This window comes from Pelophylax lessonae (genome assembly GCF_965119305.1).
Source record: "Pelophylax lessonae genome assembly, chromosome: 5".
NCBI classification, from domain to species: Eukaryota; Metazoa; Chordata; class Amphibia; order Anura; family Ranidae; genus Pelophylax; species Pelophylax lessonae.
In genome coordinates this window covers 174906361-175045030 of record NC_138772.1, presented here as the reverse complement: position 1 = coordinate 175045030, position 138670 = coordinate 174906361, and the positions used below count along the sequence as shown (strand labels likewise).

The following is a 138670-nucleotide window of genomic DNA, read 5'->3' as shown; positions in this document are numbered from 1 at the left end:
TTTTCTTGTGGGTGATTGTGTAGGCGGGGCCATAGTGCACTGTATTGCCCAGGGCCCTTCAATGCTCTTAAGATGGCACTTGGCACTGCTGGGTGGGTATGTTTTTGTAGACAACCTAGTGTTCAACGTAAGAGGGTAAAAAAATGTAAAGGTGTAGAGTGAGGTTCCTCTTTAGGAGCATTCCTATTTTCCCTATGTGGCTGGTTTACATCTTTGCACTGCAGTTTCTCATGTTTTTAGGACCTTGTACATGCACATTAACCACTTTAGCCCTCTGAGGATTTGGCTGCTCAATGACCAGGCCCTATTTTGCGATTCGGCACTGCGTTACTTTAACCTTCTTAGCAGTGATCCCGAGCGTGACTCAGGGTTAGTTTTTACTGCCAGGAGCGGTAACCCCTAGTCACGCTCGGGGTAACATTGCAGAGTGCCAGCGGAGTCCCCTTGCCTTCTCCTAGCGATCCAGCAATGTCCTTCGCTCTGATCGCCGGCTGGCCGGCGTCTGACTTCCTGGTTCCGTTGCCTGCGAGCAGCTGGGGTGCATGGGAGCGGAACTGGGCGGGAAATTTGAAAGTATAAACATAAATAAAAGAGGTGATACATTGTAATCTCTCTGATTACACTGTATTACTTTAGATTACCTCAGATCTGACACTTGATACATTACAGTGCCCCTTGCCTGACATTATACTGTCATTTGTGCCCATAAAAAATATATAATATGGCATCAAAAAAGAGCCACTTTACTAAAGCGCTTTTGGACTAGTTGAGTGACAGCGACAGCGACATGGAGGTGCTCGCAGAACTGAGTGATAGTGAGTCGTGGGGTGATTTGTCATCTGACACTGATCTGGCAAGTGACAACGGCGATGATCCTGCACCTGACCTCAGCGATGTGCGCACTTGGTGTGCTAATGACTGCGATACGGACCAGGTAGCGCCCCCAAGATTCCTGTTCACTGGATCACCTGGGATGAAGGTAGATGTTGAGCATGACAACCCTCTGGCATACCTGCAATTATTCCTCACTGAGGAGGTAATTGAAAAAATTGTCACGGAGACAAATCGCTACCAAGAGCAGCAATCCGCTACGCTGCATGCCAGGTTTTCCAGAAGCAGAAAGTGGGAAACGGTGACGAAAGAAGACATCTGGCAGTTTCTGGGACTCGTTATTCTTCAGGGGTTGGTGGGAAAACTGTTCCAGAAATGGTACTGGACCACCAACAAGGTACTGGCCACTCCGTTTTTTGGCACCGTTATGTCAAAATACCGGTTTTCCCTGATCATGAAGTATTTCCACTTCACAAACAATGAAGAGTTTGATGAGGCCACGCATCAAACTAAACAAAAATCTGGGAGGTATGGCAAATTATTGTGACCAATTTCCAGCGGACCAATGGGTCAGAAAGGGAGGTCAGTGTGGATGAAAGTTTGATGGCCTACAAGGGACGCCTAAGCTGGATACAGTACATTGCATCCAAAAGAGCGCGGTTTGGCATCAAATCCTACATGCTCTGCGAGTCATCCACTGGGTACATCAGGAATTTAGTCATTTACACCGGTAAAGGCATGAAGTTCAACCCCAGGTACAGCGACTATGGGATGGCCACATCATCTGTCCTTACACTGCTGGAGCCATTGCTGAACCAGGGATATTGTGTGACCAAGGACAATTTCTATACGTCTCCGAAACTGTATGAGGTTTTGCTACAAAACAAGACTGACGCATATGGTACCGTTAGGCCTAACCGACGTGACATGCCATCTATGTTTGCCAAAGATAACCCTAAAAACCAGGGAAATGGTTGCCTGGCAGAAGGGTAAGATGATGTCAATGAGATGGCGTGACAAGAAGGACGTGTGTCTCATGAGTACTGTGCACACTACCTCCACTGCCATGGTCCACACAAAAGGTGGGAAAGATGTGCTGAAGCCGCAAGTCGTGATAGACTATAATAAAACCATGGGAGGTGTCGACAGAGCCGATCGGGCAATGACATTTTATCTGGCTATGTGCAAACAGCAAAAAAAATATTATAAGAAGATATTCAGACATCTTCTGGAACAATGTCTTTGGAATGCATATATCCTATACAGAGCAAAGAGTGACAAGCCTCTTGTTCATTCTGAGTTCATCTGGATGAGCGAATTTTTGTCAACCACCAGATGCCATCAGTAGTTGTGAACAGACCTGGACGTCATGCTATTGACGTTGTCAACCCAGAACGCCTGACTAGTCTTCACTTTCTGATTTATATCCCGCCACCTGCAAAAAAGGCAGCACCTAACAGGATGTGCATAGTTTGCTGCTCAAAGACAGATGGCAATGGAAAGAAAGTCCGAAAGGAAACCAGGTTCCATTGTCCTGATTGTGACGTCGGACTTTGTGCAGTTCCATGTTTCAAAATTTATCACACTCAGCATGTTTATTGAATTTTCTTTGTTTGACAAATTTCATTATTTATTACATTATTCAATAAAATTATATTATTTGATTATAATTCATGATTTTGTGTTTCGAAATTTATCACATCTGGGATGTCTACTAGTGTCTTGTTTGGTCAGGTTTAAGTCAGTAATTACTAAGAATTGTAGGCCTTCAATACATAACACCAAATTTCCATGCAAAATTGTACCGCTTTCGGTACAAAATTCCAGACATAATTATGCCGCCAGGGAGGTTAACGGACAATTGCGCGGTTGTGCCGCACTTTACCCAAACAAAATTGATGTTCTTTTTTCCCCACAAATAGAGTTTTCTTTTGGTGGTATTTGATCACCTGTGCGATTTTTATTTTTTGCGCTATAAACAAAAAAAGAGCGACAATTTTAAAAAAATTACAATATTTTTCATATTCTTTTATATGAAATTCTCAAAAAAAAAAATGTAAAAATCAAATTTTTTTAACATTTTAGGCCAATTTGTTTTCTGCTACATATTTTTGGTAAAAAAATCGCAATAAGCGTATTTTGATTGGTTTGCGCAAAAGTTATTGCGTTTACTAACTACGGGAAAGATTTACTGTATGTAATTTTTATTGTTTTTTTTTTTACTAGTAATGGCGGTGATCTGGGTTTTTTTTTTTTTGCGGGACTGCGACATTGCGGCGGACAGATCGGACCCCTAACTGACACTTTTGGGGTACCAGTGACATTACTACAGTAATCAGTGCTAAAAATATGCACTGTTACTGTAAAAATGACACTGGCAGGGAAGGGGTTAACAGTATGTGTGATCAAGGGGTTAAATGTGTCCCTAGGGGTGTGATTCTAACTGTCATGAGGCGTGGCTTGTGAAGTAATCATAGAGACATGCGATCCTATATAGCAGGATCACATAGCCTCTGTGATCACTTCAGGGAGAATGACAGACGGCTGTGTTTACATCAGCTGTCTGTCCTTCTCTCTCAGCTGCGGGAAATTACGAGTGGCCGGCGGCCATCGGAGTCGCCGGTCACACGCACTGGCTCCCTAGCTAACGAGGGGGGGGCAGACCAGCGTCGGAGGTGGAGAAGACAGCAGCGGCGGAAAACACAGCAACGAAGGGAGAAGACCAGAGGAAGAACACAATAGTGGCAGAAGCAGAGAAAGAAGACACGTTGGAGCTAAGATGGGGGGCATTCTTAATTTTGATAAAGGACTTGTCAAAAATCATATCTTGTTTTTATTTACACTACACTGCTTTTTTGGGGGTTTATGGGTAGGGATACAATTTACCCCATACTATTTCACATAGGGGGGTGGGATCTAGGGGCCCGCTTGTTAACGGGGGCTTCCAAATTCCGATAAGCCCCCTGCCCACAGGCCCCCACAACCACCTCCCAGGGTTTTCCGGAAGAGGCTCTTGTCCCCATCAACATGGGGACAAGGTGCTTTGGGGTGGGGGCCCAGAGCCCCCCCATCTTGAGGGTATGTGGCCTGGAATGGTCTGGGGGGGCATTCGCTCACCCCCCCTTTCCTGACCTACTGGGCTGCATGCTCAGGTAAGGATCTGGTATGGATTTGGTGGGGGAGGCCATGTTTTTTTTTTTTTAGCGTGGGGGTTTTCCCTCAAAATCCATAACAGACCGAAGGGTTTGGCATGGTCTTGGGGGGATTTGATGCCATTTTTTATTTTTTTAATTTGGCATGGTGTTCCCCTTGATTTATACTAGACTCAGAGGGCCTGGTATGGTCGGATCAAAGATCGATCCCGTTCATTGGATATTGGATTGGATATTCAGGTCATATGGAAGTTGGACATGAAGTCACAGGGCAATGTCGGATCAGAAGTCGCACGATTTTCATGTCGGATCAGCGTAAACATAGCCTAACAGAGCAGCAGCCAGCAGCTGGGAAGGGGCTTTTTTACTCCTTTTTACAGGCAAATTTTTTGGGACCATTTCATTTTGGCGATGGGGCTCTTAAAGCTGGTTGCAGACCCAACATTATGCTGGTCCAAATTTTGTAAAATCCTTTCTATGGCCCTTTCACTTGCCTAAACAGCAGCCAATTGTCTATCCAATTAGGCAGGCCTTAAGCAGGCTGAATTAAAATAATCTATCATTCCCCAATCCATGCTTTTCAGTGTGGATGGAGGAATCTTCAGCTACTTTATTGTGACAGCCATGGCCAGCGCCTGAAAACCCAAACAGATCTGATGAGATGCAGCCATTCGCTGTTTCACCAATATTTTTCTACCTGGTTTTTCAAGCAAAGGGTGTTGGGTGTGAGGTGGTTGACAGGGCCAGCCAAGCTGTGAATGTTGGACTGTTCCTCAGTTTCTAAACTTTATGCATCAATCCAAAGGAGATTGTACAAAGACTGTAAAAAGTGTGACTAGCATCAAAGAGGTAAGAGTTCATGAATTGATTTAGCTTGTCAGTAACCCCATAAAACTAAAATAGCTGTGGGTGAAAATATCTTTCACCTGCTAGTTTTGAACAATGGAAATGAATAGCATGATATTCTATACTATGCTTACAAGGTTGAATGTCATTACACCTGAATGGATTATTGTGTGTGCTTAGACATATTCAAGTTTCAGATAACACATTTTAATTCTTTTTAGAGCTTTTCATATTCTTTCCTCAGTTCCTTTTAATGTGGCTTAGGTATGTCTAGAGGGACCCTGAGGAATATGTGGATAGGTTGAAGATAGGTTGAAAGTTTCATTGTTGTATATGTAAATCTACTAAAAGTGTATGTAGCCAAGCTGGGGCTACTGTGTATATACGGTACATACGGTATGAGTATATAAATATAAATATAAATATATATATATATATATATATCTGAATTATTGTTCTTACACTAACAGGGTGCTCCTTTAAGAAATCACGAGAAGGATTGGCTTCCCTCTGGAAATGGACGAATTGGATTGTGGGGGATGTGGTGTGGTGAAGAGTGTGAATTGTTATATGGATGGCAGACGAAACTATACTCCCAGGGAGCTCTGGGACCCATGGAGGATCATGGGGGAGACAATATACTTCGGGCGGGGCTGAGTGCGCGCTCTCTTGCTTCTGGGTCTCATGGAGGAGAGACCTAAGGGAGAGAGCTGCCAGAGGACAGTCAGTAACGGAGGCCTGGGAGTGCGTTATAGAGCAAGTGGAGCCCGTCCTCAGCGGAGTGGATGTTGGTGGTCACAGGGAAGTGGCAGATCCAGAGAGCTGAGAGGAGAGCGAGTGGCGCTGAGCTGACTGACCGGAACAGTGAGAGCTGAGCATCTCCAGTGACGCAGCATCGCAAGGAGAGGTTCCGTTTGTGGATGGGACAGTCACATGTGGACACTGCTGATACACAAGAGTGCCTGGTGACACCTGTAAAACACAAGTATAACCCTGCATCCAGAATACACTGATAGCAGTTATGATTGTATAAACACCATTACACCTGGATTACAAATATCACATAGAAGAGTGATAAAGAGCTCCAAAATGCCGGCGAAGAATCTGCAAGGCCTTGCTAGTGTAGAAACTCATTAGTCAGACTTAGGATAACTCTAAGCCTGAGTTTAGTAGAAGCAGAGTACGGTTTGTGGTTATTACATTTTGATATCTCTGACAGTTACAGTTAATGATAACTTCAGTTACTCTCACTTATTTTATGTATTACTTGTGAATCAAGCATTTATCTCCTGGGTGTCAGTCTTCTAAGCTCCTTTTCCATTATTGGGGGTTTGGAGGAGTGACACCGCACTAACAGTTATCTCAACATTTTGTCTGTTCTTATACAGTTGTTTGATTTACCTTTCTCCTCCCAGTAAACTGTTAAACTGGTATTTTGCTGTGTCAAGTGTATTCTTAAAGAATCCTCCAGAAAATGTCTGAACCTATAGTGCCTAGCGGGTTGGACGCTTCTCAAGGTCAAGAGAATGCAGAGGATATCCCACTAACCAGCAGCCCCCAAGGGGGTTGTGCTACATTTAAGGGCTTGTCTGGGATCTTCTTTGCCTCTCCAGCCCTGAGTACACCCCTTTATGAGCCAGTTCCAAGGAGGGCCATGAAATTAACCCTCGCCAGAGCCTGGGGACGGTCCCAAGGGGCCCAATTAGAGCGGAGTATCGTCCTAGAGGTCGGTGGGAGTGAATGCACCAAAAAGGAAATGGGTGAAAGTTTTAGCCCCAGATCAGAGGGCTTATTTGTTAGATGCCCGAGCAGACGACGAGTTGAATATCATTCAAGTACTACTAGAATGGCGAGAAGAGGTACCTGAATGCTTTCAGGTAGAAGAGGTGACACTGAATGAAGGAATTCCGGCCCGAGTGTTTTTTCAGCTGGAAAAGGAGACGATCACCACCCTCACCAGCCAGCCCGGCCCTGTAAGAGGAGATGCCAAGGGACTAGGAGCTCCCCCTGCTTCTTTTTTATGCAGACATGAGTCGTTTAGTTGATAGCCTGGTCTAGAATGTCTCAAATGGCGCTGGACAGAGTTATAGGCAGCTGCGGTTCTTCTCTGGCCAACTACCCACTCCCACTGCGGAAAAGGACTTCGAGATTGGATGAGCCAGGCCACCCAGGCTGTGAAAGAGTGGAGTGTGCCTGAGGCAGTGAAGGGGCAGCGGCTCAGTGAAAGTTTGAGAGGCTCAGCTGCTGAAGTGATCTGGAACCTGAGGATGGGCAACAAAAACTGTACAGCTAAAGATTACTTAGATGCCCTGTTCGCTGTCTTTGGACGGGTGGAGAAAACTACAGATCTATTGTACAAGTTTAATCATACCCACCAGCAAAGAGGAGAGAGACTATCTGATTATGTTTCCCTGGTGGACAAGATGTTGCACCAGATCCTGTTGAAAAAGAGCATAGACCCTAAAAATGCCAACCGGGTGCGGTTGCACAGGGTGCTGCAAGGGGCTCGGCCTAATCATCCTATCATCCTAAAACTACTCCTGAAGGAAGTACAGAACACCCCTACCTATCCTGAACTGATGAGGGAGGTTAGAGAAGAGGAGGCCTTGCTGGAAGAAAAGAGTCAAGGTGTTAGAGATCTGTTGAGCAGTGAAGGGCAGAAAGAGAGGGCTTTCGCCCATTTAGCTTAAGTGGAGAACAGTCTTTTAGACGAAGAGAGTGAAGTGTCAGACCCTGATGCAAGTCATGGAGGCACAGGGGAGAATCCAAGAGCCGAAGAAGAGCCTTAAGGGGCTGAATCTTTTACCTTTTGGAGATAGGGGGTGTTTTGAGTTTGGGGAAGTTGGACATTTCCGGGCCAAATGTCCCAAACGAGAGCTGAGTCCTGAAGTGCTGGAGGAACTATTGAAAGCTCTACAGAAATTCTTCTTTGCCAAGAAGGCGGAAAACTTCAGGGGACCTCAGTGAAGGAGCCAATTGAGCGTCCCGAGACCAAACAGAGCTCCAGCACTCTCTGCCCAGTCCTCCCCCTCTACACTTAATTTACCAGGGGGGCTGCCTGGGTTGGGGGAAAAGACACAGGGAGTCAGTGCATCCTCTCCACCATGGAAGAAGAAGAAAATCTGGTCCCCCATTATGAAATCAGTGGAAGTACAGACTGCTCAGTTACCTGGAAGGGACATGTCCAGAGGTGGAATAAGAACAGTTTCTCCCATCAGGTCCTCTTCAGCAAAGCCTAAAGGGGACACTTCCAGAAGGCTGAAAAGGCCAGTGCCAATTGCACGGCAAAAGGTATTCACTCCCACAGAGGGAAGAATGTCTAAGAAGTTGGCGGGGCCCTCTCCAGTAGTCTCACTGCAAGTGGAAGGGATCTATACTAAGGCTTTTTGAGATACAGGAGCTCAAGTGACGCTATTATATAGAGCTTTTTATGACAAGTATCTGAAACATATTCCTCTGTGCAAGCTGGAGGAGTTTGAAAATTTGGGGCCTTGGACCCCAGAAGTTTCCTTATGATGGGTATATACCGGTGAATATTGCTTTCAACCCATCAGCAGATGAGGAAGTGGAGGTCTTTGATACCCTAGCAGTGGTATGCCCTCGACCCCCCTGAAGCAAAGCAGAATTCTTTGATCATTGGGACAAACACCGACTTGGTGAGGAGAATGCTTACCCCCCTTGGCTTTAAGGGGTTCACCAGCCAAAGAAGTACATCCCCAACTAAGGAGGGCTTTTCAGCGGGTGATACAGGAGCAGAAAGCCCCAGCCGAAGGAGTGGGGAAGTTATGACGGCTGGACACTCGGGAGCGGGTGTTGCAGCCAGGTGAAAGGATGTGTATGAAAGCCACAGTCAAACTGTCCTGGGATCAGCCGGGTTCCTTCGTAATGCTGGAGGGCAACCCACTAGGAGAAGACACTAGGCTGGAACTGGTCCCAAAAATAGTCCCCACCAAGGCCTTGTGGCGAACTGGAGGGAAAGACCCTATCAGCATTAGGACCCTGTCAGCCGGTCAGTCTGAAACCTCGGATGGTGCTGGGGCGGGTTAGTGTTGCCACTCCAGTAACTTTAAAGGATCTGGTCCAAAAGGAAGAAGGGAGTGAGCAAACTGAAGACTCTCAGACTCGACACCCTGCTGTCACATTCAAGTGGGGGGAGCGGGTGAAGACTCAGTTACCTAGGTGGAGAAAATTGTTCTCAAAAAATGATTATGATGTAGGGTGCGCCAAGAGCGCTCAGCATCGAATTCGGCTGAGTGAGGATAAACCCTTCCATGAAAGGGCCCGGCGAATCCCGTTGAGTGATCTGGAAGACCTCCGAGAACAGCTTGCCGAACTAAAGAAGTCTGGTGTTATCCGAGAGTCCAGTAGTCCGTATGATTCTCCTATTGTAGTGGTTTGAAAAAAAAATGGGACTATTAGGAGGTGCATTGACTATCAAACCTTGAATCGTTGGACCATTTCTGATCAGTACACAACCCCTAGAATAGAAGATGCCTTGCAATGCTTGTCAGGAGCTAAGTGGTTCAGTGTGTTGGACCTGAAGAGTGGCTACTATCAGATACCCATGCACCCTGATGATAGGGAGAAGACTGCTTTTATTAGCCCACTGGGTTTCTTTGAGTTCGACCGCATGCCACAAGGTTTGGCAGGAGCCCCAGCCACTTTCCAGCAATTAATGGAAAACACTGTAGGTGACATAAATTTAGTTGAAGTCCTTGTATACTTAGATGACATCATTGTTTGGAAGAACACGAAGCTCATCTGGAAAAGGGTTTTCAGAGACTTTATGAGGAAGGGCTGCAGTTGTTTCTGGAAAAGTGCCAGTTCTATCAGACGTCTGTTACCTATTTGGGGAACCTGGTCTCTGCCAAAGGGGTAGCTACTGATCCCAAGAAGTTAGAGGCTGTCACCACCTGGCCTCGAACAAGGACTGTAACTGAGCTACGATCTTTCTTGGGGTTCTGTTCCTACTAGCGAAGATTCGTCAAGAATTCTGCTCAGATAGCGTGTGAAGTGTTGAAGAACCACTTCAAAAGGGACCTAGAGGGTTCAGAGAGTCTATTCAAACCCAGTTGAATACCCGATGTAAGAAAGCCTTCTGGAAATTGAAGGAGAGTCTTACCAAGGCCCCTGTGCTGGCTTATGCTGACCCATCAAAACCCTATGAGTTGCACGTTGATGCCAGCTGGGACGGGCTGGGCAGAGTGCAGTATCAGGAGAGTGAAAGAAGATTGCGTCCTGTAGCATATGTGATCCGCAGTTTGACACCTTCAGAGAAGAATTATCCCATACACAAGTTGGAGTTCCTGGCCCTCAAGTTGGCAGTGGTGGATAAGTTGCGAGATTATCTTTATGGAGCCTTCTGTGTGGTGAAGTCTGACAACAATTCGTTGACCTATTTGCTAACTACAGCTAAATTAGATGTCACTGGACATCGGTAGCTGGCCACTTTATCAGAATTTCAGTTCAGCTTCAGCAGTGTTGCCAACCACCCGTAAATTTATGGGCAGCCTGTAAAACATGGCATTTTTTCCTGCCCGTAAAAGCCTGTAAGAGGAGAAAGCTGCCAGTAAGAAAAATGGCTTCAGAGCCACCAACAGAACTGTGTAGGTTGTGTTGGTCTGGTTGCACTGTACTCTGCAGTTTCTCTTTAGACATGGAAGAGGCACCACCTCATGCAAAGAAACCTCACAAAGTTAGGTTTTGTTCCTTTGTTGCTTCTTGACTGACAGATGTTCAGTTCAAATACTGGTTAAGAGCAGATGCTGAATCAAAACAAAATGCAAGGTGTCTGTGGTGCAAAAAAGTGTTTATCATTGGATATAGTGGTGTTCGTGATGTACGCAATCATTGCCAGAGTTCAAAACACAAGGCTATTGCTACAGCTAGGCAAGCCAGCGCTGGCATTGTTAGTTTTGCAAAAATAACGCCACCACAAGATCCAGCGGTGTTGGCTATTAAGAAAAGGACTTCTGAATCAGAGCTACAAATGGTAAATTTTCTTGCACAAAAAAATTTGCCATTAGGGTTGTTACATGATCTTACAGATAATGACACTCACTGGTTTCCAGACTCAAAAATAGCAAAATCCATCAATTGTAAGCGAACTAAAAGTTCCATGTTTGCTAAGAATGTCATTGGCAAGTGTCTCAAAGAGGAGTTGTGCAAAAGGCTTGCATATTGTCACTTTTCATTACTAATTGACTAAACCACTGACATATCCACAACCAAAAAATTGGCAATGGTTGTAATTTATTTTGATGAGGAAGCTGGTAGAACCCAATACCAGTTCTACCGCCTTCTTGATCTCACTGAAGCAACTGCTGATGCTATTTTTGAGAAGATTAAACAATCTTTTCTGGAAGATGGTATACCCCCTAAAAAATGTAATGGCTCTTGGTACAGATGGTGCAAGTGTCATGGTTGGTCCTAGAAACTCTGTACTATCCCACTTCAAAGTAGAGCAGCCTTATATTTTTCACATTCACTGTACCTGTCATGTTGCTGCCCTGTGTGCTGCAGATGCCTGTAAAGCCATACCAAAAACTGTTGAGCAACTTTGCAGAGACATACATAGCCACTTTGCACATAGTTGTAAACGTTTACAGTTGTATCAGGAATTCCAGGAATTTGTAGCTGCAGATTGTCTAAAGATTCTACAGCTTTGTTCTACCAGATGGCTTTCAATGCTTGAGTGCGTCAACTGCATTTTGAATCAATATGATGCCTTGTTAAGTTATTTTCAGTCTAGTGATGATACTGATCACTTAGTAACTGTGGACAGAATAAGCATTAAGCTAGAGGATCCTATCACTAGGTTCTACTTTTTGTTTCTTCAAGCTGTTTTGCCACATTTTACACAGTTCAATAAAATTTTCAAGAGCAATTCACCAATGTTACCTGACTTGTACATTAAGTACTGCCAACTGCTGAAAAGTCTTATGGGCTACACTATTAGGCCAGACCTGTTGGTTTCCATTCAAAATGATGCACTGATTCAGTGCACTAATAGTGCAAACTTCAAATCAACAGATGGCATTTTTATTGGATACCAAACAAGGGAACATTTATCTACAGTAGATGACTTGTCAGCTGTTCAACAGTTTATGGTGCAAGTAACCACAAGAGCTGTAACTGCAATTAAAAAATGGATGCCCATTGGAAACCGAATCATTCAGCTGTTGGCTTTACTAAAACCATTAAACAGGTCTACTGTAAATTCTGAAGATATTATAGAACTTGCCAAGCATTTTCCACAAATTGTTCCCCGGTCATCAAATCGGCTGAGTTCGAATTGTCCCCAGGTCTCTTTTCTCCCAAACTCTCGACATCCACTTCACTTTCTTCATCTGAGAAACTATTCTCCACATGAGCCAGGCGGGCAGAAGCCCTATCTCTCCTCCCTTCACTGGTTAACAGATCTCTAACACCTTGACTATTTTCTTCCAACAAGGCCTCTTCCTCCCCTACTTCTCTCATCAGCTCAGGGCAAGTAGGGGTAGCTCAAACTCCTTTCAATAGCAGCTTCAAGACTATGGGGTAGTTTGGTCGAGCCCCTTGTAGCACGGTCCAGCCGCACTTGATCAGCGTCCTTAGGTTCTATGCCCCTCTTCAAGATCATCTGATGCAACATCTTGTCCACTCGGAAGACATAATCAGACAGTCTCTCCTCGTTGTTGGTGTGTATGATTAAATTTGTACAGCAGGATATGGTCCTTTTCACTCGGCTAAAAAACGGAAAACAAGGCATTAATATAGTCCATGGCTACACAATCCTTGTTGCCCATTCTCAAATTCCTAATCCCCTCGGTGGCTGGACCTCTCAGACTTTCACTAAGTCATTGCCTCTTCACTGCCTCTGGCACACTCCATTATTCTATGGCTTGAGTGGCCTGACTCATCCAAATCCCAAAGTCCTCCTCTCCCGTTGGAGTTGGTGTCTGGCCGGAAAAGAACCGCCACCTTCTATAACCTTGCCCGGCACCATTCTTCACCAAGCTCTCGACTAAACGGCTCATATCTATATAGAAGGAAACAGGGGGAACACTGAGCCCACTGGCATCAGGGCTCACAGGCCCTGGGCTGGCCTGCGAGGGCAGTGGCTCCTCTTCCAATGCTTCCTTTTTCTCCAGATGAGAAAACACTAGGGCCCGGACCCCCTCCGTCAAGGTTACCTCTTCTACCTGGAAGCATGCAGGTACGTCTTCTTGCCATTCCAGCAATACTTGCACAATGTCTAACTCACCATCTGCCCATGCATCCAATAGATAGGACCTTTGTTCTGGCACCAGGGTTCTCACCCATTTCCGGATCTCACCTTTTCATGCACTCACTCCCTGTGGCTTCCAGGCCTATGCTTCGCCCTAACCAGGCCCCTTGGGATCTTCCCCAGGCTCTCGTGGCAGCTGAGTTCATCACCTTTCCAGTCATTGGCTCGTAGCTGCGTTGGCTAAGGGCCGGAGTAGCAAAGGATATACAGGACGAGCCCCCATATGTAGCACTGCCCCATTGAGGGCTGCTGGTTAACGGGTGTTCCTCAGCACTCACCTGACCCTGCAAACAATCCAACCCACCTGACACTCTAGGTTCTGACATGGCAAGTATATTTTCCAAGAACACACTGACACAATTGAAAAAATGTTTTGTTATTTTACCGAAAAGATAAACAGATGTAACTTAAAGATGAACAGGTATAACTTTATGATTAATGAGTACACCAATATTAGTCAGTTAAACCCCACCAAACCCAGTGAGATTCAACAGAATGACACTAATATGAATGTGAATAATCAATAGGGAATATCAAAGATCATTGATAACACAATTGAACCGAATCTTGAGAAATTACTGTTAATACTTATGGCAATACCATGACTGTGGCCTAGAAAAGGGTCTTAGAAATATACAAAGGATATAATTGGTTCGAAAAAATAGCAATTTAAAGTAACTTGAACCTGTCCCCCTTAAGGCAAAGCAAATATTAAACCCCTTCTCCTAGCAAGGCCTTGCTAAGTCTTCACCGGCAGCTGGAGCTCTTATCACTGTCCAATGTGATATTTGTAATCCCAAATAAGTGATATTTGCAATACTGTCTGCGGTCAGTGTGTTGATTAATAAAGATTATACTTGTGATTAGGATTTCACACAGGCACCCTTCCATTCTCTGATGTCCACATGTGATGATCCCTTAACACAGGCAATGCGCCCTCCCACGCTTCTGTGTCAGGGAGTGATCGATATTCTGCTGCCCCGGTTAGTCTGTTTGGCCTCGCTTCTCATTCAGCTCCACTGGATCAGCCACCACCGTGTAGTCACCAGCATCTGCACCGCTGAGGACGCGCTCTGCACTCAGGCTAGGCAGCGTGTACTAGGCCTCAATTGCCGACAGAGTCTGTAAGCACCACTCGAGCTGGTCTGCACTCACTGGGTCCCGGAAGCAAGAGACTATAGGTTTATAGGCTCTCCCATGGTCCTTCACTTTCCCAATGCTTCCTGGGAGTATAGTTGCTTCGGCAATCCAGATAACAGTCTGCATCCAGTATCGAACTAAATCTCCCACAATCCAGTTCTTCCACTTCCTGTGAAAAGCTGATCTTCCTCTGAAAGCAGCCTTAAAGGGGCACTCTGACAACATCAACAATAACAGTAAGCACGAATATATATATATATTATGGTAGTTCGATCCTGGCTACATCTGTTTTGGTGACACCTGTCTAAGAGGGGAATTCTTGCCTTGTAGCGAATTCCTCTCATTTACTGTCATGTCTCCAGCAAGTAAAATCTCCCCAATAGGACAAAGACAGAAAAAAAGTAAACTGACAAGGGTTTTAAGCTAGAAGTATAGCCAAAGCTTTTTTTTGCCCATATTTCTTCTGGGGACTTCTGTATCCAGGGAAGTGACTAAAGTCCTATAGCTGGTCCAGGCTCTAAAGGGATCCAAACAATAATGTCTGGACCCACCTTAGTGCCTGAATGGCATCTAGCTCAGCCTCTTAACGTAATATTAAGCGCCTGAGCCAGTCACTTTTGCCCCCTCCACTGCCCAGCAGGTCACTGAGCACTTGAGGGCCAGAGCAGAGAGTCAATGACTGACAGTCACCGGCTCTCTACTAACTGAAGACTGAGAACTGAGCAATCAGTGGTCTTTGATCGCTCAGTTCTCAGTGTACAGCTGCCAGGGACAGCTGCAGCATCAGATCCATGCTGCAACCATCTAGGGGAGTATGTATGTTTGTTTTTTTGTGAACCCATACTTCTTTTTAAACTCTTCCTAAACATATATAAATGTAGCAGTATTTTCAGCATTATTGCAATATCTGCCAGGGTTACCGCTATCACCAACAGCACATTTAAGCTTGTTGCCCAAGTGTGAGTACTGAGACAATGAACAGTCCGACATCTTTGTTTTTTTTGTTTATTTTGAGAACTTGGATGGGAGAAGGGAATGAGTGGGATACTCCTCTGGCTCAACTATTCACTTGAAATTGGACACTTGAGAAAAATGCCTTTCCGGCTCTGACTTGACGCTGGCTAAATGCGGGTCAACGCCCGTTGGCGCTTGTGAACACTGGCTGTTCCTCAACTGGAACTGACTCCTGACGCTCTCTGTTTAGCTCAAAAGTCATTTGTACAGCTCCCTTTAGTCTTCACTGACTGAGGTAGCTACTTGAAACACTGCTGCAACACTTAACACTTCAGTGCCCAACCGCTGGCACCCTCTTTACTCTTCAGGGTTAACACTGGCACCCCCTTTACTATGCTTCCACATCAGCTAGCTAGCTCCCGGATCCCTCTGACCTTCTCCAGAGTGGTCCCCTCTCCTAGGCAGACCCCAGGGGTAGTTTTCAGAATGCTTTCCTGAAACTCTTCCCCAACAACTCCGGTAGTCCTCAGCACACTGGATCCTTCTCTGCAGCTCAGCCCCGTATCCACTCAGGCAAGCCGCCTGGGACACCCATTTTCCTCTGACAGGAGGAGAGACAGCCATCACCTCCCTCCTCTGTTTCCCGCCAAAGACCATCTGCCATGCGCTCCTCACAGACTTATACCCCCTCCCAGAATGCTGTGCGGTAGAATCTGCCCTTCTGGGATAGATACAAGCCCTGATGTGCTATTGGTCAGGCTTCCTCCACTGCCCAATGAGAGCCCTCATTGGGATACAGTGGGGGGGCTCCCCAACACAACAGACACACCTGGAAACACATGTCAGCCTAGCTGAATAATATAACCCTGCTGATAAGCAGGCAAGGCCCCACTATAATTTACCTAACAGTAATATTACTGCGGTAAGTCGGCTCCCCTGGGTCTACGCCACTGGACTCCTAGTGATTCCGGTGGCGCCTTCCTCCCCCAATCATCGGGGAAACGGTGAGAAGACCTGCCTGCTTATGTAAACAAAGCAGGTGGATCTTCTCAGTGACAGACAGGAAGGGATCAGCAGATTCAGCATAGCTGAACTTGCGAAGTCTGTGTCTGTCACAGAACCCCCCCCCCCCACACACACACACACACACGTTAGTAAGCATGAGGCATATATTTAACCCCTTGATCACCAACAGTGTTAACCCCCTCCCTGCCAGTGTCATTATTACAGTAACAGTGTCAAAAATGTCAGTTACGGGTCCGATCTGTCCGCCGCAATGTCGCAGTCCCGCAAAAAAATCACAGATCGCTGCCATTACTAGTAAAAAAAAAAAAACAATAAAAATGACATAAATGTTTCCCGTAGGTAGTAAACGTGATAACTTTTGCGCAAACCAATCAAAATACGCTTATTGCGATTTTTTTTTTTTACCAAAAATATGTAGCAGAAAACAAATTGGCCTAAAATGTTAAAAAATTTGGATTTTTAAAATTTTTTTTTTTTTTTTGGGAATGTCATATAGCAGAATGTGAAAAATATTGTTTTTTTTTCCAAAATTGTCACTCTTTTTTTTATTTATAGCGCATAAAATCCCAAAAAAACAAACTGTGTACATGCACGCACGCACACAAGCACGCACGCACGATTCCTGCACCATGTTAGTGCATTGCCATTATTTGCGTATGTGTAGGGATGCCATGGGGTGTGTTACTGCTATGCATTGCAATGAAGGACCCTAACTGTATGTTTTGACATGTTAGGAATTTATTCAGGCACTCTCGCAAAGTTACTAAAAGGTCCAATCATTTTGGTTCTATCTCTACGGTTTTTATGTTGCATACTGCTTGTTTATAACAGATGGTCTCAAATCATTGTATTCTTCTATGCTTACTTTGTATTGTGTAATGCATCTTTGGATAAATAAAGAAATTACAAAAAAAAAAGTCCAATAATTAACTTTATGTATCAAAGTTTATTAAAAATAAAAGAAATTTACAGGTAGCTATGGTGGTTTGTGAATATGATGCCTTTTTAAAATGAAAAAAAGTTCTGAAACTAAATGTTTAAATCAATGCATAGATACATCAATGGAATTATAGACTGAACCAATTCACAATAATATTTTTATTATCACATTTTACAAAAAAAAACCCCATAACATAAGTCAGTGTTTTTCAACCACTGTGCCGCGGCACACTTGTGTGTCGTGATATATTGCCTGGTGTGCCGTGGGAAAAATTCCAATTTCATCCGAAGCGCATGTTAAGGACTATAAATAGCTCCAGTGTCACTGTTACACTGACAGGAGGAGGACAGGAGGAGACATCGCAGTAGATCGCCGATGAGCAGAAGAGCGCCGATGGATCTGGAGGAGACATGAGCAGAAGAGCAGAAGAGCGCTGACTGATGGATCTGGATGGAGACATGCGCAGAAGAGTGCTGAGTGTGACGGACAGCGGCTATCTGGAGGAGACAAGCGCAGTAAGTACTGAGTGACAGTGAGATACTGCAGTGATGGACAAGTTTTTGAAAAAGAAAGAACTGGACTCTGAACAAAATTCGGAGCCAGATGAGAGCCCAAGTATGAGTGGGGATCAAAAGAAAGCAACGTTTTTGGTTGGATACTGCCAAGGAGTTCCCCCTTCTGGCAAACAAAGCTATTTTGACATTGCTCCCATTTTCCACTACATATCTGTGTGAGATGAGCTTTTCAAGCCTGATTGCTATAAAAACTAAAGACAGAGAGAGACTGAGAGCTGTTGACGAAGAGCTACGTGTGTGTCTTTCTTCGATTCCAGCCAGAATATCAGCTTTGTGTTCAGCCAAACAGGCCCAGGTTTTGCACTGAGTAAGTAAACAGAAATATGAAAAATTATAAAATACTTTATTATTTCATAATAAAGTAATTATAAAATAATTTATTTGTGTTTATTTGATTCCTATTCAAGAGAATTACTTTATATATAGTCAATATAGGCACAGAGTTAAATTTTTTTAACATTTTCTAATGGTGGTGTGCCTCGTGATTTTTTTCATGAAAAAAGTGTGCCTTTGCACAAAAAAGGTTGAAAAACACTGACATAAGTAATACCTTGCTTGCCCATAAGTCCCATGTTATTTTAAAATATACTATACATATTATATAATAAAATGATACATTTGTGTTAGCTTTTTAAAATGTTTTTGTTTTTATAATTCAACACAACAGATTATCTGAAAACACAGTTTAAAGAAGTAATAAACCCAAAAACAAAAAATATTATATTGCAGTGTACTAATGTAAGACGTAAGTGTGGTGGTTGCATTCGTTTTCTTTTTTAGGCTTTTTTCCTTTATATTTACCTGTTGATCCTGATTCCTGACAGTAGGCCTATTATTTTTCAACTTCCTACACTGTATCAAGCCATTTTACCACAGGATTTCACCTGGTGACTTTGCCCTGCCTGTGCTTTTCCAGTTCTTTGTGCCTGGAAAATTGAGAGCGACCATGGCGTCCAAAAAGCGTTCTTTTTGCGCAAAAGCACTTTTAGAGGAACTGGAAAACAGCAAAAGCAAAACGTAGTTACTTGAAGAACTGAGCAATAGCGATTCGTAGGAAAATTCGTCATCAGGTATGGAAAGTGACGACAGTGACGATTCAGATGTCTCTTTCTGGCACATAGCTCCGTTGGAAATTCTGAAGAATCATTTGAGATACTTCCCAAATTCCACAAGCTGTCGCTGTCGTCACTTTCCGTACCTGATGACGAATTTTCCCACAAATCGCTATCGCTCAGTTCTTCAAGTAACTCAGCTTCGCTGTCGCTGTTTTCCAGTTCGTCTAAAAGTGCTTTTGCGCAAAAAAAAAAAATGCTTGGATGGTTTTTTGGTTTTAAGCTTAATATAGTTTTAAATAACCTGCCAATGAAAACTTTAAAACATTTACATATCTTGAAAACAGTTATTTACATTAATGGAAAGACCAGTAAACAGGAGTAACAGCACCGGATTATCTTATAGTATACATACAAGCTGTATACACCGGTCAGCCATAACATTATGACCACCCACCTAATATTGAGTATGGCCTCCCTTTTGCTAAAACAGCCCTGACCCATTGAGGCATGGACACCAAAGTAACATCCACATGAATGGAAGGACCCAAGGTTTCCCAGCAGGACATTACCCAAAGCATCACACTGCCTCTGCCGACTTGCCTTCTTATGGAGCCATCTCCATACATACAGGTATGTATGAATTAAAAATCCATTTATTATTCATGAATCATCACATTAATTTATGTGCCTATTATCATTAATAATATTCTTGCAATATTGTTTATCCTGAGCTTTTCTTATAGGATTCCCTTTTGTGAATATTTGCGTCTTTTGCCTTGGAGCAGCATCCAGTCCTGCTCTCTTTGCTTTGTATGCTCCTGACTAGCTGCCAAGTTCTGTTTGTTTTCTTTCCCCTTTGTTCTTCTTGTCTTGATATTTATTATGTGTACAATCTTCCTCTCTATAACATAAATCCTATGCTCCAGTTCCAGTTTAGCTGCTCTGAGTCACTAATCTAAAGCAAGTAATTAGATATGGACTTCTCAAAAACAGTGGTATGTCAGCACCTTAAAATCAAACTAAAGCAGCATGCAAACAGTGTGAATATACAAACACCAGCAATAATAAATTAAAAGGTTGTGATGTGATGAATACTTATATCAAAACATAATATGAGAAACTGTACATATTATTATAAAGTCCATGTTAAAATAGACTTGTAATAATAATAATAGACTTGTAATAAAATTGTGACAATTGTGACGATTTCAAGTGTATAATAATAACTCAATTGTCAGCACAGTAATGTCCTCCACCAATAGTAGAAATGCCAACTCACCAGAACCATATGCTGTCTATATTATAGGACGGCACATGCGCTTTGGAATAAATAGCTTTCTCTGGACAAGATCTTTAGTAATGAGAATGGATACGTTGCTGTACTCTCAGAACCGATGTCCTCTCACAGGATGTTCCGACCAATCAATGTGATAATCACCAAACATGAGAGAAAAAAATCTCATAGTGTATCATTTATTAAAATAAAAATATTTAGCTTCTTCAGGAGCTTAGAGGCTAAGCTCCTGCAGAAGTGCGTAACGCGAAATGGACGTCGAGCAGAGATACATGTCTGAGGTCCAGCCACCATCCTATTTTTAGGATGGCGGCTTTCAATGTAAGTGCATTTCAAGATTGTTATCTGTTTTATTGCCCCATATGGACCTTATTTTTGGATTTTCAACCTAGCTGCCTGTTTTTATTCTAACATATGGCAGTGTGTCAATGTTTTTACAAGTAATTTTTATTTTAATAAATTATACACTATGAGAATTTTTTCTCTCTTGTTTGGTGATTATCACATTGATTGGTCGGAACATCCTGTGAGAGGACATCGGTTTTGAGACTACAGGAACATATTCATTCTCATTACTAAACATCTTGTCCAGAGAAAGATATTTATTCCAAAGCGCAATTGCTGTCCTATAATATAGACAGCATATGGTTCTGGTGAGTTGGCATTGCTACTATTGGTGGACTAATGCCTTGTACACACGATCAGATAATAGGACGACTTATAGTTTGCATTTTGTTACATGATACTAGTATCAAATTCAACAATGTGTATTAAACATATGAATTTTTTTTTTGGTACGATTCTGGAAAAGCCTCCTGGTTGCGTAGCTACGGATCGGATAGTGAAAAACAAAAACAGTGGCAGCCAGGCTTTTTCCAATTATTTTCATGTTTCTGATCATGCGTGGTCTATGTCTATCGATTTTTAGCAAATGCATACTGTACTGATTAAACGATTGTCGTTCGCTAGGCTATCGTACGACAAAAGTTTTTGGGTTTGTCCCTTTGGATTTTGTTGGACGAAATGTCCTGATCAGCTGTCGAAGCTGTGTACTAACCATCAGATTATCGTACGATCAATTAGAAAGCGATTTTTTTTCTTACGATTATCTGATCATGTGTTTGAGGCATTAGCTGTGACATCCTGTTAAGTGTACTTGTTTGGAGTCAGTGACTCAGAATGTATTAAAGCCCCTGGGTCAACAATTTATATTAGGAAATGTTTTTTTTTTAAAACACACAGTTTATGAAGACCTTCCCCAGACGGAAATCATATACACGAATGCAAGACTTAAGCAGGCCATAGACGGTTAAAATCTCTGCAGGAACCGGCCAAAATTTGATCCATAAATGGGCATGCTGAATGTACCCAAGCTGATTAATCGATCAACTTGGGTACAACCAGCCTATTGGATTTTACATGCGATTATCGCTACTGGCTATTATAGTGGCTAGCAGTAATCGCTGTGCTCTCCCGGTGGGGACGGCTCCATCCATGCTGAGGTATCACAATGGCTTGGCGGGAGGGATTCCCCCATCAAAACTGACTGTCAATTTTCTTGCAGGAAAGAAAATGGCTCCATCGATGGCCTGCCTTAGGCTGGGGCTACAGAAGCTATCAATTTATTTTGTCACTGAGATATCATTTGTTGCCAGTTGCTGCATTTTCAGCAGGCTGAAAGCAATAGGATTCTTAAACACCTGTCAACAAAAAGTTCAGTCTCTTAGCAGCAAAGTATAGTAGCCCTTGTAGGAAAAGTATGCTTCATATACATGTATGCTTCATTTTGCATGTTATATATTTGTAAGCAGACACATGATGTGTCACACTACCCACTATTTTTATTGTATTAAATCCAATTTTGATTTTACACAATATGATGTGTGGTAGCCTACATAGTCCCACTTATAGGGGGTTCCTTTGCCTTTTGTTCTTACCTCATAGGGATGATGGCAACCCACATCCTGGGTTCCGAATAACTGGGGATTCTTTATGTTATTGCTATGTAATACATATGTACTGAACACTTTCTTACCAAGAGATATCATCAGTGCAAATCTGATTCATTCATCTTGTAAATTTCCTACTTTATATTCCAGTACATGAAGTCATTTATGTAATCTGCACACTTAACAAAACATGGCGGTCACTTTTGCTCTCCACACCACCAAAAAACTAAAATACAAGCACATCCTCTGATTTCACGTCATACTGTTTTGTTGCAGATTTGTGTGACCTCTTGATGAGATGGCAGCAGTGATAGTTCTTTTTTATCCGCCTTGGTGCCAAATGTTTAGTAGCCTGTTTTCTTTTTTTTTTTTTTTTTTTTTTTTTAGGCACGGTCATTTAATATAACATCAGTTTTAATGGCATATGACTGAGTGCGTCTCCAAAGATTTCCTCATACTGCCTCGTAACTCTCCTTCATCAAGTGTCTCCGACAGATAAGAAACACGACCAAAAGACCAACTAATATAATGGCCAGGATAATCACAGCAATGATCAATCCAGAAACCTTGCCTGGAAAAAAAAACACATTTTTAAATTAAACACCATTAAAAAATGACCATCAACATACAATATATTTATTGCAGGGAAATTTTGCAGCTAATTCAGATCCCTGTACTCAATAATATCCGTTATCCCGAGCAGGCTATTAGCTGTCATCTCAGATATTTTGCTCACAGCACCCCCTGTTGGTGAATTTGAGATCACCCATTCATTTCTCAATCGTTTCAATTGACTCTAAAAAGCAGAAAGAAACCATGTAATCAGGGGAGGAGTTTAATTTATAGATTGCTTTCGGCCAACTGTACACACATCAATGTAATATTTGAAATAGAAGACTGATGCTGAGTACACATTGTCATTTTTAATCAGTGCAATTATTAGCTGTGATTATTTTATTAAATAACCCTGTTCATCTCTGCTGTCAGCTCAGCCGGTTGTAACTGCAATCTAAATTTTATGTGTCCTGGTTTTAGGGGGAAGTTGGCAACCCTAGCTATAAGTGCTGTGGAGGTCATAGAGGTTGGGTCCTGGATGGGTGTTACATTGCACCAATATTTAGGCTATGGTCCCTTTAAGGGAAGTATGGGATCACAAGAAGGCAAGGGTTAAGCCGTCTCCCAGAGAGACCAGCTCTTAAAGACAGAAAGTAGTGTCAGTGGGTGTGGAGAGTAGGAGCTGGACATACACCTGGGAGACTGAGCTGCTAAAAAAGAGTGTGTTTGTGTGCTGCATGGTGGCTGGAGACAAGCTACAGCTTGGGACTACATACCTGGGGTAAAAACCCCTGCCAAAAGCCGGTATTGTTTTATAATTTCCATTTATGCTGAAGTTAAGCGGACTTTTAAGTTATGCCTGTTTTCTGAACTGTTTGCTGCTGGAAGCCTTATTTCGGTTTTGGAAGAAAATAAACCACTTCTTGTTGAAGTTTACCCGGCTTGTGCACGTGATCCTTTGGCGCTATCACCCCAAATATCACAACTGGTGTTTTGGATGCGGGCAGTGCATTTAAACCGAAAAAAAAAAAGCTGATTTGAAAAGTGACTTTAAAGAGACAGTGTACCCATTTGCATGTCCTGGGTGAAGTCTTTGCATACAGCAGGAAAAGACATGGAGGATGATATCAAGGCACTAATGCAAGCCACTGTGTCCCAGCAGCAAGCCTCCATAGAAGCAAACCATCGCCATGAGGAGGCTATAGCAGCTCAGCAGGAGACTACCCGCTTGCTGCTCACCCAAGCCCAGCAGGAGGCTACACAAACACAGATGGTGGCCTTAAAGGAGGCAGTACAGCATCTTGCTCAAGGACGAGAGCAAGTAGATGTTGGCCCTGGCAACCAAATAGCCGTGAGAGCCAGCCATGTTTTACAGAAACTGACTCCAAATGATGATGTAGAAGCCTTTCTGTTTACTTTTGGAAGGATAGTGGAGCGAGAGGGGTGGCCCCGTAACCAATGGACTGGCATCATCGCCCCCTTCCTTACCGGGGACCTGCAAAAGGCTTACTTTGATCTTCCGACGGAACACATCAAAGACTATGAGTGGCTGAAGGCTGAGATCCTGGCCCGCCTAGGGGTGACTACAGCCGTTAGGGCCCAAAGGGTGCACCGCTGGAGGTACCAACCTGACCGCCCACCGAGGTCTCACATGCATGAACTGGTGCAGTTGTTAAAAAAATGGCTGCAGCCAGAAACGTTGTCTGGCCCACAAATGCTGGAACGGGTGGTGATGGGCAGGAACCTGCGGTCCCTGCCGGATGACCTTCAACGCTGGGTAAGCCATGGAGACCCTGCAATAGTTGACCCATTCGTGGAGTTGGTTGAAAGGTATACCGTGGTGGAGGATCTGCTCGGACCTGCCAAGCGACGGGAACCCACATCAAGGGCAGGACGGCCAGCTGCAGCATCCAGGAGTGGAGCCCTACCAGACCCGGGAACCTGCATCCCTGCCTCAGTTTCGCCAGATCCACAGAGATCGGCCCCTGGCAACCGAATGGGAGACATACAGTGTTGGCGCTGTCAATCCTGGGGCCATACCCAGGCGCAGTGCCCACTTCAGGAGGAGCCCATAGAATGTGGGGTGGACAGGAGAGTCTCCTTCTATGCCCAACTAGCATGTACCACCCATCTAACAGCAGGACAGTTTGAATGCAAGATTTGGGTGAACCACCTTCCTGCCAAGGCATTACTGGACTCTGGGAGTATGGTGACACTGGTCCATGCTAGATTGATCGGGAGACTCGGCCCTGTGAGTAAGACTCTTCGGGTAGTATGTATCCATGGGGATACCAGGGAGTACCCCTTTGGTTCCTGTGACTGTTTCTTATAGCTGCACCTTAGTAACACAGGAAGTAAGGGTGGTAAACTGCTTAATCCACGATATCATAGTGTGGCGGGAGTCCCACAAATACCGGGGCAGGACAAAAGTTTCCGCATTTTGCGTTAATTGGGGATTTGCTTTATCGAGTAACTGAAAGCCGAGGGGAAATTATTGAACAGTTCAGCGAAGGCTCCTCGATTTAGCCCACAATGACGCATTAGGCGGACACCTGGGGGGGCGGAGAAAACAGAGGCCAGAATAACTGACCAGTTTTACTGTGCTTCCTGCCCCACTTGTCAGTTAACAGCCCCAGTGTCACACTATAGCAACCCCTTAGTTCCCTTGCCTATAATTGAGGTGTTGTTTGAGCGCATTGCTATGGACCTGGTGGGGCCTTTAGTAAAATCTGTGAGGGCGCACCAATATATATTAGTAGTATTAGACTACGCAACCAGGTATCCGGAGGCAGTCCCATTACGGAAAACAACCTCTAAGGATATTGCCCAAGAGTTGTTTCATATGTTTTCACGCAGGCTGCCCAAAGAGATCCTGACGGATCAGGGCACCCCGTTTATGTCAAAGGTGATGGCGGACCTCTGCAAACTCTTTCAGATCAAACAGTTGCGAACGTCCGTCTATCACCCGCAGACAGATGGCCTTGTTGAGAGGTTTAATAAGACCTTAAAGTCCATACTAAAAAGAGTGGTCCAGAGGGATGGCATAGATTGGGACATGTTGCTCCCGGCCTTGTTATTTGCCATCTGGGAGGTTCTGCAGACCTCCACGGGTTTTTCGCCATTTGAACTATTGTATGGGCGAAGACCCCGTGGATTGCTGGATATGGTGAAGGAAACATGGGAACGTGAGTCCTCACCACACAAAACTGTGGTGGAGTATATTTACCAAATGAGAGAGAGGGTGGCAAAAGTAATGCCGTTAGTAAAGGAACACCTCCAAAAGGCACAGGATGCCCAGAGGAGGGTGTATAACCGGTCCGCCAGGATAAGACAGTTCCAGGTAGGAGACCGGGTAGCTGTGTTAATACCCACAGTAGAAAGCATATTCTTGGCCAGGTGGCAGGGTCCATTTGAGGTGGTGGAAAAGGTTGGTGATGTGAATTACAGGGTACATCAACCTGGGAAGAGGAAACCCTACCAAATCTACCACGTGAATTTGCTAAAACCCTGGAGCGACCGAGATCAGGTATCCGCTGTGGTAGGGGTCACTGTAGAGGACCCTGCAGGAGTTGAGCTAGTGCATGTTGCTGCCACCCTGACTAAGTCCCAAAGCCAACAAGTGAAAGAATTTCTGCAGAGAAATAAAGAAAAGTTTTCAGGATTGACAGGTCTAACCAACATAGTTGAGCAGGACATTGTTACAGAGCCCAATGTAAAAATCCGCTTAAAGCCCTATCGCATCCCAGAAGCAGTGTCTGAAGAGGTAAAAAGAATGCTGGAACTTGACATCATTGAGGAATCGCAGAGTGAATGGTCCTATCGTTCTGGTACCAAAACCCAACGGCACTCTGCGATTTTGCAATGATTTCAAAAAACGTAATGAAGTCTCAAAATTTGACGCATATCCGATGCCCCGGGTAGACGAATTGATTGAGAGGTTGGGTCCTGCCTGGTACATTACCACACTGGACCTTACAAAAGGGTATTGGCAGATTCCCCTCACTAAGGAAGCCAGGGAAAAAACAGCCTTTTCCACTCCAGAAGGCCACTGGCAATATAAAAGAATGCCGTTTGGTTTACACTCCGCCCCAGCCACGTTTCAAAGGTCTGTGGACAAAAAATGACGGCCCCATGGACGATACGCTTCAGTATATCTGGATGACATTGTCATTTTCAGTACTGATTTGGAGTCCCATCTATCCAGGCAGGTCCAGGCAGTCCTAGACTCTTTGAAAAGAGCAGGGTTTACCGTAAATCCAGAGAAGTCGGCTGTTAGGATGGAGGAAGCGAAGTAACTGACGGCGGCAGAAAGAAACTACGCTGTGGTGGAGCAGGAGTGTCTCGCCATCAAGTGGGCACTAGGCTCTCTGCACTACTTCCTGCTGTGTTGGAAGTTTCGCCTGGTGTCCGACCATCCCCCCGTTGACCTGGATGCGACAAAACAAGCAGACCAATGCCAGGGTGACGAGGTGGTTTCTGTCCCTCCAGGAATTCAATTTTATGGTAGAGCATCGGCCCAGGAGACAGCATCAGAATGCTGATGTGCTCTCCCGAGTGCATTGTATGGTGTCCGATGGTGCCTCCAACACCTCCACATTGAGGCAGGGGGGGGGATTTGTGGAGGTCATAGAGGTTGGGTGTTACATTGCACCAATATTTGGGCTATGGTCCCTTTAAGGGATCACAGAAAGGCAAGGGTTAAGCTGTCTCCCAGAGCTCTTACCCTCGCCCTGGGACCATTATAAAGGGCTAATTGTTTTAAACTTTTTTTTTTTTTTTTTTTTAATTCGTTCAGCTGTTTCCTAGTTTCCAGGCCTAGGCAAATTATGCCATATATCCCATGAGTCTTCAGGAGCGGAGGAGAGTTTTTTACAGCTAAGCACACCCTCCTGTATGCATACCTGAACTAAGGGCAGATGGATAACAGTAAGTAAATGCTACATTTATTATCTGCCCTTACTCAAGATGGCCATGTAGCCATGGCCAGAAATGCTGGGGGGGGGGGGGGGGGAGGATTGTTTTCAAAATAAAGCTTGGAGACATATATGGATGGGCGCATTTGTTTTGAATATTAAAAATGAATTAAATAGTGTTTTTGGTTTGTGATGCCTAGATGAAGTGTAGTTCCACTTTAATGGAGTGAAAGAAATGTCTTATAGGTTAGGTAAACAATAGCAGCACTGAACACGTTTACCTCTCTTTGCTTGCCAAAGGTCAGTTGCATTCTAGCAGCAAAGTTATCAGTGATAATTACCTTGAAGGTAACTAGGCACAACCCTAAAATTCTAAGCATCTGATTAAAAAAGGTTACCTTCACATATCACATTTTGAAATGATCATCAGACCCACTCATCCAGGCAGCTGAAGTGGAAATCTTGACCTTATGGCCCCTTTCACAAGGACTTTCCGATCAGGTCCGCCGTTTTTGTCAGGCGGACCAGATCTGATGCTTCATGCACCTCTATGTCCGCTGACACCTGCTTGCTCTCCAATCCGATGTGGTCCGTGAAATCCAGAGGGATGGAAACCCTATTTTCCATCCGTCTGGAGGATCTGATCGGATAAGAACGGATGAAAACGGACAGGCGGATCGGCGGATCGATCCCCGCTGAGCAAAAGGGAGTCCGCCGAGCGTAAAGCCCATGTGAAAGGACCCTAAAAAGTTTGTTTTAGCAAACTTTCCACCTTCTGAGCCTAAGCATTGCTCCTTTTAGGTGATGAGTTGATTGTCATTAGCTATCCACATCTCTGGATTTAAGAATTATTTTGACATGGGGTTTTCTGAAGGTAACTTCTGCTTACATATTTCTTCAGGGTAACCTCTGCTTACACATTTTTTCACCATATGCTCAGTTTCGATCTTGTGTAAAAGGGCTTTGCTCTTCTGATTTTAGAGCACCCTAAACCCAGGTTGTAGATTTAAATTCATTGTTACTGTATAGTGTGAAGAATGCCCAGCCTAATGGTAGGAATATACGATAAGAAAATCGTACGAAAATGTCCGTTCTGTGAACGATCGGCCAATTTTCTACTCATTGATGCCGAGCAAGTAATACCCAATATCGTTATTATGAAAAAATGGAAAAATTGTATTGTTTTATGAACAAACGATTTTCTATTTGTTGGTGTGAAGGTCGTCAGTTAAAAATCTATTGAACATTATCATGCATGAGCAGAAATAGTCAACAACCCGGAAGCAGTGTTCAAGAAAGATGTTTTGTAAACTTGAATGAAAAATTCCAAATAAACATGGAAAAAGAAATATGAGCAAAAGCATATAATATAATTAAAAAAAACATGTCATTTAAAAAAAGGTTTAACAATTATTGTATTTATAAATGTATTATTTATCGAAATGTGTCATATTATAAATATCTTCTATTGCAACGCTGAATTATGCAGTTCCAATGTCAGTCTCTTCAATGAATCGCGTTGGAACATTTGTTCTGGGAGGAAGGGCGTGGCTACAAGGTCACACGCACACTACATCACTTCCACTTGTTCGTGAGACATCAACACTATGTATGAATTCGATTGCTCTTTGAAAGATTTTTTTCCGATTGGTTAATGAAGGCGATGATTTCGACCAACGAACGCTGTTTCCTTGGTCGAGTGATCAGTCAATTTTCTAACCGTGCATTTCTGCTATAAGGCTGTGTTTCTTCAAGTATTTCTTTGGACACAAATACTCATATGTATTCATTCTGCTTCAAAAGTTACTCAAAGGCTAAGGTTCCTTCCATGCGGCGCACCGTCCGACGAGGTCTGTGCGTGGAGACGGAGCTTCCAGATCCCCGCTGTCCTCTATGGGGAGATCGGATGAGAACGGACCGCCTGTCCTTTCTCATCCGAACCGATCCTCCAGACGAATGGAAAATAGGGTTTCCAGCCGCCTGGATTTCACGGGCAGGATCGGATCGGAGAGCAGCGGGTGTCAGTGGACATGTCACCGCTGACATCTGCTGCCCCATAGGGATGCATGGAGCATCTGATCCGCCTGGAAAAACTGACAGGTGTATCAGATCAGATCGCCCGAGGGAAAGGACCCAAAAGCAGATGAAACATAGCTCCTGCTCTTGCACCTTAAGTTAGCGGGTTAAATTCTACAGAAATGCAGATCCTGAGTTCAGAACAAAGGCTTGTGTATGAGTAGCAATATGTTCAAAGTAAAGCCAAACAATCTATACAACAGGTTTACTTTAAGGCTCCTTTCACACTTGTGTACTTCATGATTTCCAATGAGTACCGTTCATATCTGTACGACTTCAAGTCGCAATGACTTCAAAGTAGTCCCTTCACTACTTTGGGCTGATTTTAATGCGTTTTGAGGTCCAAAGACATAGGCATTGCTTCAAGTCAGGTCAAAATCACGGTACAATCGCACACCTTTTAGGTCGCACAAGTGTGAAAGGAGCCTTAAGTATAACTGAAGGCTAAACTTTTTTTTTTTATAGCATTTGATAGAGTGGAGAGGGATTAAAACACTTGTCAGGTTTTTATTCCTGCCCTTCACCTTCTCTATTTGTCTCAGTAACTGATATCACTGACAGTAAGGCCCTTTTCACACTTGTGTGACTTGTCCTGCAATTTGGGACTGCAAAGTCACATGACAAGTCGTACTCCATGATTTCCAATGAGTACCTTTCATATCTGTACGACTTCAAGTCGCAACAACGTCAAAGTAGTCCCTGCACTACTTTGGGCTGATTTTAATGCATTTTGAGGTCCAAAGACATAGGCATTGATTCAAGTCCAGTCAAAATCACAGCAAAATCATGTCAAAATCGCAGCATAAAATTGCAGTAAAATTGTGCGACTTTTAGGTCGCACAAGTGTGAAAGGGCCCCTAAAGTGAAAGAAAATCCCAAGTTTTGAGTGGTCACCAGAACAGGAACAGAGGGGAAATCTTCCAATTGGCACAGTAGTTTTAGTAACTATCAGTATTTTTCCTCCCATTGGAGGAGCTTCCTCTTATTTCCTGTTTTGACTATGGGATGGGAAATGAAGAGAATCTCCCCAATGGAACACGGATGACCTCTTTACCTCCTCATCTGATTACTGTACCATCAATCAGTATCATCAGTTCTATCCAATGACCCAGCTGACCTAAAACATTAAGCCAAAATGTAGCTGACAAGGAGAGGTGTGTGTATATCACAAGAACTGCTAGCTAAAATGATGACAAAACTATGACTTCTTTGGTAGGTTAGGCTTGGTCCACATCTATGCAGTTTGCGATTGGTGCAATCTACAGTGCATTTTGCTGTGCGTTTTTGCACACATGATTTTGCTGCCTTGTGTTTTGCATGCATTTCTTTTTTCTTTTTCGGTCAACTTGTTGTTGGGCAGATTTAAAAATACAGATCAAGGCAAAAATGCACTACATGCTTTTGTGCAGCTTCTCCATTGAAGTCTATGGAACCAAAAAAGCAATGTTTTGTGCTTAAAGTCCATGACCCTTTCCAAAAACGCAGCGGCTGAAAAAAAGCATAGATGTGAACGTGTCCCATAGGAAACCATGTTCAATGGACTGTAGTACGTTTTCTGCAAAAATCACCAAAAAACGCATTGGTCGTGACCCAGGGCTAAAACATATATGTATTTAAAGTAGAACTTCAGACAAAAAACAATTGCCCCCAGTCTGATGACTAATATTATTCAAGTCACTTCTTCTGAGCCTATGTTGCCCTGGACCCTCCACTCAGTCCGCCTTGATTGGTTGTGGGTGCGGACGTGTCATCTTCAATGGGGCATATAACTGGCGTGGCGGCGGCGTCCGGTAACCACGGCCCGGACGACGTCATATATGACGAAACCGGTAGTGCGGTACCGGATGCTACCTGACCACGCCCCCTGAACGCCAGCTGTATCTACTATGCGGCTTTTATGACATTTGTCTGGATTGTTTTTTTTTTGGATTGTTTTTACCTATGCAAGTGTAACCTAAATAAATGCTTCCTTTTTCATAACTGGATTACGCTATGTGCTTTCTTACTCTCCTTTCCCACGCATATGGGTCTATTGCATTGTTGGAGTTGCCTGTGAGTTTGTGATTTAACCCCTGAACTCCTGGAGGAAAAAGATCAGAATACAGATCTGCATATAAAGCGTTTGTGGCCTGTCCATTAATTTGGGGGCCCACGTTCTGCGGTAAGCAGCCATTTTGTACCATTCCTCACAGGTGCTTCTTCCTGCTTCACCATCCTTTGGGAATTCCTGCTTTGAACACCAGCCTTTTGCTCATTGTCCAATCTGGGACTCATAGTCTGAACTTTATAATTTCTATTGGACTTTTATTTGATGCACGGTTTTGGATGCACTATATTTGTTAATTCATGTCACTTGTTTCACGTATCATTATTATTTGTATTTTTCACTAATTTATGATTAGCGCTACATGATTGGTATATATAATGATTAATTTGTGTCTTATGGATACCTAGATTTGAAATGTGTATTTAACTATTTGCTTAGTGTTCCACATTAAAGTAGAATTCCAGCCTAACGCAACTAGTCTTAAATATGTTTCCTCCCACCTCCTGCTACCTATGCTGACTAACCTGTGTAAAAAAGATGTGTATACATACCTTTTTTTTAGTCACGTAATCCACAGCTTTGGCTTCTCTGTGTGAGCCAGCAGTAGCTTCAGGGGAGAGGATGGGGCACTGACAACGGCTGGGACATACCTACGAGCAACAGCACGGCTCCTGGAATGCTCAGCCAATGTTGAGCGTACCCTCCTCTCCCCTGCAGCCGGCGCTCACAGGGGATCATGTGAACAGACTCGAGAGGATTAAAAAAAAAGGCAAGTATACAGATCCTTCTTTTTTTTTTTTTTTTTTTTTTTACATGTGATAGGCAGTATAGGTATCAGGAGGGGAAAGGGGACATTTTTTAGGACCAGCTGGTGTTAGGCTGGAATTCTACTTTAGGTTGGTCCTAGTATGTACAGTATATGTTTGGCAAAAAAGTTTATTTTATGAAAATGTTAAAATGTGAAGGAAAACATAATGTCTAATGGTATAGTAAAGGGTTCAATCCTTTCAGTATAACATTTGACACCTTGGTTATATAAAGATAGAACTGTAACCATACCTGAGAGATTTTTCACATCTTCAAATCCACATTCTTTTCTCCAGTCTTGTACACAGATTGAGGATGTCAGGTCAGTAAAACGCTTCAAACTACAAGTCTGTGAACATTCTGGTAAAGCAATTGGGTACGGCTCAACCGAAGAATCATTTCTATAGTACATCTCAATAGTATAGCTCCTATTATTTGAATATATAATAGTTAATGTTTTCTTTTTTTATCACATTATGCAAAATTCCATGTATAATTTTTGACATGTAGATCAATAAACAGTTAATATTCGATACTTAAAAGAATGTTTTAGGTAGTGTATGTTAGTGTTAAAAGAGATCTAAAGTCACAATGTACACTTTTATTTTATAACAGCAGCATTGTGATAGCAATACAAATGATACTTATTATTGACAAGCTTACTTGAAAAATCTCCTTTCATGTTGTGAGTGCTGCCTGTCTGCTGGCCATCTCTATCCACAACTTTCTGGATTCCCTGCATGCTTTTCAGCTTCTCCTCAGCTACTTACTTTCAATTTCTAAAGACTATATATCCCACAGTACCTTACTGCCTGTAAGCAGTGACTCCTGCACTGACTCCGCCTCCTGAAACTCCTCCTCTCTGTACCTCTGTAATTCAGAAGGCAGGCTCTGTGGAATGCGTAACACAGCCTACTCACAGGGCATAGTAAAGAGTGTGTCATAAAATTCAAGCCATGGTGGAAGGAAGGATAATCAAATTATCTATAGGCTGCTTAACTTTGCTTGTAGCCTACAAAATAAGAATTCAGTCTGTTTTCAAAGGTGGACTCAGTCTCCTAACTGCTTTGTCTCAAAAACAAGAATTAAATGTAAATATTCCAAAAGGAAACAGAAAGCAAACAAGACTTTTAACCATTCTCTGCTTGATCTAAAACCATAAATACAAGTTCATACTAGAAATAAAGTTTAGTGGAAGTTGAACTATCTTAGATAATGACCTAAACAACTTCAGTGATTTTACTATCAACTTGGAGGATGAATTGTTCCAAAGTGCCTGTAGTTACAGAGGTCAGTGAGAGACTTATTTTAAAACTCATATACTCTTTCCTAAGAATGTGTGAATACCTAAATGTCCATAGCCTCAGCACAAGTTTATTATGAACCAACGACAACCTAAACCCCAGGCTATGCTTTAAGGTAAAAATTTTGCAGCCCTATATACTCAGGAGATGATCCAATATCTACAAGGCAGCTTAAAGCAGGCCCAAATAAGCATTTATCATTAATGTTATCCAGGAGGTTAGAAAAGCCTTCCAGATTATGGTTTTCTTTTGTGCTGCCATTGTCTGCACCCGGGTCATCCTGCCTACTCCTTAAACATAATTGTTCACGCTAGGGCACTCCTGTTTAGGGGGACAAATAGCCCAGAAGACATTCCCAGACAGTTGGATTGTGCCTGCTGGTCTGACTATTCACTAATGTGTGTGGCCAGTGGTGGACGTCAAGGACTGAAGGAGGCACTCTTAGCAATCTCAGTGTTTGCCATTGCTTGAGAAAATCACAGAAGAGGGGGGCGCATGCGCAAAGCTGTCCAAGCAAGTCATGCTGGTGTGAGGCTCTGCATCTACCGGGACTAAACAGCCATGACGCGCCGTACTGACAAGCTGCCTGCTGACTTTACAAATAGCTGGGAACCTCTGCAGCCACCTGCAATAGTTTTCAATGGGGGAAAGCCCAAATATAAGCCATAATACACCTAAAATGGCCACACCTCCATCTTCCCGACCATCAACCCTGCATACGCCACACACTCCAAAGCCTACCCGGTTCCCTGCTACAGCTACAGATGCAGGTAAAGATGATGAGTCAGACACTGAGTATGACCATACTCCCCTGGCTTTTCAGTCAGATAATCCACATTCAAATATACTAGTACAATTTGAGAAAATGCTCACAAAAGCCCTAAAGAAAACATCTGATGCCATCACTGACAAACTGACACAAGAGATATGTGAAGTAGGCCACCGCACCTTTGTGTTAGAACAAAAGATGGATGAACAGGTCCTTCTTACATGCATCCATGCAGAGGAGCTAGAAATCATCCGCAAGGAAAACTTAACATTACAGGCGCACCTAGAGGACTTTGAGAATAGAGCCAGACGCTCAAGCCTCCGCATTTGCGGTGTATTCCAGAGTCAGTAATAGATCTTCAATCCCCAATTACTGCACTCTTTCAGGAACTGACCCCCTCAAACCCCATAGAAAGACTGGAAATGGACAGAATCCACAGGTCCCTGGGACCACGACAGGAAGAGGGCCCACCACGAGATATTGTGGTAAAACTCCACTTTTTTCATACAGAGGAGCAACTGATGGTGGCTTCCCACAATAGGGATTCACTTGTATTCCAAGGTCATCGATAAGAAATATTCCAAGATCTCTCCCAGATAACTCTTGCCAAACAGAAAGCTATGAAGCCTTACCTACAGATTTTACAACAACATTGCATCACATATCGCTGGCATTTTCCCTTTGCCATTTGTTTCTCCTACGAAGGAACCTCCTACCAATCAGATTCTGTTGAAGACCTCCAGGCCACACTCCAAGATCTACGCATCGTGCCAGCCGAATCTGTTGCTGAGGGCTCTCGGGGCAGAGCAGTCTCCAATTCTCCCAAGAAGACACCAAACACCTCAGGTCTTCAAACCACATCCGAAGACGCTACATTTCACCAGGTCCAGCTCCAGAAGAAGACTCCATGCCATGGATTGACACTATTGCCCTGTTAACTAGGGTTATTCTCCCCGTGTCAACCTCTTTTCCCTCTTCAAGATGTCAACCTGACAAACCCAGTAGGTGACACCTTTAGAACGGTATCCATTCAATGTTCTCTTCCAAAAACGTCTGAACTCTATTCTCCAATACATTCAATTGCTAACGCTAACCTATGTAAGCCTTAGGCCTACACCTCCCCTACCCTCTCCCCATACCCCTTCCACCCCTTCCCACTACCCCCTACCCTCCACCCCCCCAACCCTCCTTCCCCTTACTTGTATTTGTTTTATTTGCTAATAATGTAGTCTGGTATCTTGGGTGTCTCAAGGGCTCAGTATGCTTTGGCTTCAACTTCCCCTTCCAAAGAGAAAATAATCGGTACCGCCTGCCCTAAGTAACCAAGGTCGTCCTTGCTCCCAATGCATCTGTAGCCCTTGCGCCTCCAAAATACCTCTTGGTGACCTGGCACCCCCCCCGACCATGTTAGGTGAGGAGAACCAGGCTCACACATGTCCCAACAACTACTTCAAAAGTCCTGCTCAAAGCCTGCCACATAGTTTTATGTAATCTCTCATCTTATCATTAATTTGTGAAGTTACCCTGATCTCACTTAGTCTCAACTTAGGGGCTTTTATGCCTCCATTTATCGAGGCATGTTTTAGATCTAAGCTCAATGGTTTATTTTTGTAACTACAAACTCTAGTTTACTAATGTTACCTGCTCCATTGCTTCCTAGGTCAATTGAATTGTCCACAAAGGCTCCCCGATTGTCGATTTAGAAACCCAATGATATATGTTCAGTTGAACTTTGTCAATCTTACGGTATTGTGTTACCATATTAATGTCTGTTTTTTTAAGGCAATTCCCCGGACACAGTTCACTGCTCCCCCACCTAGTTCTCGAGTGCCTCACCTCCAAACTTTTTGAAGGAATTGCAATTTTTTTTTTTTTTCATAACCAGGTGCTTCTTGGACTACTCCCCCCCCCCCTTTTTTTAATTTTTGTTAGGTCCAGTGGCAAAGTAGAAGATTCTACACCCTCGGACCTCCAGTTCTGTCACTTACTTTCTCTCTGCAGTGCTTATAACCCATCCCATCTACTCCCCCCTCTACTCCCCTTTCTTCCTCCCGCTTGAACCCGTCCTCTCCCCCCCCCCCCTCCCCCTCGCTAGAGAGATACCCACCAGCCTCCAAGGTTTTTAGTGAACCAAAATTTACATACTGTACTACAGATACTATTGATGACCTCCCTTAATGTCCTAACACTTAATGTTCAGGGCCTCAATTCCCCAGCAAAACGGAATAAAGCATTCCACTCGTTTTCAGCCCTCTCAGCCCAAGTGGTTTGTCTACAGGAGACGCACTTCTCAACTAACTCAACCCCTAAATTCTTTAGCAGTCAATATCCCCAAGTATACACAGCCTCTGCCCCCACCAAACAAAGGGGGGTTCTTGTAGCATTCCATCGGTACACGCCGTTCACGCCCCTGGTGGAGTTCAGAGACCCAGAAGGTCGCTACCTAATGCTCTCTGGCAATCTCTTTCATAGTGAAGTGACAATTGTCTCTTATTATGCTCCCAACAGAAATCCAGTTCCCTTTCTTTCCCATTTACTATCAGTAGTTGCCTCCCACAAAAAAGGAATGCTCTTGCTTTGTGGTGACTCAAACCAGGTGCTATACCCCTTTTTGGACAAATCACCAACCTCGCATACAGCCCAACACCTCTCCTTTGAGCAACTCCTGAACCAATATTCTCTACTAGACTCCTGGACAGAACCCTGCCAGACGCCAATATGCCCATGATTCTCACCCTCATAAGCAATTTTCCCATATAGATCACATTCTCATCAATATCAGCGCCTCCCCACTGGTCCTAACTTCGACCATTGCACCCTGCTCATGGTCTGATCATAATGTGGTTATTACTTCTTTCTCCTCCTTAGTCCCTAGACCTAACCACCACTCCTGAACTATCAATGATAGCTTGCTGACCAACCCAACCCACTGCCAAGACCTTGAAAAAGCCATTAAAGATTACATAATTAACAACAGAACTTCAGAAGGCTCCCCTCTCTATGGGACTCTATGGGAGGTCCACAAGCCTGTTATCAGGGGAATATGCATCAGCCAGGCATCACACATTCACAAAGAGAAACATCTGCAACACAAACATCTAGAAGGAGCCTTCTATAAGGCCTCAGAAGCATTCCAAAACTCACCCACTCTGTCAAATAAAAGCACCTACGAAAAATCGCACCAAAAATGTGACCTTTTTCTGACAGAGTCGGCAGAAAAACGTCTCCGCAGATCGCAGCAATCTTTACATTAAAACGAACAAACCGGACACGTTTCTAGCCCTGGCGCTTCATTGAGTTGACTATACCCCTAAACCTATTCATCTGAAATTAGGAAAGGACACCTACTACAGTAATCCTATTAGGATCCTACAAGAATTCCGTAGACACCTTTCCACTCTATATACAGCCCCAACTTGACGATCTCCTCTCTTTTATCCAACTTCCTTCCCTCTCCTCAACCACAGTTAAGCCCTAGAACGACCCATCAAGGCAGAAGAAATATCAGCCATAAAAACCTTAAACCACATAAACGACCAGGCCCTGACAGATTTTCGGCTAATTACTATAAGAAATTTGCTTCCCACCTCATCCCTCTTTTATAATAGACTTATAACTCGATTCTCTAGGTTTTTTTTTTTTTTACCTGAGACTACTTTTACAACCTAGTATCTGCTCAAATCCAACAATGAGGGGTTTACCCTTTAAACCTAATACACAGCGTAGCATTACTTGTTTGGAATTAGCTTCCCTATTCTGGTCTTTGACTAAAGTAATGTCATGATCTATTGATGCTGTGATACTCGAATGTTCCTGATTGCTAACCTTTTTTTCTATTATATATATTGTTTTGTTCATTGAGAAATGTTAAATAAAAGATTTGAACAAGAAAATCACAGACAACAGGAAACAAATTGTCTCCTGGCTTACCTTATATTGAACAGGATTAACAAAGAAACTTGTATAAGCATTTGATGCATAGACTGCAAGACTTTTTTTTTAATAGCCAATCAATAATTGAAGGTGACCCACAGGCTATTACTAATAGCCAGTGAAGCTAAAGCTGACCATACACTAAGCGTTCATTTGAAAAATCTTGTCAGTGAAAATGCCATCAAAAACATGGCAAATTACATTACTTTTAAAATGTTGTTTATTTTTAACAATTTATTTTGGAATGAACTGAATTTCTTAATCATCATAAATTATGAGAAAATCAACAAACATTCTGAAAATGTAAATGTAAAATAAAACAAATCCTACTGGTGTATGACCAGCTTAAGTGTACTGGCATGGGCATCTATGTGCTATAAGAACTATTATACAGTATACATGTAATATGAAAACCTCTACTTTTTCTTACGTCCTCTGATAGTTGCAGCCCGTTCAGTATTCCTTCACGAGTGGGTAATGCGCTCTCTCTGCAGGAGAAGGGCTAGGTAGTTAAAAGGTTAACAACAAAAGCTTTACACACAACACAGCTCTAGGGGGCTGTCCCTCAGGCATTACCCATCAGCATCTAGGTGCTGCTCTTCAGTTTCATGCTGCATAGCATCAGGAGTAGGTCTAGGTTTCCCAGCTTGGACCTATGTCTCAGTTTTTTTGTCTTTTTCTTTGAAAAAAGTTTTTCCTTTTTATTTTCTCTCACTCACTATCGCTAGTTAGTCAGGGGGATCGCCTGGAGGACTACAAGCGACAGCAGAGCTGGGCCTCCCACTGGATAATATAGATCCTTACGGTGTCCCGGCCTGCCAATGATCGTGAGCAGGTTATTGGTATACCCAGGCCTCGCCACAACGGTGCCCCTATGGACGCGGACGAGCCTGCAGAGAATTCATCTTCACCGGGATGTCTCAACTCTGGAAAGCCCTGTATTGCTAGCATCCCTTCCTGGCTGATGGCACCCTCACCCAGGGTGGTAGGTTTTTCCATATCGGAGCGGAGCCTGTTGTCCATGGTATGGTGAATGAAGCTACCCCCATGTCCCTGGGACAGTTGTCATGTGAGGGTGTTATGTGGGCCCACTCCTGGGGAAGGCAGAAATAACAGTCTCTGTAGTGTCCCCCTCCCTGGACGTTTTAGAGGCCCCTACCTCCCTGCCCCTGCTGGGGGCGCTGTGCGCTGAATACTCTGCTCAAAAGCCTGGATGGGGGGGGGGGGTGTGGGGGCTTGTTACATGTCTGGGGATATCCCCGAAGGGGCCAGTTTCCTGGGTTTGTGCTGACTTGGCGCCGATCGATCGGCCGCCATTTTGTGTGAGGGCAGGCTTCTGGCTTCCTTGTGTGGGAAGCAGCCATTTTCTTACCTTTTGGCGCTGGTTCCGGCACCATCTTTACTATGGGCGGCTACCTAGTAAGGGCGGAGGCCATTTTGCGAGTGCTTCCTCCCATTGTTTTTTATAGGCATCCATACTGTGGCTCAGGATCTGCTGATGTCTGAACGCACTACTCAAAAAATGGCCAATGCCCTCTCAGTTTTCTGACCCAGAGCCTGATTTGGTTGCCATGGACAACGTCCCCCCTGAGGGGTCCCAGTCCTCACATTCAGATGAGGAGGAGTTCTCCTCCACTGCGGCTCGGGAACACGCTATAGTGGACGCACTTATTAGCTCTATCAGGGAGACTTTAAATATTGATGATGAGCCCACCCAGTCAGGTAAGCGAGTTTCTTTCGGGTCCCGCAAAGCCCAGAAGTCGGGTCAGGTTCCCCTGCCCTGAGGATTTTCACAAAACCGTGAACGAGCAATGGCGTCGCATCAAGCATATGCTGGCGGTGCCTAAGCGGTTTCAATAGCGTTATCCCTTTTCGGATAATATCCCTTTGTCGACAATCGTTGGACGGTGTCACCAAAGGTGGACCACACTGTTTCCAGGTTAAATAAATCTACGTTGATGCCCATGGAGGACACCCTGGTTTTCAAAGACCCGGCGGATAGGCGCGTGGAAACGCTTTCCTGTCACATATATTTGGTGGCAGGCTCCCTGCTCAAACCTGTGTTCGCTTCTGTGATGGTTTCTCCAGCGGTCATGGAATGGTTCAAGGTGCTTAGGCGCACCTTAGTGGGGGAGTCGGTCCCTTAGACTGTTCTTGACCTAGTGGATCAAATGGCCCAGGCCGTGCTGCACCTATGTAATGTGGCCTTGGACGAGGCTCCTTTGGTCGCGAGGTTCTATGCGGTTGGAGGGTCGCAATCCACTGCATTATTTGGCTAAAAAGTTGGTCGGCTGACCACGCTTCCAAGAAGACTCTGTCTGATGTCCCTTATATGGGTAATCGACTTTTTTGGGGATACCTTAGATGAGTTGATCAAAGGTCTTATGGGTGGTAAGAGTACCCTTTTGCCCCAAACCTCTAAGGGAAAAATCACCCCGCGCTAGGCGGGTCCTTCCTTCAAGGCTCATCGTGGGTCCTTTCGTGCCTCAGGGGCATAAGAAAAAGGAAAATTCTTCAAGACCTCAGGCAGTCACAAGAAGCCATGGTCCGGAAAGCCCAAGGCCGGTCAGGTCGGTTCAGCAGCCCAGTACTCCTCTGCCTGGAGGGACGCCCTCACCCATTTCAGGGGTGGGGGGACGTCTGCGTTACTTTCAGGAACCCTGGTTGTCCCAAATTCGGGACAGGTGGGTTCACAAACTGTTTAATTCAGGGTACAAGATCGAGTTTCGGTCTCACCCTGCAGACAAGTTCTTTCCATCAATCTCCGTCTGACTCCCGATCGTTTAAAAGATCTCAAGGGGGGTGGTGCAAGATCTTCTTGCCCAAGGAATTATTGTGCCAGTCCCTCAGTGGGACAGGTTTCACGGGTTCTATTCCAACCTGTTCACGGTACCCAGAAAAGAGGGCAAAGTGCGTCCAATTCTGGACCTCAAGTCTCTGAACCGCTTCGTGCGGGTGCAGAAGTTCCAGATGGAATCAATCCGGTCGGTGGTGGCATCATTGAGTCCGGGGGATTTTCTGGCCTCCATCGACTTAAAGGATGCGTATCTGCACATCCCTATCTACAAAGGTCATCACCGGTATCTCCGCTTTGCAGTGGCAAATGAGCACTTTCAATTTGTGGCATTACTCTTTGGTCTCGCTTCGGCTCCCAGGGTATTCACCAAGGTTTTGGCTCCGGTGCTGGCCTTGCTGCGCATGAAGGGGATTGCGGTCCTCGGCTATCTGGACGACCTCCTGTTGAGGGCGAGCTCGTGTGCCACTCTGTCGGGCGATCTGACAGTCACGGTTCAGTTGCTCCAGGAGTTTGGGTGGACCATCAACTTCCAGAAGTCGGCACTGACCCCGTCAGTTCGTCTTAGTTACCTGGGGATGGTCCTGGACTCTGCTCTGCTCTGCATGCGGTCCCTGGGTCTGATGGTTTTGGCCTTCAAAGCCATCCCGTTTGCTCAGTTTCACATGAGAACTCTGCAAGCAAAGATTCTTGCCAGGTGGGACAGAAAAACTCTTTGGACAGGAGGATATCTTTGAGCCACCTCACGATGACGGACCTTTCGTGGTGTCTCCTGTCACCCACTCTGACTCAAGGCAAATCCTTTCAGCTTCTACTGTGGATGGTGATCACCATGGATGCCAGCCTGTCGGGCTGGGGTGGAGTTCTGGGCACACTTTGTGCCCAGGGAACGTGGTCGGCGGAGAAATCCTCCTTACCGATAAACGTCTTGGAGCTCCGAGCAATCAAGCTCTGCTTGTTCCATTGGTCGACTCGGCTACATGGTCGCCTGGTTCATGTTGAAATGGACAACGCCACGGCAGTGGCTTACATCAATCACCAAGGGGGCACCAAGAATGCCCGGGCGGCCGAGGATGTGGCCGAAATCCTGTTTTGGGTCGAGACGCACGTTCCAGTGATTTCGGCTGTTCACATTCCAGGAGTGGAAAGCTGGCAGGCGGACTATCTGAGTCTTTTTTTTTTTTTATGCAAAGTGCCAGCGCTTAGGTGAGTAATATGAATATAAATAAATAAATTAGTAAATAAATAAGCTGCTGCTGATAAAAAAGAACACCTTTTTAAAACAGAAGAATTGATATGTATCAGCGCTGCTCAATCAATATGTGCAAAATACAGTGCTATAAATATATGTCACAATTATAATAAATTGCAAATAAAGTGGTATATTGTGCTATCAAATAACTTGCTATACCGTGCTATCACAATGGTTAAATCCAAAAAACTTATGTCATATAATAAATAAAATTAATAAATGAATTTATAATGTAAAGTGTCCAGTGCTCTTATGACAAATAAATAAATCAATCCTCTTCATAAAAAGTGCTCAGTGCTTGTCTTGTGACAATAAATGAATAAATAAATAAATCTTCTTCACAAATAAGTGCTCAGTGCTTGTCTGTAGACACAAAATATCCAAAAGTGCTGGTGCTTATTGGTGCGTCCGGGTGCTCACCTCTCGGTCCCCTACTCACCAGACAATGGAAAGACGCCTTATGCAATTTTATCCTCACTGGTCTGGATCACAGGTTAACACCAGGTTGCAGCACCATACACCACTATCTCATAACGTGTTACAGCAGTCTCCAGCTGAAAGCATCCAAGAACGATCTCCCCATGCTGGATTAATAAACAGAGAGAATCCTCATCGTGCAGTATATAAAGATTTTATTTCAAAGCTAATAAAATTGCACTTACAGCATTCAAATGAAAACAAGCGATGTAATTTCCTAGATCGGAATGCCAAACATTTCTGTGCGTTCCACCCGTATAAACCAGAAATGACTTGGTGCGTAAGGTTGACGGCTTGACGCGTTTTGCTCTGCCAATCAGAGCATTCTCAAAAGGCTTGAAAGACAAGTTTTGGGAGGCAAGGGTCTCTCGGATGCTGTCATTCCTACCTTACTGAAGGCTCAGAAGGCTACCTCCAGGAAGATTTACCATCCTCGCTCTTTTTCGGTGGCGAGGGTTTTGGCCTTCCTGCAGGAAAATGTGGATCAGCGCTTGGCGCTGGGCACGATCTATGGTCAGTTGTTGGCCCTAGTCATTTTTTCCAGCGGCCCTTGGCGACTAACTCCTTGATTCGCACCTTTATTCAGGGAGTGCGTCATCTGGCTCCCCCGCGGAAGGCCCCTTTGCCTCCGTGGGACCTCAATTTGGTTTTGTCCATTTTGCAACAGCCTCCCTTTGAGAACATCAGTGAAATGGCTCTGCCTGTGTTATCCCAGAAAGTTGCTTTTCTGGTGGCTATCACTTCTGCTCGCATAGTGTCTGAATTGGCGGCTCTGTCTTGCCGTTCACTTTTTCTGTTTTTTCATAGGGATAAAGTGGTCTTGCGACCCGACAAGTCTTTTCTTCCTAAGGTGGTATCTGATTTTCACCTCAACGAAGATATTGTTTTATCTTTGCTTTGTGCGAAGCCCAAGCGTCCCAAGGATTTTGCCTTGCATTCGTTGGATGTGGTCCGGGTGGTCAGGGTTTACCTGTCTGCCGAAAAGTCCTTTGGGAAGTCTGATTCCCTGTTTTGTCCTTCCCAAGGGACCTCGGGAGGGTTTGGCTGCATCTGCTGCAACCATTTCTAACTGGATCAACCGACTATTGTTAAGGCCTATTCAATCAAGGGTCAGGTGCCTCCTTTCCCTGTGAGGGCACATTCTACTAGAGCTGTCAGTGCCTCTTGGGCGTTTCACCATCAGGCTTCTGTGGCTCAGGGGTGCAAAGCGGCAACCTGGTCGTCTTTGCACATTTTCACAAAATTCAACAAACTTGATGTGAAGGCATCCTCGGATGCTTCCTTTGGCCGCAGGGTTTTGAGCGAAGCGGTTGTTTGGAGAGACACGTTGTTATGTCTCTTTCTGGGGTGTTATTTGTTCTGGGTTGGCTCCTGTTGAGCTTCTGTTGCCCTGTTGGCTCAGTTTTTTTCTCTGGCCTGGTTGACACGTTGCCTTTTATTTAGGTTGCGTCTTCCCACCCCTCACACCTGCACTGCTTTTCGACATCCCACTCGTGAAGGAATACTGAACGGGCTGCGACTGTCAGAGGACGTAAGAGAAAATAGAATTTTTGTAAGAACTTACTGTAAAATTACTGTAAAATATAAAATATTATTAGTCCTCTGACAGTTGCAGCCCCCACCCCTCTATTTTTTGGGGGTTATTTGTCTTCCTGTACTGCTTGCCACGAAACTGAAAAACAGCACCTAGGCTGATGGGTAATGCCTGAGGGACAGCCCCCTAGAGGTGTGTTGTGTGTAAAGCTTTTGTTGTTAACCTTTTACCTACCTAGCCTGCTCCTGCAGAGAGGACGCATTACCCACTCGTGAAGGAATACTGAAACGGGCTGCGACTGTCAGAGGACTCAGAGAAAATTATTTTACGGCAAGTTCTTACAAAAATTCTATTTTATTGAATGTTTTTATATATATAAAAAAAAAATATGAACTAAATGAGATCATAAAACAAAAAACTATAATCCTACAATAATCAATTGTTTAGCTACTTACTCATTGCCAACCTGGTAAATCTCAAAGAAATGACAAGAGGCATAAGGAGGGAGTTTTCCATTGGAGACATTTAGAGCTATCTGCAGAGCACCTATAGTTGTATCATGCTGCAATAGATAAACAGACCATACCAATTGTTATAGGTTAAGTTTAGCCTAAATATAGTATAATAAAGTAATGGTCATCCTCATAATTTCTATACATGAATCTGCTGTTAATTAGCTAATTTCTAAAACACATTGAAGGGAATTCACAACGAGAAATACGTAAGTTTTGTGGTGTAAATATTGGCACATTTTTTTTGTGTACCAAATAAACTGCTTTGAGACAAATTTTATGTGGTTTTGCACATGGCAACTCATGTTAAATGCTATCTCACAGTTCCTCTAATTGTCCAGTCTCGTGCAGAAAATTAATGAAGCACTTGTGCCAATGTTCTAAAATATATACAATTGCCAGAGTTGTAGAAATACTGTAGTGAGGAGGTGTGAACAGCACTGCAGCAAGGATAGGGGAGTGTGTATGGACAACCAGTGATGTAGGAAAGAGGAGAAAATTAAGGATGGTCCCAGAAGAAGATTTTCAATTTTATGACAAAATGTTGGTGTATGCCAGAGTAAGCACACCATAATCCATTTTGCCTCATACACACGATCAGATAATCAGAAGAAAAAAAAAATTGCTTTTGAATTGATCGCACAATAATCTGACCGTTAGTACACAGTTTTCGACAGCCGATCGGGACAGTTCGTCCAACAATATCCGAAGGGACAAACACAAAAACTTTTCTCGTACGATAGCCTAGTGAAGGACAATCATTTAAACAGTACAGTATGCGTTCGATAAAAATCAATAGAGAAAGACCACGCATGATCGGAAATGCGAAAATAACCTGGAAGGAGATGGGAGAACATAAACAATGTTCGAACTGCGAAACATACGACCAGAAAATCGTTTGCAGGCTATCCCAATATCTCTCAACGTTCCCTGACACTTTGTAGGGTAACTATTCCTCTCCCTTTTTTGTGGAAGGGGACTCCATGCAAACAGGAAGCTTTTCCAGAATTGTACGGAATAAAAAATCATACCTTTTTAGTATGTATTGTTGAAGTCAAAATGAATATTATGCAACAAAATGCGAATGATAAGTCGTCCAATTATCTGATCATGTGTATGCGGCATTACACTGTTATCACAATGTGACAAAAAAAAATTGATGTTATTCATTTGTCACAGGAAGCACTAATTAAGCAGGCATATACCGTATTTTCCGGCGTATAAGACGACTGGGCGTATAAGACGACCCCCCCCCTAATTTTCATCTACCGGTAATACTTATACTTAGGTTACCTTGGAGATATTATACTCGGCGTATAAGGCGACCCCCCATTTTTTGGGGGATTTTTTTGATGTTCAAAAGTAGTCTTATACGCCAGAAAATACAGTAGATATTGCATAGTTGCCAACATTCTCCAAAAATGTATAGGGACACTTTTTTGTCTTTATCTTATTTTAAATAGGGGTGGGGCATTCATTTGTAGGCGTGGTCCTGATGGAGAGGAGTAATTCGGTGTTCGTAGCATATCGTGGCAAAAAATGGGCGCGGTTTACATTATGCTAAATAGTGGGTGTGGCTTAAAGATGATCTGGTTAAATGGAGTCTGAGGTGAAAGAGGGATAGAGGGAGAAGGAAGATAGAAAGAGAAGAGAGAGAAAACCTTAGTTAGACTTACCGGTGACGGTATTTCTAAGAGCCTTTCAGGACAGCACCTGGAGAGAGTGTAGCTCCACCCAAATTCCCAGGAAATCCTTCCTCTTCCAACATGCCTTCAGTTATAGAGTAGCCTCCGACATGCTGGAAAATAGAGCACAGAACAACAAAACAACCAACACAACAGGTTAAGTCACATCTTAGAAAAAATTATAGGGAGGGTAGTAGGTTGCTGTCCTGAAAGGCTCTTAGAAATACTGTCACCGGTAAATCTAAGGGCTCTTTCACATGGCCACTCCGCTGTTTTTCTCCGCTGCGGGACTTTTTTTTTTTTTCTCTTCACGGAGCGGATGACATTTGTGTCATCCGCTCCGTATGTCCGCATATCATCCCATCCGTTTGCGGATGATATGCGGACATAATGTAAGTCTATGGGCATTGCGGATGTCAGCGGATGACACCGCTGACATCCGATTTTCCTTTCCGTTTTTTGAACGGAGGAAAAATAGGGTTCTGTTCCGTTCCAAAAAACGGAACAGAACTGAAAGGAAGAAAATCGGATGTCAGCGGATGGTATTCCGCTGACATCCGCAATGCCATTAACTTACATTATGTCCGCAAATCATCCGCAAAAAAATAGGATGATTTGCGGACATACGGAGCGACCGTGTGAAAGAGCCCAAACTAAGGTTTTCTCAAATCGCCTTTCAGGACAGCACCTGGAGAGGATAACCGAGTAACTTACCCTAGGGCGGGACCACTGCCTGCAGTACCTTCCTACCAAAGGCCTAATCTGCAGCTGACAGTAAGTCTAGCCTATATTGCCGAAGTAAAGTAGAAAAACTGGACCAGGTAGCTACCTTGCAGATTTGTTCAGGCGAATGACCTAGTAGAATGAGCTGCAATATCGTCAGAAGGAGTTTCCCACTGAGCTATGTAGGCTTCTTTGATTGTCCATTTAAGCCACCTTCCCAAGATACTCTTGGAGGCTTTTTCACCTCTACGAGATCCCGTCAAGAATATGAAAAGTGCATTTTGATTTTCTGAATTCCTTAGTTACGGACAGATGGTATAACAAACACCTTCTCACATCCAGAGAATGAAAGGATTCCTCTTTAGCATTAGCTGGAACTGAGTAAAACGTGGGCAGTAAAATTTCTTGAGTACGATGAAAGAATGTAGCCATTTTAGGAAGAAAAGCCGGATCCGTTCTGAGAACTAATCGATCCGGAAAAATAACCAAAAAGGATCTGCAATTGACAAGGCCTGAATTTCACAGATTCTATGGGCCGATGTGATTGCATCCAGAAAAATCATTTTAAGAACCAAATTCCTCAGAGATGATTCTTCTAAAGGTTCAAATGGAGCTTTACTAAGTCCTTGTAACACCAAAGATAAATCCCATTTGGGAAAATGTTTAAAGGTTGTCTGCCAATTCCGAGCCAAGGCCTTGAAAAACCTAATGACTAAAGTCTTTTGCGACAACGTTTTTTAAAAAAAAACTGAAAGAGCCACCACTTGGGTTTTTAAGGTGCTGGCTGCCAGCCCCTTCTTCATTCCTTCATGGAGAAACTCTTAAACAGAAATTACACTTTTAACCTGAAGCTTCTTAAAAGCGCACCAAGAATTGTATTTCTTCCAGACCTTCAGGTAGATAGCTCTGGTCACCTTTTTCCTACTGGAAAGAAGGGTATAAATAAATTTTTCTGATAGCCCTCTGGCCCTTAAGAGGTCTTCTTCAGAAACCAAGCCATCAATTGAAGACATTCTGACTCTGGATGGTTCAGGGTCCCCTTAGTTAGAAGATCTCTCCTCAGGGGAAGCTGCCATGGGGGTTTTGTGGTTAGATTAAGTAGTGGCGCAAACCAAGGCCTTTTTGGCCAAAAGGGAGTGAACAAGATCAGTTCTGCTGATTCTTCCCTGAACTTCCTGAGGACTAGAGGTCAGCTGGAAGGTGGGGGGGGGGGGGGAACGCATAGCACAAAGGGAAGTCCCATGGATGAGCAAGGGTGTCCAGACCCCAAGCCTGATCTTCCCTGTGAAGGGAAAAGAATATTAGAACTTTGGCATTTTGCTGACTCGCAAATAAATCGACTTGAGGATGGCCCCAGACTTCCATAATCACGAGGAGGACTGCCTGGTTCAAGCTCCATTCGGCTTCTGCAATCTTTTTTCTGCTTAGCAGATCTGCCAGGAGATTCTGAGAAACCTTCAGGTGAACTGCTGTTAGAGAAGCCACATTTAGCTCTGCCCAGGCCATCAGCTGCATGGCCAGATCCAAGAGGCTCTTGCTCCTTGTTCCCCCCTGCTTTGATACATAGGATACAGCCATCATATTGTCCGACAGGACTTGAACATGTTGACCTTTGACCACTCAATGAAAAGACAGAAGGCCCAAAAAGATGTCTTTCAATTCTCTCCAGTTTGACGACCTCCTGGCTTCTGTTTTGGACCATGTGCCTTGAACAGTACAGTCGTCTAAATGGGCTAAATGGGCCCAAATTAAGCCCTTTGACAGATTGTTTGGGTTTCGCCACCACCAGAGCACTATTTTCACCCTTGAGGAAATTTTGATTGGTTTCTCCAGAGGCTGGAGGTGTGACCAATTTTGCAGAATGTGCATCTGAAGTGGGCGAGAATGTAACCTAGCTCCTGATGACGCTAGCATAAGTGAAATTCACTGTGGTCTCTACTAAACCTGGAAGTTGAAAGAAAGAGGAACCTCCGATTGCATTGGAACGCATGCTGGGACGCACGCCGGACCGCTGCTTGCTACAGGGGTAAACCAGGAAGGAGAGTATCAGGAGACTGCAGATCCTGTCCCCCCGATCCTGCTACCCATAGCAACCAATGCGTATTGCCCTGTGCCAGGTGGGCACAACGAATAGTAAGCAGCCATTTTTTATGATTGATATAATTTACAAATAAAGTTACAGTATTACACTATTTTGGCTTCTTATCTGTCTCCCTGCATATGGGCTTAATATATACCTATGTGAGGTAAATTTAATGGAGGAGTGAGGAGAAGGAGCATAATATTTTGTTGAAAACCATACAAATATCCAAGTGGAGAGGAGGTGTGCCTATGGTCTGATCCACCTAAGGGAAAAAGGATCACAGGCTTTTGGGGTCTGTGTGACCTACTTGTATCTGGTAAGAAGCAACGATTACCATCCTTATTCACTGGAGCACTTGATATCCAAGCAATACTACCCACTATCCTGCATGAACTGTTTGTATCACAGTCCACAATTGGAGCACTTTATAAGCACTTATCTAAATACGAACATAATCTAAATTTTTTTTGCCAAAAATGTATTTATTTTTTATCTTGTATCCATATGTTTTATACCTGAATTTTTATAAGTTATTATCAAGCACTTTAGTGGCATTAACTGCACCTTTCAGCACTTTATCTATAAGTTTGCTTTGCACAGCACACATTTGTGTCACTAGAACCTTATAATCTTTAGTGATTTTGTATATAATTATTGGTTGTTCAAGTTGAACCTATATATTTTTATCACAATATATATATTTTTGTATTGCACAGTATACTTATGTGTCACTAGCACTTCACTATTTTAATGTAATTTTGTATATGATAACTGGCTTTTGCTTTTTACCTATTTTATACATTATTTATCACACCAGATAAAAGAGCTAGGTTTTTATGCATTTAAATTTTGATATTACAATTGTACAATAGAATTGCACTTTACCAATAATAATAACCTCCAGGGACACCAGCGCCTTTTTACCAATTTTATCCTACTCAGAGAATGTAACCTAGCCCACTGGAGGGCCGGAATTGATGCAGTCAGAAGGCCCAGCCTCGCCATCGCTGTCCCAATGGACACCCTGAGGTTGGTCTGAATCTGGGCCACAGCGGACTGGACTTTTACTACCTTTTCTTGAGGGAGAAAGACCTTTTGAAGTATTGAATCTATGGTGTACTCCAAAAACCAAATCTCTTGTGATGGAGTCAAGCTGGATTTTTCTCTTTGGAGTCTGCAAAAAACAGCAGGTTGTCTAGATAAGGGACAACCGAGATTCCCTTCAATTTCAAGGGCTCCACAGCTTCCGCCATCACTTTTGTGAACACTCTGGGGGAGGACGGCAGTCCGAAGGGGAGAGCCCTGAATTGAAGATGCCACGTTGATTCCCCCAGGTTGATTGCCAGACGGAGAAATGTTTTGCAAGATGTGTAAATAAGCATCCCTCAGATCCAGGGATGTCATGAAGCATCCCAGGGACAACAGCTTTGTTACTGAGTAGATGGTGTCCATCCGAAAATGTTTATTTTAACAGTTTAAGGTTTAGGCAGGGTCGGTGCAAGGATTTTTGACACCCTAGGCGAAACCTAATTTTGCCGCCCCCTTGGCCCCTTCCCCTTGGCACCGCCCCCAATGGCTCCACCTCCTTTGCCCTGCACATGTATACCCCACCTTTTTAATGACAGCTACCATTTTGAATACAACGCTTTGCTAGACCAGCTAATTTTAAAATAGTTTATTTTAATTGTAAACATTTTCTCATATGCAAAACATGCTATGCTGGGCTCTGTGCTATGCCAGGCTCTGTGCTATGCCAGACTCTGTGCTATGCCAGGCTCTGTGCTATGCCAGGCTCTGTGCTATGCCCGGGCTCTGTGGTACGCCGGGCTCTGTGGTACGCCGGGCTCTGTGGTACGCCAGGCTCTGTGGTACGCTGTGGATATCCCGCCAGGGCTGAGGGCGGCAGTGTCAAAGCTCAGCTGTTCAAGACTGTGAGAATGGAGCCGCTATTTCCTCCGTAATACCAGCTCACAGGCGGAGTGATATCAAGTGCACTCTGCCTGTGAGAGGAGGAGACATACAGAGGAAGCACACGGCTACAGTAGAGAGCAGAGCCATTAGCTTTCTCTGTATGGCTCCTCCTCCCACAGGCACTTGATATCACTCTGCCTGTGAGCGGAACCTAAATAGCGGCTCCGTTCTCAGTCCTTACAGCTGAGCTCGCCTCTGACGCTGCTGTCCTGAGCCCTGCCGAGATATCGCCCTGCGCTCGCGAGTGTCCGTGAGTGCAGGGAGAAATGCGGGAGACTCCCACAACTTGCAGGAGACTTGAGATGTCTGCAATACCTGGGAACAAAGTAAATTTGCATAAATCATATTCATTCATTCATTTGTTACTTTATTTGTGATCTGGCGCAGGGTGGAGATCGCTTGTGATTGTCAGAAGTGTGTTTCCCTTGGTTTTGGAAATTTTCACTAAATAAACCTAAAGCTGGCCATGCACTGATTGAAATCCCCTGAGTGGGTGCTGAGTGAATAAAGAAATAATTTAGATTTTTTTTTTATTCAGTGCTGGTTCACACTATTGCGATGACAGACATAGCATGTGATTCAGATCGCACTGCTCCTAAAATCACATGCAATGTCTGTGTGGTGCAAATTCAGCCATACAGTTTGTATGGCTGAATTTGCATCTGAATCGCAGTGAACTCACACAGGACCCTTTTTTTTGGTCCGCAGCAGAATTGGATTGCATGGTGGTTCACACCAGTGCAATCCAATTCATGTGTGAACTTTCAGATCGCACTGCGATATGACCTGGGGGTGTCGTTAACTTTGAATTGACACCCCCAGCGTATCGCATATGGCAGTGTGAACTGTCTGTGCTGCAGATGCGATGCGGAAACACGCAGTAGATTCGCAGTGTTCTCGCATCGCAATAGTGTGACCAGCACTAAGTCTGCAGACTGCAGGTTGAACAAAAAAAATCTTTAAGTACTATATGGCCAGCTTTTCTGAAATTAGATGTCTAAGGCTCCGTTTCCACTATTGCGGCTACAAAGTCGCGCTACTTCTAACGCAACTTTGTAGTGTGACTTGTTTGCGGCTACTTCCGGGGACTTCAGTGCGACTTCCTTCTATTATGAGGGACAAATCGCACTGAAGTCGGTCCAAAAGTAGTGCAAAAACCTTTTTTTCAAGTCGCAGCAGTTAGAATGGTCCTAATTCAAATTAATGGGTTTTGACTTGTTGTGCGACTTGACATGTGTCAAGTCGCACTACAAGTCGCAATAGTGGAAACGGAGCCTAACTTAATAGCAGTCAGAATTAGAAATAACCACCTTAACACCCTCCCCCGACCCCCAGATAGCTTCTAATTCTAAACCAGAATCTCTTAGGATAGCTTCTTAAACCAGGATATTGTATGTAGAAAACATGTTTAAATTATGATTTTAAGAGTTGAGTCCTCCAGCCAGGCTCCAGCACGCACCTTCCAATCCTTTCTTGCTTTGGTTTCTCCTCCTCGGTTAAGTTGCTGCCCTCCATAGCATAGATTGGATTCCACACTCCATGCTTCCTCTCTGCCTGTTCTTCCCAGACCCCCACGCTGGCTGCAGTGACACGCCCACTCCCTCTGATAAGTGAAGTGATTTCACTCCACAGCTTAGCACAGGACAGGAGAAGAGGGCGGACCTACGGGAGCCGAGGCTGACTGTTTACATCTGGAGAGAGGAGGGGGGTGAGATTCCGTGACAGAGACAGGCTGTCACAGACATCCTACTGAAAAAAGTCAGCTCACAGGACTCGGTGACTTGCGAGTTACCGATCACGGTCTGTCAGTGATAGATTATGTAGTACAGAGAGAGACCAGAACGGCTCGCTGCTGCACAGCACAGGGGAGAGGGAGGGAGAGACTGAGAAGGGGAATTGAAACTAGCGGCCGGCCGCCGCCCTAGGAGGCAGTGCGCTCTAGGCGGCTGCCTAACTTGCCTAGTGGTAGCGCCGGCCCTGGGTTTAGGATCAAACGATATTTGCCCGAGGGTTTCTTTACTAAGAAAACGTGAGTAGAAATCAGCCTTCTTGATCCTTGGGGACTTGGGTGACGACTTCCTGTTGCATCAGCTCCTGAGACATCATTGTGGAAGCTTTCTCTTTGTCCCTTGGAAGCGGTAAGAAAAGGAATCTGCTTGGGGGAGTCTCTGAGAATTCGAGATTGTAACCCCCAGAAACAACATTTCGGATGAAGGGACTTGAGGAAACTTGCTCCCATTGAGGGAGAAATAACCCCAGTCTTCCTCCCACCGGTAGGGGAACATCATTTACTTTTGGAAGACTGATTCAGGGGTTTGAAGAGATCCCCGCCTCTTCCTTTGCCCTTCTGGGAGGACCGTCTAGACTTCTGGTTTCGTCCTCTATTTTTCTGGGACTGTGAAACCCCTCGAAAATGTTTCTTAACAGGCTGTTTTCTCTTAGAGGGAAAGGCCTTCTTCTTATCAGCCATTCTATTCAGGACTGACTCCAAATCTGGACCAAACAACAAGTCCCCAGAAAAAGGCAACCTGCACAGTTTGATTTTAGAGGCTGCGTCACCAGACCATGTCTTTAACCAAATTGTACGCCTGGCTGAATTAACCAGTGCTGAGGACCTTGCAGACATCTTGATTGACTCCACAGAGGCATCAGCCATATATTTAACTGCTTTAAACAGCAGAGGAAAAGACTCCAATAAATCTTTCCTAGGCGTCCCAGCTTCCACATGACTTTTAAGCTGTTCCAACCAACACTCCAAATTTCGGTCAACCACAGTGGAAGCCATTGCTGACTTAAGGCTGGACGAGGTAGAGTCTAACGCCTTTTTAAGAAATGAATCTGCTCTTTTATCCATTGCATCCTTCAACACACCCATGTCCTTGAACGCCAAATCTCTGCGGCGAGAAACCTGGGAAAAGGCAGCATCAACTTTAGGCCTTTTATTCCAAACATGGGTTTCCTCATCCTCGTAGGGGAACTTTCTTTTAAGGGTTTTAGAGAAGAAGGGGGCTTTTTCCGGTTCTTTCCATTTTTTAATGGTTTCTGTCAGAACTTTGTGCACTGGAAAAAACCCTGTGTTTAGTTTCATCCAACCCCTGACACATTTTGTCATGTACAGATAGCTGGACTCTTTCTTCCTGGATTTCAAGAGTAGTATAGATTGCCTTGAGCAAATCATCTACCTCTTGCAAGGACAGTTTATACCTGGAAGATTTACCACTGTCCTCTTCCTCCTCCTCCGAATCCCCAAAGGAAGTAAGGGTACTTTGAGGGGCTTTGAGGTGAATGCCAAGGAGCTAGATAAAGTATTCTGCTGGGAGTCTGTCTGTGTCGCTGGAACCTTTACCAATAAAGAACGGACTGAACTTAAGGTATTTGTTAACTCCTTCACAATGAAAATAAATCTTTACATTGCTGCTCAGACTGCTCCTTTACAAGATCTGCTATGCAAGTTTTGCACAATGGCTTTGGCCAAGTATCCCTTAAAGGGTTCTTGCAGGAAAGACATTTCCTCTAAACTGAAGCAGACCTGGATTTAAAGCAGAGTTCCACCCAAATTGTGAACTTTACTGATTTCAGAGCTGCTATGTTTTGAAAAAATGAATTGGGCTATAATTTTTTTTTCCAGTTTGGTTACCTTATTTTAGAACATAGTTTGTTTTACTCCCTCCTTCTGCGGCCGCGGCGCCGTACATCACTTCTGGCTTTGCATTGCGTCCTGGGAGATGTGCGTCATCAATCCCAAGAGGCAATGGGCATCGCCGGCCGCTCCTCACATTGCCGATCGCAATCTACAGCACAGGCGCGAGATTGCCAGGTGCATTCTGGGTAGCCAGCTTGCACGGAATACAGGAAGAGGGACACAGCGGCTTCAGATGCCCACAATGGAGATGGCCGCGCTATGCAAGCATTTTTAAAAGTAAGAAATTCTTTACAATCAAATACTGTACTAGTTATAAATCTAAGAATAGTGTTAGTGTACATGGCGTTGTATTAGTATTAAAGTAGTATTTTTATTTTAAAAAAGTATTTCTGGCGGAAACACCGCTTTAACTGGGGCTTTAACCAAAACCAAATCAGAAAAAAACTCTAATTACCTAATAGCTTTTTAACACTGGCCATTTCTGCAAGTAAAAGAAACATAGCACCTCAGGTGAACAGGTATAAAGCTATCCCCTGTGCACAAAAAACAGCCAACACCAGAAAGACAGAAACCCAGCAAAATCCTGTAAAGCTGAGACCGTTCAAACCCAGCAATTACAGAGGAAGGCTCCATGGAGGCAAACAGAAAACACACAAAATAAGGCTAATAGTAAGTTGATGCTGCCGTCCTCTCTTCCATCATATGCAGAGAGAGCAGCGGGATAGGGCAGAACAGTGAGATGTTTTAAAAATGCCGCTTCCTGCGTCCCTACGCCGAGGACCGGAAGCAGAAGCACCAACCTCTGACCTGCTGATGATCCTTGCATTCCAGCGGCTGGAAACCAGTGCCACAACGCCCCTGCTGGAAGTCCCACCTACCGAGACATGCGTACTGGCAGGCTGGGACCCGGGACCGACATGCCGGAAATTTAAAAATTCCGGCCTGGGCTGCCTCCCACCCGAAAACCCCGTGGCTCCTGGGCACACAGGCAGGGTATCCCAGTGAAGCCGTCGCTCCCTTGAGCTGGAAGGACCAGCAGCTCCGGAACACCCCCCTCCAGTACAGCCAGGGGGGGTGCTGGGATGGTCACAGAGCAAAACACCTAGAGGTATGCCTACCCTTTCTCCCACCTGGAGCAGCCCCCCCTAATGGTTCCTGTAGTGCTTCCACCATGGCGGAGGAAACACAATAACTGAAGGCATGGTGGAAGAGGAGGGATTTAAAGACTGCAGTTTTTCCTGGGGAATTTGAGTGGAGCTACACTCTCAACAGGTGCTGTCCTGAAAGGCGATTTGAGAAAAACGAATGCAGGGAGAGAGAGAAAAAAAGTGCTGGGGAGGGAAAGAGAGAGAAGGAAGGAAAGAAAGATGGATGGAGGAAAAGCAGGTCCAGCTACTACACCACAATAGTAATATGTATATGCCAGAAAGTTTAATAATCAGCAGATAAAGATACTCCAAACACCAGAGTGTGCGGACATGATACAGGAGATGGTCACAGAATGTGCGGACATGATACAGGAGATGGTCACAGAGTGTGCGGACATGATACAGGAGATGGTCACAGAGTGTGCGGACATGATACAGGAGATGCTCACAGAGTGTGCGGACATGATACAGGAGATGGTCACAGAGTGTGCGGACATGATACAGGAGATGGTCACCGAGTGTGCGGACATGATATAGGAGATGGTCAGCGAAGGAGCGTACATGGTAAAGGAGACGGTCAGCGAGGGTGCGGACATGGTACAGGAGACAGTCTGCGAGGGTGCGGACATGGTACAGGAGACAGTCAGCGAGGGTGCGGACATGGTACAGGAGACAGTCAGCGAGGGTGCGGACATGGTACAGGATACAGAGAGGGTGCGGACATGGTAAAGGATACTGGTACTGTATATATATATATATATATACACATACACATATACACAGTATCTCACAAAGTTGAATACACCCTCACATTTTTGTAAATATTTTATTATATCTTTTCATGTGATAACACTAAAGAAATGACACTTTGCTACAATGTAAAGTAGTGAGTATATAGCTTGTATAACAGTGTAAATTTGCTGTCCCCTCAAAATAACTGTACACACAGCCATTAACCAGTTCAGAACCAGAATGATTTGCCCCCTTAATGACCAGGCCATTTTTTGCGATTCGGCACTGAGTTATTTTAACAGAAAATTGCACGGTCTTCCGACACTGTACTGAAATAACATTGCTGTCCTTTTTTCCACACAAATAGAGCTTTCTTTTGGTGGTATTTGATCATCTCTGGGATTTTTAGATTTTCCTGTACTACACTATGGGACGCGACGGTGCGTGACTTGTCAGGCTGACCAAGTCGCCTGACAAGTCGTACTAGTGTGAATGGACATTTAGACTCTTGAGACCCTTTTTAAAATGAAGAAATATTGCTAAGAATGCAAAATACATACCGCAGAGTACATTATCAGTTTTTGTTTGCTAGATGGAGTGAGAGCTTGTGTGATATTTTCTAAAATGGCTTTCACAAGAACACCTGAAAACAAGATGAAATGCTTTCAATTAATTGCAAAAAGTCAAAGAACACCAGCTGTGCAATTTTTGGCTTAAACACCTTCACCTTATTCACTGATAAATATATAAAAATAATTGGTTGTTTACTTCATGGCTGCTTGAGTTCTCACAATTGTTGTCAATTGTTTAGCAAGCTTGTCTTTTACATTACATTTACAAAATATTCACTGCAAGTGAATCTTCCAGTTGCATGTGTTTTAAATGTCAGTGCTTGATTCACCACTAGTGAATACTTAGGCCCCTTTTACATACGGTAGTCCATCGGTGGACTCCCTTTTTCTCCACGGGGGATCGAGCTCTGTCTCCATGCTGTGTGTGCAGACAGAGTTGTCAGGTCCCCATTCTTCTCTATGGGGGAATCGGATGAGAACAGACCGTCTGTCCGTTCTCATCCGATACGATCCGCTAGACGGATGGAAAATAGGGTTTCCATCCGTCCGGTTTTGACAGATCGGATGTCAGCATGCATGTCTCCGCTGACATCCGATGCCCCATAGAGATGCATGGGGCATCCGTTCATATCCGACTGAAAAAGGGACAGGCAGATCTGAACGGTCCGCTAGTGTGAAAGGGGCCTTAGTGAACGTCACATTCACTGCTTTACAAATATGCACCTGGTGTCTATAGAGTATTCTTATTACTAGATATGTTGTTTTAATGTAACAGTGGAACCAGCATCCAAAGTGTATCTCCCAAGTGTCAGCCATCGGCAGTTGCAGGGTTGAGGAGAGAGCCCTCCGACAAAGACTAGTAAAGCCTTGAATGGTGACATCACCCTTAGGCTTCAATGGCCCATCCAATGTCGGTGTTCCCTTCTCCCCCTGAAACCCTGCTGGCTGACACAGGAGCTGAATCATGTGAACAGACCAGAGCAGGCTGAATAGGTAAATACTGTATATAAATCTTTCTTAACCACTTCTGGACCGGAAGATTTTCCCCCTTAATGACCAGGCCATATTTTGCGATTCGACACTGCATTACTCTAACCGACAATTGCGCGGTCATGCAATGCTGTACTCAAATAAAATTGATGTCCTTTTTTTCCCCACAAATAGAGCTTTCTTTTGGTGGTATTTGATCACCTGTGCAATTTTTATTTTTTGCGCTATAAACCAAAAAATGCAACAATTCTGAAAAAAAAAACTATATTTTTCACTTTCTGCTATATAACATTCTCAAAAAAATTTAAAAATTTAAAAATCTAAATTTTTTAACATTTTAGGCCAATTTGTTTTCTGCTACATATTTTTGGTAAAAAAAAAAAAAACAAACAATCGCAATTAGCGTATTTTAAATTGGTTTGCGCAAAAGTTATCGCGTGTACTACTTTTTTTACTATTCATGGCGGTGATCTGCAATTTTTAGCGGGACTGCAACATTGCGGTGGACAGTTCGGACCCCTAATTGACATCTTTGACACTTTTGGGGGGGACCAGTGACATTACTCCAGTAATCAGTGCTAAAAATATGCACTGTTACTGTAATAATGACACTGGCAGGGAAGGGGTTAGTTAGTTAGCATAGCTTTTAGGAGGGGAGAGGGGACAGTTTTAAGAGTAGTTAGTTTTAAGCTGGTTGATAGCATTGTTTATACAGAACAGACTGAGAAAAACCCTGTTGCATTATGGAAGTGGAGCATATGAGGAGTGAAAAACATATATTTAAAGCCTAAGTTTAACTAAAATCAAATAGATAAAAATTAGCGCAAGGGATTCAACTTACAGTCAGTATGATATGTCCCGTGTGCTGATTCATCTTCTTTGTCTTCCTCCATCCCTTCAACTTCACCCCTGCCACCGTAATCTTCTGGCACGCAATAATACAGCTAAAGGGCTGTCAGGAGCTCCTATAAAGAGTATCAGGACCTAATTGATCTGTTGGCGGTACTGTGGTTGCCTGGGAAGACAGTTGTAGTTGTAGTGCCCATCTGCAGCACAGTGGGTGTCTCCCAGGAGTCAACATTTTGTAGTATTCAGTCTCCACCTTTATGCTGGCTACTGGGAGGGTACTTAAGTACCTCTTCTGCTGGTACATCTTGCCAGTGTTTTGATTTGCTTGCTATGTCAGCAAGTTAGATGCTGCTACCATTTATCCTGCTCTCAGTCTTTCTCTTGTCCTGCAGTCAGCTGCCTAATATCTGCTCCCCTTGTTCCTGTCCCCATTCCTGGTTCCCCCTTCCTTGCATCTCTGGTATTCCCTGTGACCTATGCTTCCCATCATATATATATATATATATATATATATATATATTGTACATATTGTATATACCATATTTATCAGCGTGTAACACATACTTTTCCCCCCTGAACATAGAGGTCAGGGCCGGCCCTACCATGGGTCCTGATGGGACCCAGGCGGCACTAGAGAGGCGGCCCCCGGCCGCCTATTCTCTTCTTCGGCTATTGTAAAAAAAAAGGACATGTTTCCAAAGGCGTCTTAAGATTTAAAAATGGTGCCGGCCGGCGCCAACACGTCACTGTGGCCGCGGCCGGCCTGACATGCGCATCAGCCGCCGCTTGGGAAGGATCGCAAAAGTTCGGCTATTTCCAGGAATAGCCGAACATGTACGAGTTTTCCCGAGCGATGGCACATGCGCAGTGTGCATATCAGGCCGGCCGCGCCCGCGGTGACGTGTTGGCGCCGGGCGGCGCCATTTTTATATCTTAAGGCGCCTTTGGAAATAGGTAAGTGAGACTGCTCTACAGCCACACTACTACCTGCCATTATGCGGGGCTTCAGGCATGCTACAGAAGATGCAGTGCTGTGGGCATGTAGTATGCCCGCAGCCCCGCATTCTCTTGTACCATGCCCGCAGACCTGCATTCTCCTCTACCATGCCCACAGCACTGCATTCTCTTGCACCATGCCCGCAGACCCACATTCTCCTCTACCATGCCCGCAGACCCGCATTCTCCTCTACCATGCCCGCAGCGCTGCATTTTCTTGCACCATGCCCGCAGCCCCGCATTCTCCTCTACCATGCCCGCAGCACTGCACTGTCTTGTACTATGCCCGCAGACCCGCATTCTCCTCTACCATGCCCACAGCACTGCATTCTCCTGCACCATGCCCACAGCCCTGCATTCTCCTCTACCATGCCCGCAGACCCGCATTCTCCTCTACCATGCCTGCAGCACTGCATTCTCTTGCACCATGCCCGCAGCCACGCATTCTCCTCTACCATGCCCGCAGCACTGCATTCTCTTGCACCATGCCCGCAGCCCCGCATTCTCCTGCACCATGCCCACAGCCCTGCATTCTCATGCACCATACCCGCAGCCCCGCATTCTCCTGCACCATGCCCACAGCCCCGGATTCTCCTGTACCATGCCCGCAGCCCTGCATTCTCCTGTACCATGCCCGCAGCCCTGCATTCTCCTGTACCATGCCCGCAGCCCTGCATTCTCCTGTACCATGCCCACAGCACCGCATTCTCCTGTACCATGTCCGCAGCCCTGCATTCTCCTGTACCATGCCCACACCCCCGCATTCTCCTGTACCATGCCCACAGCCCCGCATTCTCCTGTACTATGCCCGCAGCCCCGCATTCTCTTGTACCATGCCCGCAGCCCTGCATTCTCTTGTACCATGCCTACAGCCCCGCATTCTTCTGTACCATGCCCACAGCCCTACATTCTCCTGAACCATGCCTACCGCCCTGCATTTTTCGGTACCATGCCCGCAGCACTGCAGGGCACTGTGGCACTATAGACAGTAGAAAGTCTGGTGCGCTCATCTGACCAGTGTCTGGTCTGTCCTGCTCCTGCTGTCAATCCGTACACACTCACACCCCTCTGACTGCTTTCATAGTCCTATAGAATGTGGGGGCCTCTTGGAGGGCGTGACATTTTTTTTTTTTTTTTGGTCGGGGGGGGGGGGGGGGCAGGGAGGCAGCATTTTATTCTAGGACCCAGGCAGCACAATGTCTTGGGCCAGCCCTGATAGAGGTCAAATCACATGTGCCTGTTATACGTCGATATTTTATCTGGCTGCCTCGGAGGGGAACCGCCCCAGATTACACAGAGCCGGGATCTCATGTTTACTGGGTGCTCGCAGCCACACACAGTCCTGCCTCCTAGACCATCTCCTAGAATAGACGTCACCAGTGCTCTGTCTATCATAGGAGCTGTTCCAGGAGGCAGGACTGTGTGTGACTGCAAGCACTGAGAAAACAGGGGATACCTCTGTATAATCTGGCACTGATCAGGCATGGGCAATGGCGAGGCTGCAGATGGGCATTGGCAAGGCTGCAGATGGGCACTGATCAGGCTGCAATGATGGGCAATGGCGAGGCTGCAGATGGGCACTGATCAGGCTGTATTAATGGGCAATAATGAGGCTGCAGATGGGCACTAATCAGGCTGTATTAATGGGCAATGGTGGGGCTGCAGATAAGCACTGATCCAGCTGCAATGGTGAGGCTGAAGATGGGCACTGATCAGGCTGCATTAATGGGCAATGGTGAGGCTGCAGGTGGGCACTAGGGATGAGCTTCGAGTTTGAGTCGAACGTAAGTTCGACTCGAACATCAGGCGTTCGTGTGTTCGCTGAACACACGAACAAATGGGGCACTCGGCGGTAAGTTCGCCCGCCGATGAGCACCCCATAATGCACTGCGCTGGTGCAGTGAATAAATTACTAATGATCTGATGACTGGCCAAAGCATGCACATGACCTGTATGCTTTGGCCAATCACAGAACAATGTCCTGTCAGAACCGTGATTGGCCAAAGGCAGGATGCCTTTAGCCAATCCTGGTTCAGGGGCTAAGGCCCTTTGGGTTTGGTACAGATTTAAGGGGAGCTCCACGCCAAAATTGAAAAAAAAAGAAAAAAACTACGTGCCCCCCCCCCCCAAAATCCATACCAGACCTTTATCCGAGGGAGCGAGCGCCCCCCTCTCCTTAACCATATCAGGCCGCTTGCCCTTAACATGGGGAGGGTGCTTTGGGGTACCCCTCAAAGCACCTTGTCCCTATGTAGATGGAGACCAGGGCCTCTTCCGGACAACCCTGGGCTGTGGCTGTCAGGGTCTGTGGGTGGGGGGGCTTTTTGGAATCTGGAAGCCCCCTTTAACAAGGGGGGCCCCCAGATCCCGGCCCCCCATGTGAATGGATATCGGGTACATCGTACCCCTAGCCATTCACCAAAAAAAATTTTGAAAAAAAATAAGACAAAAGCCAGATTTTGACAAATCCTTTATTAAAAAATAAAAAAAAAGTGTCCCCCGATGTAAATCCATCGTCAATCACGTCCCCTGTCGCACCCGAAAAATAGAAAAAAAAAACGCTCCTGCCTCTTCACACGCCTCCTGCGTAATGAGCTGTTGGAGCTGTGACAGCTCCTTTATAGGAATCTGCCGTCAAGAGCACCCCATAATGCACTGCACTGGTGCAGTGAATAAACTTCTGATGTCACATCAGAAGGGGTGGTGCCACCGGGTGATCCCTGCCCCTTTCCTATAAAAGCAAAAATTCCCCCCGAACATAGAGGTCAAATCATGTGTGCCTGTTATACGCCAAAATTTTATCTGGCTGCCTCGGAGGGGAACTGCCCTAGATTACACAGAGCTGGGATCTCCTGTTTACTTGGCGTTCGCAGTCACACACAGTCCCGGCTCCTGGACCGGCTCCCAGGATAGACGTCACATGTCCCAACATTGGGCCAGTGTTCTGTCTACCATAGGAGCCATTCCAGGAGGGGGGACTGTGTGTGTCAATGACTGTGGAAACTTCACACTGGACCTCATGCAACTTGGATTCTGTACCTCTCCACATTTCCTGCAGACGCTGGGATCTTGATTTCAAAATGAAATGCAAAATATTCCACAGTCCATGATGATTAGGGGAGCCATGTTATTTGCTGGTGTTGGGCCACTTTGTTTTATCAAGTCCAAAGTCAGTGCAGCCCTCTACCAGGAAATACTAGAACACTTTGTGCTTCCTTCTACTGACCGGCTTCATGGAGGTGCCGATTTCATTTTTCAGCAGGACTTGGCACCTGCCCACACTGCCAAAAATACCAATACCTGGTTTATTGATCATGGTATCACTATGCTTGATTGGCCAGCAAACTCGCCTGACCTAAACATCATAGAGAATCTGCGGGGTATTGTCAAAAGGAAGATGGGAGACACCAAAGAAACCGGAGCTTCCATAACATCTTAGCAGTGCCACAGGCTGATTGCCTCCATGCCACGCCACATTCATGCAGTAATTCATGCAAAAGGAGCCCTGACCAAGTATAGAGTGCATACTATACTGTACATGGACATACTTTTTAGTAAGCCAACATTCTTGTATTAAAAACTTTTTTTTTAAATGGACTTATGTAATATTCTAATTTTCTGAGACACTGAATTTTGGGTTTTCACTAGCTGTAAGCCATAATCATCAAAATTAAAAGAAAGAAATGCTTGAAATACATCACTTTGTGTGTATGGAATTACTGAAATAAATAAACTTTTTGATGATAACCTATATATATAGTCTTGCCTCAGTTTCTAAGTGTAGTAACGCAGATCTGGCCATCTCTGCTGCAGATTCCTGACAAAGAGAGCTTGGCTTGCCTGCCCTTTCCTGCCTGAGCCATTCATAGAATCCATACTACAGCTTCTATAAAGGTCACAAGATCTGTAAATGGAGGGGGTGAAGCTATCAATTATCTGTCCACCCCCATTCATATAGCCTGTGGTGCTGGAGTGGATCCTGCAGTAAGCCATGGAGTTCTCTATGCTTAAAACAGCAGAGAGCTTAATGATTGGAGGAGAGGCTGTTCACATGACCAGGCTTTCCTTCCTCCAATTTGAAGCACACACATTGCGCTAAATAAATGTATGGAACTTTTTTTTTTTTTTTCTTTTTAATTAAAGCAGCAATATTGCTGTTCTATGAATTCACCACATATTCTGACTTGACTCAGACTTTCATTGATTTATTTTAAAAAAAAAGTTTTCTTAAAGCTGGCACACACTAGCAGAATTTCATTCAAAATTTTTGGTTTTAAAGTGTTGCTAAACCCAGGACCCTTAATTCACTATATCTGGTCTCCCACAGTACACATATTTTAGTAAATACAAACGGCTAAATACCTTTTTTCATCAGCAGTACATAGCAGTCTTGTGACTTCTATTAGTGTCTAGTTAAATCTGCTAGGAAGACTTTTCATTCTCCCATGATTGTCCTATGAGCCTGCAGGACCCCTGACCCTCTGTCTGGTCAGTGCTGATTGGCCCTGTGCTGATCACATACACCCTCCCAAGAAAAAAAAAAAAAACCTCTCTAGCAATAAACACCAAACTGAGCATGTGCAGAATGACTCCAAAAGCTCTGTCTTATCAGGAGATGGATTGGGGATCGTGGAAGAAGGGGAGGATCAGAGAAGACAGGATCAAATCCTCTTTACACAATGCGGATGATTAAGCCCTTAGGCCTCACAGTGAGTATAACAAGCATGCTTTATTGCACATACAGACTGATTTTATTGTTTTGGGTTTAGTAATACTTTATGAAAAATTGTTCATCAGTTCAAATCAACCTTCATTTTGGACCGCAGTGATGAGAAAATTGGAAAGAGCAGAATGGAAAATTTTCTATTAAAAGAATACATTTCTAATAGTGTATGTGGTTTACGTTTGGGAAATAAATTTTATTCCAAAATCAAATGTTAAAAACAAACTAAATTTTGAAGTATTTTTAAATGACATTCTTCTAGTCATCGAAGGTACAAGGAATTGTCATACGAATATTTGTACAAAATCTACCAGAGTACAGCCAGTGTTTTTGAAACTGCAGAAGCATAGACAGCTGGAAAACTGAAAGACAGAATGACGGCCTCAATATTTCTTAACCACTTTACGACCGCCCACATTGACACTACTGCGGCAATGTGGCACGATCCCGTCCAGCGACGTAGACCTACGTCGCTGGACTCCTCCCCCTGTAGGCGGCGCTCACGCTGTTTTCAGTCACAGCGGGAGTCGGCCAGGGGAGGAGCGGTGGCGATCGCCGCTGCTCTTCCCCGATCGTCGGGGAATCGAGTTTGGAGATCCGCCCGCTTGTGTAAACAGAGCGGGCGGATCTCCTAAGTGACAGGCAGGGTCAGATAGCATGGTTCAGCATAACTGAACATGCGATCTGTCCTTGTGTCACTCAGTCACCTCCCCCCACACACGTCAGTAAGCACCAGGCATACATTAACCCCTCCCTCTCCAATAAAATTAACCCCTTCCCTGCCAGTGTCATTTTTACAGTAACAGTGCATATTTATAGCACTGATTTGTCACTGGTACACCCAAAAGTGTCAAAAATGTCAGTCAAGGGTCCGATCTGTCTGCTGCAATGTCGCAGTCCCGCAAAAAAAATCGCAAATCACCGCCATTACTCGTTAAAAAAAAAACACCAAAAATGACAGAAATCTTTCCCTTAGTAAACGCAACAACTTTTGCGCAAACCAATCAAAATACGCTTATTGTAATTTTTTTTACCAAACATAGGTAGCAGAAAACAAATTGGCCAAAAATTTTAAAACATTTTGATTTTTACATTTTTTTTGGGGGGGGGGGGGGAATTTTATATAAAAAAATGTTAAAAATATTGTTTTTTTTTCAAAATAAATGCTCTTTTTTTTGTTTATAGCACAAAAAGTAAAAATCGCACAGGTGATCAAATACCACCAAAAGAAAGCTTTGTTTGTGGGAAAAAAAGGACGTAAATTACGTTTGGGTACGGCATCGCACGACCACGCAATTGTCAGTTAAAGTCGCAAAGCGCCGAATCACAAAAAGTGGCCTGGACGTAAGACAGCAAAATCCTCCGGTGGTAAAGTGCTTAAAATGTTTCCATTAATAAAAAATGCCAGCTTTCACTGTTGCCCTAGTCACCAACTCACACACACACACACATATCACCACAGTACCTAGTTATAAAATTAGCAGGTTCATTTACCTCCCATCAGTTTAGATTTTTCATGTTGTTTGTATATGCCAAATAAAGCATCCAGGGATATTTCTGACAGGTTACGAAGCTTTTCCATGGCGGTGTCTGTTGCCCAATTAGGCAAAGTGAAATTGTGAACTTTCTGAAATATATGTTTAAGATGTTTTAAAGCAGAAATATACCCATAAAAGTTTGATACAATTAATGTTCTTTAACAAAATAACATACACTATATTACCAAAAGTATTGGGACACCTACCTTTACACACACATGAACTTTAATGGCATCCCAGTCTTAGTTCGTAGGGTTTAATATTGAGTTGGCGCACCCATTGCAGCTACAGTCAGGTCCATAAATATTGGGACATTGACACGATTCTAATCTTTTTGGCTCTATACACCACCACAATTGATATGAAATGAAACAAACAAGATGTGCTTTAACTGCAGACCTTCCGCTTTAATTTGAGGGTATTTACATCCAAATCAGGTGAAAGGTGTAGGAATTACAACAGTTTGTATATGTGCCTCCCACTTTTAAAGGGACCAAAAACAATGGGACAATTGGCTACTTAGCTGTTCCATGGCCAGGTGTGTGTTATTCCCTCATTATCCCATTTATAAAGGAGCAGATAAAAGGTCCAGAGTTCATTTCAAGTGTGCTATTTGCATTTGGAATCTGTGAAGCATGGTGGCGGTAGTGTCATCGCGTGGGCATGTATGGCTGCCAATGGAACTGGTTCTCTTGTATTTATTGATGATGTGACTGCTGCCAAAAGCAGCAGGATGAATTCTGAAGTGTTTCGGGCAATATTATCTGCTCATATTCAGCCAAATGCTTCAGAACTCATTGGACGGCGCTTCACAGTGCAGATGGACAATGACCCAAAGCATACTGCGAAAGCAACCAAAGAGTTTTTTAAGGGAAAGAAGAAGTGGAATGTTATGCAATGGCCATGTCAATCACCTGACCTGAATCCGATTGAGCATGCATTTCACTTGCTGAAGACAAAACTGAAGGGAAAATGCCCCAAGAACAAGCAGGAAATGAAGACAGATGCAGTAGAGGCCTGGCAGAGCATCACCAGGGATGAAACCCAGCGTCTGGTGATGTCTATGCATTCCATACTTCAGGCTGCAATTGACTGCAAAGGATTTGCAACCAAGAATTAAAAAGTGAAAGTTTGATTTATGATTGTTAATCTGTCCCATTACTTTTGGTCCCTTAAAAAGTGGGAGGCTTATATACAAACTATTGTAATTCCTACACTGAAAAATGGGAAATCCGCGCTTAGGATAATTTTAAGCCTCTGATATGATAAATACTGGCTGCAGCCCACCTATACACTATATTCCTAGAAATATAGTAGAATGATAAATAATAGGAGAGGTGTATGGCGCTGCCAAAATATATTAAATTAAATAAAATTAAATATTCCGTGTGTCTTACAATGATACTACATAAATATATATAAAAAATGTGTCTCTCCACTGTAAATATTAATAAAGTGTCAGGTGCATTAAAGGTGACTGGTGATAGTAAATTTGATTATAATAAGTGATCCAACCCTGTGAGGGGTATAGAATGGTGCTAAAACAATTAAAGAAAGAAAAAAGAAAAAATGGAAAGTCAAATGTAAAAATTGTGAATAAAGATAAAATTGATATAAGTAGTGTCAACCTGATAAATAGGACAATCGATAAAAAAATGGTAGGAAAAACAATTGAGTTGGATCCACTAAAAGTGTTAGAAAAATATATAAGAAATATGAAAAACAATACTGTGAAGTGTAAAACAAGGTACTATACAATAAATAGTATCATAAATAGACACAAAATGAAAAATCTTATAAAACCACTCTAAAATCTGACACACATAGTCCAAGTAATAGTAAGTCCGTAATGACTAAAAAAGTCAAAAAAGAGGGAGGGTAGTCCCACAATGGGATGCCCTTCTTGAAGAGAGAGAGCAAAAAGTGACTTGAGTGCAGGTGCTCTATTAGAGAATTTTTAGAGGTGCTCGGATGTCGGTGACAATTTAGTGCTCCCCGCACCCCTTGGACCACACTCACCAGAGTTGAACACCCCTACAGGGGTATCAGGCCTTAGGTAAATATTCCTGGGGTCCCCTTCTCTGGTTACTAGGGTGGTCCAATATTCTCCCCGAGTCCTGCGTACCAAGGTCCTTTGGGGTTGGGGTCCACGGGTATAAGGTATATGTGGGGGAAGAAGGCTCACATAGGGTAGTACCGCTTTAAAAATTGCTTTATTTCAATCAAAAAAAGGGGTACTCACAAACAAGAACCACTCCTGAAGACGTCACTCCGACGAAACGTACGTAGAGCGTCATCACGCCACATCCGCCCTCGTGGAACGCACATCCAGCCAGTGGAACGCACAGCGTCCCGGAAGTGCTCTTCTATTGCCGTTTACATGCTGTTTTTCCTTTCTTGTTTGTGAGTACCCCTTTTTTTGATTGAAATAAAGCAATTTTTAAAGCGGTACTACCCTATGTGAGCCTTCTTCCCCCACATATACCTTATACCCGTGTACCCCAACCCCAAAGGACCTTGGTACGCAGGACTCGGGGAGAATATTGGACCACCCTAGTAACCAGAGAAGGGGACCCCAGGAATATTTACCTAAGGCCTGATACCCCTGTAGGGGTGTTCAACTCTGGTGAGTGCGGTCCAAGGGGTGCGGGGAGCACTAAATTGTCACCGACATCCGAGCACCTCTAAAAATTCTCCAATAGAGCACCTGCACTCAAGTCACTTTTTGCTCTCTCTCTTCAAGAAGGGCATATCATTGTGGGACTACCCTCCCTCTTTTTTGACTTTTTTAGTCATTACGGACTTACTATTACTTGGACTATGTGTGTCAGATTTTAGAGTGGTTTTATAAGATTTTTCATTTTGTGTCTATTTATGATACTATTTATTGTATAGTACCTTGTTTTACACTTCACAGTATTGTTTTTCATATTTCTTATATATTTTTCTAACACTTTTAGTGGATCCAACTCAATTGTTTTTCCTACCATTTTTTTATCGATTGTCCTATTTATCAGGTTGACACTACTTATATCAATTTTATCTTTATTCACAATTTTTACATTTGACTTTCCATTTTTTCTTTTTTCTTTCTTTAATTGTTTTAGCACCATTCTATACCCCTCACAGGGTTGGATCACTTATTGTAATCAAATTTACTATCACCAGTCACCTTTAATGCACCTGACACTTTATTAATATTTACAGTGGAGAGACACATTTTTTATATATATTTATGTAGTATCATTGTAAGACACACGGAATATTTAATTCCTACACTGTTCACCTGATTTGGATGTAAATACCCTCAAATTAAAGCTGAAAGTCTGCAGTTAAAGCACATCTTGTTTGTTTCATTTCAAATCCATTGTGGTGGTGTATAGAGCCAAAAAGATTAGAATTGTGTCGATGTCCCAATATTTATGGACCTGACTGTATAATAGCTTCAACTCTTCCGGGAAGGCTGTCCACAAGGTTTAGGAGTGTGTCTATGAGAACGTTTGACCATTTTTCCAGAAGCGCATTTATAAGGTCAGGCGCTGATGTGGACGAGAAGGCTTGGCTCGCAGTCTCCGCTCTAAGTCATCCCAAAGGTGGTCTATTGGGTTGAGGTCAGTGTGCAGGCCAGTCAAGATCCTCCACCCTAAACTCGCTCATCCATGTCATTATGGACCTTGCTTTGTTCACTGGTCCAAATCATTTGGTTGAGGGGGGATTGTGGTGTGAGGTTGTCTTTTAGGGGTTGGGCTTGGCCCCTTAGTTCCAGTGAAGGGAACTCTTAAGATGTGAGCATACCAAGACATTTTGGACAATTTCATGCTCCCAACTTGAGGGAACAGTTTGGGGATGGCCCCTTCCTGTTCCAACATGACTGTGCACCAATGCACAAAGAAAGGTCTATAAAGACACGGATGAGCGAGTTTGGGGTGAAGGAACTTGATTGGCCTGCACAGAGTCCTGAACTTTACCCAATAGAACACCTTTAAGATGAATTAGAGCAGAGACTGTGAGCCAGGCTTTTTCGTCCACATCAGTGTCTGACCTCACAAATGCACTTCTGGAATAATGGTCAAATATTCACATAGACACACTCCTAAACCTTGTGGACAGCCTTCTCAGAAGAGCTGAAGCTGTTAAAGCTGCAAAGGGTGGGCCAACTCAATATTAAATCCTATGGACTAAGACTGGTCTGGACAGTAACAGGCTTTGCGACATCATAGTATTTCAACACTGGGGCAGAGGTTACATAGTTACATATAGTTACATAGTAGTTGAGGTTGAATAAAGACAATAGTCCATCCAGTTCAACCTGTGTAGGTGTGTGTGGCCGTAATCATTTCTCATACCCCTGAATATTCTGAGCCTTGAGATGTATGTTCAAGAGTCTTTTGAAAGTAGCCATACTTCCCACAGAAACTACCTCTTGTGGTAGAGAATTCCACAATCTTGTAGCCCTAACAATAAAGAACCAAATGCGTTGCCTGAGGTTAAAACGCTTCTCCTCTAATCGCATTGTATGTCCTCGCGTCCTCATGCAATCCTTGCTAATGAATATTTTTTTTTTCTATGCTGAGATGATATCACCAATGAGGTATTTGTAAATTGCCATCAATTCCCCTCTCAGGCGTCTCTTCTCCAGGGAGAATAAATCAAGCAATTGGAAACACACACCTACACAGGTTGAAATGGATGGACTATTGTCTTTATTCAACCTCAACTACCATGTAACTATGTAAACGCTCTTCATAATTAAGGTCCTCCAATCTCCTAATTAGTTTAGTTGCCCTTCTCTGAACTCTTTCAGCTCCAACACATCCCACCTAAGGACTGGCGACCAGAACTGGACAGAATACTCCAGATGCGGTCGGACCAGTGTTTTATAAAGTGGTAGGATTATAGTTTTATCTCTGGAATACATCCCTTTCTTTATGCATGCTAATATTCTGCCGGCTTTGGCAGCTGCAGCTTGATATTGCATGCTATTGCCTAGTCTATCCTCTACTAAGACTCCCAGATCTTTCTCCATTTTTGATTCCCCCAAAGGTCCCCCCCCCTAAAGAGTATTGTGCTTTTATGTTTTTAGTCCCCAAGTGCAAAATCTTACACTTCTCCACATTAAACCTCATTTGCCATGTAGTTGCCCACGCTGTTATTTTGTTCAGGTGACTAAGCGTTTTATATCCTCTACTGCCTGGTCATGCTTGGGAAGCCAGTGCCAAACCGCATCTTTGTCCAGAAGTCACCCTAATAGCTCACACACCTCAGATAAGTGTGGCAGGAATTTTGCTAGGTATGTAACAAAGCCAATAAATCTCTGTACCGCTTTGGCATCAGCAGGCTGTGGCATGTCCACAATGGCTTTAATCTTATCTGGGTCAGCTTTTAAGCCTTGTGAAGACAGGATATGTCCATGGAAATTAACTTCTTCCACCTTGAACTGCAATTTCTTTACACTTTACACAGCGCTCACATGTTGAGCCATAATAGCGGTTTCTGATCGGCATCAACTATCTTAAAGTTCACTTTGTGTATACAATCACGTATGCTGCATTCTGTTTGGAATAGCCCCAATGATTCCATTAATTCCCCTCAATACAAATTTAGTTTGGTGCTTCTAGGCTGAAGGGGTGCTCTGCAGTGGCGGTCGGTTCGTTTGGGGCGCAGGGGCGCCGCCCCCTCTATCCATGCGTCTGGCCCCCTAATCTACATGCAGGGGCACCGGACGCATGGAGTTCAATGGGGCTTTTTTTTTTTTTTTGCCATCACCTGATTAGAGCCAGATGCTCTAATAGGGCGATGCAAAGGGTGGACCCGGGGCACAGAGCAGTGCGTCCCGAGATCACCCATTGTGTGACAATAGCGAATGAAAATTCGCTATTGTCACACGGATGCCATTGGCCGAGAAGGAGGTGGGAGCGGGAGGACTCGTGGAGACGTGCCGCTGGGGGACTGAAGAGAAGCCGACGCCGGGACTGCTCCAGGGCTCCAGGTAAGTGCACTGGTCTGGGGGGGGGGGGGGCGGCACACTGCATTGAAGGGGGCACGCACGCACGCTGGTCTCTGCATTGAAAGGGGCATGTACACTCGTTGCTACATTGAAAGGGGGCATGTACTCTGGTCACTACACTGAAGGGGGCATGTACGCTGGTCACTACATTGAAAGGGGCATGTATGTTGGTCACTACATTGAAAGGGGCATGTACACTGGTCACTACATTGAAAGGGGCATGTACGCTGGTCACTACATTGAAAGGGGCATGTTTGCCGGTCATTACATTGAAAGGGGCATGTATGCTGGTCACTGCATTGAAGGGGGCATGTACGCTGGTCACTACATTGAAAGGGGCATGTATGCTGGTCACTACATTGAAAGGGGCATGTATGCTGGTCACTGCATTGAAAGGGGTCATGTACGCTGGTCACTGTTTTGAAGGGGGCACGCTGGTCACTGTTTTGAAGGGGGCACACTGGTCACTGCATTGAAAGGGGGCACGCTGGTCACTGTGCATTGAAAGGGGGCACGCTGGTCTCTCTGCATTGAAAGGGGGCACACTATACCTTAATTATTGAAGGCCCCTTTCACACTTTTGCGACCTCAAAGTCACGCAATTTTTTTACAGCGTTTTTTGCCGCAAAGCAATGCCTATTACATTTTTCTGTTTGCGCCCCCCCCACCCCCCCAAAAAAAAAAAATTTTGAGCACCAGCCGCCACTGGTGCTCTGGGTGCCAGTTTAATTTTGTCCTTTATACTCATGACATCACACGTTGCACCCGAGTCCAACTGGCAGGGTTGGATTATATTGTTTAATCTGAGGTTTACAAACCATTTTTTCCCCTTTGTGTTTAAGGTCCGGTTCACACTGATGCGATGCGGGAAGGCTGCGAACTCGCAGCCTGTTCCCGCATCGCACACGCACCCCCGGCAGTTCACACTGCCATATGCGATACGCTGGGGGTGTCAATGTAATCTTAACGACACCCCCAGTTTGATCGCATATCGCAGTGCGATCGTGCAGCTCGCACAGGATCGGATCGCACAAGTGTGAACCGCTGTGCGATCCGATCCTGATGCGGCTAGAAAAAAGGGTCCTGTGCGTGTTTGGTGCGGCTGCGGTGCGAATTTAGCCATACAAACTGTATGGCTAAACTCGCACCGCACAGCCGATCGCATGTAATGTCGGAGCAGTGCGCTCCGATATTACATGCGAACCCCGCACACGCACAAGTGTGAACCGGGGCTAAAGCACCAATGCATTCTGAGGAGTAAACCATATCAATGCTAAGCAGGTGTGCGTCCTCCGGATCTAACATTTGCTCAATGGTTTGCAGCTTCTTTGCTTCCATTTTACTGAAGAGACACACCCTTGCAAAGTGATTTGGTTTACCACATGCAGTACACATTTTCCCAAATGCAGGACACTTTTCTTTCACTTGTAGATGCAGATTGCCACAATACTTGCATGCTGCAGGCTTCCTCCCAGGTGAGTTGTGTAGGTTACCCTTGTGCTGAAACTTATGCTGGTTGTTTCTGAAGCTTTGCTGTTGTTTAGAGGCTGCATTGATGTTGTCAATCAGTTTATCCTGCTCCATAGCTTTCATATGTTTGTCAGTAATTTCTGCAGTGCGACATATCTCAATCATGTTTCCTCAACAGGTGGCAGCATGTGCTTTCACTGGTGATACCCAAAACTATTTTATCACAAATAAGTTCATCTCTCAGAGAGCCATACTCACAGCTTGCAGCTTTTTCTCTTAGCCGTGTGACAAACCTGTCTATTGATCCACAGTCTTCTTGCTCACAGCAGCCAAATATATATCTTTCATATATATCATATATTACATTTTTTGAGGGTCTGAAGAAAGCTTCCAAAGCATCCAGAATGGTTTTGGTGTCACTCTTTTGCTCCTCTGTGAGGTTCAGATTATGCTTGTAAACATGGAGGCATTCCCTGCCCATCACCCTCCTCAGTGTGGCTGCTTGCACTGCTGCAGGCTTCTCATTTAACCCTGTGGCTAGGGAGTAGTCCTCAAACTTAGCCTTGAAATTGTCCCATTTACTGCCGACATCTCCACTCACCCTCACTGCCTCAGGCAGTGGAATGCTGTTAGTTGCCATGATGCTGATTTCCTTGCTGCAAATTCTCAGTATCCAGGACAGGATTGCAATTGTTAGGAAAATCAGTTCTACGAACACTCACGTCAAGGCTAGCAGGCTCTCAACAGTGTAGAAAGAGTATGGATCCAGAAATCTTCTGACACCATGTCTGATGTGATATACGGTGTGTAAGGAGACAGCACAAGCCATTACTATACCGAAGCCACGTTTTACTGAAGTGCCCAAAACAGGAACAGGAAACACCACGGAGGAAGTAGTACAACAGCGATGCACCATAGAGTTGCATTTGAAAAAACATATCATTCATAACAGTTCATACACCCTTGCAGAATGTACACTAGCAGTGTGCTGGGATGATTACAGTCCTGCATATGTGTAGAATAAACTAATTTCAAGCTGGCCTGTGGGTGGGGCTTAGGCACCCTTGTGGGGACAAGTGGAACTGCATTCATTAAAGCGGTAGTATACCGCTTTTTTTCACTTTTAACTACAGGTAAGCCTATAATAAGGCTTACCTGTAGGTACAATTAATATCTCCTAAACCGGCACGGTTTAGGAGATATTTGCAGTGCATGCAGCCGCTCACGTAAGCGGCGCATGCGCTCTGAAGGTCCGGCTAACCTTCAGCTTCCCTTGCCGGGAGCTTGCTGGAAAATGACTCCCGCACGCATGCGTGGGAGTGACGTCATCGCGGCTACGGCCAATCACAGCGCCGGAGCCGCCGAACCCGGAAGAGACGCCGTGGGATCATGTCAGCCCCGCAGCGGTGTCCGGGGGTCCGTGTCGGGGCTTTAATCTAAGCTAAGTAATTCATAATATTAAAAATTCATAATAATTCATAAAATACCAAACAATATTTCACAAAGACAGCAACAAGGCAAAATCAGCAAAGGGAAGGCACATAAATGTGATATTCTAAAAGTGTTCAGCCCATTAATACATGATCCTTAACCAGGACCATAACTGTGTTTAGTACAATACGGTTAAGGCAGCTTCCAGGCATTCATTGCTAAGGCATTGAAGGGCCTCTCTTTTCATACAGAGTTTGTTTTATAATGACTAAAGCTAACAGGCGCTCTTTATAGTCCTTACGTCCATTATCTTTTAATTTAAGCTGGCCATACACTGCTAGTTCTCTTTCGTTCAGCCTGTTGGCTGAACAGATTAATCCATCCACATAAACGAGGTGGATGATGGAATCCCACTCTCGTAGCCGGGACATTGCATTGTGATCCAGAAACATTTTCCAACTAGTTCATTAGACAGAAGTTGCTCACATGATCGACTTCTGTCAAGAGGGGACTGTCACTCACAAATCAAATTTGAAAGGTTTCTGCTAAACCGGCTGAATTTCAAACAATGTATGGCCAGCTTTAGTGTGTTATAGAACAGTATACTTTTATTTACCTCACACAATAGTGCATCGTAGATTGTCCACCATTGATCGGCTCCATTTAATTGTTCAGATGAGTAGCCAGTTTCGTTTTGTAAAGAGTTCAGAAATTCCTGTATTCAAAATAACAACAGTTCCCATACATTTTAGAATTAACAAAATTGAGTCTATTATGCAGTTGCTTAACTGATCCACTTTGCTTATGTAGTTTTATATAGACGTGATGTGTGTTTTTTTTTTTCCAAATCGAAATTCAGATAAGATTTTTGTTATTCAGAGATTCGGATGTATCCACATTTCAGAATTACAATAGTAACAAATTTAAATGGGTCCGAAACAAAATTTTATCCAAAATCCGATCAAATTTAATTTGAATTCAAATCAAATTTGAATTGAATTTGTATCAAATTAAAACTGAATTTGAATCAAATTTAAAGACCAAACAAAATTTGAAAACAAATTCGAAATACAAACCTAATGCTGATTTCCTACAAAGAATGTGTATTGGTGTTAGAATATAAAGCCTTCATCCCACTTGATGCCTTCTTAAAGAAAACGCGTTGGATTGGAGCTAGCAAAGTGACGTCAACTAGCGTGGACCGCACTGCAGATGGCTGTACAAGATTTGATCCTATATTCATTGTCCTAGATGTAAGTGCAATTTGTATTTAATAAACCAGCTTTATACGCATTATTGCACAATGAGTGTCTTCCATTATCTTTTATAACCACATGATGTGATTAACGAGATTAACCACTTAAGGACTTCCCCACGTACATATACTGAGGCAGAGTGGCCCTTAAGTGCAAAATCACGTACCTATACGTGACTTTGTTTTAGGGCTCCCATTGTGATTAGACAAAGTGGGAGCCAGTCAGCGTGTCCGTGGCTGCAATAGCCACCGGCCACCCGCGATCGTTTAGGAGAATGACAGAACAGCGGTCTGTCTATGTAAACAAGGCAGACCGCTGTTCTGTCAGACAGGAAGAGAGAGATTGTGTGTTCCTACTGATCAGGAACACAGATCTCTCTCTTCCTGCAGTCAGTCCTGTCCTCCTACAGTTGGAAAGCATTCCCTAGGAGCACACTTAACCCCATGATAGCTCCTGATGTTAACCCCTTCCCTAATAAATAAATATAAGTATAGTTTGTGCTATGGATAAACAACAAAAAATGTGATAATATTCTAAAAGTGCTTTGAGTTGCTGCCCCCCAAATAGACTGCTATCGAGGTAGTGCTTGTTGTAAATCTATGTATAAAAATGGGTTTTGGCGCTGCTCTAGGTGCAATAAAATACTAATATACCCGTATGCATATCATTCTCCAAAAAACACAAATTAAATGAATGTAAATTAAAGTGCAACTTATTATGCAAAAAAAATGCAAAAATTACTAAAGTGCCAGTGCTAAAATAAGAGTGCCCAAATGGAGTGAGCTTCCAACTGCACATAAATCATAAACACTCTATGTAATCACATATAAACCATAAATTGAAGCAAAAGTGATCTGTGCTTAGTGAACAGTTCTTGGATAATGTGCAGTGTCCTTTTAATTAGTCTGTCGTTCCAGCTATCCTTTCTTGTTCTTATGGCAGCATCAATAAAGGAACGCTACTGGCATGCTACTCGTGCCCCCCTCCTGGGAGACCCTGGGTACACTGCATGCTGTTGTACAACTTATTTATTTTACAAGGTGTTAGAATATAGCCTTCATCCAAGATTCGAATTTCAAAAAGACTAGAATAGCATAAAACCATCTTCTGAAAATGTAATTTCAAAAATAGAATAAAACAGAATAGAATAGAAAAGAATAGAGTAGAACAGAATAGAATATAAAAAAATAGAATAAAATAGAACAGAATTTAAAGGAATAGAATAAAATAGAAAGTATATAGCTGTCTTCTGAAATTCAAACTTAGAAAAGAATAGAATAAAATACAATAGAGTATAACAGAATAGAAAATAAAAGACTAGAATAGAAAATAAAGGAATAGAATAGAATAAAACAGAATAGAACTGCCTTCTGAAATTCAAATTTTGAGTAGAATAGAACCAGCTATTCTTCACAATAAATTTGGTTGGATTCAATATTTTCGATTCAAATCCATTGCAAAATTTTACATTTTTGTTTGTAAAAACAAAAAGGAAGAGCTTTCAAAATTTTTGGGAATATAGTTATTAACAAATTTTCAGGTAAATGCTGGAATAAAAACCCCAAATGTGTGCTCATTGAAAATACACTATACTTTCCCCTATGGCTGAATTCTCATGGTTAGTTTAGGGGTTTCAGGATCAAGGGGTTAAGGGTTCATTTTCGCAGGTAGATTAAAGGAGAAGTACAGCCAAAGCTTGTTTGGCTGTACTTCTCCTGTGGATAAGAGGAGTGCAGTTCGTTCTGCACTTCTGTGACCCGTTTTCAGCAGACAGTGGGCGGAAGTCTGCTGTCTGCTAGCATTACAGACTTGGTCTAGGCTCGGGCAAAATCGCGACAATGAAGTCAGGACTTGCCCACATGCCTAGACCGGCACAGCCCTGGACTCCAGTGAGCGTAGGAGGCAGAGCAGAGAGCTGCTGACTGGCGTTTCTCATTGTTAGAGGCGTCGGGGGACAGATGCAGCATTGACCTAGGTAAGTATGATCCTTAAAAAAAAAAAAAAGAATACTTCTCTTTTAAGTAAAAAAGTTTAGGAACAGGGAGAGGTGAAGAATTAGGGTGATGGCATGTTTTAGGCATACTTCACAGCGGTTTTCAGGTGCAAAAAAAAAAAATCGGTACTATACTCCAGGTGCTGGAGAAAGAAATAATTTCTCTCATAGCACTTTTTGACTTGAATTACTAAAATAGAATTTTAGTAATTCAATTCAAAAAGTGAAATTTCATATATTTTTTATAGATACGGTACACACAGAGTGATATATTTCAAGCATTTCTTTCTTTTAATTTTTGATGATTATGGCTTACAGCTAGTGAGAACCCAAAATTCAGTATTTTCAGAAAATTTGAATATTACATAAGACCAAAAAAAAGGAATTTTAATACAGAAATATTGGCTTACTGAAAAGTATGTCCATGTACAGTATAGTATTCACTCAATACATGGTCGAAGCTCCTTTTGCGTGAATTACTGCATCAATGGTGCGTGGCATGGAGGCGATCAGCCTGTGGCACTGCTGAGGTGTTATGGAAGCCCAGGTTGCTTTGATAGTGGCCTTCAGCACATTTGCATTGTTGGGTCTAATGCAGGGGTCTTCAAACTAGGGCCTTATAGTTGTTCAGGAACTACAATTCCCATCATGCCTAGTCATGTCTGTGAATGTCAGAGTTTTACAATGCCTCATGGGATGTGTAGTTCCTCAACAGCTGGAGGGCCGTAGTTTGAGGATCCCTGGTCTAATGTCTCTCATCTTCCTCTTGACAATATCCCACAGATTCTCTATGCGGTTTAGTTCAGGCGAGTTTGCTGGCCAATCAAGCACAGTGATACCTTGATCATTAAACCAGGCATTGGTACTTTTGGCAATGTGGGAGGTGGCGAATCCTGCTGGAAAATGAAATCAGCATCACCATGAAGCTGGTCAGCAGGGGGAAGCATGAAGTGCTCTAGAATTTCCTGCTAGAGGGCTGCACTGACTTTGGACTTGATTAAACACAGTGGACCAACACCAGAAGTAGACATGGCTCCCCAAATCATCACTGACTGTGGAAACTTCGCACTGGACCTCATGCAACTTGGATTCTGTGCCTCTCCACTCCTCCTCCAGACTCTGGGACCTAGATTTCCAAATTAAATGCAAAATTTTCTACAGTCTACGTGATGATTGGTCTTATTTAATATTCTAATTTTCGGAGATACTGAATTTTGGGTTTTCACTAGCTGTAAGCCATAGTCATCAAAATTAAAAGAAAGAAATGCTTGAAATATATCACTCTTTGTGTAACGCATCTATATAAAATGTATGGGTTTCACTTTTTGAATTGAATTACTGAAATAAATTAGCTTTTTGATGATATTCTAATTGTATGAGATACACCTGTCGTTTAATGTATTGTTTTCTATCTTTTTAATATATAAACACACATGCAATCACTGCTTTACAAACAAACATTTAATATATGACACATTTTTCCTACAGTGCCACAGATTAAATAAAGAGACAGCGCAGCACAGCAGCTTGCTTTGAGGCACACTTTAATTTAAACTGAGCCATTCCATAGGGGATGAGTCACTGGGATAAATGAATGTTAATGAGTCATTGAACTGGGTAGGCAAACAGCAGCTTTCATAAAAGAAACAAACAGAGCTTAAAAATGTGAGAAAACGACCCAAAGCTCAACCTACTCAAATGCATCGATTGAAATAATAAAATGAAGTTCAGTAAGAGATGAGTCACTGGGATAGGTGACTGTTGATGAGCCTTTGAACTGAGTAAAAAACAGGAGTTTTCATCAAAGAAACAAACTGAGAGCCTAAAAAATGTAAAAATCACTTGAAACTCTAGCTGCTGGCTTAATAGCATACAGTGAAATATTAAAGTAGAATTCCAGTCAAATACTAATTACAGGCTGTTCCTGAGTTACAAACATCCGACTTACAAATGGCTCATACTTACAGAGGGAGATAACAGGAAGTGAGAGAAAATCTACCCCTAGGACAAAAACAATCACTCCTGTAAGAGCTATTATGGGAAAAAAGGTGTCTCCACCGAAGCTTTATCACCAATCCTTGTTTCCACAACCTAAAATTTTCAAAATCCAGTTGTCATAGGGGGAGAAAGTGAGATGACATCTTCTGAACAGGGACGAAGACAGCAAAAGAAACATTACAGGTGTATAAACCCTTCCCTATGCTATCCAAAAGCTTAACAAATATATTATCTTTGGCTGGAGTTACACTTAAAAATGTACCTGTTCATATAAATTCAGCTTAAGAACAAACCTACAACCCCCTATCTTGTTTGTAACAAGGACTGCCTGTACACCCAAACTAGCTCCCACTCCCTATTCTAAACCTATTTTAACTAACCTGTTAAAGAAAGATGTCTATACTTACCTACACTTAGGGCGCTTTGGTCTGATCACATTAATCAGATCCCAGCTCCGGCTTCAGTGTAGCGGAGTGACAGCCGACAATCGATGCCCTAAGCCTGTGGGTGACGTCATCGCCTAGGCTCTGCAGCCAATGTTGGCAATCTGTACTCTTCACTGAAGCAGGCCACTGGGGTGATCATAAAACTGAACCGGAGCACCCTCAGAATAAGTAAATAAAGACATCTGTCCTTTACAGAGTAGTTAGAATAGGCTTAGAATAGGTAATAGGTGTAGGTAAGTACAGTTAGTTTATGACTGGGGTTCTACTTTAATACAGAATTCAGTAAGGGATGAGTCACTGGGATAAGTGACTGATGATGAGTCTTTGAACTGGGTAAAAAACAGGAGATTACATCAAAGAAACAAACTCAGAGCCTAAAAATTGTAAAAACTTACCTGAAGCTTTATCTGCAGGCTCAAAATCATAAAGTAAAATAATAAACAAATGAAATGTAGCACCCTCCTTGATAGGTGCTAGGTTCAAAAGCATTTTTATGCTCCTTTATCAGGGGAGCCTGATCTATTAGGTTGCCTGTTGCATGTTCCCAGGTGTGATATACTGGGTCTGAGGGAGTGTCCCCACTGTATCCAATAGGGGAGCCTGTTGGACAGTGTAGGAAACCCAGCCAATGACATATTGGCTTTTGTGGGAGTCCCAGTGGGAGGGCACTCTTGCAGTGCCTCCTGGGAGGGGACATGTGACAGGGCATCTTTGGCGGGTAGCAGAGTCCAAGGAGGAGGCTGACGGCTGTCTCTCCTCCTGTTGCATGTAGAAAGAAAGTGGCACTTCCAGTCTCAGGAAAGTAGAAACTTGAGTTTTATTTCTTCAAATCAAAAAGTCCAACATCGACATGTGCAAGACAAACAGGATAGCAGCAAACGGGTTTCACACCGTGTGCTTATGAATAAGCGCATGGTGTGAAACGCGTTTGCTGCTATCCTGTTTGTGTTTATGAATAAGCACATGGTGTGAAACGCGTTTGCTGCTATCCTGTTTGTCTTGCACATGTCGATGTTGGACTTTTTGATTTGAAGAAATAAAACTCAAGTTTCTACTTTCCTGAGACTGGAAGTGCCACTTTCTTTCTACATGCATATGGACTTCTTAGGTTGCGGACCTTGGTGAGCACCCAGTCTTGCAGGACTACTACAGTTTACTTGGGAATCCTACTGGCCCAGCTGTCAGCCCTTTGAGCGGTGATTTGTTTCTTTGCTTCTTTGTCTCTCCTCCTGTTGCATGAGGAAGGTGGTCATAGGCAGTCAGCCTAGTGAACCAGGTGGGACTGAACTGCAGAGGATCCTGTAAAGCTGACTGGCAGAGTCTTCCAGGAAAAACAGTGTCCGTGAGTACCAGAGGACTTGCCAAAGGGTCTGCCCAGGAAGGGAGATCACTCCAAGGAAGTCAGAGGATCAAGGGTCCAGCTCACACAGTGTGTCAGAGTAAAGGGGTTGCCATGTAGAACCCTGAAGAGCAGGGAAAAGGGGTGCCAAGTAGGGCCCTGAAGAGTAATACACAGTACAGTACAGTTCGCTAAATTCTACTTCACTATAGTGTCAAGGTGAAGCAGCGGCCAGCTATATTCAGAAGTCCCAGCAATTGTGAATAGTTATTCAGTTGGAGTATCCCACTGATCCCTTCTCCTATCCCAGTTCTCAAATAAAACAACAAAAAACCAAAACCCCTGGACTGTTTTCTGACTGAGCCAAGCACTTAGAATATGCTATATTGTCAAGTTGTTGCTATGGGTAACCCAGGGGAACCCATAACCATCAGCTCCCACGGGAGTAGTGCTACAGGAAAAAAAAAACAAATATAGAAAAAATCATGTATAAATCCATTACACAATTCTCTTAAAGTGTTACTAAACCCACAACAGTAAAACCAGTCTGTATATGCAGTAAAGCATGCTTGTTATGTACTGTGGAACCTAAGGGGTTAATCCTCCACATTGTGTTAAAAGGCTGTCTTCTCCGATCCTCCCCTTCTTCCACAGTCCCCAATCTATCTCCTCATAGTACAGAGCCTTAGGGGCACTCTGCACATGCTCAGTTTGGTGTTTATTGCTAGAGATTTTTTTTTTTCTTGCGAGGCTGCATGTAATCAACACAGGGCCAATCAACACTGTCCAAACAGAGGATCCGGGGTTCTGCAGCCTCATAGGACAGTCAGAGTAGAATGAAAACTCCTCCTACAGGCTTTAACCAGACACTGATAGAAGTCATAAGACTGCTTTATACTGCTGATGAGAAAAGGTATTTAGCAGTTTACATTTTACCAAAATAATTACATTTCCATGTTCTGTGTAGTGTTAGAGAGATCAGATATAGCGAATGCAGGCTCCTGGGTTTAGTAACACTTTAGGAATGTAGATAAACATAACATTAATGGATGCTTTAGACATAATTTTTTTTTAAAAGGCGTAATTTTTATTCTTGCCCGTGTTCTTTAGGTTTATCGTAAATAAAAATTCTGTTAAATAGGACAAGGGAGTGACAACTTTCATGGCTATTTGAAGGAAACACAAACTTGGATAAAAATTACTACTAGTTTAGTAAAGCAGTCACATAATGTTCAATGTCTTACTAAGGAAATATAACCTTACCACATAGGGCTTTTTACGTTCATTTAACGCTTCTGATGTGCTAGTTTCCTTTTCAAGTTTGGCAAATCGGGGGCAGTTGTTTGTAGGTACATAAAGCATCTGAAATCAAGATAATAAAATCAAATTCTCTGCAACATTCAAGGAAAATATTATTTTTAAGTATGAGTTCAGGAAATCTCAGGAAAATCAGTTCCCACCAGCTTTTAAGGCCCCTTTCACACATACAGACCATTCGTCCGTTTTTTATTTATCCGTTAACGGATGAAAAATGGACATCAATACATCTCTATGGAAAAACAGATGTGAATGGATGATCATCCATTTACATCCGTTTTCATCCGCTTCCGTCAACCCCTGTTTTTTTTTTTTTTTGAACGGATGAAAGCTCTATTTTTTCAAGCGTTTAAAAAATGGATCGGACGAAAAACAGTTAAAAACTTTGACAGCGGATGAAAAACGGATGACAACGAATGAAAAACGGATGAGAACGGATGAAAAACGGATGTGAAACTGATGTTGACTGAAAAAAACTGATGACAAAAAAGTGAATAAACTGATGAAATAAACGGTCGTCCGTTTTTCATCAATCCTTTAAGGGATGAAAAACAAACATCAATGTATTTCTATGGAAAAACAGGTGTAAATGGATGATCATCCAAAGATGCTGGACTGTTTCCTGTCTGAGCCAAAACACTCTAGAAATGATTAATTATCATATCGTTGCTAATGGTAACCCAGGGGAACCCGTAACCAGCAGCTCCCAAGGGAGCAGTGCTACATGGGAAAAAAAGGACATACATTTATCTGGGTACAGCCTCGCACGACGGCCCAATTGTCAGTTAAAGTAACGCAGTCCTGTATCGCAAAAAATGGACTGGTCGTGAAGGGGGGTAAACCTTCCGGAGCTGAAGTGGTTGGAGTTGAGGTGCCTGTAGCTAAGCAGAAGAAGCTAAGCCATAGTGGTCTAGTGCCTTGGCTTGCCAACTGGCCATTAGCAGAGTTAATAGGAGGGGGAGAAAAGTACTGATCCTACATCTTTAGGCCTCATGCACACTAGACATTTGTACAGCTGCTCTTAGGGGCTTCAGGCGTTTTTTTTACAGCTTAAAAACGTCTCCATGTTATTCAGTGGGCCCATGCACATATAGGCTTTTAGGAGCTGTAAGTGGCACAGGCATTTTCAGGCTGCAAAAAAACCCAGGGCCAGTGCGTTCTGGAGCAGCAGCGTTACAGCTGTAAAAATGCCTGACGGCTAAACATGTGTTAATGCTGTATATTAAGCCGCGTCAAGCAGTTTTAAGCTGTAGTAACTGGATTTGAGAGTGGAAAATAGAAGAGGGCAGAGAAAGAATGCTAAACGCTAATGCGGCTAAACGCTAAAGTGGCTAAACACTCATTAACGCCAATGCAAAATCCTTCTAAACGCATTTTTGAGCCACTTTTTTTCTGCCGTCGTTACTGACTTTGCAGCTCATTTTTTAAAACAACCTATGTGCATGAGGCCTTAAAGTAAACAATCTCTGGACCATGGGCATAGGAGTAAGTTTAATGTACATCACTACATTTAATTTGCTTTGGTACAGGAAATAGATTTTTATATAGAGGTGATCATAAAGTACACAGAAAAACATTTTAGACAAGAAAGAAAGGTATATTGCACTGTATGATTATATTTATTTATATTAGAGACTGACCGATTATCGGCAACAACGATATATCGGGGGCCAATATGCACTTTCCCCGAAATGTCTGTATCGGCCTTTGGATTTACCGATATTGCCGATATTTTCATGACGTCATTGCGTATGTTGCGCGCACACGTTCTGCCTTCTAACACCGCCTGCGTGGCCCATACGTGACGCCATTTCACCGCTCGCTGCACATGTTCTCTGCCTTAAGATTGCCTCCCATGCCTCGTGTTGCAGTCAGCTGCAGTCCGGTCTGGTCACAATGCCAGCCATCCATCCACCTACAGGCCCTGGCCTCAGTCACCCACCACAGGGTGCAAGCTGCCAGCCATCCGACCTACAGCAACAGAACCGGCCAGCATCCAGCCACCCAGCCCACAACAGGGTTCCAGCGAACAAGCAACCAACCACCCAGATGACACCAAGCCAGCCACCCACCACCATGACCACACAGTGTTCCATCAAGCCAACTACCCACAACAGGCCAGGGTGAGTGAGTGGCACCAAGCCAGCCACCCACACAACAACAGGGTGACCCCAAGCCAGCCCCCCCGACCACAGTGTTTCAGCAAGCCAGCCACCCACCATAGTGTTCCAGCAAGCCAGCCACCCACCACAGTGTTCCAGCAAGACAGCTACCCACAACAGGGTGACACCAATCCAGCCAGCCACCACAGTGTTCCTGCAAGCCATCCACCCACCACAGTGTTCCTACAAGCCAGCCACCCATAACAAGGTGACACCAAGCCAGCCAACAAGCCACCACAGACTGTTCCTGAAAGATAGCCACCCATAACAGGGTGACATCAAGCCAGCCAGCCAGCCTGAGTAAAAGTGTGGTTTGGGACTATTTCTCGTCTCAACCTTCTCCAGGAAAAGCAGCAGTGTGCAACTTATGTACAAACAACATAAGCATGGGATCAGTAACTGCAAAAAACAAAAATACGTAAAATCTTTGGGCCCATCTAAGAGTACATCATATTGAATTGTATCATGCAGCACGGAAAAAAAAAAATTAATATCAATGTGATTTTGATTCAATTATACCTCCTCCACTATCCCAGGCAACGATAACAGATATGTTTGTGAAAGAAAACATATGTCACTGTCTAGATTCAGATGGAAGATCCCAACTGCTGGACAGTGTAATCACAAAGATGACTGTCACTGATAACCAGCCATTTACATTGGTGTTTGTCTGTCTGGTGTCAGTGGTTTATGTCCATACTTGAGCCAAGCTACACACTGAAGAGTGAGAGGTATTATCGAACCGAAATGCTGGCAAAGCTACACCAAAAGGTCGTTAACAAAGTAAAGGCTATGCTGCAACCAGAGAATGCTGGTAACTCACTCTAATTTACGACGGACTGCTGGTCAAAAAACAGAGTCCGATTCACTAATCATTCTTCCATGCCACTTCATTGACAGCGGATGGACGAAAAGGCAATTGGTGTCGAATACAAAAGTGATGCAAGGATCCCACACTGAGTACAATAGGGAAATGTTTCTAGGCATGCTTAAAGAATGGGGAATCAGCAAAGACCGAGCGATGCTTGTGCAACTTCGAGACAGTGGAGCAAACATACATAAAGGAGTGAGGCTTGCTGATATGTCAGACCTCTGTGTCATGGCACACAACACCCTCCAACTTTCAAATGATGGTCTGTCAAGCCAAAGAGCTTTGATTGATATATGTTTTGAGAAGCATGAAGAGATTAAAAATGTTGTACTTGCAAGTCTTTTGAATCCTCGATACAAGAACCATGCTTTCTCTTCTGATGATGTATTGGCTAAGGCGAAACAATGGCTGACAGAAGATATTCAACAGGAGGTGCAGGAGGTTCCTGCCGAAAAGACAAGTCCAGAACACTATTTTTATGAAGAGCAGCATGCTGAAAAAACAGACAAATGTCCAAAAATACGTCAACGAACAAAAGAGAATCTTCTTCATCGTGGTCGAATTTATCAGGACATTTTGAGTGTTTTATTGGGGCCTCATGCGGAGGATTCAATTTCTTCTGAATCTGCAACTATGAGCCTGGATGATGAACTTCATCTCTATTTGAAAGAAGCAGTAATTGACAGAAGAAGTCACCCTCTTCAGTGGTGGAGAGAAAATGAGGCACGCTACAAAAGACTTGCTTTCCATCCTAGAAGATACCTCTCTCTCTCTCTGCTCCTCTGTCCTCCACTCCTCCTGAGCATGTTTATGAAGTGGGAGCATTATATGAACAAAACAGAAGACCTTTAACAGGGGACCATGGAAATGCTGAAATGTTCTGCTTTCTGCATTATAATATTGTTCTACTTAACTGGGAGTATTGAAAAGAGTAGTGTCCACTGTCCACTCCACTCCAATCCACTGTTTAGCTTTTGTCTAGCTTTTTTTTCTAGCAGTTTTGCATTGACTACTGTAGTTGCAGTTAGTGCCCTACTGCAGAGGTAGTCCGCTGAGTGACTCCAATCCATTGTCTAGCTGTTGCCTAGCTTTTTTCTAGCAGTTTTGCACTGACTGCAGTAGTTGCAGTGAGTGCCCTACTGCTAAGAGTCCAATCCAATCCAATGTGCAGCTGTTGCCTAGCTTTTTTTTCTAGCAGTTTTGCACTGACTGCTGTAGTTGCAGTGAGTGCCCTACTGCTAAGAGTCCAATCCAATCTAATGTCTAGCTGTTGTGGGGAAGTCAAGGAAGTTGAGCGTCTGATTGACGGATGAGGTAACGCGTATAGGGGGGCGGAGTCTTCACCGGCAACCTGGAAGCTTACAGCTAGTTTGTTGCTCTATAATTGCTGTTTCCATGCACTATCAGTAGTGCCTGTACATGTGAGTTTTTTACCATTTTTTGTCCTGAATAAAAAACCCTGTTCATACTAAGAGCATTAGATCCTGTGCCTTTTATTTTTTATGTGATATCCATGATGAGATTCGTGTCCCTATGTTTGCCTATCTTCGGGCAGCAGTGCGTCTACTGAGAGGCTGTGAGAGAGCCTGCTAACCCCTGCTGGTAATTATTTGCTTATTTTGACCTTGTGGTGAAACACAGGTCAAAACTTCAGGTGAGAGGCCAATTATCTTAGGTGTTGGTGGTGGTAGACACACAGATTCACTTGTAAAACACTGGCTGGATTATCGTCATCAAGCTAATTTTGCACCAATTCTAGCACAAGACCACTGGACTCTTTGGATCTATCAATTATTTATATATTATATGAATTTGATTCATTACAACCACTTTATTTCTATTATAGCACCTTAATATTGCACAGTTATTTGTACTATGGCACTTTAATACTGCACAGATTTATGTATTATAGCACCTTAATATTGCATAGAGATATGTTCTTTTATCTTTACATATTGTCACTGAATGCACCTTATTAGCGCTGTACCGTTGTTTTGAATTAATGTCTAGCTGTTGCCTAGCTTTTTTTCTAGCAGTTTTGCACTGACTGCTGTAGTTGCAGTGAGTGCCCTACTGCACAGGTAGTCAGCTGAGTGACTCCAATCCAATCCACTGATGTATGTAAGTATTTCACTCGCGCCAGGGATGAAGTACTTTGTATGGTAAGTTGCAAGTTCAAACTAACTATACGTATATAGTTAAGTGTGCATAAATAAGAATCAAAAATAACTGCGCTAACCTTGCGATGTGGTAATTAGTGTATGGTCATGGTAAACTTAATCAGCAAACAGATAATTGTTAAAAAATTAATTGTTAAAATTGTTGAAATATTAATGTACCCTTCAATACAAATATAGACTAAATATGTGAATAAAATCCATAAAAGTGCATATAAATAGTGCCAAATATAAACCAATAAATAAGCATATATTCCAATAAGACTGTGGCAATCAGGTGCTCCAATAAAAATTATAGTCCAGAATAGTGCTGACTAGAAGAAAAGTGCAGTAGTGCTGTAAAGTCCTTTAAGTGCAGCATGCGTACCAACTTGATGCGTTTCGTCAGATTTATGACGTCTTCGAAGAGTCCCCACTTCAGGTACGGCGCCAACACGCGACTGTTCACATTGTAGATCTCCGATTAGCAGCCGCGAGGCTGGAAGGAGCTCAGAAGGGGCTAGAGCGGAGACATAGCAATATATTCCTGGCGTACGCCACAGGAATCCACAAAATTTGGTAAGTGAGCTACCTTACCATACAGCACCTGAGGTGAAGTGGAGCGACATACCATCACCACACCATTATTATTTGCACTTAAAGGACTTTACAGCACTACTGCACTTTTCTTCTAGTCAGCACTATTATGGACTATAATTTTTATTGGAGCACCTGATTGCCACAGTCTTATTGGAATATATGCTTATTTATTGGTTTATATTTGGCACTATTTATATGCACTTTTATGGATTTTATTCACATATTTAGTCTATATTTGTATTGAAGGGTACATTAATATTTCAACAATTTTAACAATTAATTTTTTAACAATTATCTGTTTGCTGATTAAGTTTACCATGACCATACACTAATTACCACATCGCAAGGTTAGCGCAGTTATTTTTGATACTTATTTATGCACAATCCAATCCACTGTCTAGCTGTTGCCTAGGTTTTTTCTAGCAGTTTTGCACTGACTGCAGTAGTTGCAGTGAGTGCCCTACTACTAAGAGTCCAATCCAATGTGTAGCTGTTGCCTAGCTTTTTTTTCTAGCAGTTTTGCACTGACTGCTGTAGTTGCAATGAGTGCCATACTGCTAAGAGTCCAACCCAATCCAATGTGTAGCTGTTGCCTAGCTTTTTTTCTAGCAATTTTGCACTGACTGCTGTAGTTGCAATGAGTGCCCTACTGCTAAGAGTCCAATCCAATCCGATGTCTAGCTGTTTCCTAGCTTTTTTCTAGCAGTTTTGCACTGACTGCTGTAGTTGCAGTGAGTGCCCTACTGCAGAGGTAGTCCACTGAGTGACTACAATCCAATCCACTGTCTAGTTATTTTTCTAGCAGTTTTGCACTGACTGCAGTAGTTGCAGTGAGTGCCTTACTGCTAAGAGTCCAATCCAAGCCAATGTCTAGCTGTTGCTTAGCTTTTTTTCTAGCAGTTTTGCACTAACTGCTGTAGCTTCAGTGAGTACCCTACTGCAGCGGTAGTCCACTGACTCCAATACAATCCACTGTCTAGCTGTTACCTTGATTTTTTTCAAGCTGTATTGCACTGACAGTAGTTTACTGCAGTGAGTGGCATACAGCAGACAGAGGTAGTCCTCCACTGACTCCAGTCCAATCCGCTGTGACATTTGTAGCTTTTGCCTTGCTCTTTTTCTAGCAGTTTTGCACTGACTGCACGGCAGTAATTGCAGTCAGTGCCTTACTGCAGAGGTAGTCCTCCACTGACTCCAGTCCAATCCACTGTATGTGTATTTATTGTGTAGCTGTGATTATTGCCTAGCTTTTTTTTCTAGCAGTTTTGCACTGACTGCACTGCAGTAACCTACTGCAGTGAGTGGGTCCACTACTGCAGCACTTTATTATGCATTAATGCACAATCAGATGATTTGAAATGCAAAGTAAATTTCCCTGCAATTGAAGTTTTCCTATCAGTTTTTATGCAGTTAAGGTGTGAAGAAAGAGCACTTAATGTTAAAAATGTTAATAAATAAATATTAAACAAAACCATAAATAACAGAAAAACATAAAACAGTCAAACCAATCCAGATCAAAGAATGGTTGCAGATTCTTGAGGATACCATCTCCCACAACTTTGGAGTCTGTGGTACCATTAAGTTAGGTTCTGTCACCTGCCGCCAAAACACCTCCTCAAGGACTATCCTAACTGACCACAGACCCCTACACTACCCGGTCGGTCTGGACTGAACCAAACAAACCATAGGACTCCATACCTGAGATGGGTCCCACCATTTTATCGTTGGACACTATGTTTTGGACCCTCGTCAAGGACCCCAACCGCCACAGCAGCACAAGTGTGAAACCTTACACTTGTGCCTGCCGCCACATCCGGAAAGGCCTCTGGATACCATCCTGTAATCCCAAGGCCCACAGATCAATACCCACCTCATTGAGTTGCACTCCATCCCCTCTCAGGTACAACCATGTGTCTGTCTCCAGCTCCAAATGTCTAACCACTAATCCACCATTCCTAGCAATGAATCTGCCCACCTCCTTACTCACCTGTATCCGGGCATTATTTAACTTATCCAACAACCTGGCCTCTTTCTATGCAGTGTGGGCCACCATATCTGACCATACTTTGATCATGTCAGGAAAGGAAGACCTAAGTTGCAGGAAGTCCAGTTTCACATCCCTAATCAGTTCCCTCATAAAACTTAGAATTAAGTCATTCCCATCAGCATGTATGACCAAAACCTCTGGCGGTCTGTCCAGCCAGGCAAATTGTTGAACCTCAGGTAAGACCCTTCTGCCAGAGTATCCCTGGCACTCCAATCCATCTAACAATGCCCTCCTCTCTTGTAACTCCCAACTGCCGTCAATTGGGCATAACCCCCCCCTCTTTTGCTCCCCAGAACACAAAGGAGTGCCCCAGACCCCACCGTGATATCTCGGTGGCTGCCCCTATGTGGAAAGAATGGGAGGAACAATCTCCAGCAACCAACCCTCCGATAGACACTTACAGAAAACAGCAAGGAATTGAAACTTGGACAGAAATGAACCATCCGAGTGGATGAACAAGGCACCCTCCTTTCTGGGCCGCACATTCAGAAATTGTTCCATTGCTAAGACTGGACAAAGCTGAGTGCTATTGCCCCTAAAAAAGTCAACCTGCACTCCCTTGCTTCTCTGGTCAGTCTTGGATCGCCTAATCCAGAGCTTTACTGATGAGGCAGAACACATAGCATCCCCCACCAACATTCCCCCCTTAACTCTCCTAGATGGGCTAACCAGCCCGCTAATCCAGAAAGTACCCAAAAAAAAAAAAAAAGGCCACTAAAAAAGCGTCCCGAAACAAAGTCACCTCATAAAATGATGAACAAACTAGAGGCAAACGGTCCAGCACTGAACTCAGTACTGAAAAGGAAACTGGTCGGTCGCCTAGAATCACAACTACTAAGTCTTAAGCACCTAATGCAACACAAAAGACTTGGTAAAATTTGTGATACCTGCCAACTTAAATAAAAACGTAAATCCCGACAATTTTTGATCTACCTGGACACCCTTCGTAAGATTATAGCAAATAAAATATAGCACCAAAGATGACAGGTCCACCCCCAAATCCTCCCCACCTACCTCCCCTAATAAAGAGAACCATTCCTTCCACGCTTTGAAATAGGACACCCATGTTGCCGCGCTGAGCGATTCCTGTATCGGTCCAGTGGTGACTGCAGTGCAATCCTCCATAGATGCCAGGGACAAGGCTCCCCATGGTTCTCCTCCTCCGGTGCCAACACACGAAACTTGTCCCACTGAAAACGAGACAAAACGTCTGCTAATTTGTTGGTAGCTCCCTATTGTGACCAGCATAAATAAACCTATTCAATCGCAAACAACTCAAAACCAAGTAATGCAAGAGCCTATCCCCCGGTGGGGACGAAACTGGGATGTTATTAATTGCTAAAACCACACCCATATTGTCACAATTAAATCACACTTTTTTGTTCTGAAAAACCTCCCCACAGAGTTCTACTGCTAAGACAATGGGAAAAAGCTTGAATAACACCAGGTTCCTCAAAAATCCAGCGTATGCCACTCCTCAGTCCATGGCTCAGCGCTCCAACGCCCCAGGAAATAAGCCCCGTATCCTGCTGAACCAGCAGCATCTGTGAACAGGATCAGATCCATATTGCTGACCGGACCCTCCAGCCATAAAGAATGGCTGTTAAAAGATTCAAGAAAAATATCCCAAATACGCAGGTCAGCCCTGAGCCCCATGGAAAGCTGCACAAAATGGCGTGGGGCCTTGATGCCAGATGAAGCTGCCGACAAACGCCTGTAGAAAATCCTGCCCATGGGAATAATTCTGCAAATAAAATTTAGATTACCAAGCAGGGTTTGTAGCTCCCGCAACTTAATCCTCCGTCTTCCGCATGCTTGTCCACTTCCGTTCACAGAGCCAACAATTTATCCAGAGGCAATCTGCATTCCATGGCCACTGAATTGATGGTTATTCTGAGAAAAAACAAGATGTCCACAGCAGGATCTCACAAGTCCTTGACTCCAGTGGTCCAATGCACAAAAAATCATCCAGACTGAGTTTACCCCTGAGACCCCTTCAAAGTCAGAACCTTGCCAACAGCATCCTAGCAAATGGAAACTCTGAGGATGGACTGGGAGCAGCCAGAATGCCGATTCAACATCAGATTTAGCCATGAGCGAGTCATGGGAGTATCTGCGTTCCCAGGAAACAGCTGCTTCGAATGATGTGTAGGTAACTGCACATTCCAGCAGGACGATACCATCATTCACTGAGCCTCATTTCGGATACGAGAGATGATGAATCATCCAAAATGTTCCTGGCTCCTTCTTCGCAACTACACCCAATGGGGAAACTACAAGCCGCAAAAGAGGCAGGAAAGGAAATGGGTCACTTATGCAACCCAAGGCCACTTTTTTCAGCAGCTTCTTTCACACAACCGACGGATTAATGAGCGCTGAGCGTAAGTTATTGGAAACGGGGGGGGGGGGGGGGGTCATTTTTTGCAGCTTTTTACAAGATTTTTTAAAGCAGTTTAGAAGTGTATTACAAGCGTTTTACAGCTTCAGGCGTTTTTGTTTAGACAATTGAAAGCACTAGGGGGAGGAGAGGAAGAGGAAATTAGAGATGGAGAGCTGCTATAAGAGCAGAAAAACGCTCGTAAAACTCACTTCAGGCTTTTCTATTGAAATCTATGGGGCCAAAAACGCTCGTAATCTGCCAAAAAAGAAGCTCATGTACTTTTTTTTGAGCTTCGAGCATTTTGCTTCAGGCAACAGAACACTCGGATGTGAACAGGGAACATTGAATTGAATCAGATTTGGCTTGTTGATTGTTTTAGAGCTACATGCTTCAAGCAGAAAATCGCTCTAAATGTGGATACAGCTTGGTTGACATCCCTGTCCCATCCAGCTGCAGCAGCTGTCAGACTCTATTAAGAGTTTGACAGGGTGACGGCAACGGTGTTGGATGGTTCACCTGTACCCTCCAGCTGTAGCTTAATGCTTGAGCCTCATGCACCGAGGGCTGAACACCCAAAATGAATGAGGCCCCATGCTGGGTCTAAATATGTAGGTACAGTAGGCAGTCTATTCTGCTCCGCACTTAACCTATCCCAAGTTCCTTTGAATAAAAACAGTTATGTTAAGGTTTATTAAATCTTTGCAACGTGTATGGTTTACTTCAAATGGATTTTTTCTACTGTTCAATCAATTTAAAAGAACCATATTTGTGCATTTTTTTTTATTAATGTAGAGCAAGGCTGCTATTTGTATTATACCCTGTGAAGACGGGACCCTGTCCACCCACGCCACATCCGAATCTCCTTGTGCAGTCTCTATATAATGCGTGCAGTGTTTCCGCTCCCATACTGGACTCTGGTAAGGAGAGATAAATACACACTCCCTCTTACATAATTGATTACCTATTGTTTAATGACACACTTTATTCATGGTTATTGGTGAATGACCTACCTATACTGATATATTTTATCACAGTGTCATGGTGTTGTGCCGGTAAAGTCCATTTTTTGAGAAATACTATTTCAGTTCCCATATTTGAGCATGGTTAGGTATGGGGAGAGAATTACAGTTTTAAGGTGCCCATAGACTTTATTTCGTAGTCAGATGGGCATCCAAAGAGCTGCACACTGCTGATTATTACTCCATTTATTTGAAAGCTCAGTTTTGTCAATCATACGTGCTTATGCTAACAGAGTTGAGGGGATGCTGTAAGCACTGGCTTATCATGGTGAACTGTAGCTCTAAGGATATTTTTTAAACCTGATCTTATGTTCCCCCAAAATAGTTGTCAGATACTGGTGTTCATGTCAATCGAAAGACATTAGATTGTTGTCAGATAAAAATGTCAATATTCAAGTGACCATTTTACCACAGGGTCACTTTTATTCAATGTGACATCACCGAAAGAAGCATAAATATACTTAAAGTGTTTGTTACCCTAACATTTCATATTCCTAATATGTGCTTGCTCGTATGTAGAGGTATCCTGTTCTCTTTGTATTGCGTCCTTTGTTTGAAATCCCAGGTGTTCCTGCCAGTCCCTCTTCCTTTCTATTAAAAACGGACCACACTAAACAGGAGAACACACCGTGGAACTCAGCCTGCTATCCTCCAATGATCAGACTTGTCCAAACATGCCCCCCCCACACAGCCATTCACTGGGAAGATCAGTGTGATGTTGCTTCTCTTCTTCCCCCCCAGACTTTATGCAGCTGAGAACAAAGGGAATGTGATCACTTACAAAAAAATGGAAAAAAGGTATTTATTATATTTTTATATTTATACACAAATGTTTTGCCTTTCATTTATACTTAAAATAAAATGGGTTGTTTTACAAGGTGATTGTTTACAATCACTTTCCAGGTGACCTGTGTATGAAAAAGCTGCCACATCTCCGCTCCCCAGCTGCTGAAAGTATTCAGATGAGTTGAATATTTGCTCTCTTGCTGCTGTGGTCTTCACACAGACATATATGTCCTGTAATGATGTACAAGCCAGTGGGAGGAGCCACAGCTGTTGGCAGGGGAGCAAATATTTGGCACACATGTGTAGCACCCTACAGGTAGGTGCTAGGTCAATGTATAGTGGGCCTTGTCTGCCTAACAGCAGGGCTGTGATTTATCTAGCTAGGGTGTCAGGGATTCCAGGTGTGCCTGCTGAGGGGAGAAAGATCCCCACTGGCTCCTGTGAGAGGATTCTCATAGGGCAGTGTGGGAAGCCCAATCAGGGGACACAGCCCAGCTTGTAACTATCCCAGAAGGCAGATTATGCTGCAAAGGATTCTGGGAGTGCATATAAGTTTGGGGGGAAGTGCGTGGTATGGTGTCTTTGGCGGGAGCAGAATCCCAGGAAGGAGAGTGCGGCTGCCTCTCTTCCTGTCTGAGGAAGATGGATGTCTCAGGGTGTCGTCTGAGTGTTCAGAGAGTGCTGAGTTGAGCTGAGGGGGATCCGGTGTGCCGAGAACCTGCGGAGAGAGAGAGAGGGGTCCAGTCCCAGGAAAGCCTACACAGGTCGTGAGTACTGTGGATTGTCCCTGGGGGGGCCTGCCTGAAGTTAGAGGGGACCACTTCAGAAGAGGTTCTGGGATCCAGTGTCAGCTAGCTGTAAAGGGGGTCCCTAGATTGAGGACCCTGAAGCTACAGAAGGGGTATATAGTCAGTGGACCCTGAAGAGTTCAAGGTTAAAGGGGGCACCTACAGTCTGGGCCCTGAATTGCACAGAGCGTGCCAGTTAAAGTGACAGCTATACAGAGTTCTACAATATACTACCTCAAACTGTGCCAGGCGGGGGAAAGTATTCAGTGACTTTTATAGTACTACAGTGTCAGGAGTTCTACAGTTCTCAGTCTTGGATCTTCTGGACTATAAGTCGAGGATTCAGCACTTCTTCTGTTCTACAGAGTGTTCTCAGTGTCAGTGAGCGTTGGCTGGCGCCGGCTGGCGTCACAGAAGCGCCAACGGGCATTTCAGGAGTAAAAGTCCAAATTGTAATTAGTTTAAGCCTTAAGGAGTATCCCACTCATTCCATTCTCCCATCCCTTAATTCCAATAAAAAAACCACAAAGATGCCGGAGTTGTCGCTGCTTCAGTTGTCACACCCAGGGTCACAGCTCACATGGGCTGGAGGGATTACCGGTACTAATGGCAGACCCACATCAGGCCATGGGCCTGGAAACCTTGCTACACATGGAAGTGCAAAACACTTGCAGTATCTAGAGATAGGAGAATCAGGGACTTTTCAAAACATGGACCACTGTAAAGATTGGTATATTGACTTTTTTATTTTTTGTTAGGAGATGATTTAATGGATAAACCCTGTGGAACTCTATAACAACAGAGAGTCAAGTTGAGAATGACTACTTAAGTAAAACATTAGAGAGCTCAGCTATCTGCATTTGTGCTCATAGATAGCTTCCCTCACAGCGAAGTCCAGGGTAGCTTTGGTAACACAGGCAAACAGCTGAAGGGATCCAAAGGATGAGAAAGAAACACCCTCCAATGGAACTGGAGTACTCTGGTAGCAATCAGGGAGGTACTCCCCACTATGGCTAAATGTTTTCTGGAGAAACTATGTGCTATTAGGCTCCGGCCTGGCTGACTGCACAACTGTTTGACAGTGAAGGGCATCTCACCTGACTGCAAGTGACTGCAGATTACTTGCCCAGCTCCCTCTGCCTCATCAGTTGTTGACTAAGGGAGGGAACAGAGAAATGTACCTTCCCTGAGTGTGCCCAGGAATTACGAGATTTGTAGAAGAAGTTAGAGGGTCATCTGAGCATGGTGAGTAAATGGGAACTCCTTTACACTAGTTAAATCCTCTGCCAATGGCTCACTAACAAAAGCAGTAAAGTGAATGTAAGTAAAAACTATATTAAAGTTGATGTAAATCATTACTCACATTATCCTGTGCAGTAGGCATTGTATGAACAGGTATTGGTTGCCAGGTAATGCTAGATCTCCAGACTTGCCTGCCAGTGGGTGGGAACAAACCAGCAAGATTAGCCTGGGCACTCATTAATGTACGGTCCATATCTGTGCTTCTCACAAAAACCTATGGTACAAATATTGTATAATAATATTGTTATTATAATCATCATCTGTCTTAATAGTACACAAATATTCTACAGGAATATACAGACTATACAGTCTATACAATAAGCTACCAGAGTCATACTGACCTACATACACAACAGAGTCAGCTATAAGTAGAAGCCACTAAAAGGGAAACTTCAGGCAAAAAAAAGCAAACTATATTATTAAAAAATATTCGCCCATTTTTTAGATGCATTTATTGGCAGAAAAGCTTATGATCTACATCAGTTTTCAAAAATATCCTAAGGACCTGTATGGTCTTAGCATGTTCAGGACAACACTCTTCTCCTTATTTATGTAGCATTAAATAGCATTATTGCAGTTGCAATATATAGGGCTCTGGCCAGAAGTGGGACCCATACTATGTATACAAAAGTGAAGTCTAAAGTTCATACAGTTATTTGTGGGAGAGGAAAAACATGGGTGTGTTTTTAAAAGGTTGCTGTTAAATAGTAAAAAACCTTTTAGCCTCTACATACCAGTCCAGGACCCAAAGCCACCCAAAGCAACAGTAGAACACTCAGTCAGCTATATAACATTAGCTATCAGCAGCATACGGTGTATCTCATAAAATTAGAATATCATCAAAAAGTAAATATTTTCAGTAATTCATTTCAAAAAGTGAAACTCATATTTTATATAGATGCATTACATGCAGAGTGATATATTTCAAGCATTTCTTTGTTTTAATTTTGATGATTATGGCCTACAGCTACTGAAAACCCAAAATTCAGTATCTCAGAAAATTAGAATATTACTGCACATAGAGTAATTTTGGCTTGCAGAAAACTATGTCCTTATACAGTATAGTATACACTCAACATGTGGTTGGAACTCCTTTAGCATGAATTACTGCATCAATGCGGCGTGGCATGGAGGCGATCAGCCTGTGGCACTGCTGAGGTGTTATGGAAGCCCAGGTTGCTTTGATAGTGGCCTTCAGCTTATCTGCATTTATGGGTCTAGTGTCTCTCATCTTCCTCTGGAAAATTCCCCACAGATTCTCTATGGTGTTTAGGTCAGGCGAGTTTGCTGGCCAATCAGGCACAGTGATACCATGATCATTAAATCAGATATTGGTACTTTTGGCAGTGTGGGCAAGTGCCAAGTCCTGCTGGAAAATGAAATCAGAATCTCCACAAAGCTGGTCAGCACAAGGAAGCAGGAAGTTCTCTAGAATTTCCTGGTAGAGGGCTGCTCTGACTTTGGACTTGATAAAACACAGTGGACCAACACCAACAGATGACATGGCTTCCCAAATCATCACAGACTGTGGAAACTTCACACTAGACCTCATGCACCTTGGATTCTGTGCCTCTTCACTCTTCCTCCAGACTCTAGGTCCTTGATTTCCAAATTAAATGCAAAATATTCCACAGTCCGCAACGATTTGGGGAGCTATAACATCTGCTGGTGTTGGTCCACTGTGTCTTATCAAGTCCAAAGTCAACGCAGCCCTCTAGCAGGAAATTCTAGAGCACTTCATGTATCTATATAAAATATATGAGTTTCAGTTTTTTAATTGAATTACTGAAATAAATTAACCCTTTCATGATATTCTAATTTTATGGGATGCACTATATGTGCTCCCATTAGAAAGCATATCAGCCCCTTAGTGTACAACATCACTGGTTTAACATGTGGTAGGTTTTAAACCTTTGGGCCTGTAATAGAAAGTGTGTCTTTCAGGCAAGTTGTGAATTTAGTTTGATCAGGCAGGGCAAGAACCAGATAGCACATCCTACCCTCCACAATATCAAAATAAATACAAAATAACCAGCCCCCCATGCACCTCATCAGACTCAGCACACCACATCAATCACTACAATAAACTCCACATTTCATACAATGTACCCACTTAGACAGTACACTGCAACATGCACCCCAAATACACTTAGCATTTTATATCATGCACACTGTTACAGTAAGCAATCTGCACCATACACCCTATTATGCACATGGCAACCATTCAATCACCTTGTTACACCCAACACTTGGCCAAATTATTTTTGTGTGAAAAACATTAAAACAGTTATTTTTCTTTGAGAGTGGTATTAAAATACCTTTTACGCTCAGGAAAAATGCTGCTTCCTGGCTTCACACTGCAGTGCCCTGTGCTTGCAGAGCTGAATAACAGCCACACCCCTCAGCACAAGTGTCTTTATAAGTAACGGTGTTTTGCAGAGAGGGGGGTGATATTAGACCAAAGTACTGAGAGCAATGGGCCTTTTCTAGGACTTTTTGTACTGTAGTCATATTTAGATACTTGTTAGACACTGCTGTTAAAAGAAAATGGAGATTGTTTTTACAATGTATATCTGACTATATGTATATGACTGTGATTTCCATTTGGCTTCAACTCTAGTTACCTATAAAGAGAAAAGTAAGCTACCACGTTTTTACCTCATCTCTGTTGTAGGTTTCATTTAGAAACCCAGAATATCGCTTTCTCAGGTATTGTCCCAGTTCAAAATGTTGCTCCATTCCTAGCTGTTGAGATACAGAAAAAAATTTTCATGAAAAAAATTCAGTATGAGTGCTATTTTATTTTCATGCTGTTTAAATCTGTTAACCTAATGCTAAAAGGTCACACTTTGACATTTTAAGAGCCGGTTCACATTAGCGCGACTTGTCAGGCGACTTGTCAGCCTGACAAGTCGCGCTCCCTCGCGGTCCATTGACCACTACAGGACCCGTTCTAATAGATGCGACACAAGTCGCTCCGACTTAGAAAAAGGGTCCTGTACTATTTCGGGGCGACCTCGGAGCAACTTGCATAGACTTCCATTATGTGAAGTCCCTGCAAGTCGCTCCGAAGTTGTGGTGCAATGTAATGCACAAGTCGCCCCCGAAGTAGTAAGTAGTCGTGTCGTGCTAATGTGAACCGGCTCTAATACTGTCCATAATGCCAGATTGTAGTGTTTATTTAAAAAAAAAAAAAAAACTATTAAAGGAGAAGTACAGCCAACGCTCGTTTAGCTGTACATCTCCTGTGGATCACAAGAGTGCAGTTCATTCTGCACTCCTATGATACATTTTCAGCTGACAGTGGGCTGAAGCCTGCTGTCAGCTGACATCACAGAACTGGTCCAGGCTGGAGAAAGATTGCGACCCCATGCCGTAAATAAACCCAGGAGCCTGAACTGGCACCAGGGTCAGCCTCTCAGCGAGCCGCTGAGACCCTGAGCCAGCTGCTTCCGCACCCTCCACAGCCTAGAGTTCCAGTGAACACGGGGAGGGGCAGAGCAGACAGCAGTGACTAACAGTCACCAGCTCTCTGCTCAAGCTATCAACAGTGTTTGATAGCTTGGTTCTCATTGAAGCCGGTGGGGGACCGATGTTGCATCCACCTAGGTAAGTATTTTTTAAAAAAACAAACAAACTTTTCTCTTTTAAATCAAATCAATACTATTATAATCTTACCTTGGTGTGTAAACTTTGTGGATTACACCTATTCCACATCTGTAGATGATGTAATCAAGGAACCTGTGCTGTGAGAAATATGTAAACTGCCATTGCTGACCAGCTTGTCTTCCTGGTCCAATGACTTCAATATTCTTTTAGTCACTGTCCTGGAACAAAAGTTAGGACTCCTAACTGTCCTCCGCTCCATTCAGTAGGAGATCTGTGCTCCGCTCCGCTCCATTCAGTAGGAGATCTGTGAGCAGATCCCCCTACTGAATCAGAGTAAAACAGCATGGATGTCTGTGCCTATTCAGTTTTAGCCCACATTTTGACAGTGGATTGTGGTGGACTTGTGATGGCTTTGTGAGTGGCCGGTTGGACATGGACTCTGTCATGTTTAGGTGAAAAAGGATGCAGCGTGAAACTCAAAGGTAGGAGGATGTTAACAGATGCAGGTCTTTTTACATCCGTCTTCCCATAGACCTGCTTGGAGCATCCAACCAGGTCCGCCTGAAAAACCAACAGGGGGACCTGACCGGAAAGTCATATGCAAAAGGTGCCTTAGAGAGCACTGAAAGCATTGTGTTAGCATGGAAAACAAAGAGTCAGTTTTGTTGCCAGCAGTTTGGACATTAATGGCTGTGTGTTGAGTTATTTTGAGGGGACAGCAAATTTACATTGTTATGCAAGCTGTACACTCACTAAATTACATTGTAGCAAAGTGTAATTTCTTTCTTCAGCAAGGAGTGTTGTCTCCAAGGGTTGGAGAGGCTGGATTCACCCCTTTTCTATGGATAGTGTAGGACCCACTGATAATGGGGTACTTTGACGCAGTGGTGGGCTTGAGCACGATATGGCCATATGGTGGGACTAAACCCCCATTTTTATTTATGGATTGTCTCCATATTTAATAGTCATTTCTTTTGCATGGTTGCGCTATTCTTTTTTAATATACATGTTGCTTGGTCCATAGCTGCACAGGCTTTAGATATACATGTTCAGGGTTTGCTCCCCCAATTTTTTGCTTGTTTATTATGTATTCGGTCTGACCAGACTTCTGTGGTTGAGCATCCCACCCCCCACACACACCTGTACTCTATCAGAGTCCACCATCAAGTAGATACAGGAGGAGTCCTTTGTAGTGCATTAGCACATCCATCCCAGCAAGGAGTGTTGTCCCCAAGGGTTGGAGAGGCTGGATTCACCCCTTTTCTATGGATAGTGTAGGACCCACTGATAATGGGGTACTTTGACGCAGTGGTGGGCTTGAGCACGATATGGCCATATGGTGGGACTAAACCCCCATTTTTATTTATGGATTGTCTCCATATTTAATAGTCATTTCTTTTGCATGGTTGCGCTATTCTTTTTTAATTTCTTCAGTGTTGTCACTGAAAAGTAGGGATGCACCGAAATGAAATTCTTGGCCGAAGCCGAAGCCGAATAATAATGAAATGCTTGGCCGAAGGCCGAATACCGAACGCGGTGTTTCGCATTTTTTCCATTTATTTTTCCAATTTTTAGGGGGCACGCTGATGGGCACATTTTATGTTAGGGGGCACGCTGATGGGCACATTTTATGTTAGGGGGCACTCTGATGGGCAAAACAAAACATTTAAATCAGCATTGCTCTTAACATAAAATATGCCCATTAGCGTGCCCCTTAACATAAAATATGCCCATCAGAGTGCCCCTTAACATAAAATATGCTCATCAGCATGTCCCTTAGCATAAAATAAGGGGCACGCTGATGGCCACATTTTATGTCAAGGGAGCACTCTGTTGGGCACATTTTTTTTCTTTTTTTTTTAAGGGGCACTTTATAGGGCACTCTAATGAGCATGGCAAGTGGCAACATATGGCAAAATATGCCAGTCTGCACACTAATGCTTGTGCAGCTACCGTATTCTCCCCCAAATGTACTCCACATACCTGAACTGCAGCCAGGTCGGAGCCAAAAGCCGCGAACAGGGGGGCGGGGCGTGCACATAGTGTCACGCTCGCTGGACCTAGTGTGAAGGAGTCGCAGTCAGGAGCAGGGGGCGGGATGCACGCGTGACGTCACACCCCCTACTCGCAGCCGGACAGGACACCGGCGGCGTGTGAGCAGGGAGCCGGGAGCCGCAATGAGGAAGGGGACTGAAGGACTCCTAGGTAGCGGGCTCGCGGTCCGGGCGGAAGCATCGCGCGGGCCACCATTTAGTGACCGCCGCTGACATTGTTCGGCACAAATTTATTCGGCCTTTTTACTTATTCGGCCGAACACCGAAAGTGCTATTTTTTCTATTTTCGGCCGAATAATGTTCGGCCGCCGAACATTCGGTGCATCCCTACTGAAAAGCTATAATAAAATATTTACAAAAATGTGAGGGATGTACTCATGGCAAAGAACTCTCTGAGGATTTGAAAAAAACAATTGTTGCTCTAGATAAAGATGGCCTAGGCTATAAGAAGATTGCCAAGGCCCTGAAACTGAGCTGCAGCACAGTGGCCAAGACCATACTGCGGTTTAACAGGACAGGTTCCACTCAGAACAGGCCTTTCCCTAGATCCTTACTAGTCTCCCAGTTCCTGCCGCTGAAAAACATCCCCACAGCATGATGCTGCCACCACCAAGCTTCACTGTAGGGATGGTATTGGACAGGTGATGAGCAGTGCCTGATATCCTCCAGACATGATGCTTGCCATTCAGGCCAAAGAGTTTAATCTTTGTTTCATCAGACCAGAGAATTTTGTTTGTCATGGTCTGAGAGTCATTCAGGTGCCTTTTGGCAAACTTAAAGCGGAGTTCCAGCCATTCACTCACCTGTCCAACGGTCCAGCGATGCGGCTGCCCGAAGCCTCGATTCTCTCCCTCGGCGCCGGCATCACTGCTGTGGGCACCCGGCTGTGACAGTTTGCGGCTTCACAGCCGGGTACCCACTGCGCATGCGCGAGTCGCGCTGCGCGTCTCGGTTGGCCGGGAATCTTCCGGGACCTCTGACGTGTCCCAGAAGATTGCAAAGGAGGGAGGGGGAGAGGAGAACTTCTTTTCAGGGCGCCGCGGCGCTCCGAGCGGAAGTGGGAGCGGGTACCTGTCAAAACTAGGTACCCGCTCCCCCCCCAAAAAAATGACATGCCAAATGTGGCATGTCAGGGGGTCAGGACTCCCTAAAGCGGAAGTTCCACTTTTGGGTGGAACTCCGCTTTAAGGCCTTTTACTAAGGAGTGGCTTCAGCCTGGCCACTCTATCATATAGGCCTGATTAGCGGAGTGCGGCAGAGATGGTTGTTTTTCTGGAAGGTTCTCCTCTCTCCACAGAGAAATGCTAGAACTCTATCAGAGTCATCATCAGGTTCCTGGTTACCTCCCTGACTAAGGCCCTTCTCTCTCAATTGTTCAGTTTGGCCGAGTGGCCTATTCTAGGAAGAGTCCTGGTGGTTCCAAACTTTTACCATTTACAGATGATGGAGGCCACTGTGCTCATCTGGATCTTTAATGCTGCAGACATTTTTCTGTACCTTTCTCCAGATCTCTGCCTTAATACAATCCTGTTCCAGAGGCCTACAGACAATTCCTTGGACTTCGAGGCTTGGTTTGTACTCTGACATGCACTGTTAACTGTGGGACCTTATATAGAAAGGTGTGTGCCTTTCCAAATCATGTCAAATAAAATTAATTTACCACAGGTGGACTCTAATCAAGTTGTAGAAACACCTCAAGGATGATCAGTGGAAATAGAATGCACCTGAGCTCAATTTTGAGTGTCATGGCAAAGGCTGTGAATACTTATGTACATGTAATTATTATTTTTTTTAATCAATTTGAAAAGATTTCAAACAAATGTCTTTCGCGTTGTCATTATGGAGTATTGTTTGTAGAATTTTGAGGACAATAATTAATTTAATCTATTTTGGAATAAGGCTGTAACATAACAAAATGTGGAAAAAGTGAAGCACTGTGAATACTTTACGGATGCACTGTATATAGACAAGTTCTCATCACCAAAAACTGTGCACTCCCACCCCACCATGTACAGATTAGCATAGGACAGGGCACATATTGTTCCCATCACCATGTTTTGCACTTGGAGGTAGTGGGAGTCAGCAAAACGGAAAATTGTATACTCACCTTTCCCGTAATTTTCCTTTCTTGGCGCATCTTCATAGCAGCACACACTGGGGTGTGACTCCGCCCCCTCACAACTGATAGGACTGGACAGCTATAAAATCTAAAGAGGGACCCCTCCCAGCATTCTCTGTAACTATCCTCTACAAAGAAGAAAAAGGGAGGGTTATTTTGTGCTGCCATGAAGATGAGCCAGGAAAGGAAAATTATGGAAAGGTGAGCATACAATTTTCCTGTTTTCCTGTCGCATCATGGAAGCACACACTGGGAAATAACTCGCTTATGGGTGGGTGCTTGCAATATATTTATTTTATTCACAAGAAATGGTTGAGTTAGCTTGAATAGCAGCTTTTCCAAACTCGACCGTAGTTAATTGTGCCAGGTCTACTCTGTAATGTGTCATGAATGTGCATCGGGATGACCAGGTTGCTGCCTTGCACATGGTCTCTGGAGATACTCTACAGTACGCCTTCAGCCCTTCCAGTATTGGTAGGTGTTGGGTTAAGTACCCTTTCTTGATAGCCTTAATTAACCATGATGCTATCATGCGTGACAATGCCGCCTGGCCTTTCTTAATGCCGTGAGGGTTAATATATAGGCTTTCCATCTTTCGGAATGGATCAGTAGCCATTATGTACGAAGTGATGGTTGTTTTAATGTCCAGAGGGTGTGGTTCCACTTGGCTAGTAAGGAGCTTAGGTAGACTTATTTCTGGGTTGAAGTCGAGTGTAGATGCTACTTTGGGAATACATTTTTCCGAAGGTCTTAGTACCACTCTGTCTGGATAAATGATCAGATGCGGTTCTTTCGCCATGAGCGCTTGTAATTCGGACACTCTCTCTGCCGAAGTTATTGCAACTAGGAATGTTACTTTTAGTGTTAAGTCCCACAAGGAAATTGACTGTTTTGGAAAAAAAGGAGATTTAGACAGAGCCTCTAAAACTATCGAGAGGTCCCAAGTAGGAAAAGTTGGCTTCCTTGGTAGTTTAATTTTTAGGCATGCTTTTATAAACTGGATGACTAAAGGGTTCGAGGCCCACTTGGTTCCTGTCATAGCTGATAACGCCAAAACTTGGACCTTGATAGTGCTAGATACAAGGCCTTTGTCTAGGCCTTTCTGAAGAAACTCTAGGATCTGTGACACTGTAGGTGTCACCGCATCCCATGACGGCTGCTGTGTGAATCTGACAAATTTGTCCCAAACTCTATTGTAGGTGTTATTAGTCGATCTCTTTCATGCTTGCTGCAATGTTATTACCTTAAGGGAACAACCGTAGTTTAGAAACCTTTCCCTTTCAACTTCCAAGCCATCAGGTGTAGCCTTTCCGGTGCTGGGTGTAGAAATTGTCCTTGTGAGAGCAGATCCGGCGTTGTGGGGAGAGAGGCAATGGTTCTTCTATACTCAGCTGAAAGATGGTTGTGAACCATGGTCTTCGAGGCCAATAAGGTATTACCGCAATTACCGTTGACCTCTTGAGTCTGGCTAGGAATCTCGCTACTAGTGGGTTTGGTGGCAAAATATACCCTAGACGGAAGCTCCAGTGTGCGTGCAGACAGTCTATCCCTGCTGCCGTTGGGTATGCAGCCCTCGAGAGGAACTTTGTGCATTTGGTATTCATTAGGGTCGCCGCCAGGTCGATATCGGGAGTACCCTACTTCTGTGTCAGATGAGTAAAGGCTCGACTGCCCAATGACCATTCGTTGTTCGAGAGAAATTTCCGGCTGAGTTACATAGTTACATAGTTACATAGTTAGTGAGGTTGAAAAAAGACATCAGTCCATCCAGTTCAACCTATGATGTGTGTGTGTGTGTCTACTGTTAACCACACATTGTATACCCCTGTATGTTGTGGTCTTTAAGGTGCCCATCTAATAGTTTTTTTAAACTATCAATGCTCCCTGCTGATACGACTGTTTGCGGAAGAGAATTCCACATCCTTACTGCTCTTACAGTGAAGAACCCCCTGCGTATTTTAAGGTTAAACCGCCTTTCCTCTAGTTTTAGTGAGTGGCCACGCGTCTTATTGTATTTCCTTTCTCTGAATAGTTTTTTCCATATGCTAGGGTTTCCAGTACAATATTTGTACATTGATATCATATCCCCCCTCAATCGTCTCTTCTCCAGAGAGAATAAGTTCAGTGCTTGTAGTCTTTCCTCATAGTTGATGTCCTCCATTCCCCTAATAATTTTTGTTGCTCTTCTCTGGACTCTCTCCAGTTCCAGCACATCCTTCCTGAGGACCGGTGCCCAGAACTGGACAGCATACTCCAGATGTGGCCTGACCAGAGTCTTGTAGAGTGGAAGAATAATCTCTTTATTTCTGGAGTGAATCCCCTTTTTTATACATCCCAGTATTCTGTTGGCTTTGCTTGCAGCGGCTTGGCATTGCATGCCACTGCCAAGCCTGTTGTCCACCAGTACCCCCAGGTCCCTTTCCATCCTAGACTCACCCAGAGGTCCCCCCCCTAGTGAGTAGCTTGCTTTCTGGTTTCTGGCACCCAAGTGCATTACTTTACATTTTTCAACATAAAACCTCATCTGCCATGTAGTTGCCCACCCCATAATTTTGTTCAGGTCCGCTTGTAAGGTTTCCACATTCTGCACAGAAGATATTGGCATGCTTAGTTTAGTATCATCTGCAAATACTGAGATTTTACTCAATATCCCCTCCTCTAGATAATTTATGAATAAATTAAACAGGATTGGCCCCAGGACAGAACCCTGGGGGACCCCGCTTTCCACACCCGCCCAATCTGAGTACTCCCCATTAATCACCACCCTTTGCAACCAGGCAGGTGATGCAGTACATACGATACAGAGGGCTTGGATAGCCCAGGACCTTGGGTCCATATAACTGGAATATATGTTTGTGTAAGCCCCTTTCCTGCCTGTAATACTTTCTCAGCTTGAGGAGAGGTTAACGCGGTCGTCACATTTGACCCGTATCCCGAGGATATACTTCTTACCAAGTGCACAGAGGAAGTTGTCTGGCTCCCGGATTATAATTATGGTGATTATCGTAATGTGAATGCTAGATTTATTGCATCTGGGAGTGAATGTACACATAAGGACGAATAATTTAGGAAGAGGACATCCACCTGCTGAGGGGTGACTTTACCCCAAGAGGCTACAGTGGAACTATCCCCAGAAGCCTTGCCTTTGATGAAGTAGTCGGGACCCAGCATATCGGACTCGGTGCAAGAAAAATATATCCTTGAGGTCTATTTGAGGTCTATTTTAGACTTTATATGGTGAATATGGAAGCAATATCTTCCGAACGGCATATGTATCGCTGCAGCCCTGTCGCTTAACCACTTGCCGACTGCGCACAGTATATTTACTGCGGCAGTCGGCCCCGGCCAGGCAGAGTGACGTAGGTCTACGTCGCTACTTCCTGCCGGTCCTGTGCGCTACCGCGCGTGCCCGCCGACACCGATGGCTCGATTGGGTTCAGAACCGATCAGTCATCAGGTCCAGGCCAATGATTTTTGGCCTGGACCTGTTGATCGGTCCTGCCCAATCAGATCATCCTCTAAGCCTGTGAAATGTAAACACAGGCTTAGAGGAGATGTGCCCTCCCCCCACAACGGTCTTTTTGGATCCAGCGTGAGAGGAGAGCACATCTTACTGTGAGTACTGCACCAAGCACACCCACACACAGTTAGATAGGCACATTTCACCCCCGATCGCCCCCCCGATTAACCCCTACAGCACCTGACACAACACACACTATATACAGCATATAGCATATACCTATATACCTGTATAAGTGTGATTTGTGAACAGGTGTAGCACTTGCGACCCCCCCTTTTCCACTTGAATTACCCCCCACCCCCCCCTAATAAAGATTTGAGCCCCTGATCTCCCCTGACCCCCCCCTGATCACCGCTAGTTAACCCCTACACCCTCTGTCACATCAGCACTAATACAAACGCAATATACTGTGTTATTGTATATTTGTATTAGTGTCATTGTGATCAGAATTAGCGCAGGCGACTAAGTTTCTGTCCCAAGAAGGTTTAGGGTCCCCGCCACCCGCCCAATAAAGATTTAAGCCCCTGACCCCCCCCTGATCACCCCTACACCCCCTGCCATAACACACACCGTATACAGTATATAGCATTTTGCTATATACCCGTATAAGTGTGATTTGTGGTCAGGTCTAGCGCTTGCGACCCCCCTTTTTCCACTTGAATTACCCACCACCCCCCCTAATAAAGATTTAAGCCCCTGATCCCCCCTGATCCCCTCCTGATCACCGCTAGTTAACCCCTACACCCTCTGTCACATCAGCACTAATACAAACGTAATATACAGTGTTTTTGTATTTTTGTATTAGTGTCATTGTGATCAGAATTAGCGCAGGCGACTAAGTTTCTGTCCCAAGGAGGTTTAGGGTCCCCGCCACCCGCCCAATAAAGATTTAATCCCCTGATCCCCTCCTGATCACCCCTACACCCCCTGCCATAACGCACACTGTATACAGTATATAGCATTTTCTATATACCCGTATAAGTGTGACTTGTGACCAGGTTTAGCGCTTGCCACCGTTCCTTTTATCCTTAGGATACCCGCCAGCCCCTTCCAATAAAGATTTAAACCCCTGATCCCCCCCTGATCACATCCCGTTAACCCCTACACCCTCTGTCACATTAGCACTAATACACACATAATATACTGTTTTTACTGTATTTTGTATTAGTGTCATTGTGACTTGAGGTTGCGCTAGCTAGCTAGTTTCTTTCCCAAAGGAGGTTTAGGGTCCCCGCCACCCCCCCCCCAGATCCCCAGCGCATAGTTTAGAAGTAACCCCTTGATTACCACGCACGCACGCACGCACGCACGCACCTACACTTCCATTTCTAGTATAGTGTTTGAACAGATCAATATCTGATCTGATCAGAACTATACTAGCGCCCCCATAGTTTAGGGTTCCCAAAACGCGGTGTTTGCACGATCAGCACTGATTTCGGCCAGCACCTGCGTTTAACCCTTTCACCCAGGCAAGTGTAGTAATCAATAGATTACTGTCACTTGCAAAAAAACACAAGACACAAAACCGCTGTGTTAGCAGAGTCAGGCCTGATCCCTGCTAGCATTAGCAGTTTTTTTGGTAGCGCTTGAAATAATCTTCGACAACCAGGTGCTTTTATTACCTGTGAGTCGCATCACTGTACGGGTAAATTTAGTTACCAAAATGACCAAACGTTCGTACAGAGATGAAGAGCTTATCAGTTTTATGCTGACCGAGTCATCTGATAGCGAAGGGGAAGCTACAATGACCGAATTAGTGTCAGTATATGAACCTGATGACGGCAGCGGCTCCCTGACAGATAGCTCCGACGACAGATGGGTCCCTGTTAGACCCAGGCGTACCCGACCCCATTCTGAAGTTGTTGAGATGCAGGAATCGCAGGGTGCTCGTATGGAGCAGAGTGTGGGTACTAGTGCCGCTCATTTTTCTGGCGACCTGGCAAGCGCCAGCGGCCTAGTACAACCTGGACCTAGTACAACCAGCACTGCAGTAAGACCTGGTGACGTGGCGAGTCCCCTAAGTGCAGTTGAAGCTGGTGCGGTGGCTAGCACAAGTAGTGGCCCGCAGCCACCGCGTATTCGTAGACAGGCCCGTAGAGCCCATAGTGCCCTCCCTGATGCGCTGGCATATCCTAATTGGCAACCCACCGATACTACAGCGCCAGTACTTCCCCCATTCACCGCCCAACCTGGAATCCACGTGGAGACAGCTGGTTTTACGCCCCTAAACTTTTATGAGCTGTTCTTCACGGAAGATCTTTACAGATCGATTGTGGATCAATCAAATTTATATGCACAACAGTTCATCGCCGCCAACCCAAATTCACACCTTGCCAGACAATTCGGCTGGAAACCTATAACGGTTTCCGAATTTAAGATCTTTCTGGGCCTTTCCCTCCACATGGGCATAACTAAACAGAGTGAATTGCGGCTATATTGGTCCACTAGCCCAGTTCACCATATGCGCATGTACTCTGCCTCCATGTCCAGGGGGAGATACGAGCAAATTCTGCGATTCATGCATTTCAGCGACAATGAAATCTGTCGTCCTCGGGGAGACCCTGAATACGATCGGCTCCACAAAATTCGGCCCCTCATAGACCACTTCAATCAGCGGTTTGCAGCCTTGTTTACCCCCGAACAAGTTGTCTGCGTTGACGAGTCCCTGATTAAATTTACTGGCCGCCTTGCTATGAAACAGTACCTCCCCAGCAAGCGTGCCAAGTACGGGGTCAAACTGTATAAATTGTGTGACAGGGCCACAGGCTATACAGTTAGTTTCCGGGTCTATGAGGGAAAAGATAGCTGTGTGGAGCCCCCCAACTGCCCAGACTACATAGGGAGCAGCGGTAAGATCGTTTGGGACTTGGTGTCACCCTTATCCGGAAAGGGGTACCATTTGTACGTGGACAACTTTTATACAAGCGTGCCACTATTTAGTCACCTTCTCGATTTACAAATTGGCGCATGTGGCACCGTGCGACCTAATCGCCGGGGCTTCCCCCAACGGCTTGTAAATTCCCGTCTTAGTCGGGGGGCGAGAGCCTGCTTGAAAACGGACAAATTGCTTGCGGTGAAGTGGAAGGATACACGGGATGTTTATGTTCTGTCCTCCCTTCACGCAGACACGACGATCCAAATCACTACGGCAACTGGCGTTGTGGAGAAACCCCTCTGTGTCCACGAATATAACCTTAACATGGGAGGGGTGGACCTTAACGACCAGCTTTTGGCGCCGTATTTAGTTGCCCGTAAAGCCAGACGCTGGTACAAAAAAGTGTCTGTTTACCTTTACCAATTGGCTATGCTGAACGCCTTTGTCCTATACAGGGCGTCAGGACGAACTGGATCTTTCCGGGAATTCCAGGAAGAGATCATCCTTGCCTACCTGTACCCAGGAGGCATGCCTGCCCAACTTCCCCTTCCAGATGCAGTGAGCCGGCTGCATGAGAGGCATTTTCCTTATGTCCTCCCGAGTACCCCTACCCAAAGATACCCCCAAAAAAGATGTCGTGTCTGTAGCAGGCGCGGATTTAGGCGTGACACCCGTTATTATTGTCCCAAATGTCCTGACCAACCTGGTCTCTGCATCGGGGAATGTTTCGAGCGCTACCATACACTAGTGGAGTATTAGCGTAGGGTACAGCACGACACAGTGTAGGGCACACAAACACAGGGTCTCGAAAGATGTTGGATGTCCATCGACATTTTGAGAGACCCAAGCTGGAAGAGAAGATCGCAGAAGATCGCAGTCCCAAATCAAGAAACAGTTAGAAAAATAAAAGGATCCAAAAACTGTTGTTGTGTCAGTAATTTTATATGTCCTTCTCCTTCCTACTGTACTTTTTTCAATGTCCTTAGTTTGTTTTTTCATTCTTTTGTGACCTGTTTCTCTTGCAGGTACTCGTCCGCTACCACGCATTGATTTTATATATTCTGACACAAACAGTGTTTGCGCTCAGCATATATGGATACCTTTGCTGATAGCAGCTGTGGTGATTTTCTGATTTCAGCACTGCAGTTAAAATCCTATTTTGGTATACGTGGATAGCGCCGTGTATACCCATCATTAAATTCAGTGGGTGGTTGTTTGGGCGGTTAATGATGAGAATCCAAAAACTTTTGTTGTGTCAGTCATTTTATATGTCCTACTCTTCCTACTGTACTTTTTTTTAATGTCCTTTGTTTTTTCATTCTTTTGTGACCTGTTTCTCTAGCAGGTACTCGTCGGCTACCACGCATTGATTTTATATATTCTGACACAAACAGTGTTTGCGCTCAGCATATATGGATACCTTTGCTGATAGCAGCTGTGGTGATTTTCTGATTTCAGCACTGCAGTTAAAATCCTATTTTGGTATACGTGGATAGTGTCGTGTATACCCATCATTAAATTCAGTGGGTGGTTGTTTGGGCGGTTAATGATGAGTAATACTACGCATTATTCCTGTGCTGATTTCTGATAGGTTCTCTTTTTTTCCGTTCAGCCCACAGGCTGCATGAAAAAAAACAAACCTATATGCCAAACAAGGACCAGCAATGTACTGGTACGTTGCTGGACTTTGAGTGGTTATACCAGGATGATGCCTGCAGATTTAGGCATCATCTTGGTATCGTTTTTTACAGCCAGCGGTCGGCTTACATGTAAAAGCAATCCTAGCAGGTAATTGGCCGCTAGACTGCTTTTACATGCAGTGGGAGGGGCCTCCCCCCCCCCCACCGCCGCCTTCCGCAGCCTTCCGTGGTTTTTCTCGGGCTCTCCTGTCCCACCGGTTAACCCGAGAGTGCAGCCGGTGGTTCAATTGTCTAACCATAGAGCTAATTGGAGATGAGAATGGCTCCAATCATCTCTATGGCCTAAGATGCCGGAGGCTACGAGCATTTCATGACTTCTGTTTCGCCAGAAATAAGCAGGGCCATTGGGAAATTGGGAAAGTATTTTATCACACCAATTTTGGTGTGGTCAGATGCGTTAAGGTCAGAGGAGAGATCTAGAGTCTAAAAGACCCCAATTTTTTTAAAAAAGAGTACCTGTCACCACAGATTGCTATCATGGGGGATATTTAAATTCACTGTGATAACAATAAAAATGATTTAAAAAAAAAAAAATGAAAGGAAAGGTGTCAAAATAACATAAAAAAGCAAAAGAAAAAAGAAAAAAAAAAAAAAAAAATTGAGCCCCCTCCCTTTCCCCCGGTGCTTGCGCGCAATGGCGCACACAAGCGGTGGTCTAGTGTCATATGTAAACCGCAATTGCAGCATGCATGTGAGGTATCGCCGCGATCGCCAGATCGAGTGCAGTAATTCTTGCAGTAGACCTCCTCTGTAAGTCTAACGTGGTAACCTGTAGAGACTTTTAAAGGTTTTTAAAAATGTACGTATGTTTTTGCCGCTGCGCAGGCATGCGCAATTTTTAAAGCATGTCATGTTAGGTGTCTATGAACTCGGCATAAGATCATCTTTTAAATTTTACCAAAAAAATTGGAATTATATAGTGTATTTGTGCAATAAATTAAAAAAAATGTATTTTTTTCGCAAAAATTGCGTTTGGAAAATCTGTGCGCAAATACCGTGTGACAAAAAAATTTGCAACATCCACCATTTTATTCTATAGGGCCTCTGCTTTAAAAAAATATATAATGTTTGGGGGTTCAAAGTAATTTTCTAGTAAAAAAAAAATATTTTTTCATGTAAACAAAAAGGCACAGAAAAGGCTTGATTTTCAAGTGGTTAGAAGAGTGGGTGATGTGTGGCTAAGATTTACGCCCTTGGAAAGCCTGAAAGTGGAGGTTGGTTTTCGGGGTCCTGTACTCGGCTAGACGGCAAAAAAGTCTCACACATGGGGTATCCCTGTACTCAGGAGAAGCAGCAGAATGTATTTTGGGGTGTCATTTCACATATACCCATGGCATGTGTGAGCAATATATCATTTACTGACAACTTTGTGTAAAAAAAAAAAAAATATATATATATATATATATATATATATATTTCCCGGAACTTGTGGCAAAATATAAAATATTCCATGGACTCACCATGCCTCTCAGCAAATAGCTTGGGGTGTCTACTTTCCAAAATGGGGTCATTTGGGGGGGTTTTGTGCTATCTTGGAATTTTAGGGCCTCCGAAACTGTGATAGGTAGTCAGGAGTGAAATCAACAATTTACGCCCTTGGAAAGCCTGAAAGTGGAGGTTGGTTTTCGGGGTCCTGTACTCGGCTAGACGGCAAAAAAGTCTCACACATGGGGTATCCCTGTACTCAGGAGAAGCAGCAGAATGTATTTTGGGGTGTCAGTTCACATATACCCATGGCATGTGTGAGCAATATATCATTTACTGACAACTTTGTGTAAAAAAAAAAAAAATATATATATATATATATTTCCCGGAACTTGTGGCAAAATATAAAATATTCCATGGACTCACCATGCCTCTCAGCAAATAGCTTGGGGTGTCTACTTTCCAAAATGGGGTCATTTGGGGGGGTTTTGTGCTATCTTGGAATTTTAGGGCCTGCGAAACTGTGACAGGTAGTGCAGAGATGACATGAACAATTTACGCCATTAGAAAACCTGAGAGTGTTGATTGGCTTTTGCGGTCCTGTACACAGCTAGGCTCCCAAAAAGTCTCACACATGGGGTATCCCCATACTCAGGAGAAGCAGCAGAATGTATTTTGGGGTGTCATTCCACATATACCCATGTCATGTGTGAGAAATTTATCTTTTAGTGACAACGTTGTGTAAAAAAAAAAAATTAAAAAAAAAATTGTAATTTTCACAAAACTTGTGGCAAAATATAAAATATTCCATGGACTCACCATGCCTCTCAGCAAACAGCTTGGGGTGTCTACTTTCCAAAATGGGGTCATTTGGGGGGGTTTTGTGGTATCTTGACATTTCAGGGCCTCCTAAACCGTTAGAGGTAGTGAGAAAATGCAATGAAAAATGTACGCCCTTTGAAATTCTGATGGTGGTGATTTGTTTTTGGGGACCCCTACACAGCTAGGCTCCCAAAAAGTCCCACATATGTGGTATCCCTGTACTCAGGAGAAGCAGCAGAATATATTTTGGGGTGTAATTACACATATACCCATGGCATGTGTGAGCAATATATCATTTCAATGACAACTTTGTGTAAAAAAAAAAAAAAAAATTTTTTTAGTCATTTTTCAAACACCTGTGACAAAAAAATGAAATATTCAATGAGCTCAACATGCCTGTCAGGACATTCCTTAGGATGTCTACTTTCCAAAAAGTGGTAGTTTGGGGGGGTTTTGTACTGCCCCGCCATTTTAGCACTTCATGAAATGAGATTGGCAGTCAGAAATTAAAGCTGCGTAAATTTCACTATTTACACCATAGTTTGTAGACGCTATAACTTTTGCGCAAACCAATAAAAATACGCTCATTGATTTTTTTTTTGTCAAAGACATGTAGCTAAATATATTTTGGCAAAAAAAAATGACATAAATTGAGTATATTGGATATTTTTTAAAAGACAAAGTTGAAAATGTCATTTTTTTGCAAAATTTTCGCTCTTTTTTTATTAATATCGCAAAAAATAAAAAGCGCAGAGGCGATCAAATACCACCAAAAGAAAGCTCTGTTTGTGAGAAAAAAAGGACGTAAATTTCGTTTAGGTACAGCATTGCATGACCGAGCAATTATCAGTTAAAGTCACGAAGTGCCAAGTTGAAAAAAGGGGTCTGGTCTTTAAGCTGCAAAATCCTCCGGTGGGAAAGTGGTTAATACCGGTCACTGCTAAGAAGGAAACATCGGTCTGTTATGGTCTCTCAGGCCCTGAGGAAGCCTTGAGCGAAACGCGTCGGCTTGCTGGGGACCTACCGTGACCGAACTCAGCTTGAGACCCATCTTCCATCATATACAGGCTTTGTCTTTTGGCTTTAATCCCTATGGGATATGTTTCTAGACCAACAGTGACATTATATGTTTTGATTTTATCTGTATGTCAGTTTGTTGCAATTATACATGCATGGTAGCCCATGCGTGTTTTTTATTCTCTTTATGTATCAATAAAATGTATTTTTGGTTTTATAATTAGTTTTGTCTCTGATCCTTCTACTCCCACTGGCCCGCAAAGCCCCGCCTTTTCTATCCCAAGTTTTTTCATTCATCCTAGACTCACCCAGAGGTCCCCCCCCCCTAGTGAGTAGCTTGCTTTCTGGTTTCTGGCACCCAAGTGCATTACTTTACATTTTTCAACATAAAACCTCATCTGCCATGTAGTTGCCCACCCCATAATTTTGTTCAGGTCCGCTTGTAAGGTTTCCACATTCTGCACAGAAGATATTGGCATGCTTAGTTTAGTATCATCTGCAAATACTGAGATTTTACTCAATATCCCCTCCTCTAGATAATTTATGAATAAATTAAACAGGATTGGCCCCAGGACAGAACCCTGGGGGACCCCGCTTTCCACACCCGCCCAATCTGAGTACTCCCCATTAATCACCACCCTTTGCAACCTCCCCTGGAGCCAGTTCTCTATCCAGGTACTCACCTTATGGTCCATACCTACCTTCCTTAGTTTGAACAGTAAGCGTTTGTGGGGAACGGTGTCAAAGGCCTTTGTGAAGTCCAGGTACACCACATCCACAGGCTTACCTTTATCTAGGTGGCAGCTCACTTCATCATAGAAGGTTAATAGATTGGTTTGGCAAGAACGATTTTTCATGAATCCATGCTGATTACTACTAATAATACCGTTTTCATTACTAAAGTCTTGTATGTGGTCCCTTAACATCCCCTCCAAAATCTTGCAGACTACTGATGTTAGGCTGACCGGCATATAGTTACCCGGGATATATCTCGGCCCCTTTTTAAATATTGGTACCATGTTGGCTTTTTTCCAATCAGCTGGCACCATACCCGTCTGTAAACTATCCTTAAAGATCAAGAATAATGGTCTGGCAATCACCTGGCTGAGCTCTTTAAGAACCCTCGGGTGCAAGCCATCCGGTCCCGGTGATTTATTTATGTTAAGGTTCTCTAGTTTAGTTCTAAGTCTATCTTCTGTTAGCCACGGCGGTATTTCCTGAGGTGTGTTGTTTAGTTTGGCCTTACAAGCTGGGTTAGTGTAGCCTCCCGATTCTTTTGTTAAGACTGAAGAGAAACAATTATTTAACAATACCACCTTTTCCCTGTCCTCTGTGGCCAAAACTCCCTTATCGTCTTTTATGGGGCTAATGTGTTCCGGCCTCGCTTTCTTACTGTTTATATACTTAAAGAATTTCTTGGGGTTCTTTTTACTCTCTTCCGCTATATGTCTCTCGTGTTCTATTTTAGCCGCCCTGATTTCGTCTTTACATTTCTTATTAGACTCTTTGTAATGCTTGAATGCTGCCAATGACCCCTCAGTCTTGTATTTTTTGAAGGTGTTTCCTTTAGCATTAATATGCATTTTTATGTTGGAGTTTAGCCACCCAGGGTTTAGTTTTGCTCTTTTAAATTTATTTCCCTTTGGAATGCACTGGTCAATCCCTTTGTTAAGTATGCTTTTGAAGCACTCCCATTTTTCCTCCGTGTTCTTTGTTCCCAGGGTTCTATCCCATTTGATATTTTCTAGCAGAGAGCGCAGTTTTGGGAAATTGGCTCTTTTGAAATTCAGTGTCCTTATATTGCCCTTGTGTTTCCTATTACTGTAATTAATACTGAAACTAATTGACCTATGGTCACTGTTTCCTAAGTTGTCCCGTATTTCTATATTCGTGAGCAGGTCTGTATTGTTGGTAATCAGTAGGTCAAGTACCGCATTGTTTCTTGTCGGTGCGTTCACCATATGACCCATGAAATTATCCTGTAAAACATTTAGGAACTGCCGAGCCTTGGCTGAATGCGCGGTTCCTTCTGCCCAGTCTATATCGTGATAATTAAAGTCCCCCATTATAATGACATTTCCCATCCTTGCTGCCAATCCTATTTGTAAAAGGAGGTCTGCCTCCCCCTCCTCCCTCAGGTTGGGGGGCCTATAGCATACGCCCAATATTACTTTCCCCACAGTGCCTTCCCTTTGAAGTTCTACCCATAGGGATTCTGCCTCGTCCATAGCTCCATTATTAATATCATCCCTCATATTTACCTGTATACTGTTCTTAATATACAGACATACCCCTCCCCCTTTTTTACCTTCTCTATCTCTGCGATAAAGGGAATACCCCTGAATGGTCGCCATCCAGTCATGAGAGCTGTCAAACCAAGTCTCAGTTATCAACACAAAATCTAAGTCCTCCTCAAACATCAGCAGCTCCAGCTCGCCCATCTTGTTAGCCAGGCTTCTGGCATTGGTATACAAGCCTTGTAATTTTGCCCAGTTGCATATATCCTCATTTTATGTTTTTAGGCTGCTCTTGTGATTTCTCCCCATACCCCCCCTGGGTTTAGGAGCTTCAAACACCCTACCGCTAATGTCCCCATTTCTGCCCTCTGGATCTTGCTTTCCACTGGCTAATTCTACATCAGTCCCCCCCCCCCCATCACCTAGTTTAAAAGCCCCTCTAACTTTTTGATCATCTTCTCACCCAGTACGGTTGCACCCTCCCCATTTAGGTGCAATCCGTCCCTACCATAGAGCTGGTGGCCGACTGAGAAGTCGGCCCAGTTCTCCAGGAACCCGAAACCCTCCTTACTACACCAGCTCCTCAGCCACTTGTTAACTTCCCTAATCTCCCGCTGAGGTTGTTGGCTAGTAGGTTCTGAGCCGCTGGAATATATACTGCCCTCAGATCTGCTAGATATACCTGTGCCCAATCCAGGACGGAACATACTTCCTCCATCAGTGTGAGACCCTTGGTGCCACCCTGCCTTGTCCAAGCGCAACAGAACATTCTTCCCACGTAGTGCTGGGCTGAATGCTAAAAGGGCTTGAAAGGCCACCCTGAGCTCCAACACATTGGAGACTATACCCTTCGGGCAGAAATGCCATCGGCCCTGGACCACCTGGTCTTGGTAATGGGCTCCCCATCCGAGCGAACTGGCATCTGACGTAACTATTTCTGGACGGAGAGGAACTATGTGCTGATGGTGTTTAAAGTTGCAAATCCGGGTCCACCACCAAATTCATAGTTTTGCCGCCTTGTTGATAATTATCGGTTGTAGCGTTTCTGTGCCATTGCATTGTGCCAAAAAAGAGTTTTGAAATGTCTTTGTGTGCCATTGAGCCCATTGGACCATGGGGTTGTGGGCAAGGAGCAGAATGTCGTTGAGATATTGACGTATCCTCAAACCCTTTTCCCTTAGATGGGCTACCAATGACAACAGGATTTTTGAAAAGGTTCTGGGTGCAGTCGATATTCCCAACGGTAAGCTTCGGAATTGGAAATGATGTTGGTTTATCACAAAGCGAAGATATCTTTGAAATGCAGGGTGGATAGTGATGTGCAAATAGGCTTCGAATAAATCAACTGACAGCATCCAATCTCCTACGCTTATCGTCAGCAAGATCGACTGGAGACTTTCCATCTTGAAGGATTCCACAATTATCTTGTTGTTGAGTTTTTTTTAGGTCTAGAACAGGTCGTAAATCTCCCGTCTTCTTTTTTACTAAAAAGAGCAGAGAATAAAACCCCTTTCCCTCTTTGGTCATGAGGGACTTCTACTACCGCTTGTTTGTATAGTAGTTCCTGGACGTACTTGGTTATTAAGTGTCTTTTTGACAGAGAGGTCAGGAGTCTGGTGGTTTGGAAGTGATCCCCGGGTGTCTGATATTTGAACGTCCAACTGTGACCCATCTGAATCATGGATAACGTCCACCGGTCTCTTATGTGATCTGCCCAAACCTGCGTGAATAACCTCAGTCTGGCACCAACTATTGCAGGATGGACGGGCCCCCCTTTCAAAAGGACTTCTGTTGATCCCCTGTAATGGAAGGTCTTGGCTTTTGTAACCTTAAAAAGGAAGTTTAAGAGTTCCTCCAGTTATGCTTGAACTCCTTTCCCGGTCTGTACGATCTCGCCTCCCTAGATTTTTCTGGGATATTACGTCTAAACGGTTGTGACCTTTGCTGTTTTGGTCTTCTGTCGGAGGGAATGAGGCCCGACTTGCCCCCTGTAACCTTCGAGTTGGCTGAATCGAGTTTTGTTCCGAATAGATTTGTGCCATCATAAGGTGTTTTGCACCAATTTGTTATTGAGGCCGCATCTGCATGCAACCCATGGTTTCAGCCATAAGGCTCTTCTTGCAATGACTGAGGCTAGCATGGTTCTTGATGAAGATCTTATCATGTCCACCAATGCTTCCGCTACAAAGTCTCCCACTAGGGTGAAGAGCTCTAACTATTTTTTCTTGCACTGTCCCTGCTGAAAGTAGTTTCTCAACGTTGGCTGTCCAAACGGGTATTGCTTTCCCTACTGCTGCCAGAGCAATCGCTGGTCTGCAGGAGCCACCCGCCGAGGAGTGGGGTTTTTTGAGATCAAGGTCGATTTTATGATCGAGCGTATCTCTGAAGGTTACTGCATCCTCAATTGGCAAAGTCACGTGCCTAGCTAGACGCATTAAAAAAGCATCTACTATGGGTGCCAAGATCAGAGGATTCATATTGGGCTCTCTTAGTGGATATAGTTTCGCTAGTCTATTGTTAAGGCTAGATTTTTTCTCTATTTTCTACCACTCTTTTATTAAATCCTCAAGTTCATCGATGAACTGAAAGGTCTCTGGCTCTTTCTTTCCTCAAATTTGGGAAGTATTTGCGCAGTTTGTGGGGGGTCTCCTTTGACTCTTCCCAACCGATTGCCTCCTTTACTGATTTAGCAAATGGATCTACCAGAGCAAAATCGAATCCGGAGGTTGTCTGAAATTCTCCCTCGTCGGAAGACTCTCCGGAGTTCGGGGTGTTTAGTGATACCGTTGCTGAGGTGCCCTGGATTGGTCTATCCGTTTCAGTGGCTGATACCTGCAAGATGGATTCTTTCACGGACTCCTTGATAATATTAGATACTTCTCTAGCATCTGCTTCTTTCTCCCTGGTGCTTCCTCGAAGCATGTACGGCAAACTGTCTGGAAGTGCTGTGGCTCCGCACACCCAGCAAGCATTGGCTGGTGGATGGTGGCTAGAGGCATGTGATCGGTAGCTGCATAGAATAATATGGTATCTTAGTGGCAGAGCTCTCTTTTAATATTCTTCACTACTTACCTAACATAGCGCCCCTTACCTTTCAGGCTGAGGATGGTCTGCTAGGGCAGCAGCCTCCATGAGGGAGATAAAGTAATACCTGGGAAGGTTGAAACAATAGTAACCCCTATAGCATGTAATAGCAGAGCATAATAGTAACAAAGCACACCAAGGAAAGGCAAGTATAAGGATAAGAGGTTCCTAACAGTGAGATGGTACGGTTGGAGGAGATAGGCAGGCTTGCAGGGTGCAGAGTAGTTGTAATGCTGTCCAGGGGAGTCCTGTCATTTTTTGCAGGTTGTTTCCTGGTTTAAATAAAGCGCCGCCCGCGGAGGAAGTGACATCACTTCCACACATGCCCAGAAGCGCCGCATCACTTTCGGTCGCAGATGCTCAGTACGGAAGCGGTGGCCATCTTGGATACCCAGCGCCATGGAACTACTAAGCCCAGCCAGACTGCTGGGGGAAAAAAAGGAAAAGGTAAAAGGAGACCTAGTAAATAAATAAATAGGAAAAAAATAAGAGGGAGTGAGGAAATAAGAGAATGAATGGAGGTCGCTGCACTATCTCTAAGCCTATTTAAGGCTTGAATGGCACTAAGCATCAAAGGCCCCAGAGACCATCAGAGTGGGGCTCCCTCCATGAAGCTCTTGTTAGGGACTGTACAGGCAGGGACTTCCACCCAGGAGAGGCCAACCTGGCTGGGGTAAAGGCGGTAAGGGGGACCGGTCCAGTTAATGAGGAAAAAAAGGAAAATGCTGGGAGGGGTCCCTCTTTAGATTTTATAGCTATCCAGTCCTATCAGTTGTGAGGGGGGCGGAGTCACAACCCAGTGTTTGCTGCCATGAATGCTAATGATGGATCTTTTTATGGCTTTGCGTCAAAATAAAAATGTGTCAAAATGCCATAAATCTGCTTTTAAATGGAAATATGAAAATAGGAGATATTGTATGTCTGTGCTGATATTATTTTCCCTGCTCTTCTTTTGAAATGTGGCTGTTGATAATATTTGCTATAGGGAATATGACTTGCAAGATATAACTCTTTTACTCTGACTTCCTAATGTCATTTTGAAGTCTTCCTCTCTAAAGGTAAATGCTAAGGTCAGTTTTATGGTGGTCAGCATATACAGTTTATGTTAAAGGAAATCAGAATACATACCCAATTGCTCCCAACTGTTTCTCATTTAGATCATTTATTTTCATATGTATTGCCAAGGGTGGAGCTGCTGTTAGAAACCACGGGGCCCCATACAGCCAACCTGACAGGGAACCCCACAAATAAACACAGTTCACTTTGCTTTGGTTTTGAATGAACACATTGAGTGATCATTATCGCTCACTCATTGCGTTCATTCAGGAAAGGAAGAGACTGGTGAATGTGACATTTACCTGACCCTTCCCCCACTCTCCATCCTAAAGAATCCTATTGTATGCTTGCAGCTTCTGGCAGGAAGGAGAGAAGGGAAACCGACAGCACTGCAGGGGTAGTGGGGGCTGGGTAACAGGGGGAAAGGTATGGTGAACGGGGAAGGTGATCAGTGCGGCGGGGTTGTGGCTCTTCCTGACAGCAGCTGAAAGCTGGCCGAAGGGAGAGGAGATGAAGCCAACTTTGAACTGCCGGTCACCCTCCCTGCCCAAATATGATTTACCCTGCTGCCTAGGCCCCATACAGGAGGACTGGTGGTACCCCCCCTTATCCATGGCCCTGGCGAAGGGTATGGTATAAGTCCTTTGCTTACATATATTGTACTAAAAGATTATTACTTTTCTCTATGTTTAAAAGATGAGAAGTATGCAGCTGGCAACATGCTGACTTCAGAAACCATCTACTACAACCATTAGATGGCATGTTAATTGAGGGCAGAAATCTGGGATCAGGTTATTTACTTTCCTAGAACTAGTACCCACATGGACTTCAGAGGAAAGTTATTTTTATTAGGTACTCTACATAGGATATAATTCCTGAAAGAATTGCAGTTATGCTAGCCATACTCATAATTTTGCAAGCAGTTTCAACCAAAATGATTGAACAGATTATGGCAACATGCCACCATATATGTTGTATAGTTACATATTTATTTAAATTGCAGGTATGATAGTAGGTGTTCATGATTCATTTGGTTGCTTTTATTGTTAGACTAGATTGCTAGACAATAGGCAATTGTTTAGACTTTACATTTTTAGTACATTACTACAATACATAGTGTAGGGATGTATTGACAAAATAACGTGTTTGGGTCAAACCTGCGTAAGTTGTCCAAACCCATCAGGCCAAGAATCTTCTTTATACTTGTCATTAGGATAAGTGTCAATTGCATTTCTATCACCATGTCGGAACACCTAACAAAGAGAAAATGTAAAAAAATCTCAGTGCTATAAACACAAACAAGATGAAAGGAGGAATACCCCCCCCCCCCCCCGGCCAAGGCATTGTATTCTGACAGCAGGACCCACATCTATCAGAATACATTGATCAATGACTATAGGCACTGATTGATAAAAGTTTACCAGCATGTCCCCTGGACAGAAGCCTATCATAAGATTGACTTCTATCAAGCAGGAACGGCCACACACTGATCAAACTTTGTCCGGCCCCCACTGACCTTGCCAAATTCGGATCAGTGTATGGCCAGCTTTAGTTTGATCCAGCCATAGCCAGGTGACCCTTATCTGACATCTATGGCATTTATTAGGGCTGGTTCACACCTAAATCGCAGAGGAAAGTGGTCCGCGTTCCTGTGCGAATCCTGTACAACTCGATGGGGTGTGATTTTCAGCCTCTGTGCAGGCAAACACACTGCTTTTGGGGTGTCGTTCGGAATATATTGACCAACGTATAAATTTGCCAGCACATCATGAATCTCCAATGCCGTCCTAAAGGGTTTTTTTTATTGAAGAATGATCACATAAAAAAAAGGAAGGTGCAATGTTTTGGAGCCTCGCAGGACCCCTTTGTCAGGCACTTGTCACATGTCTGATGAAGGGGTCCTGTGAGGCTCGGAAACAATACACCTTTCTTTTTTATAAAGTGTTCATTCTTCAATAAAATAGCTTTACGTACAACATTGATGATCCATGGTGTGCTGGCAAATATGTACATGATCAATATACTGCTAACGACACCCCAAACGCAGTGTGTTTGCCCAAACAGGGTTGCATGGTATCGCAGTACCATGCAATTCTGTGCAGTGCATTTTAACCAGTTCTGGACCGGAAGGATTTGCCCCTTAATGACTAGGCCAATTTTTGCGATTCGGCACTGCGTTACTTTAACCAAAAATAACCAAAATAAAATTGATGTCCATTTTTGTCCCACAAATAGAGCTTTCTTTCTTTCTTTTGGTGGCATTTGGTCACCTGTGAAATTTTTATTTTTTGCGCTATAAACAAAAAAAGAGCGACAATTCTGAAAAAAAAAAAAAAAACAATATTAATCACATTCTGCTATATAACATTTCCAAAAAAATTAACAATCAAAAATTTTCATCCTTTTAGGCCAATTTGTATTCTTTTAAATATTTTTGGTAAAAAAATTGCAATAAGCATATTTTGATTGATTTATGCAAAATGATTGCGCCTACAAACTGGGGGAAAGATTTGTCATTTTTATTTATTTTTTTTACTAGTAATGGTGGCGATCTGCGATTTTTAGTGGGACTGCGACATTGCGGGGGACAGATCGGACCCCTAACTGAAATTTTTGACACTTTGGGGGGACCAGTGACATTACTACAGTAATCAGTGCTAAAAATATGCACTGATACTGTAATATTGACATTGGCAGGGAATGGGGTTAACCTAGGGGTGATCAAAGGGTTAATTGTGAGCCTAGGGGTGTGTTTTCTAACTGTGGAGGGAGGGACTTGTGAAATGATCATAGAGACCGGTGATCCTATATAGAAGGATCTCTGTGATCATTTCAGAGAGAACAACGGTCAGCTGTGTTTACAACAGCTGACCATTTTCCTCTCTCAGCGGGGAGCGATTGCGGGTGCCGGGCTGCGATTGCAGCCACCTGTCCCGTGGATTGGCATCCCTGCTGCCTAGTGGGGGTGGTAGCGTGCTGCTGGCAGTCCGCGCTCGCCCCCCCAGCACCACTCCTGTGACCGACGTTCCCCTACGTCGTTTCGTGCATCCTAGCCAGCCTGCCGCAGTAAAACTGTGGTGGGAAGTCGGCAAGTGGCTAATATGAACGTTGATCTATGATTGTTCCAGTTTCCAGCTGGATATTGTTGCAGCACCTGCTACTTTCGAGCCTGTGTTCAAAGAGGGTGTCAAGCCTGATCCAGGAATGTGTGTGATGGGAATATTAAAGTGTTACTAAACCCAGGAGCCTGCATTCACTGTATCTGGTCTCCCACAGTACACAGAACATGGAAATGCATTTATTTTAGTAAATATAAACTGCTAAATACCTTTTCCCATCATCAGGATGTAGCACCCTGCTAGGTAGGTGCTAGGAAAACGCATTAAGTGGCCTTTTCTGCTTATCAGGAGACCCAGGTTTGTTCGTTTTCCTGTCACATGTTTCCAGGTGTGATTTATTGGGTCTAAGGGAGTCTCCCACTGTATCCAATAAGGGAGATTGTTGGGCAGTGGAGGAAACCTAGCCAGTAGCACACCAGGGTTTGTGGCTGCCTCAGTGGGTGGGCATTCTGGCAATGCATTCTGGGATTGGCTATAAATCCTGAGGGAGCATGTGACAGGGTGTCTTTTGGCGGGAGCAAAGTCCCAGGAGGAGGGGGACGGCTGTCTCTCCTCCTGCAGGTGTGAGGAAGGTGGCTCAGGCGGTCGGCCTGTTGGACCAGGTGTGGAGCTGAGCTGCAGAGGATCCAGAGTGCTGACAAGTGGAGCTGCTGGCAGAATCCTTTGGGAAAAACAGTATTGTGAGTACCAAGGGGTCTGCCTAGGAGAGGGGACCACTCCCGAAAAGTCAGGGGATCAAGGAACTAGTTCACACAGGAAGTTGATTGTGAAGGGGGTGCTGTGTAGTTGACCCTGAAGATTAGTAACAAAGGGGATGCCAGGAAGGACCCTGAAGTTGTTTAGCAGTACAGTACAGATTACCTCAGGATACAGTTTACCTCAGAGAGCTCATACAATTCTACTTCACAGTCAAGGGTAAAGTGAAGCAGCGGCCTAGCCATAACTAGCATTACTCAGCGTTACTCAGCATTACTCAGCATTATTCAAGTCGTCCCAGCCAATTGTGCATCGTTCTATTAAGTTGGAGTATCCCACTCATTTCCTTATCCTATCCAAGTTCTAAATAAAAACACAAAAACCAAAGATACTGGACTGTTTCCTGACTGAGCCAAAATCACTCTGAAAATGTTGAACTGTCTTATCGTTGCTAATGGTAACCCAGGGGAACCCGTAATCAGCAGCTCCCAAGGGAGTAGTGCTACAAGTATATAGCAGTCTTGTGACTTCTGTCAGTGCATGGTTAAAGCTTGTAGTAGGAGTTTTCATTTTCCCACGATTGTCCTATCAGGATGCAGGACCTCTGACCCTTTGTCTGGACAGCGCTGATTTGCCCTGTGCTGATCACATGCACTCTCCCAAAAAACAAAAAAAAACTCTCTAGCAATACACACTGAACTGAGCATGTGCAGCCTGACTCCAGTAACTCTGTCTTATCTGGACATGTTCTGGAGTCAGTGGAGGAAGAGGAGGATCTGCGCATACAGGATCAAACAGCCTTTTTACACAATGTAGAGGATTGACCCTTTAGGTTCCACAGTGAGTATAACAAGCATGCCTTACTGCATATACAGACTGATTTTACTGTTGTTGGTTTAGTAATACTTTAAGAGAATTGTGTAATGGATTTGTACATGCTTTTTTCTATATTTGTTTTTTTTTTGTTTTTGTTTTTTTTAATTTTTTGAAAATTACACCTTTAAAAAAAATGAATGTCTAAAGTATCCAATAATGTTAAATTTATCTACAAACCTAAAAAGTTACTAAACCCAGGAACCTGCATTCACTGTATCTGGTCTCCTACAGTACACAGAACATGGAAATGCAATTATTTGGTAAATATAAACTGCTAAATACCTTTTCTCATCTGTGGTACATAGCAGTCTTGTGACTTCTATCAGTGTCTGGTTAAAGCTTGTAAGAGAAGTTTTCATTCTACTCTAACTGTCCTATGAGGCTGCAGGACCCCGATCCTCTGTCTGCACAGTGCTGATTGGCCCTAGCAATACACACCAAACTGAGCATGTGCAGAGTGCCCCTAAGGATCTGTACTATCAGTAGATAGATTGGGGACTGTGGAAGAAGGGGGAGGATCAGGAAAGACAGGATCAAACAGCCTTATTACACAATGTGGAGGATTAACTCCTTAGGTTCCACAGTAAATATGACAAGCATGCTATACTGCATATACATACTGATTTACTGTTGTGGGCAGTGCCTGGACAAGGTCACCCAGCGCCCAGGGCAATGATGCCAAACTGCGCCCCCCTTCCCTTAGGGTTAGGGTCAAGGTCCCCCCCCATCCCTGCAATAGACAATTGCGCCCAGGGAAAATGTCCCTCCTGCCCACCCCTTGTCCCGGCCCTGGTTGTGGGTTTAGTAACACTTTAACATTATGATATCAGTATATTGACACCCGCAGCAGATCGCACACACAGTGCGTATTGAGCACGGTGTTAGAAACGCACACAGAACTACAGTTTTTTGCACCGCATTCCGGTGTAAACGAGTCCTTAGATCACAGGAAAATAAAGCAGCCAAGAAAGCAGGAAACAGAGGAATGTTATAAACAGTATTAATAGTACGGAGAGGCCCAGAGTAAAGGAGAGAAGAGACATGGACGAAGGGCCGTCGTGACAGGGGTTTAAGGGGTTTGGGACAAGGAGGGGTTTTCAACCCAGTATTATAGAAAATATAAGTGGTGGGACTTCCTAGCTGGTGTCTTGGCCAGGAATGGGTGGAGCTATAGGGAGAGGTTAAGCTAATGGCCTTAGGAGGTCTTCAGTCGGAGGAAAGCTGCATTGGTGAATATTTCCCACCCTCCTTCCCCTTTCTTGTTTTTCTGAATTTTGGTTCTGCGGTCCACCGCCCTTGTTTTAGTTTTTGTTTTTAAAGAGGCTTTCTTCTTTTGAGGTGGTTCTTTGTCATGGCAGCAAAGGGGGTACAAGGTCCTGGTAGGTTAGTATGGTGCAAACTTATACTTGGTAGGGACCTGTCTGAGGTACGGCTCCCAGATGGTGCCAACTTATGCTTGGTAGGGACCCGTCTGAGGTACAGCTCCCAGTAGTTGGTATGTTGGTATCTGCGACTGCTTGTCTCTGAGTCAGTGCTGTGGTAGCTGGAGGCCTAATTAAGTCGAACGCAGGTACTTCCTTCTTTGATGCCTACCGGGACCTTGAGGCTCCAGTAAAAACTGGGTTTAACGTGTTATTTACCTGTTATGTATACAGTTTGTTAATAAAAGGCTGCTATGGCCATTTAACTCCAACCTGTGGTCACATGGTTATTTATAAGGGAGGAGGAGAGTTATGGTCAGAGCAGAATGGAGACAAATCCTCTTTAATACCCTAGTCAATATCCTCCAACATGTGTCTCAGGCATCCGAAATGAGCAAAACAGGAAACCGCTAATGTATGCATATCTCAAACATCAACACATCTTAGAGTACGTAAAACAAAAAATTCTGAAACATTCACAAGAGTAATTGGGCATCTATGAACAGACTTTGTAGAAACTTGAACAATAAGAACTGCAGTTTGCTATGTACTGAAAGTTACCTACAAGTAGTAAATGTAGAATAACACACGAAACATCCTCTAAAAACATCTGTAATGCAGATCACTCACCACAATCACAAGTTTAAGTTTCTTTTCTGCAGCAGACTGCACCAGTAGAGGAAAGCATACATTCAGGAAAATAAAACAACTTAATAAAAAATACGATGAGCGTATTGCAGCTGGAAGGGTGGAAGGCATTGTTATCAGTCTCGTAGAGCAAATTCATCTGGCAACCTTTTAGACTATTTACGGCATATGAAAAATTGGCAGGGTGGAGCAAAGCGTTCTATTGCCACATGAAAGTGAATGTAAATCGCCATAATGTTTAAACATGTCAACTCTTGTAGAATGTTCGTCTGAAAGGATAAAAAATATTGTTTTAAGGTTGCCTAATAATGTCTAAATTTATAACATTTTCATTTTTTCTTTGTGGAGAAATAAACAATATTACAGTGCAGGGGATACAACAAACTACTTTATAATAGAAACTTAAAGTAGAACTGAAGGCAAAACTATTTTTTAACCCCCTTCACCCCTAAGGGTAAAACAAATCTAAATGCCTAAGCACAATTTTGCAACTTTGACATAGGTTAGTAAAACTGTATGTAGCACCCTACAGGTAGGTGCTAGGTAAACGTATAGTGTGCCTTGTCTGCCTAACAGCAGTGATTTGTTTAGTCAGGGTGTCATGGTTTCCAGGTGTGCCTGCTGAAGGGGGAGTCTCCCACTGGCTCCTGTGAGAGGGCAGTGGAGGAAACCCAATCAGGGGACACATCCAGGCTTGTAACTACCGCAGAAGGCAGATAATGCTGCAAGGGATTCTGGGAGTGGGTATAAGTTTGGGGGTGGCGCATGACACAATGTCTTTGGCGGGAGCAGAGTCCCAGGAGGGAGAGAACGGAGTCTGAGGAAGAGGATCTCGGGGTGTAGCCTGCAGATTCAGGGAGAGAGCTGAACTAAGCTGAGGGGATCCAGTGTGCGAGAACCTGTGGAGAGTCAGAGGGGTCCAGTCCCAGGAAAGCCTACACAGGTCGTGAGTACTGAGGATTGCCCCTGGGGGTCTGCCTGAAGTTAGAGGGGACCACTCTGGTTGAGGTTCGGGGATCCAGTGCCAGCTAGTGGTGAAAGGGGGTACCTAGGTTGGGGACCCTGAAGTCACAGAGGGGGTACATAGTCAGTGGACCCTGAAGAGTTCAAGGTTAAAGGGCGCCTACAGTTGGGCCCTGAATTGGACAGAGTGTGCCAGTTGGAAGTTACACCTTTACAGAATCCTATCACATACTACCTCAAGCCAGTGCAAGGCGGGAGGGAAGTATTCAGTGACTTGCAGTACAACAGTGTCAGTAGTTCTACAATTCACAGTCCTGTATCTCCTGTACTTCAAGTCGAGGATTCAGCACTTCTATTGAATGACAGAGTGCTCTCAGAGTTAGTGAGCGTTGGCTGGCGCCAGCTGGCATCAAGGAAGTGCCAACAGGCATCTTTAAGGAACAAAGTCCCAAGTGTATATAGTTGAAGCCTAAAGGAGTATCCCACTCATTCCCTTCTCCCATCCCCTTTAAATCAAATAAAACAACAAACAAAGATGCCGGAGTTGTCGATGTCTCAGTGCTCACACCCAGGGTCGCAGCTCACATGGACTGGAGAGGTAACCGGTACCGATGGCAGACCCACATCAGGCCACAGGCCTGGAAAACCTGCTACATGTACATACCATCACAACTACTTTGTGCATCCAGGTAGATTATATTGCATTTTTTTCAGGACAAATTAGACTTTCTTTTAGTGGTAAATTGTAATGGATAGCTCCTGATTTGATTACAAAAAAAAAAAGGAAAACTGGTCCAAAATAGTCAAAGAATAATTTTTTTTACATTTTGCTGTATATTTCTTGCTACTACCATAACTTTCCACCAAAGAACAAGACACGAGTTTAGGCGTGTCAAGTGTTTACGTGTTAATGGATTCAATTGGAAGGAATATTTAGTTATTTTGGCAATTTGAATGAATGCTCTAGGGCTATATGTGTTGAGCCCAAAAAAAACAAAAAAAAAGCTCCTCTCTTGAACATGCGTTTTATTTTTATGACTGAACACGCTCTGCTTCTACTGCCCGTAAACACCTATGTGTGCATGGACACTCAGAGATAAAATAATGGCAGAATAAAAAAATGGAAAATGCCTGTAAAAGTTGAATTTTTTAAGCCTTGTGTGCATGAGCGCTAACAAATAATTCCAGGCATTGGCATGTTACACTAGGGTCTACATGGTCCAGCTTGGGCCAATGTAACTCTGTACATACCATACCTGACTGATACCCCTGGAAGCTGGAAGTTACCGTGGGGTGATGATGTCATGTTCTCAACCTTATGCAATCGATGAATGCTTTGCATTAATTAAGAAAATAAATCAGGCTATCCACCCAGCACAGGACCCAGAAGCAAGTAGAATGGACTGCAGGAGAAATGTCTACTTCAGAGATTTCCAGCTTTCAGGGATATCAACCAGATATGGTATATGCTGTGCTGGATTTAGACCTTGGGGGCCTGGGGCACTTCAAGTTTGAGGGCCCCTCAACATTTTATGATCAATAAAAAAGTGAACTGAAATGAATGATAAACCACATTTATTCTGTAGCACTCTCACTTTTGCTAAAGTAGGTAAATTTAGTTTGGCTTCCCTGTAGGCAGAGGAGCAAGAGTCAATTTTGTTTAGGAGGCTGTGCAGTACTTCAAAGGCTGTGGCTCTGTTATCTTTTCCTGTCTTCTGTAGCTCTCTGGATATTTCCAGAACATAGTTGGGAGGAGGAGTGGGATTTCCACCAATCCCTGAGGATGCAGGACCCAGAAGGTGGGGAGACAACTCATAAATACTCAGAAGTCTGGCAGTCTGGGTGCAGAGTCCAGGCCATCTGGAGGCAACCCTTGTGATAGGGACTTTGCCCATGGGGTAGAAGGAAGAGGAGCAGGAGCCGAGAGAAAGAGAAGGAAAGCTCAAGGACAGGGGTGTCAAACTGGTGGCCCTCCAGCTGTTGTGGAACTACAAGTCCCATCATGCCTCTGCCTGTGGGAGTCATGCTTGTAACTGTCAGCCTTGCAATGCCTCAAGGGACTTGTAGCTCCATAACAGCTGGAGGGCTGTCAGTTTGACACCTATGCTCTAGGACATAACTCAACCATTGTCTCAGCTAGACATACTGTAGCTGCAGGCTCCAAGCCAACCCAGGAACAGTCTGCCCAGCAGAGAGGCCAGTGTAGCATCTTTCTACATTTAAGAAACTACTAAAAGTGAACTGAATGTGTACAAACCAGTATCACACCCAAAGCCACAGAGAGGACAGCGCAGTGCAATACTGCACATGTCCGGGACCAGGGGTACAGCTTGAGTGCAGTGCAAGACAGCCAGGAGCCTCCCAATATCTCTACATTGACCCTAGAGCAGCCAGATGCTGTGCAATACAGCCAGGTGTTGTCTCTTTAACACTGACTTTTTGGGAATTTCTTTTACTGATCCCGCTGCATTATTACTCCTACTAGTATGCAGCGCAGTCTAGCTGAATTTTAGCAGCCAGAGACTTTGGCAGTTTCTTGTTTGTGTGGAGTTTACAAGTTTTGCAAGTTCTGGGCATCCCATGTATCCCAATCCCTATCCAAGTTCAACGCTCCCTATATAAACAACCTAAACTAAAACCCCTATACTGTTTTCTCGAGCCAATTGGAGAGTGTGGAAGATTCCTGTTGCCTGCTTGTGGGTACTGTGTGGGGGAAATAGGCCCAAATTCAAGCAGCTCCTTTGAGGATATCGCTACAGTCCTAAAAGATTTTAGGTTCTGAAGAACCTCAATTTTAATGACTGTAATGGCTCTTTCACACGGGCGATCCGATCAGATCTGCCTGTCAGTTTTTTAGGCTGCCATCCGTATCCGATCCTGTCCGTGAAATCTGGATGGATGGAAACCCTATTTTTCCATCCGTTCAGGGATCGGATCGGATGAGAGCGGACAGGCGGTCCGCTCTCATCCGATCCCCCATAGAGAGCAGCGGGGTCTGTGACACCTCCCTCTCCGCACTGCAAGCTGAGACGGAGCTGTCATCCGCCGGCTCAGCAGGGATCGGCGGATCGATCCCCTCTGAGCAGCACGGATCCGCCTACGGAGGCGGACCGTGTGAAAGAGCCCTAAGAATACACATAAGACCTCTTGCACACGGTACTAATGTTTGAACATCTGCTTTTTTAAAATAATTTCAGGCGTTTATGTTGGATGTATTTGTGCATATTTGTGTGTATTTGTGCATATTTGGGTTTAAACGCATTTTCGCGCTCTAGTTCTAGGAATTCTGTATTCATTATGCCAGTATTTGCACGTACCGATGCAAATTATTGACTGAAAATGCATATTTTAATTTTTTTTTTTTGTTTACGTGCTTGTGTGTACAGGCACATTATTAACAATGGGCTTCACTTTAGAGGAGTAAAAAATATGCTGCACTGAGCTTTCTCAAGCTGCAGTGTGCAAGAAGTACAGCTAGTTTGAATTGGCGAGTCATATATATCACAGTTGTGTATCACACTGCAATATTTACACAACTTCTTTCTTCCTGCACTTAGCATCTGAAAAATCTTTCACCAACTCATTAAACTTTGTCATCTTGAGGGCATTGCTCTCGACAGCCAGTAGGCACAGAGCACTTAGACTTTTATGGGTCATTGCGGTTCTCAGATCATTTTTTTATCAAGAAATAAGTGTCAAGGGAAAATAATTGTATTTTTTATTTTTTTTTTATAAAGGAAGTCTGGGGCCCCCTCTGGCAGGGGTGCTTATACTTGCAGGGGGGCCCAGGGCAATTTCCCCTTTTGCCCTCTTATAAATACGGCAATGGTGGCTTCATTTATTTTCTATTTCTTCTTTTTTCCCTTTATTTTCACCCAGTGATCCAGCCAGTATAACACTTCCTGTCTTAGGAGCTATGGAGACACCCTTGGACAGCAGTACTGTTAGTGTGAACAAAGGGTTTTTGTTAGCAGACTTAAGATGGAAATAAATACACTATATTGTCAAAAGTATTGTGACGCCTGTCTTTACACACACATGAACTTTAAAGGCATATTAGTTTTAATCCACAGGGTTCAATATTGAGTTGGCCCACCCTTTGCAGCTATAACAACTTCAACTCTTCTGGGAGAGCTGTCCACAAGGCTTAAGAGTGTGTCTATGGGAATGTTTGACCATTATTCCAAAAAAGCATTTGTGAGGTTAGGCACTGATGTGGGCGAGAAGGCCAGGCTCGCAGTCTCCACTCTAATTCATCCCAAGGTGTTCTATGGAGTTGAGGTTAGGACTCTGTGCAGGCCAGTCAAGTTCCTCCACCCCAAACTCGCTCATTCATGTCTTTATGGACCTTCCTTTTTGCACTGCAAATCATTTGGTGGAGGGGGGATTATAATGTGGGGTTGTATTTTAGGGGTTGGGCTTGGCCCCTTAGTTCCAGTGAAGGGAACTCTTAAGGGGTCAGCATACCAAGACATTTTGGATAATTTCATCTTCCTAACTTTGTGGGAACAGTTTGGGGATGGCCCCTTCCTGTTCCAACATGACTGCGCAACAGTGCCCAAAAAAGGTCCATAAAGACATGGATGAGCCAGTTTGGGTGGAGGAACTTGACTGGCCTGCACAGAGTCCTGACCTCAACCTAATAGAACACCTTTGGGATGAATTAGAGCAGAGACTGCGAGCCAGGCCTTCTTGTCCACATCAGTGCCTAACCTCACAAATACGCTTCTGGAAGAATGGTCAAACATTCCCATAGACAGACTCCTAAACCTTGTGGACAGCCTTCCCGGAAGAGTTGAATCTGTTATAGCTGCAAAGTGTGGGCCAAATCAATATTGATCCCTATGGACTAAGACTGGAATGCCATTACAGTTCATGTGTGTGTAAAGGCAGGTGTCCCAATACTTTTAGTAATAAAGAGTATTTTCTTTTTGCCCAACCTAGGTGTTTAACGAAGAAAAAAAATGGACCCGGTTCCCACATCCACACATTTAAGGTTGATTGGGGAATCTTCCCCGCTGTGTCTTTGTATTCTGATGGTGGGGAGACTTCTCTGGCCTCAGAATGAAGAGAAAAGGGAACGAATGGCCCCTTTTATTCATGGGGTAGTGGCAGGTGAGGATAGTTTAGGAGAAGGAATAGGCAGAATTTAAGTTGTCAGGCAGTTTAGAGCCTGTCAGAGTTTAATGTAAACTGATTGGCTATAAGGGTTTAGTTAGTTTACATGAGTATCTAGGGAGAATAAGCCCCTGACCTGTCTGAGCCGGTTTCTCCCGCCTGTGAAGAAGTTCAAGTTGATTGGCTGAAGGGGTTCAAGAGGACCCATTTAAGGATCCCCTCACAGATGAGCCGTCACTCCGTCGGTCAAGCAGCGAAGAAAGAAGACAGCCCAGCGGTTCCAGCGGTTCCAGAGTAGGCTTTCGGGAAGAACCATCGTCAGCGGTAGCGTTTGTCCACCGTCGGTAGTCCAGCAGGCGGTCGGGGTAGAAGACGTCAGCGGCGGCTTTCCTGGAAGAAGAGGAGGAGAGAAGAAGAAGAGGAGTTAGGCGCCCCCGCTTACCTCAGCCGAGATGAGCCTCCTAAGAAGACTGATCGAGCGGGCGGGAGAAGATGGCGGTGAAGATTGGCTCCGGAGGTGTTTTGAATTGCCGTTTGTCGCTGCATCCGAGGGAGCGGAAGGTGGAGACCGCGCAGGACCAGCATCGTCGGTGGCCGCCGGAAGAGACGTCGGGAGAGGATCGGGTGACGCGGCGGGCGCAGAAGGAAGATCGTCATCGTCGGTGACGCCGGGCGTAGAAGACGTCACGGAGAGGGGTGTGCGCAGGCGTGCCACACCCGGAAGAACCGGCCAAGGAATCGGGCCGGCGAAGAGGCGGCGCACTCCGCGCCAACGGTTCTCCCCTCCGGCGGACGTCAGGCGCGCCGGGAGGGGAGGTGAAGACTCGCCAAGAAGAAGACAAGCGGGAAGACCTGCTCCAGGACCCGGAGCGAGGGCCCGGTCGGAAGCGGCGGGATCGATCGGCGGGACCAGGAATCCGGAGGGGATCGCGCCGGCGAGATCAGGTGAGGAGAACTTCATGGACACTGTGCCAGCCCCCACATTGATCGCTAGGCCCCCCGGAACTCAGTCACTCCCACCAGCCAGACAATTAGAATTCAGACCTTCCGGGTCACAGCAGACCGGGCCACCAGCCCCTACTGGGGCCCCTAGGCCCCCCCGGGATGCAGCAGCAGGGGTCAACAGCATCTGCCTTGAGCACTGGGCCCCCAGGACCACAGCAGGTTACCTCAGACTTTAACACTGGGGGTGCTGTCGCTCAGGACAGTACCCCCCTGCCAGCCATTTCAGGTTTACTTCAGAATTTCCTTAAGGATTTTAAGTCTATGCTTGAGACCAGTCCGGTTACTGGGTCTTGCACTAGTACACCGGCCAATTCTACAGCCGTATCTGCCAACCCCGCTCATGTAACGGGCGATATGGGGTTATCACAACATGCCCCTTCACCTAGGGATGTCTGGGTTCCTCCCATGGGCAATTTGGAGGTTGAACCTCATAGGCCCCAAAGCTTGCACTCTGAGATGTCTGCTTCTTATCTCCTGGCTCAATCACAGAATTTACCTGAGACTTCCCTTAGGGAAACTCTCACCTGTGAAATGTCCCTGCTAGGTTTCCACCTATCCGAATCAGTTAAGGAGAGGATATGGCAGGGACATTTTATTGATATGTTGTCACTGTTGCCTTCAGCTAGGGATTTTGTTGCTAAAGGGGATAGGAAGGATGATGAGGAACGGAGGCGCCCTGTTTCCAAATCTTTCAATAACTGGTTACAGGGTTTCTTTATTTTTTCATCAGTAATGTGTGAGAGATTCCCTACCAAGAGTGTGGGGCTTTTTCAACACGCGGATATCATATTAGAAGCGTACAAGAATTTCGGTGGGACATCATGGTTCCAGTATGACGTGGCTTTTCGCCAAAAACTGGCGGTGCAGCCTGCCATGAAATGGGGAACTAAGGACGTCAGCCTTTGGCTGGACCTTTTTCTCCCCCAGAGGTCTATTTTTACCAGACAGCCCTTTCAGAGTCAACAGTCCCAAGCAGCCTCTCCGGGTTTTCAATTTAGAAAAGGAGTGTGCTTTAACTTCAACGAATCCGTCTGTAAGTGGCCGGGTTCGTGCAAGTATCGGCACGAATGCGCCTTTTGCTCTGGGGCCCACCCCATTGCAAAATGCTTCAAGAAGCAAGGGGGTCAGGCACCGGGTTTTCTACACAAAGGCGGTAACCCCAGTGAACCTCACCGCCATGCTCCCGTGGCTCCAGCGCTACCCAGACAGGGTGAGAGCCACCCTACTAATTGAGGGCTTTCAGGACGGTTTCCCCCTTCCCAAATTTTACGGTAAGGGTTG

At 44.1% G+C, this 138670-nt stretch overlaps 1 protein-coding gene across 1 annotated transcript; it reads right to left on the bottom strand.

The window, feature by feature from the left end:
* Nucleotides 1-22427: 22427 nt before the first annotated feature.
* Nucleotides 22428-130415, bottom strand: LOC309556066 (prostatic acid phosphatase-like). The gene is made up of 11 exons (XM_082258378.1): nucleotides 130286-130415; nucleotides 124701-124796; nucleotides 100684-100770; nucleotides 98087-98239; nucleotides 83861-83959; nucleotides 76182-76280; nucleotides 66614-66746; nucleotides 57550-57632; nucleotides 44948-45054; nucleotides 32682-32857; nucleotides 22428-22602 (listed from the first exon to the last, which is right to left on the bottom strand). Exons 1-11 carry the CDS (start codon nucleotides 130412-130414, stop codon nucleotides 22484-22486), a joined length of 1281 nt encoding a protein of 426 aa, XP_082114504.1. The 5' UTR covers nucleotide 130415; the 3' UTR covers nucleotides 22428-22483.
* Nucleotides 130416-138670: the final 8255 nt, after the last annotated feature.

Excerpts from the sequence above, each read along its gene's own strand:
- LOC309556066 (XM_082258378.1), bottom strand. The coding sequence starts at position 130,414 with ATGCCTTCCACCCTTCCAGCTGCAATACGCTCATCGTATTTTTTATTA. Across the intron at positions 57,633-66,613 it reads AAAATCTAAACTGATGGGAG|GTGTTCTTGTGAAAGCCATT; the intron begins GTAAATGAACCT and ends TCTTGTTTTCAG. Across the intron at positions 22,603-32,681 it reads AGATGTGAAAAATCTCTCAG|GCAAGGTTTCTGGATTGATC; the intron begins GTATGGTTACAG and ends TTTTTTTTCCAG.